This window comes from Siniperca chuatsi, linkage group LG10, assembly GCF_020085105.1.
Source record: "Siniperca chuatsi isolate FFG_IHB_CAS linkage group LG10, ASM2008510v1, whole genome shotgun sequence".
NCBI lineage: Eukaryota > Metazoa > Chordata > Actinopteri > Centrarchiformes > Sinipercidae > Siniperca > Siniperca chuatsi.
This window is the reverse complement of record NC_058051.1, coordinates 11,311,455-11,423,665: the sequence shown is the minus strand read 5'-3', so window position 1 is coordinate 11,423,665 and position 112,211 is coordinate 11,311,455. Positions and strand designations below refer to the sequence as shown.

At 38.9% G+C, this 112,211-nt stretch overlaps 1 protein-coding gene across 2 annotated transcripts; it reads left to right on the top strand.

Annotated features, from left to right (window-relative positions):
• The first annotated feature begins 22,399 nt into the window (after window positions 1-22,399).
• Window positions 22,400-93,599, top strand: sema3bl (sema domain, immunoglobulin domain (Ig), short basic domain, secreted, (semaphorin) 3bl). 2 transcript variants are annotated; one of them, XM_044211270.1, is made up of 16 exons: window positions 22,400-22,772; window positions 43,918-44,078; window positions 55,733-55,795; window positions 64,489-64,608; window positions 72,659-72,749; window positions 74,294-74,410; window positions 75,012-75,154; window positions 76,825-76,939; window positions 77,142-77,211; window positions 77,992-78,136; window positions 83,703-83,934; window positions 84,179-84,270; window positions 84,384-84,425; window positions 84,529-84,754; window positions 87,849-87,976; window positions 89,333-93,599. In XM_044211270.1, the coding sequence occupies exons 1-16, from the start codon at window positions 22,667-22,669 to the stop codon at window positions 89,843-89,845; spliced, it is 2,364 nt and encodes a 787-aa protein (XP_044067205.1). In that variant the 5' UTR covers window positions 22,400-22,666; the 3' UTR covers window positions 89,846-93,599. The 2 variants fall into 2 exon arrangements, with proteins under 2 accessions (XP_044067205.1, XP_044067203.1); XM_044211268.1 differs by having other exon boundaries at window positions 87,846-87,976.
• Window positions 93,600-112,211: the final 18,612 nt, after the last annotated feature.

Here is a 112,211-nt window from a genome sequence, read left to right as displayed (position 1 = left end):
CAGTGTTTTGCTCTTTGATGTTTTGGACCGAATCAAATCCATTCGAATCGGTTTCATAAATGGTGGATTTTTTTTGTTGAATGTGCAGAGTGGGCGATGTCACACTGAGGAGCTGCTCACCCTTCTGCTGCTAAAAGCATCTAATTTCTGTGGAGACAGAGTTAAAAGGGAACAAAGGGGAAAATGCCAGAGTTAACCTTTCAATTAAGCACTCTGTGGATTGTATCTTCTTTACCCATGGATTTTTGTTAATGATGTGAATGATTCATTGTTCAGTCATGGTGGCTATTGCTGCTTATGCTACCACTTCTTGTGATATTAAAAAGTGCTGTTGCTGCTGGAAATGAAACATGTATTACTTTCATCAGAGGATTGTCAGAATAGACCAAATACCAGACTCTGCATAAATTATTTGTGCGCACATAACTTATTTTCAAATAGAACTTGGTATTGATAAAACAAACCAAAATAAAAGCACTTGCCTTTTTACATGGGTGTCTAGCTGCAGATGTTTTGTTAATGTCCTTATTTATAGACAGGATTGTTCATGGGTAAATAGGTTTAAAAACTGCATTAGAATCCATAATATTTAATATGCTCACAGATCTTTAATTTGGCTTCCTTGTGCCACATATCAAAATATTTATGGTGCACACTGGCTGCTTTGGCACTCTAATAGATCGTTGCCAGTGCAAGACCATGGACAGACTGAGTCTGGTTTATATTTATAAGATAGTTGTGAGCTGGGCATCAGACATGTGTGCACAATTCATGATGACTGAGATGTCGTGTCTGGAATTATTCATGTGCAGGGGTTTATAAATCTGATGCAAATATTATGTATGTATATCTCTGTTTTTGTACATACCCATCTTTATCCTCTGAATCCACATGTACTTTATGTGTCTCAGGTGTTTGGTACAGCAACTGTAAAGCTTCACAAACTAAGTCAACTAATGGTTGAGATAAAACTAATGGTTGAATTACTGTTGTGTGATATCACTGTGCAATAAAAAAAACAGCCTTATGAAAATGTTGTGGATTCTTATTTTCTTATGATATGGTGTCTTCAAAATGATATAAAGAATAACTTAAAAGTAAGTGATCATTAATCAATAACTTTCAAAGCAAAGTCCATTATAATATGTACCTACAATGACCTCAACACAACCCACTCTGCGAGCAGAGGTTGAACAGGCCTTCAGGGCTTACTCAGGGCTACTGGTGGGAAGGCTGCAGTCTTTGAGTGTGTATGGTTTAGCTTCGGGTGTCATTTCAGCAGAGTAAAACCAAGGATTAGGACAAAGCGTCGCATGGAAATAGGAAATTAGCCTGAGGGCTGAAGAGGGGTGTGGGTGTGTGTGTGTATGTATGAGTGCGCATTCATAGAAACTGATGTGTGGGCTGAAATGTGTGTGTGTGTGAGTGCATGTGTGTGAACAGAAGCCAAAATGTTTCCTCTTAAAAAACAAACAAATGTGTTCTTGCCATTTCTCTACTGCACTTGAAGATAGTGTATGTAAATCTCCTCACGAAGGTTTTATTGATGGGCTCCAGACCTCTGACACTGCTGATATTTGTTAAGTGTCCAGGGTTCGATCTGCATCAGAAACAGACCTGGAGCCAGTTTTATAGCTGTAGTGTTCTGCATCTAATTTATATTAAGTGACCCTGCTGCTTGCTCTTTCTTAAAAGTGAATTAGCATGTTTTCAGCTGACTGCCATTATAATGTGGAGGTCCTACTCCACAGACATTATCTAATCATTCAGTACATTAATAGTGGTTCCAGAGTTGTGATTAAGAATTAAAAGAATAAGATGCACAAGGATGCTGAGCTGTGGAAGCCTCTTATGCCTAGATAAAGAGAAGTGCAGTTATTTCGCATTATCAACATACATAAAAACCGCTGGGATTAAATGTTTTCTTCAGCCATAGAATATGGCATGATCACCTCCCCACATCTGACTTTTTCATGGTAAAATATGAATTTTAATTTTTTTTTATCAGTATTGCAGTTACAGGATGTAACAAAGCATCTAGCTAAACTTAAAGAGGCTATAACCTATATTTCTATAATAACAAAGTATTAAATGAAAGGGGTCACTTGTACTGATGAACCTACAGAGATGTATCACCTGAATCTGCAGCTCTCCTCTGCTTTACAGAGCTTCAGCTTATTGTTTAGATGTCCAGTCCACAACTTTACTGTTTTGGTTCATTCTCACTGCTCTCATATTGTTGTATTCGGCTGCAGTAGGCATCTGTTTTTAGCGAAAAAACTCTAAAAACCCACTGTGCACTACCTGCTCAGCACCAAACGGCAGGCAGACACAGTTAATGACTAGCTGGTGAACACAATGGAGCATTTAGCTGCTGCAGATATTTCCCTCAAAAGTTGGTAGAGACCAAAAACAGAGCTAAAAGAGAGTGAAATACTGGACTTAGATTCATCAGGTGGCTAGAAACATGACTCCAAATGAATGATTATCTTGCTCTGTAACTGCTGGATGTGTAAATATGAACCTGTTTGCTAATAGTTCGTCATATCAACCTAAAAGGTGATGAGCTAACAATTCTGCAAATCGTGCAGATATCTGCATTACTATGTACATACATGATTTGAAATTTAAGGGCTAAAACCTACAAACACACGGGTAGGTTCAGTATAAAATGGGACATTAATCGTTTATGTGGCCAACTCTTACATGTTCATCCACCACCTCTTTTCACTGCTCCATATGAATATCACACCACTTCTAACCTAAATTACTAATGCAAATGTCACGGGTCCTGCTTGTGGTCCCTGGTGAACAGAATATGCTGGAAAACAGCTGGAAAAGTTGTAAACAGTAGTTATTACACGGCTTTGTTGAATACTCGATTCTGATGGGTCAATTACAGCATTCTACGGCCTGTTATTTCTGAAGAGCAGACCACTGACCAATTTATTAGCAATGAGTACTTTAAGTAAATTTTGCTAGAATACAAACTTTTACCGTAGTAAGGTCAAGAATGCAGAACTTGTAGTGGAGTATTTTCAAAGTAGTGTAAGCACACCCACATCCTAACGGCACTTAGGATGTGGGTGTGCACTGTTACCGGCATGGTTACCGGCCAAGCTTTCTCCTTTAAGGAAGGTGGCCTTATGGTAACCTGTGTGTGTGACGGAGTCCAGCAGAATTGTTGTGAAAAAAAGTGTGTAGATAAGCTCAGGTTGCAGTGAAGTTATAATGGTTACTGAAAGGCTGTGTGTTGTGTTTGCTGCCACAGAAAATAAATAAAGTCCCCATTCATGTAATCTTACTATGGCCTCTTCTTGTACTCTTCACAGCAGAGTTGGTCCAGACTGTGAACAGTTAGCTAGTTAGCAGCTACGAGTCAGGATAAAGTCAATTAAAATAATCTAAAACCGGAGGTCTCCCAATTACGTTTCAGAGCTGCGGAGCTGGAAGCCGCGGCTAGAGTAATCAGAGTGATCAGATGATTGATCGCTTTTTCTCTTGTGAATGACTGTTAGTTGCTAACTAGCTAGCTTTTCACAGTGTGGACCAACTCTGCTGTGAAGAGTAGAAGACACCGTAGGAACGTTACATAAACAGGGACATTTTATTTATTTTCTGTGATAGCAAACCCAACACACAGCCTTTCAGTAAGTATTGTACTGCAACCTGAGCTTATCTACGGACTTTATGGCTGACAAAAGTAACATAACTGCCCCTCAGCAGCGACCAGCTGAAACACTGAAAACTGGAATATGACGATATGGTCATCTGCTGTATCGCACATTAATTGTACATTAATGTTCGATATATCGCCCAGCCCTAGACAGCACTTTAGGGTACATCAAACAGGCAATTTGCTTTATGAGTTGTAATGGCAACATCACACAATCTCTCTGGGTGGAGTCTGCATGTCCTCCCCGTGTTACCGTGGGTTCTCTCCGGGTTCTCCGGCTTCCTCCCACCGTCCAAAGACATGCATGTGTAGGTTAATTGATAACTCTAAATTGCCCGTATTGAATGAATGTGTGAGTGAATGGTTGTCTGTCCTTGTCTGTGTCTGTGTTCGCCCTGCGACGAGTTGGCCACTGTCCAGGGTGTGCCCTGCCTAAGGCCCGAAGTCACTGGGATAGGCTCCAGTCACCCGCGACCCCCTAACGGGGACCAAGCGGTAGAAAATGGATGGATGGAGTTGTAATGGCACCCATACCATCAAACTCAGGTCCCCAGAGGAATCACGGCTAAATAATATCACATATTGACATAAAAGAGCATAAAAGGACATAGAATGGACAACCTGAACAATACTACTGTGGTGGTTGCAAATTTGTTTTTGTTTTCTTTTTAAGGCAAACAGAAAAGGACTTATATGTATATGAATTGTTTGCTCACAGATCTTATGTGAATATTAATTTCATAATTCTTGAAATCCCTTTTCACACAAAATAGCTGCATACAAACAGAATTTGTAGCCGGCAGCATTGGCTGTGGGGTGTTTTTGTTGTGCATATGGAGAGTGGTTTGGGTCTGTATGTATGTTGCGTGTATTTGTGTAAATGCATGCAGACATAAACTTAGCCAGTCAACTTCAGATACAACATTCACTTCACATCATGTGAGCTTCTAACAGGGATTAAATGGGCTTCATTCAGAGGAAGAAAATGTTAAACGTCCAGGTTGTGAGTTATGTTTGCCATACTATAAAAGCCAGACTTAAAGATTAGGTGGGGGGTTTGTGAGGGATTAAAGGGGTGGTCTGTGCTTCATCAGGAGTGGCAGGATCAGAAGAAGTGTCAGAACCGCAGAAAAAACAACAGTTAATATCTGCCATTAAAAACACATTTATGTTTATGTGGGCAACGCTGCTCATTAAATCACACATTGTTTGGATGTTTAAATGGGTAAAACCATCACCACATTAAATATGACAGTGAATCTTATTTTGTTAAAAAACAGCCATTAAAACACATTAATGTGTGTTTATGGGGGTTTAAAACCACCAATTACGGTTTAAAAGCCACTCTGTATCAGAACCTGCCATCAAAAGGATGAGTACTCCAAATTTTTGTCCTAGTTGGTTTTTATTTCAGGTTTTTGTTCACATATTTTAAGATTTCATTTTATCATCGATCCATCTGGAAATAAAAGTGAAAGTGAATGATTACAAAACCAGGATTGTCTCATCAGGTACAGTAGATGTATCCCCTTTACTTTGATTTCATTTTGTAAAAGAGGTGCACCAAAATTTTTAACAAAAAGTGTTCAAAGGTTTTTTTAAGGTTGGATAAGTAAAATTAATTTGGAAATAATTATTGACCAATATATTTGTTTTTTGATTAAGAAACCCAGATCTGCTACTCTCCATCACTTAAGAAGAATGAACAAGCAAAAATATTAATGAAATAGCAGAATATTTGGTGTAATTCAGCTTTGCTTAATTTATGTATATTAATATTTATTTATGAAATTAAGCAATAATTAGGTACACTTTGTTACTGTCAAACTTTGGCAGCAGGAATCCTCAGGGATACAGTTTAAAACGGAAAACTCTAAAGCATCTGGAGAAAGGTGTAGGTGGGGAAATGCCATCTCTCGACAACCAACTTTTGCAGTGCCCCTGAGCAAGGCACTTGACTCCTGAAATCTGAAATGTGGGAGTCTTAAGTTACTGGAAGAACGAGCATGAAAAGATGATTGATAATAAACCTCACAGGATAATAGTCAGAATTCTTTCAATCTTTTTTTGTATTCAGCTTGCTGTGATATCACTTCTGCACAGAAACAGAAGCATTCTGCTCAATGGTTATTGAAAAATGTCAAGCTGAAAGTTACCTCAAGTTACATTCAACCAAATGTAGAGTCATTAAAAGTGTCTGACACTTGTTGTGTCTGACACACTTTTCTCAGTTTCACGTTCTCAGTTATTATTTCCTGTTATATTTTGGTATACTCACCTCTGTCTCTCGTTTCAGATGCTTCCTGCCCTTGTGTGTCTCCCACCTGTGTGATTGCCCTGATTGGCTTCACCTGCGCCTCATTACCCTTCCTCCCTTGTGTATTTAGTCCATGTGCTCCCATTGTCTGTTGCCATTTCATCTTTACTTTTCTTAGTGAGTGTTCCAGCATTATTTCTATAATTGTTCCTAGTGAGTTTTTGACCCTTTCTTCTGTGTATCTTGACTTTGCCTCAGCCTAGCATATTTGGATAACCTCTACCTTATTGGACTGCCTTCTTGCATACCAAACCCTTCTTAAGTTAAAGACGTTTTGAGTCTATTGTCTGGTTGCCTCAGCGTAATACAGCGTTGCCATTGACAGAATTTCCAACCTAGATTCACGGTAGTTTGTGAAATAGTCACAGAATGTAATCTATAGGATTCATGTATATGGACACCAACTTTTTTTTTGTGACACTTTCAAACTAATAAGGAAGAACCTAATATAAAGAATGACAAAGTCCACATAATTCGACATAGGGTTCAGGTGTATAGATGGGTCAAACACAAGACTTTCACACAGGAGACCGGGGTGTGATTCTTGTATGAAACCAGTAGTCAATGTTGATTGTTTTAAGGAAGTAGTCTATTTATTCTAACCCAAACCAAGTAGTTTTTGTGCCTAAACCTAACCGAACTGTGACAATCACCTGAAATGTTTCTCTTCAAGCTTTATTTTGAAAGTCCAACCGACAATTGCATATTTATTATTGCTAACTTGACCGGGGGGGGGGAAACGTGGTGCAGGCACGAATGATACTTCCAGTTGAAATACATTAACTTGAAAGTCATGCCGAGTGTAATGAAAAAAAATGGAAAAGTCGTGTCCACACAAAACCTATAGTTTGAATTACGTGACTATTTCACAAACTGCCATGAGACTGTGTTGGTATTTCTGTGTCTTGGAAATCAGAATTAAAATCAGGCTTCATGCTGCTGGTTATAAACATCCCACCTTCATCCCTTGTATTGTTATCCTTTACCTTCATCTCTTTTTCAACATTTCCTCCTTCAACATTTTCCCTCATTTCATGCAGTTCCTTACATCACTTGTCTTTCCATTTTCACGCCTCCTCTCTGGCTCCATGTCTCTATTGCACGATCTATCCTTTTCTGTCTGCTCTTTCAATTCTCAGTTCACTTTTTACCTCCAATCACCTATTTTTTCTGTTCCTCTGCTCTGCCATTCCTTTCACCGTCTTCTTTACCTCAAGCCATAAACCTTGTGCCCTGGGTCTCTCAGGTGTAGTTAGAAGTGCAGTAAAGTTTGAAGTGTGTGTGTGTGTGTGTGTGTGTGTGTGTGTGTGTGAGAGAGAGAGAGAGAGAGAGAAGTGAGGCTATGGAAAAGGTAATTGGACTGGACACCTATTGTAAATCACTGAGGGTTTAGGTTCTCATAATGGGAGTATATTTCTTTTTTACCATCTCTCTTTCTGTCTCTTTTGAGTCTGTATGTGTGAAAGAACACACCCACACAGTGGTGTAATGTATCAGAATGTTTAAATGGATTGGTACTATGTTCAGGTGGTCAGGAGAGACAGTGGGACACAGACAGAAAGATCAGAGATAAAGAAAAGAAAAACTAGATCTGACAAAGATGTCAACAGAAAAGCCAGGCAGCAGAGCTGGTGGATGTTAGACTGGGAAGAGGAATACATTGAGACAGACTAATAAGAAAAAAAGGAAAGTACCGAGATAAAAGAACTATGGGAGGAAAAAGGGGACAGAGGAAGGAAGGAAATACTGAAGACATCAGTGAGAGAGAGCTATGTAGCTTGTGATGAAAGGAAAGAGGGAACTGAGAGATGAATGGGGTCATAGAGGCTGGTGGTGACAAAGAGAGAAAGAAAGATTGCTTTAGAAAATTGAAAGGAGACAGCAGAAGATAAAGAAGATAAACTTTGGGTCCCAAAAAGAACAAATTACAGAAAGACTGACATAAAAAGTGGAGAGAGTAAGCCAAATGAGTGGAAAAACAACGGAACAGAGCTAAAAGTGCAACATGCAACATTTGTAAAAGCCAACATGTAAGCCAACATTTTTTCAGAAAGTTTAACCAAAGTTGACAATGTGCTGAACCTGACAAGGTGAGTCTGAGTTGTTCTACATTTATCACTGTACAGAGGAAGAGAATGCACAGTTAAACAGAATTTATGGTACACTGAATATATTTAATATATCAACAATGTACAGTTAATTATGTTTAATATCCAAAGATAATCCTGCACCTTACTGTACAGCTTTTAGCTTGGGACATTTACAAGTCAGATGAGGAAGCTGCCAACTGTGGTAGTAGCAGACATACAAGCTTCTCAATAAGAAGCAGACAGAGTTATACTAAAACTGGTATAAACCAAAAGTAGTTATGTTCACTTTGGCATATGGTGAACTTGGCCACTCCTATACATTACTATTAAATAAGTGCATGAATACACAACTGTGAGTAAAACTAAATGCGGTGTTTCTTTGGGTCAGAAATCTTTCAAATTCAGTTTTCTTTGGAGAATAGTGCCAGCCTTGGGTAAATGTCACACCAGATGTCCCTACTGTTCTGCCACAACTTTTTCCCTGATATATGAGATATTTTTTGGTATCAAGAAAAATTTTGTTGTCAGAGAAAACAAAAACACGTCACACTTTGAGCATTTACACATTATTAACATAAACATGTCTTTGATCGGGGTGCTGTGACTGTTGATTGCAGGATGTTGGCAACAGAGGAGCTGATTTGAAATAAAATGCAGAAAAAAGTGCTAAGTACATTTTGGCAGGAAACATAGAGATGACAACTGAGCTGAGCTGAGCTACAATGAGCTAGGCTTTAGAAACTGTTCTCATTTTAACGTTTCAGTGAAGCTGTGATCTGCCAGGCAGAAACCATTGGGGGCTGTAATCGGGCTCTACTGGGCACGCTCTGTAGCACCCACTGGCTCTGTCTGTCGACAGGGAAAGCCGTGTAGGCTTTTAAGAGGATAGGAAAGGAGGGGGTGCTCGACTGAGTATCAGCGAAGCATAGAGACTTTTATTTAAGTGCTTAGAACTGAGAAAAAAGGCGAGACAGAGGAGGGTGGGAAAGTGAAACATGTAGAGATGGAATTATATTTCTTCATTAGATCACCATCAGTTACCGCTATCCTTCAGGGGTCCAAAAACAAAGTATCCAAGCCACTGGAAGAGCATGTCTTTCAAATTGTGCCAACCACTGAACAAACATCCTGCACATCAGATGAAGAAATGAAAAGTAAAGATGGAGATGATTTAGAGGGAGTAAGATAGTTATAATGTCTATAAAACAATGGTTTGATAAATTGTATATGCTCTGGAATAGCAAATACAGCATTTGTTTTAATCTAGAGATGCTCTCACCCAAATTTGTCTTTGTTTTGAATGTTTCTACTTTTTGCATCTCCCTTTTCATCTGCTGTAAAACACATTGGTCCTGCAAGAACCGCTCTTACGAACAAATTCGTTCAAGTGGAACATACAAGTGATTTAACAGAATTTGTGGCATTCACCAATTTTCTTGAATTTGGAATTTACTTTGGCATGAACAAAATTCACGAGCAGTCCAGACCTGTCAAGTCATGCAGAGATAGTCTGCTTGACCGCCACCCATCTAAGTCATCGACCGCTTTGCTTTAGCGATATGTGTTTTAGCATCTAACTTATGTCAAACCATACCAACCACACATAAAAAAAGTATAATTTATTCCTTCCCAAACTGAAAGAAAGACGGAGGGTGACACATACATATGTAAACTCACACACATGCTCACACACACATACCTCTTCCTCACGCCTCAGCTGAAACACTAGTTAAGTTGTTTTACAGGCTTGTTGATTATTTTGATAAGCCTTAATGATGATGGATTGACTGAGATTTAATGGAAATAACTTCAATGTCTCATAAATTTTAAGGTGGCACCTTGTTTTTCCTTGTTTCAGAGGTTTGAAAATCATTATGCGGCAAGGGTTACGGGACATTAAACAGCCCACTTTTAAAGTCTGGAGTGGGACTGCGGCAGGAGCAGGGTTGGTGTTTACCATCTCCAGGCAAAATAATATATTTGAAAAGAAATGTTAGAAATTTGGCTCCCGATTTTCATTTAATCGAAAGTGAAAAGTTTGTTCTAAATTGAATGTTTTCATTTGTCAATACACTCAGTGAGTTTGATTTAGTTGGCCAGCAACCTCTGGCAATGTGGTGCGTCTGGAGTGAGTGTTCACCGTTTTGAAAAGTGTGATATACAACCCATAAAAATATTATTTTAGTCAATCCACTTTAGTTGTTAGTTTTGGATATGTGACTTCCAGACACGCCGGAAATACACTAATAGGCTAGCAGGTGACATCACTACTCATTAACAACTGGGCCAGTGTTGGTAACAGACTGTTTAACAAATCACATGAAAACACAAGTATTTAAAATACCAAAATGAAATGTCATTTTAATAACAGAGAAATTCTTATTAAAGGACAAATACCCTGAAATTAACATTGTTAAAACAACTGTTTTGTACTTTTTAATTATTTCTGTTGGATGATTGGAAAACTTATTGACATATTGATGGCATGTGGAGATATTTCCAACACAGCCACAAAAGAGTTCTAAAGCACCTTTGCTGATTCTTGTTTGGTAAAATAAATTGGTCTGGAAAAAGGTTTGTTTTGAAAGATTTTCACTAGACCGTATTTAACCACAGAGGGATTTATGGAAATAAATATTCTGCTTTGAAATAACAATGCAATATTTTTCACATTTTGTATTGTTTAAATTTTTGTTATTATTGAGTTTGAGATTGTAATACTGGGGAGTCACATGACCAATTAACCAATTGTATATGAAACCAGAACCAACCAATGCATCATATACTCAAACATTTGGGTAGTTTAGACTTGATTGTCATGTGTTTCAGTGGTCTCCTGTTTGCCTGGGTAAAGATCTTTGAATCCGCCTGCTCCACCGATTCTGGTCTGGCATCAAGACACAAAACAGCGGATTCTCAGCTGAAAAAGCCAGTGATCCAATGAGCACCGCAGGGGGACTAATAATTAGCCAATCAGTGCAATGGGCAGGACTAACGCTGTTGTCAAGCTGTGTGTCGGAACCAAGGAGGAGTAATAATAACAATGGCGACAGTAACAGACAACATAGACGCTGCAATCGAGGCTGTTCTAAATCGATTAAAAGTAAGTAGTTTGTTTTTACTTCACTCCACTCCACTCTTAAAACCCCGGCAAAACCAGTATGTTGGCATGGCTACACATCAGTGTCAACTTAAGATGACGTTGGATTCCAATGGATATGTTGGTCTCTAGTGATTGGTTAGGGAAAATTTTATCCCCCTCCCCCACGGAAATTGGTTAGATCGGAGGCAATGTCAGACTGAAGATGAGCTGAATAAGTTGACAATTCTGCCTGATATCAGGCAAGACTTGTGTTAGTTATGCCTAAACTGTTCTGAATCTGAATTTGTGGGTCTTTGACCTATAAATGAAGTATCAGGTTCAGAATCAAAGCCGAATACCTCTTTCAGGACTTTTGCACTGATCATGTTAAATCATACAGGCAGAAAGCTACAGTTTAAAAATGGATGTATAAAGAGAACCAGATACAGTGTTGGAGGCTGGGCCCCGTTCATTCCTACGAAAGCTGCTCAGTGGCGCATGAAGCCACAAAGTTTGACTTCCCGGTCAAAATTACCCAGGACTTCTGCTTATGCTTCCGCATTGTGGGGCCTATAGAGCAAGCGCACTAGAGACTTCCTGCCCTCTGCTAACTTGCATGGGGATAAAATGATTTAATCATGCAGCTCTTCTAGACTTTCCAAATGTTATTGGACCGAATGGATCAAATTCTGATAATGAAATGTATCATTTTGCAGGGATTGTGGCGCTCAAATAAATTTATCCACCGTTTTACAGCCACTTCTTTCACAATGTAAGTCTATTTAAAAAAGTCTTTGGGCCCGTGTGCACCAAGTGACAGACTCGGGAAGTACCTAACTACACCGTTGTGACTAACACCATTTGGCTGCTTTGCCAAATTGGCTTCAAAGCCCCGGCGCACTTCCTGGGGGCTTGAGTTTAAACCATCAGCTGAATGCTGAGGGTTGTTGAAAGTAATTTTGGGAAATGTAGGAAATAACTGATTGAAGTCGATGAGACTAACTGATGAAATATACTGTAGCTACAGTAGCAGCAGACACACATATGTAATTGCAATTACAAAATGCAAAAAAGTACAACACAAAAGTACATAACAAGAGTGGTGGAAAGGGCTGTTTTCTTTAAACATGACATAAAAACACATGACATAGTGTTTCTTTTTATTTTTTATTTGTCTGGCATGTTTCAGTTTTTCAGTATTTTTCATTCATCTTCAGGGAGTGTTAAAATTTTGTGAGGAGTGTGTGTTTAGTCTTTTGGGAGTGCGTAGACTGTGTGTATGTTGTCTGCAGGGGAGTAGTAAAGGTGACAGTGCTACATATTTGTAACCTATCTATCTTACATACATATATAAAAACCTTAATTGACATAATGCATTCTCTAAACCCTAATCTTAACCATCACATTTACATGCCTAACCTCAACCCTTACCCAAACCTTAACCGATTAACAATTTAAAAACTTTCATCCAGAATCTTAACCCTATAACAGTCCCGACTTCCCAGAAATATCCTCAATCTAAAGTCTAAAACTTTAATTAGTCAAGTACAAGAGCACATGCTCACACGACCACCCATGTCATCTCTTAAATTTTATTAGAGCTAAATATTGACACACAGCATATCACTCACTCCCCATAATGCTACAGTCACACTCACACACACAGACTCACACGCTCCTCCTCCACTCTGACAGTGATGATGGATGTCTTTAAGGGTGGAGGGAATCAACAAATAAACATCTGGCACTGTGATCTATGGGTCAAGAGGTTATAGACCATGGCCAATGTCTATGTGTGTATGAGTCTGTGTGTGTGTGTGTGTGCATGAGTGTAAGCATTAATGACGGCATCATACTGATCAACCACATTAAGGGGCCGTAACCTTTAATGCAGGGCCATGACCTCGGCGTGCTATAGGAACCACAGAACAGTCATCACTTTGTCCTCACAGAGTGGATACACACGACCAGGCTGTTTGTTTTAATTTGATGATTATTGTTTAAGTTTTTTCTGCTTTAGTAGATGGTAAACAGTGATGAGTGACAGGAAAGACCACTCAAAGGAGAGCGTAAGGCGATTGTATAGAGTAAAAAAAAAAAATATGGCAAGCAATGTATTTTATGCAACAGCTGTAGTCTGAATTTAAAATATGAATAACTAGTTAGCATGAGCAGTAAACCAATGCAGTCGTAAGAAATCCCCTGCAGCCCAAAAAGCTTTTTCTCCATTATAAAAGAGACATATGTAAAACTGTTGATAGACACTTCAAACCGCAAACAAGATCAATTCTCATTCTCTGTTTTATGAATTTTAAACTGTGAAGATCTCATATTTCCTAGAGCCTACAAAAGCGTGTGTATGTGTGTGACTTTATCTGTGTGCTAAGTCTATGGGACAAGCAGGCAGGGGAAAAGGACACTAATGCACATATGCACTAAAGTGTTACATGCGCTGGTTGAGTAACTTTGATTGGAATGAATGGGCAGCCAACTGCCAATTACAGACACTCAAACTTAAAAATATAATCAACACAACCAGTAGTTAAATTTCTCAAAAGATTTTTATCTGCTGTTTTTGTTCATTGTCTTGCTGGATGCTAGGATGACACTGAGGGTAAAACAGCAACTGTACTTCTAAATAAGAAAAATAACAGTCATGCAGATAATCTGTTGTAGTCAGTGGTGGAAGAAGTACTATACCACAGTGTAAAAATACTGTTACAAGTAAAAGTCCTGCAAATTTTTACTTAAGTATAACTACAGATATATTAGCATCAAAATATACTTAAAGTACTGAATGGAAAAGTACTCATCATGCAGACTGGCCTATTTCAGAATAATATAAATTATACTAATTGCTTATAATTATTGATGCATTGATGTGTAAGCATAATTTTAATGTTGCCATACTGCCTACCTGTTCTTGCGGTCCTTGCTTTTAATTTCAGTGCACCCAGGCTCTCGCCTATTTTTTCTGCGACATGTGCGCAGTTCTCAGCAAAAATAGACAAACATAGTCATATCGACATCATACCAGCAAAACATACACCTTTCACTACACTTTCAATGTCTGTATTTGTAGAGTATGTCACAGACATGAAGAAAAAATAAGCATTTAGTTTTTATTTCAACACCTCCAGCATTCGTGTCACATTAAAAGCCCTCTAGTGTTTCTGTGGACACAATCCCTGCATTTGTTAACAAGGCTTTTATTGTATTGTATTTATTAAAGGCAAACTCAGTGTAGAAAGATAAGGCTGGCAGCAGCAGCGCTTCTGTGTGGACACCACATGTATGCAAGCTGCAGCAATTCAGCGAAGTTGCTGCCATGCACAGGTAGAGGTAGGCAGTGTGGCCCAGGCATAATTCTAACTACTTTATATACTGCTGGGTAGCTTAATTTTGGAAAATACATTATAATACAATTTTTTAATTATATTTAGTATTTATACTCTGAATCTGCAAACTAACTAGCAACTAAAGCTTTGAAATAAATGTACTGAAGTAAAAAGTACAATATTTCCCTCTGAAATGTAGTAGAAGTATAAAATAGCATAAAATGGAATTACTCAAGTAAAGTTCCTCAAAATTAGACTTAAGTACAGCACTTGAGGAATTGAACTTTGTTACTTCCCACCACTGCTTGTTGTACACATGTAACATATGGCTCAATTCCTGCAGTCACCGGTACGTTCCACACTGCAAGAGTTCTAATTCAAGAATTCAAGCCAAAGTTAGACCTTAGATAATACCATACCACTTGTTTTTTTCCTTAATAGAGGACTTTGTTATGAAATACTGTTTGGCTAATTATTACCACACAATATTTAATAAGGGACTACATTAATCACTTTCCTGCGAGTAATCAATTACTGTCTTGCATAATACATACTCGCTACAGTAAGGAATGCCAGGTACAGGAAAACTTATCCCAACAAGCTATTCAGACAATTTATGTTGGCATTTCTGTTGATAATGAAGTCACTGGTAGTTTTTCTCCTCACAGGCTGTTTCATACATTCGACAGGAAACCAACTGAGTACTCACTGGGGGGGGGGGGAGGAGAGGAGAGAGGGGTGGATGATTTAGATGAGGGAGAGGAGGGTGAAGACAGGAGAGGCTGCTCAATTGGGATTTAACCCAGAATAAAGCTATCTCTGTGTGTGTGTGTGTGTGTGCATCTGTTCTTAGATTTGTATCCTTATGAGAAGTTTCCTCACAGAGACGTGGATTTTAAGTGAGAACATTTTTGTTGGTTCTCACTTTAAGGGGCTATATAAAGGTGAGACTCAGCATGAGGATTAAATAAATTAGGTACATGTTAGGGGCAAGACACAACATTTTTGTGTGTTTCTCTTCTTTTTTGTGTGTGTAGGTGTTTGGCAGCAGAATAAAGATGTTGTTCGTCTTTCTTGACCTGACTTTGTTCCGCCCATCACAGGACACAACCCAGTTGGTTCCTGGGAAAAGCTGGAGTAAATTCTAAATTAAATAGAGATAATTATCTCTGAGTTTCTTTCTGCGAGTTCCATTAATAGGGCAATAAGCAGGCATTAAAGAGCAGAGAATAAAGATATAATAATCAATTTATATTCATTTTTTAATATTTTTACAACACTGTTGTAAAACAATGTTGCATGACATCTTACATTTTAAATTGACTTTGAAGTAGTGTCTTCTAAGTTGAAATGACCATACGCTGGCTTTTCCAGAAAAAATACACAGTGGAAGTGTTTTATATTTTTTTATGATTTGTATTTTATTTACTTTTTTAATAGATTTAGATCTAACAGAAACACAGAGACACAGAAAGAGCAAAAAACACATTAAAGATGGTAAAGTAAGGATAAAATCAACAAAGTACATATTAATGATTAGAAATTCAAATTCAAATTAAACTATGTTGTAACAAACAAGCGTTCTGAAGATGAAACTACTGATGACAGTCATGACAGTATTTCAGAGCACATTTAATTTTATGCCAGCAAACATTTCGTAGGAGTATAAAAGGTCCAAATGTCATTATAGAAGGGAACTTTTGAATCCTCCCTGCTGTAGTGAACTAAATTATGTCCAGTTTGGCCAGACCAAGTAGCTTTAAATGACTTCCTCATGCAGTTCCACAGTTTAGGTTTTTTCTTTTTTTCTGTATAATGGAAGTCCCCATGTGGTCTCGCCAGTATGTCAGCTGTGCTTTATCCTGGTCTGGGAGTGTTTAGTGTCCAGTGGTCAGTGGCAGGGTCACAGCTTAATCAGGACAGGCAGGAGTCCTGTGTGTGTGTGTGTGTCTGTGAGTTCACTGCTAAGGTCAGGCTCTAATCAGTCTAAATTGAGACTTGGGGCACATAAAGGTCCTAAAAGGGGCTTGAAACCAAATTAAAAGGTCCCCCCTGTTACTGCACAGCCCACATGTGTTAAAGACCAAATGTCTGTGTGTCTGTGTGTGTGTGTGTGTGTGTGTGTGTGTGTCTGTCCAGTATATGTACCTGTATTCATTCTCCCCCTCACACACCATCTCCTTTTTTCCTTTGTCATTCTCTCCTTGTGGTTTCCCTCCCTTCTTATCTTTCCTCTCCTACTTTACTATCTTCTCTTATTCCCTCCTGTCTCATCATTTGTCCTTTTTCTGTCTTGCCTGCCTTCCTATCTACTCCCTCTCCACTTTTCTCTCTTTTCCTCCTTTTCTCACCCTGTATTCCTTATTCTTTGTTGTTCCTTTCTTCTGTTTCATTTCCTTTTCTTTATTTCTGTCTTCTCTTTTCCTCCGCATCCCACAGACTCACTGAAAAATGTCTTCTCTGGGAAAAGTTACCAGACATCTCCTCTCTCTTCTTTTCTTCTCATTTACTTCCACTTATCATCTGTATATTTCAGTTAATCATGTATGGCTACTTTAGTCACACATCTATCTCTTTATTATGGGTGAGCAGCATCTGGGGTTTTTCAATTATGGATTTTATCCATGTTTCTCTGAAATATAATGTTTTTTAGGATATTGTGAAAATGCAACTCTTTCATTACATCATGCTTTTATTATTGTAGATATCAAATTCCAGCTCTGATATTCCCATTGAAGACAGAAATAAATGAGGCAGTTCATTTTCATTTCATCTTGTTAGCCCCCCCCAAAAAGTTTGGAAAGCGCTATTATGCTGTTTACCATTAATATATTACTTTAGTGTGTTGGCATGCTAACATTTGCTAGTTTGCAGTAAACAGAAAGCACAGCTGGGGATGGGATGTCATTACAGATGGGAATGTCCCATGTTCAATGTCCATGGCAATCCAATCAATATTTGTGGAGATATTTCACTCTAGACCACAATGGTGGATGAACCAACTGACCAACTGACATTACCATCATGGAGCACTTAGACAGTTCCCAGTTCTTCTTGGAATAAAGTTTTGACCTCTTGTTCAATTTCCTCAACTTGGAAGATGGAGGACAGAATTATTACAGCTGTGTTTGTGGTGGGATTTCTTAAATTTTATGATGCATCCCTAACAGCATATAAAGTTTTTGAAAAGCCAAATAATCCATGGAGGAAAGTAATGGAGCTTGTTGGTCCTTTTGGTGTATAATTTACTTACACATATGTGCACTGGTAACTATGTAACAAATATATAAAAAAAGATTCAGTGTTGGCTTGTTAGCATCTCTATTCCATCACATCCAAATAGTCCACTCAGCTGGCTCCCTTAAGGAAAGCATAATTTCAGGATTCCTATGATTTGGGCCAAATTTAAGGAAAATAATAAAGCAGAACACAAGCGAATGATGTTCAAAATCATCATTATCATCACAGATGCTTGGCCCAAGACATCCAGTGTAATGCTGCGAGCAATGTTGTTCTCTGTATGCATTTGGTTTTAGAGGCGAAATAATATCACTAACAAAAAAAAAAAAAAAAAAAAAAAAAAAAAACACTTAACAGCTAAACAACTTAAAACAAATCACAAACAAAAAACCATAAATATAACAACACACAGTCTAAGATAGATTGCTGTGTCTCTAAGTATGTGGCCAAACATGTAAGACTGTGTGGAAACTGGGCTAGTACATTCCCCTGCTGACAGAGGCAGCAGCTGTTGCAAAAATATTTTTCTCAGTTTATTTCTTTTTTTCAACTGATGGAAAGCGCTCCGTGAAAGTGCCCCTTATACAAAGCTTGCATGCAACTTGTTCCAAGTCAGCTGCTTTTTTGAAAAACATTTGACTGGAACCTGAAAAAATAATGTGCAGCTGTTCTGTTTGTGACAGAAAACATGAGTGCATAAATCTAAAGCCTCCATCCCTATTTAACTAAGAAATTATACATTCTTTGTTATACTAATGATAACCTTCTGTTTTAAATAATACAATACACTTGTGCTCAATCGTAGAAAACGTTTCAGTCGTAGTCATCTGGACACTGTTTTCAGAATCAAGACGTTTCGGCTCCCATCCGGAAGTCATTCTCAATTGTGAAAAAATTGAAAACAGTGTCCAGATGACTACGACTGAAACCTTTTCTACGATAGAACACTCCTGGACGAATGAGGGACTACACCGTCTTACTTGTGCTCAATGCGATAACGTTTTCCGCCACACTTTTACTTGGTCTAGTGTGAAAGTTGTCAAATCTTAGCTAGTGCTTGCTAACGTTAGTCTTACGCTAGTCTCTCCTCACTACTCCTCTTGCCCTACTGTTTTGCTACATTTTAGCGATTATACTGCACATGTAAAACAAGAACTAAACACACTGTACCCCACTAGAAAACAGATTGTTGATTGTTGTTTCCTGTGTTGGGTCCCATTTCACACACTCTTAGTCAGCTCATCTCATTATGATGTAATAGGCCTTTTCCTCTGAAGACATTTTTTGATATGTCACAGGTGTAAATTATAAAATGAATGATACTTACTTACCTACTTTGAAGAGTCAAAATGTCTGCTGTGAAAAAGGCCTATTAAACATCTAGCTCGAGAGAATCTTGGGAAATGTAGGGAAATTCAAAGTGACAATTTCTCATAATTACCACTTTTAGCCACAGTGGCTGCTGTTGCAGTAAAAGTTATGTAGGCTTGCTTTAAATTCTGGTTTGGGAGTTTTGCAAGGTAACAAACCACCCAAGCAGAGTGGACGACGACTTGTGTCTTGCCCTGCTTATGGCTTCTGAAAATTACCAAGCTAACATGTATCGTTGATTGCAAATGTAGAAATGCAACCTTTATTGTGCCACACTCTCATTATATGATTTTTTGTAAGAAAGTGTAGCTTATCATACACACTCAGGTGTGTGTTGACACACTATATTACATTCCTTTCTTGCTCTCTCTGCTCTCATTCTGACTTCCCTTATTTACTTTGTCTTTTACTTTGTATCTACTCTGCTCCATTATCTGGGTTTCTACTCTTATTGCCAAGAAAGATGAAACATTTATGAACCCTCGGGCACGTACACAAACACACCAGCTGTCTCCTTGCCTTGTGCCGCAAAATAGTTCTCCATCCGCTATTTCTGCCCTACCTCCCACATTGTGAATTCATGAACTTCTGCTCTGCCATTCCCGATCACCACTCAAGGAGCACCAGTCTGATTTTGTCAAAGTGACGCAATATCAAGATGCTGGTAAGTGGTCTTACATTTCATCTCCACTTACAGCTTAAAGAGCATATTTCAACCCCAGGAGAAATTTGTGAGGCGCAAAGAAGGTCCTTCACTCAGACAGTACAATTCAGTCAGACAAGTGACTGCAATTCCGAAAAAGAGGGAATTCTGAGAAGTATAGCGTTCCTTTTAGAGTGAATTACATTGTTCAAGAGTGTGGATGGCGAGACTGAGACACAAAAAGATCTTTCGTGGGATTTTTAAGAGCAAGCACCATGTTTGAAATCCATATAAGAGTTGTCTGTGATTGGTAATGACATTGAGGAATTTAGTTAGAAAAAGGATGAGTAAAACAGAGCGAAGGAAATTCATTTTGTTTAATCAGCCCAGCTCCTCATGTTCCTCTTACAATCATGTGGTTAAAGAGACATTTTTTCTCTCAGGTCATTTCCATTTACCAGTACAATAGAGGGAACACTCATTCACAGGGATGGTAAGATGGCTGGTGTTTTTACAAATTAATTAATTCAGCTCTTAAACGCTCACGCTGCCCATGGCCTCTTCTGCTGCTTTCCCACGTCTGTTTGTCCTTCAAAAAGAGTCTGTATTTGGAGCAAGTGTTGAGCTGAGAGCATTTCACTCCAACAAAAACACCGATCAGAACAACTTCAATCACAGCTGGTCACTAATTTGTGAAACCATTTGGTGTGTTTACTTTTAATAAAAATCATACATTTTCTTTGTCTTGGGAATTTATTAGAATAACCAATGTCGTTATTTGTATAAATTGTAATTGCCCACTTAAGTTGCAGTGCATTCTTTTCGTTGCAAACAACATGCATGTGCAAAGTTTTTGGAAATGATCCCATGGTTAAATTCCTTAGAAAAAAATAGCCAGTTATAAATGTACTGTTACAACATACTTTTGATTCATGCTTTTTATAACAGAGAGCCAGCAAAAAGCCACATTTGGTTTAGTTTATGCATGTATAATCAACATGTAAACAGAATAAATGCAACACAGATAACATTTGTTATGCAATATCATGGATTTAAACTTCAAGGCTGCAGTGATAAGTTCTTTGGTTTGAAATGAATAAACTCCATGTTCAAGCATTATAACAATTATCCAAAGCAATCTGGATTCATAAACATCCCCATTATCTTTTAATAATTTAAACACTGTGTGTAGCATTAAAAACTGCAGTGCAGTGACAAACTGCAAGAAAAACCACAAACAATCACAACACCATCACTAGCTGCCTCTACTGGCCTCCACACAACATTATTTACATTATATACCACTGAATCTGATTTTGTAAGAACTATGCTATAGTGCTTTATGGCACAAAAGAAGAGCAAACACTGATCATATTTCAGAGTTTCTGGCAATGGCACATAATGAAACCAGCGAATGGCAGATGGAAAAAAAATCCTTTCAAACATGTTTGTCCTCTAAAAGATACAAAAAAATAATGTGCCTGAAGACAAGGACAAGTAGCAACATCTTTGTTTCATCAGTAAGCATCAGTGTTTACTCGAAGCATGATCCTAATTTCAAGAAGCACAATACCACTGGAATGAGATGGAGGCTATCCGTTGTCAGCACTGTGGTCTTATTTATCTTCAGTAATCGTACAAACATTATTTTCACAGTTGTATATTAATGATGCATTTTGAAGGCACCTATCAATATTTTTTTCTTTACATTTTTACTATATAGTGGAGGCTGATAAGACAATTGGGAGAGACCACTGTACAAAAACATTTCAGTCATGGTATGATTAGATATCTCAGTTATTCTCGAGAGAAAACATGCATTTCCAATCGCATATTTGAGGTTTTGTTGGAATATGCCTTATCTAAAATATAGCCAAAATATGGCAATCACCCAGCATTCCTCCTAACACTTTAACACTCCTCTATTTCCCCACTTTCTACGCTCAGTATATATGAAACATATATGGAAGCCTCTTTCATGGTACAAACAAGTGTTCCCAAAGGACCTGGTGTTGCAGTGACACTGACACCTTGAATGGCTCTCCCTCGCCCTGCCATGACCCCTATGTTCATATGTAGTCTTGCTTGTGAATAGATGCACACGGGAGGGGGTGTTGAGAATGTACCCCACAACTTAATTAAACTACTGAACAAGTCCCATTGGCGCTGAGGGGGTTAAGAAAAGCCAATTATGCACAGAGAGAAATGTAGAGATGGGGGTGCATGTATCTTTTTGTTTATAGCCCATAAATAATAGAACTTCTTGATATCTTCATCATCTTGAAAGAGTCAGCTGGTGGCAAGTCAGGGCTCTTCTAGGTCAACAGCTACAACTTGCTTAAAGGACAAGTTCACCCAAAGTACAAAAACAAATGTTTTTTGTAAATTAGTTGGACTGAGCATTTAGCCACATTTAGAAATATGAAACAGTATTTCTTTTTGAGCAAGGGATTTTCTACAATTTTGAGTTGAGCCTTACCTTGAGAGTCTGTTGTGCTTAAAGGATGGGCAGTTCACTTTGAGTGCTAAAGCGCTCTCTCTGCTGTAAAGGCGTGGTGTCTCTCTCTCTCTCTCTCTCTCTCTTTCTCTCTGTGGCTGAAACAGACTTCTGTTGGGCAGCTGTTGGAAGCGAACTGAAGGAGCTACAGCCTTTAGAGCGGAGTCAGTGAATCACCTCATCAGCCAGGGCAGAGCGGCATTCACTCTGCGGAGAGGACACCCAGCTGCTCGGTCAGAGACCTTTTTACGCACTGGGGGAGCTACCTGAAAACGCATATGTTGGCATCGTGAGAAGAGGGATCCAGCAGTTATTTTTTCTCTAAATTCTCCTGGAATATTCTGTTTGATTGTTGGCAACTAATTTCCATCAGTTACGAGCTGGAAGATACGGAAGATATCTCCTCAGCAGAATGAAGGGATTTACACCTTTCTTCAAAATTATTCTTGTTGCACTACTTGCCGCCAACGTCTCAGCGACCAAGTTAAATGTACCGCGGCTGAGACTGTCATACAAAGGTAATTAAGTGACAATCAACTATCTATCTATCTATCTATCTATCTATCTATCTATCTATCTATCTATCTATCTATCTATCTATCTATCTATCTTCACACAAATGCTCTCTAGCACCTTGTTCTGTGCGCGCGTGCCCTGCAGGTGACATTAATTGGTGATCGTGACCATCTCGTATTTGGAGTATTCTCTCTTCTTCTCTTTACAACATATATCTGTTTTTTTCTGGGAATATTTTAAATGAACACCCCAAGCTAAAAGGATTTTTAAAATTTTATTTGTGCATTTATCTCAAACCGCGTATTCTCTTCGCGGTGGTCCGAGCTGGAAGCGTTAAATCCGGGTCGATGCTACTGTTTGGGGGTTTATATGTTTTAGGAGGCACGCACATGTTCATTTGTTGGTTTCCAGGTTAAAACCGCTCTGCAGCGCAGGCGGGGTGTCCAGCCAGAGGAGATTTTGGCTGAGGTTCATCGTTTTGCGGTGGGATACACCAGGGTGCGATCGGCTCATTATAAAAGTTTATTAAGTACGGCAACCGCAATGAAATACCTAAGAAGGATGTTACATAATTATCGTTTATACTGTGGTATGGTTAATAGCATTGTATCATTAGGTCTATAAGACTGAAAAACAGCACAGGTATTTATAAAGTACCACAAATGTCATATACAGTATATTGCATTGCTTGTATTAAAAGGGCAGTTCACCCCCTTACCTGTAGTGCCACTTGTTGTTGTGAGACCTTGTTGGACCTTGTTGTGAGCAGTTTCATGTAGAAACTATTTTCTTTCTACCGATAGCTCCTACATGAAATTGCTCACAATAAGGTCTCTGGATTATCTTGAGTAACTGGGTCATGATTTCTGGGAAGTGACATTGCTGTTGAGTTTTTCAAATGTATTTTTAGGCGCTTTGAGCACCACAAGGCGAGTACCATATAGTCCCATTATATTAAAAAAATCCAGACATCTCTACGGCCAAAATCTCTAAAACTCAAAATGGATAAATAGCACTACAGGTGAGAGGAAAAATATGTATTTTTGATTTTGGTGTGAACTGTCTCTTTAACTGTCCAACAGAGGTGTGTTTAGTCTGTTACACAAGGTTCAGACTGTCCAAACCTTGATAATGACCTTTCACCTTTTAAACACTCAAAAAGTAGTTTCTGCTACTCTGAATGGAAGTATGATTAAACAGATTTTATTGGTTACAGGCTTGATTATAAGCTTTGTGCTGCTCACATGCTGAATGTTAAAATAGTTTAATGTCTTACCAAAATTGAAACATTGCCATATACAGTATCTTTTTGGCCAGTTAACCATGCCCTCTCTTCTCCTCTCTAATCTAAGCCCTGTTGGCTATGACTCACTAATGATAATAAGGCAGCAAAGGACCCAGTGTGTGTGTGTGTGTGTTTAAGTGCTGTTGACTTTGTTGTTGCCAAACCGTGCTCATTGTTTCGTTTCACTCAGGCCGGAGTGGGTCTGCAATCACCATCAGCGATAGATATCACACAGGATTTCCTCCCGTTCAACTCCATGTTTTCACCATCTGAGTTTGGTCTTCCTGGTAAGGGGGCAGAGACTGATAAAGAAATGAGAGAGAACTGCAAAGGGTTTTTAAATACATATTGAGGCAATAGAGACTAGACTACTGCTTTATACTTTCTTAATATTTGTTTTTGCCCTGTTAGCAGCAGGGTCTTAGGATGGAAATGTTCATGGGTTATTAGATCTGTTGGTCTGTCTACAACATATCTTAAAAATTACTAGTCATATTCATGGTCATGCAGATGAAAAACCCTAATGCTGTAGATGACCCCTGACCTCTCCTCTAGTGACACCACCAGGGCAAAATTTCCACTTGTGCACATCAAATATCAAAATCTAATGGACACTTCACCATGACATTTTATGAGCACATTCATGCTCCCCAGAGAATGAACCGTTTCCTTTTTCAACAGTCTACAGTATGAGCTTTCCTCTTGTGCCACCCCCTTTAGGTGATAATACAAACTTTGCATAAAAGATATCTCATAATGAGTAGATTGCCACGAAATATGAGCATATTTATGCTGCTGCAGAATTGTTAGTATGTTGTTTTTAACGTTTACTGTAACACTTTTGTGTTGTGGGATGTAATGAACATTGCGCCCTGTAGCGAGGTGCCATATTACAGGTACATTATTGCATGTCCTACATGTGAGAAACCTTTGTCCTGTGCATCCAAATTTGATGTTATAGTTTTGTCACTGTATAATTTGTATAATTGTTCCACTTTATTCCAGGAAATTCAGTGGATTTTGACAGGTTTGAATAATTTTGCAGGGAAATGATTTTAGATGTAGGAACCTTGGCATACCATTGAGTTTACAGAATTATATTTTTGGTCTTTGGGAAATCCTGCAACACAATTGAGGACTGGATGCAGAGCGGAGGGAGCACCTTTTACATAGATCCATTTTCACTTTGGTCTAGCAATAAATAGCACCATATAAAACCAGTTTAACTTCATTACTTGCCATTGAAAAACACTTAACTCTCATTTTGCGAGCATTATAAGGAGTCTGGGAAGAAACTCTGCCTACAAGATTCTCATTAGTGACCAACCAGTTTCTCGCTTCCTGTCTAGATGACCTCACGTTTGACCCTATAGTTTGCCCTGCTTTACATATTTCCCCCTTGACTCACGTCTCTCTTTTCCTTGTTTGACTTTCAACAGTAAATCATTACATACGTCTCCATGTGTCTCATCTTCTCACTCTTTTGTTTAATTTCTCACTCCTCTGTCTCACCTCAGTGTTCTTTCTTTCCCTTCTGTTTGTGTGTCTCTTCCTCTATCACCCCCTCTCTCATTATAACCCAGAGAAGCCCAGAGGGTGTTTGTATTCCCAGGAGGATGAAGAGGTAATTTAGCTACAGGAAAAGCTGTCATTATCTCATTTCAATCAATTAGTGGGTAGAAGTTCAAACAGGAAGAAGGACATTTTTACCTCCAAACTATTAACGTATTTGTACTCCTCTCCTCTCTTTGTTTAATTCAGACATCCCAGTCAGCCCTGATTTAGGGTTTTAAATACGTCTAGGGTAAAAATGGGATAAAGAGTGAATCATTTTTAGACATCTATTTTACATATACCCATCCTTTCAAGAGCATTTAAATTACTTTCGATGTGAAGTAGATCCTAAATACATGTTGGAATACACTCATTCAAATGCTGTTGAATCTAGATGTGTAAAAAACTAACTTTTCCACCAAATGTAGCTCCGTTTTAAAGGTGAGGTATTCGATTCTGGAGAAATCCAATACCATGACAAATACCATGATATAAAGCAAACAACAACACAGCAAGTAATGTAACTAACGTTAGCTAGGTTGTGGGTTAACAAACTGTCCCTACATTTTTTGCTGCAAAGCTAACAGGCAGAGGACGGGATGGTTTCCCAGAGCCAGCACACCAGCTCCAGACAGCGATACTCACAACTCTCCTGCTACTATAGCTAACATCACAACAGCATATCTTGGCAAACTAGAAAGCAAGCTGAATGGCTGTGCATGGGCAAGTAATTTAACATTACCTGACACACAAATCATGGCTGGAATAGTGTTGTGTGGCTCGGTCCAAGCCACTTTGTTTATTTCCCATTTACAGAGCCAGGACTGTGTACAAACACAGGATTATTTTTCAGTGCACACACTGAACAGACAGTTAGTGGACTGTGAGGAGATATTCGCTGAATTTGACAAAAAGACGTGTTTTGGATTAGAATCCCATACCCCACCTTTAACTTACACGGCTAGACTGCTTTTGACCTGCAAACCAGTCAGTCCTTTCTGGGAGGTTCTTCCTAATAATTTTCACCGCCATAGAACACTGTATTTATCTAACATTAATATGTTTAGAGAAAATCCTAGTTCATAATTTTTTGAAAACCTAATTTGCAATTCAAACACTCGACAACAAAAGTGAGAATGTATGTGTCTTATGAGGTGACATTGAGGCGTCGAGGTATGTGATGTGTGTGTGGTTGGCTGGTCTCCCAGACCTCTGCCCAGCATGTATACCAACATCCCATCATGCATCTCTCTCTGCCATTCTCTTTCTGTCTTTCATTTGTCTTTTTCTCCCTTTAATCTGCCTGCTTCTTTTCTTCATTTGAATTTCCTGTGTCTATTTGTGTGCAGCACACACTGACTTTAGACACACACACTCTGTCTAATACAATACTCACTTTGTCTCGCCAAAGGCAGGGGGGCACTTGAAAACACCAATGCACACATGAGTGTCCTATTATGATCAGATTGCATTAGTTCTCAGAGTGAAGGGTTGTGTTTATTTTCACTTACAGCCTGTGAATTAATTAGTTTATTTTTTCAGTCTGCATTGCCCAGATGCATACATACAGACGGGTGTTAATTGTTCTTAGGCGGAGCGGGATAATCTGTCACCGGGAATCTGTTGGAGACTCTGGAGCTGCTGGAATGTATAGGGCATCTCCCATCCTTTCATCTTTTAGCTTTTTTCCTTTCTTTCTCCATTCTTTTTCATCTTTCTTTCCATTTTGCATCCATCATTCCCTCACGGCTCAATGTAATAGCTCGTTCATTGCACTCTTCCTCTCCCCTGCTTTTCCAGAGTTCAGTTTAAGTGCTCCCAGGCCTCTGGACCGATCTAAAACCCAGCAAAGGAGAGAAAACGAGGAAACAAAAGAGAGAAACATGAATGTTTAGTAACCAGGCCAACTGGCTTGTCAGACACATGTTTTTTTTTACTAGCATGTATATAAGCTCTAAAAAATATTGGAAAGAAGAGAGGGTTTTGGATGTTTTATTGTTTTAGTAATGGTTGACATATGTTTAAATTTCAAATGTTTGTGTAAGTTCTTAACATATAGTCAAAGGGGTCTTTAGCCAGAAGGCTCAGTAGCTAATATTTTAAGTTTATGGTACATGAACAGTAGTACAAATAGTTTAATAAAAGAAAGAAAAAATAGTAATGGTAAGAAACAGTCTCACAATAAAGTCCTGGTCCAGGAGAAAGTTGTAATCCTTTATTACAAAAACACAACTGTTGAGAACAAACAACAAATGAGACAAGAATGAGACAAGGTTTGAAAAACGCCGGAGTGGAGTGTTTCTGGGGGCCGAGCCTCACTTATTACTGTACAAAAACACTTCCTTATAACTTTATTAACTGATTTTGATTAAACTAAATGATGACGATGATGATGATGATGATTCACACTAATTAATTTTTTGTGTGTCTTACAAATAATCACATAGATTCTTGTTGGCAAATTATGTTAATACTGGTGATTTTTACAACAAAACACGTATTATCATATATATATGTAGTGCTTTTTAAAATTTAAATTGTCACCTGGACAAAGAGACACTGAAGCATCGCGTTATGACAAACACATTAATATTACCTTTTAATATACACTCAGTAACTGCGCCCTACTAAACTTCAAGCCTCCATCAAGCTATGCCATTCAAGCATCATGTAATTGTTTTGTGATGGCCAGACATCAACAAAACTAAAGGGCTATCTGTCAAGGGGATGGTCCAAAGAAATTATTAATAAGGCTCGTGAGGGCATTCAGCCTCCCCACCCCAACAATTTCGTATTGTCCCTTATATATAATGAATTAAGTTACCACTGCTGTGCTGTGAGAGAACGGATTAGTTTTCTTTTTTTCTCCATGACACCTACTGGGCTCTGTAATGTCCAGAGATTAACAAGATATTTAGGGCTGATGAGCAGTAATGTTAACTGTGATTAACAGCATGGCTAAGGCTATGTACTGGCACTCCCCCAAACACACACTGGTGGAACTGCTAGCCCAGCTACAACACAGGCAACCGCACAGTAACTCTCTCAAAGGGCCATAAATGTGCTTCTAGTGTCTGTCAAAGCTCCACTAGACTACCTGTCTTTCCAGCGGAGACTGGCAGTAGCCTCTCATGGCTGGTTAGCTCTGACTACCAGCTCTACTTCACTGTCCATGCTACACTGAGCGGTGATCAGCCAGTGTCCCCGGTGTTCCCTGACCCTCCGCGTCACATACTACATGGCCACGAGGCCACGCCTCCTATAGTCGTTGCTCCCTTTTAGGGTGTAGTTACCCTTTAAACATCTTCAAATATAGTTCCTGGCAGTGTTGTGCAAGTTCACACTTCACAAGAGCAAGCTCAAAGTTCAGTTTACACAGATTAAAATGAACTTCACGTTCATGGCTCACAATTTTGAACTTTGAATTAAGTTCACAGTACCAAAAAATAAAGTAGTTCACATTCATTTCTTCAGTTTTTTTCCTTTACAAAATGCTGTGAGTTTGACTTGGGTGGATGAATTTTGCAGCTGTTGGCTCTTGGTCTTACCCTTTAATGATTTCTTGTGATCATCATTAACTTGCACATATTTCCCAAGACTGCTTCAGCTCGCTGTGTCATTTAAAAAATCTGTGACCCATCAGATTCTGTGACCCAAAACACCAGCATGCCGGGTGCCGTAAAACACAGCACGTGAGCGTCGTTCACTCATGTTCACGTTCATTAGTTGCAAACGGATATGTTCAGTTCACCAAAAACATGAACGTGTTCATGCACAACACTGGTTCCTGGGCCTTAGATTTCCTGCCACATGCATTGCTAGCCAACTCCTAGCTAAACAGGAAGGAGTTCTCAAGGCTGGGATCAAACCTCTTTAGCTCCTTACCTACAGTTTAATACTGGTGCTTAAATTAAGAACTGCAAACATACACCTGCATCATAGGTGTACAGCTTTACAGCTCTGAGGTAACATCCTCACACATCACCTACATTAGGACAGTAGGTCCTCTCTTTTTCTTGTTAAAGTAGTAAAGTTTATTTCAAGATTGAGAAATATTTAATCTAATCTAATTAAATCTAGAAACACAAGTTTCTAAGGCATATAGCGACATAACATTATAAAACAATATTTGTATTTTGATTGCTGAGGATTGTATAAGAGGGACAACCAACTCTCCCATGCGGTTATTATTAGTTTGTTTACTTATATCAGTGACTGGGAGATGATTTTTTTCTTACAAATTACATTTTTGGATATAGATATCTGTGTGTGCTGAGGTGTTAGGCTAAGCGTTTTTCATTTGTAAAGCATTTATGTGTGTGTCTGTGTAGGTGTTGCTGTGTAGGTGCGTATGAAGTGATTGTATGTCTGTGACAAAGCGAGAAAGCAATTGCATCTGATGTAGACATCCGTGTGTCTCCAGATGTCTCTAGTGCATCTCTCATGTGGTGTTTTAATGGTGGCCTGGCTAGATCACAGACAACACACAGATGGAGGAATTAGAGACTGGGAGTGAGAGATAATTGACAATGTGTGAGAAATGGGGAGCTGGAAAAAGGATTGAGATGAACACAGGGCCAGATCAGAGACCACAGATGGAGAGGAAGCTGGGGTGAGTAGAGAAAAGGTGCCTGGGATGTTTGAGGGAAAAGAAAAAGGACAGAGTGAGTGAAAGAAAAAAAGAAACAAATTAAGAAAAAATAAAGGAATAAAGAGACACAAAAGAGAGAATTCACACATCAGAAAGCCACAAGGTGGTCCAAGATAAGAAAAACTTTGCGTACGAAATCCTTTATAAATACTGTGGATGAAAATATGTGTCCGTGATTGTTTCTGTTGGCTGGGATTGAACGACAACTTGTCATGCCCAAAAAGAATAACCCCACTGCTGACTATTCCTATTGTTGCTCCTGCTTATGAAGGAAATTGCATGATAGGTGAGGTTGAGGCTCATTTCTTGGCAGAGCAGATTTGAAATGAACCTGGAACAGGATGGCTGTTCAAGTGTTTTTATCTCCATCAACAAAAAGTAGAAGCAGGTTTTTTTGAGGCCAGTAAACACAGTTTTAATATTATTACACCCACCTATTATTTGATAAATGAAAAAATATAAATTATAGGTGTCTCTGGATGGAGCTAGCACCTAATAAAAGTTGTTTAGTTTTACATAGTCCTAGTACAGCTTTAAGATATAGCTAAACTCTAAAAAAATCAATTGTATAAAGTATAAATTGTATGGCTGGACTGCCTCTGGATAAACACCTACTAGCTACCACTGAGAGATAAATCTAACACCCCTGCTGGTTTCAAAAGGCTTAGCTTTGCTGCAAAACATGTCAAGATAAACACTGCATTGATACCCCTTAAAGGTCAATACCTACAGGCCTCTACAAGGCTCAGTTGCCTGCACTGTGAATTAAAACATGTGCCCCTAATGCTGGCATGAGTCAACGGGCTAAAAGATGAATGGAAAAGGGGAATGTCCATGAAAGAGAGGAAACATCAATGAATTTCAAAGAACAGAGTGAGAAGAGGACAGAGGGTAAAGAGAGGGAAGTAATGAATGAAAGATCTGTGAATGTGGAGAGAAAACAAATAATGGTTCCATGAAAGAGTGAATGTAAAAGACAGAGAGGAAGAGAGTGAATGAGGAGAGGGAAAGGCGAGCATTAGATGGAGATGGAAATTCCAGAGTAGGGCAGATAAAAAGAGGTCATAGAACCGTGGTGGAGAGAGATAAATGGATGAAAAAAAAGACAGAGAGGGGCTAAGAAAAAGGACAAAGAAAAGAAAAGATAGGAGGTTGAGAAAAAGATGAGGGAGATAGAAGAATGACAGATAGATAGATAAAAGAGAGAAGCTAACCTGAAGGCTGAAAGACACTGGTCCCTTTGAGAAGCAATGGTTGAGGGTTCAAGTCCCAACAATGTGGCTTTGACCATCTGTCATGTAGATTACTAAGTACTCCACTTACACACAGGAGTTTTGGGAGATGTGTGTGTGTTTCTTGTGCACATAGTGGGAGTATCCTGTATCTCTTTATGTCTATTCACTCTAGTTCGACTAGCATGTCCAAGTTAAAGAATAGAATAGTGTGTGTGTGTGTGTGTGTGTGCATGTCTGCATATGTGGTAAGAGGCCAGCCAAAACCAACCCCAGTGTCCACAGCGATGGCCGTTGTTTTAACATGAGCATTACAAATCACAGCAGTTGAAGTTCACCAAGGGGGGTTCAGGTCCTGAAAAACTATTTATCCAAACTTTCTAAACTCTGCCACACCCTGAAGGCTGAACAGCAGCTCCCCTCCCTGCTGTCCTCGAGAGGTCTGACCCACCCTCTGCTCTGGTACCGATCTGATCTATTGTTATCTACTCTGTTCTTTTCTGGCCTGTTCTCTACTGGTCTTTTCTCTTCTGTTCCTGTTGTTTCCATTGTGTTTCAGCTCTAAATACTATCTAAATGCCCCTATGTGTATGATTTTGATTTGATTACAGCATCTTTGAAATTATGCTGAAGGCATATTTTTGTTTGTAGAAAAATTAGATAGTCCCGGTGAAAATGGATGCATGAAATGTTCAAACCCTATGTGCCTGCTCTAAGAGCTGCAGTCATAAAGTAGCAGCTTTATCTCCTACAAATTACATTTTTATGCAACCTTTTCGTGTAAACAATTGGGTTTTAGAGAAAGTTATGCCATCTACATCATGATATAGAAGCTAAGGTGTTCAACTGTTTTCCTACAGCATCCCCACATGGATATTAATATATGAGTTATATACGTTACAGTTGGTTGTTTAAGGTTAACCAACTAAAACCACTTGTTGTGGTGTCCTGGTGTGCCTGTCTACAACACATGTACCTGTGGCATCACCGGTTCAATTCCAAATCTTTTATCGTCTGTTTCCCCTAACATGCTCACAATGACAATGCTAACATTCCGTTGTTTAGCAGGTATAATGTTTACCATGTTCTCCATCTAATTGTAGCGTGTTAGCATGCTAACATTTGCTAATAAGTGTCAGTAGTTTGCAAGTATTTGGTCAGAAACCAAAGTATTTGACAAATTAAACTTTAAACCTGATGATGGCGCTAGGTGAAAAGTGAAGGAATCCCCAAAGTCATTACAATTCATCTTAAGGGGGACATGAATGTCTGTTCCAAATTTCATGAGAGTCAATCCAACAGTTGTCGCGACATTTCACTAAAAAACACAAATGTCAACCTCATGATGCCGCTAGAGGAAATGTTAGGTTGTCATTGTGATCATTAGGATTCTTCTGGACGAAAAATGTATGTTCAAAATGACATGGAAATCCATCCTATAGCTGGCAAGATATTTCAGTCTGGACAAATGTGGTGAACCGACCGACAGATTGACAGACTGACATTGCCACAGTTAGAGCCAGGCCGCTAGCATGGCTAAAAAAATCTCCACTACATACTAGTGAGAGCTGTGATGCAAATTGCGTCGCAAATGTTGAATAGCAAAAGCCTATGCAACATACAATACGCCCATCCACTACATACTTTGTTGCTCCACATGAACATAACACTAGCCTACTTATTATGCTGGCACTGAACACTGACATTGAACACTGTTTAGCTAATATGTTTAGTATAAATCTTTCAGGTTGGCAGGTTGCCATTGCAAATCCCCCACAAAGGAATCCCAAAGCCAAAATAATGAGAGGCTGGGGTCCTTTTCATCCAATTTTGCATCATGCAAGCTGCAATTTGCAACATTAGATCATTCTCTTGTTCATTTTGATACGCTTCACTCATCAAAACAAACAATATACTTGTGACACATCATGAGTGTGCAAGGAAAACTGCTTTTGTGAAACAAGCCCCTGGTTTGAAAAATTGTTGTCTGTGTTTGCTTGAGTGTCTCTAACTTGCCAACAAACATTTGGATGATATGACAGCCCCAATATTGAAAATATGTGCAAATGTAGTATTAAAGTGAAAGTTGATATAGCTTACATGGCTGTCTGCTGTACATGTCCACCCAAAGCTATTAATGCCTTCAACAAATTACAGTCTCATAATAACACCTTGTGAAAACTTTGTGCTCACTTGGACTAATGTTGATTCTTGAATCTTGGCCTCCTTCTCCTGTATGTCACTGTCAGCCAAGTGCATGCTGGGGCTTGGTGTTGAAATGACAGATGCCTTGCCAGTGTTTTATAGTCTTATTGCTCCAACTCGAGAAACATCCGTCCACCACCCTCTCTCTATGACATAAATAAACATCCACAGCTCTGCTCATGTATTTTTTTCACTGGAGACATTAAAGGATTACTAGGCATTACATATAGTACAGCTGGATCTTTCTGCAGAGAACAGCAAGCACACAAAGGTAGCAAAACAGAAAGAAAAAAGCTGCACAAACTCACAAAGAGGGTTCTTCTTGTCTTCTCATGTCAATTCAGTTTAATACCATTTGGCTCAGAACCAATGCAAAGTGGTAGAGAAACAGGCCAGAGGTGATGGGAAACCTCCTTCATGTAGGATGGGAGAAATTACATGTCACACACACCGAGGTGCTGCGCCCCCTGTCACCAAAACAAACTCCCCCATTCTTGCAGCAATCAATTAGTTCCACTGGAGCTGCTGACAAGAAGAGCCGAGTACAAGGGACTCTTCTGTGGACTGATGTATCTACTAGACAGCAGCTGACAAACACAAACACACACAAACATCACAGTTAACTGATACCATAGGAAAAGCTCTGTTCAGTGTGTTCATGTGTGCATTCTTGGGTGCATCTGAGTGTTTGTATGTTAACTGACAAAGAGTGCTGCCTAATGTGTATCACAACCAGTTGTCTTACTGACCTCCCATATATTCACTCAATTTGCTGCAGAACATAGCATCAGCTTAATATATTACCGTTTCATTTAATCTATAATTGAATCTTGAAGTCTTCATTTTCTTAAAACAAGTAAGAAAAATCTTAGTAGTAAGATCATTTCAGTCTGTTTCAATACAAATTGCCTTTTTTATTTTGGTGAAGTGTCTTGTTCTAAGATGCAGACGCTCGTTTCTAGAATATTCTTGAAACAAGTTTGTAATGGAAACCAGTAGAAAAAAATCATTAAAAAAACTATATTGGCCTTTTTTTCTCCTCTTTTCTCAATGACATACAAAAATTAGAAGATTTTTTTTGGCACTGCATTTGTTTATGTTAATGTAACTATTTATCCTCATCTCTCTGATACAGAATCTTCATTATTGTTAGTTGATTTAAAACATTTGTTTAACATTTAATTGTTTCACAAAATAACCACGCCGACAATTGATTTTCCCCCTGAAATCGATAGACATGTGATTTTATATTACATCGTTTTTTATAGTTTTGACTAACCTCAAAAAAAGAAGAATTGAAATATACTCTACAGAATTACATGTGTGCCTGCACTTTGCTGCATTCAATTAACAAATTGTGTGTGAGGCCAACAGAGAGTTGGCGGAAGTGTTTGTGCTGAAACACATGACAGCCAAAAGAGAATTTTATAGAGTTGGAAAAATAATAAAAGACTGACGTTTAAGGAGAGAATGAGGGAGAGAAATAACATTGGTCTTTCTTCAGAGAGAAATATACTGTAGGACTGATGAAGTGAAACAGAGTACGGATGAGGAAGAAGTGAGGAGAAAGGATGACAGATTTCTGAGGCAAAGGGAGGAAGGGGTGAGAAGGGGTAAGATTAAGAATGTAAAGAAGCAGCGATGAGGAAAAGGACGAAGGAAAGCTTGGGTTAAGAGAAGTGGGGTTTGTCATGGATCATTATGGATGGGAGAGATAAAATGAGAGAGAGGTGTGTGGTATGGGTGAATAATGGAGTAAGACCAGATTAAAAATGGGAGGAAAAAAGATGAAAGTGGACGAAAGAGAAAGATGTATAGAAAGAAAGCAACTGGCAGTCAGGGAGGGAGGAAGATAAGACGAGAAAGAGGGGAGGGAGAGATGATGATGAAATGAGGGAGAAAGGGGAGGCAGAGGAGGGTGAGGGTTGATGAGAATCGAGGGTGATGAGGTAACACCCTGCTCTGTGTTTTGATTGGCCCAGCAGGGAAGATCGGGTAACAGGAACTCTGATAGGCATCCTGAGACGGCCGAGAGAGAAGAAGCCTTGAATATGTCAATGTGTGTATGTGTGTCTTTTGTCTGTGTGTGTGTGTGTGTGTGTGTGTGTGAGTGAGAGAGTGAGAGAGAGAGAGAGAGAGAGAGAGAGAGAGAGAGAGAGAGAGAGAGAGAGAGAGAGAGAGAGAGAGAGCGAGAGTAGGAAAGAAGAAAGGAAAGAAAGAAGGAAAGAACTTGAAATCTGACTGTGCTCCCTCTTTGGCACTCATCTCACTTCTCATGGTTTTATCACATGATCAAGTGTGTTAAAAATGTGAGCTGTGCTGGTAAAATGAGATCTCCAGTGAGGAGCAGTAACAGGTTGGCAGGAAATCCCAGGATTTACTCTGTCATGAGTTATCTGGCCTGTGGTATCTTTGCCAGGATAAATCCCTGTGAGTTTAAATGAAAACACAGATATCTGGAGGTCTTATAGCTGTGAATTGATACTTTCGAAATAACTGAGGTAAACAAACAAATGTGAAAAAGATCATGTGAGTGGCAGAAAAATTGTGCTCTAAATAAAAACTTTAAATACAAACTTTGCTACTCTATAATAACGACAACAGTAGTATGTGCAACTACATGAACATTCAAAACATGACTAATAATATCAACACTGTTCTCTGATCTTGTTTCAAAACATTTTTGAAAATATAAACCTGAATACAGAAACATGATAAGAAAAACCACAAAATGCACTTGCAACATATTTGTAATGTACATGACATTAGCAAGAAACACCAAATTATCAGTGTAGAAAAAACAACAATCATCAGTTCATATAAAAATGTGTGTGAGAGTCTGAACTTTGCCATTCTGTCACCGTTACTCTGAGCTCTGAGAGGCTGCAGCTGTGCCTTCCTTCATCTGCCGCTGTTTTGTCTTTTATACCAGAGAGAGAGAAAAGGAAGGCTTTCATTTACATTTCATTTAGTTTGTAGTCCTGATATATTCAGTCCTGCCCTGGTGACATATTTCGCATTGGCCACTTTAAGAGGTTATAAAATGAAAGATTGACTTCAATATCATTTAGATGTGACATGGATTTTAACACTAAGTGAAGGAAAACGAGATTCTACAGCCATGCTAGCAGCTCTGCGAGGCTGTACTCAGTGGTGCCTTGAGCTAAATGCGAACAGCTAATCAGCATTCTAATATCTGTCCATGGTGTGGCAGGCAAATTTACATGTCTCGCCATGAAACAGGAAGTTGACTGTGTTGTTTGTAAAATGTGTGTCAAGATGGATGCCTTGTCTGCAAACCAAATCTACTTACGTGTACAAATAAAGTGACCTGACCTGACCTGACCTGTTGTTGAGATATTTCAATCTGGACCAAAGTGGTGGTGCGACTGAAAGACTGACAAACCGACATTGCAGCGCTGCTGGCATGGGTAAAAACACACCCTGAAGTTGTGAAATTGTAGGCTACAGAAAGAAATTATAGAATGTGGTGTTAATACCACAATTGTGTTTACTATTTTGCACTTTCTGCACTTATCAACATACTCACTACTCTGATTTGAGTGATATGACCTAAATTCTACATAAGAATAAATTGTCACATTGACCTTGATAACAATAAATGCAACAATACAGTAAAAATAACTTTTTTGTATGATTTTGTCTTTGCATTCTCTTCTTTTTCTTTACATACAGTATATACAGTGTGTATGAAAAATTCAAAAACAAGTCCATTTAGGTCAGAAAGAGATCCATAATGTAGGTCATTTGTCCAGCCCTAATCTATATCTCACAAAGAACGGATGAGAGGGAATATGAGACCTGGGAGAGGAGGATAAGGAGGAGGTGGTATTGGAGTGGTGAGAGGAGAAGAAGTACTCTGAGATGACTTTTTGTGCATGTGGCAAATTCCAGAAATATTTGGCACACTGCAACAATATACAGCCGAGATCTAATGATACTCTGGGAACTCTGTCACTGGTGTAAGGGGTCTTTATTTGTACGTGAGTGTATGTGTTTGTGTGTCAGAGCTCATAAAAAAAAAAAATGTCAAAGAGCAATATTTAGAGAGAGAGACTGACAGTGAGTTTTGTCAGCTGAGATGGGAATAGGTATGACTGAACCAGGACTTATTCATGATGGTTTGTGTGTGTGTGTGTGTGTGTGTGTGTCTGGCATGCATTTTGTAGCACAGGGGGTCTAATAGGCTTCACATATGCCCCACCAGCAGTAACACTGATGCTATTGTGTGTGTATGTGCCTCCATACATGCATGTGCGTATGTGTGTGTGTTTGCAGCTTACACTCTGCCTGTGCCCAATTTGTACATGAGAGAGATGTCAGTATGAGATTTGGAAGTGATTTTTTTTCATTCTCTGCCTTATTCTTTGGAAATGCTTTTCTTCTGTTTCTCCTCTTGAACCCACTTTCACTCTTGTTTCCAAACCTGTCAGTGTGAATCTTACTTATAACCACTTTGTTGTACATTTGCCCTTTATCGCCAAATGCAAAAATGCATTCATGCAGTTATGCTGCCCTTCGTTTCATCACATTAGATCTTTTCTTTTTATCTTTAATCAGAAGTTTGATTACATTTCATTGGTCCTAGTGGGTGATGAAAGGAGCATGTAAGCCCCCAGATCAAACAAAAATATGCAAATAAGCAAATGGTCTTTCAACAGCAGCAGTGATTTAGATTGCACAGTCCACATGTCTGACTCAGATTTGACTGACACCAGGACATGCTTCAGCCTGGCTAAGAAGAACACTGACAATGTCAACAAATCTCAGAATAGATTACTGCATACATACCTTCGGAGTGGCTGAGACTGCATGATGCGATAGCTGAGGTTTGACACGTACAGTGAAACCAGATGCTCTTTCGCGTGGCGCTTTGGTTTGGCACGTCTGCTGTTTGTCAATGCAGCGTCGGCTGGCTGCCCTTAGGGAAACAAGACACATTGGAGACAGATGTAGAAGTTTCCCTATGGATGCTGTGAGGAATTTTGTGGATGTATAGGGTCTTAAGACACAAGATGGATTAAAAGAGAGACAAGAGAGAAACATCTAGCAGCAAAGGAGAGAGAGACAGGAAGACAAATGGACAAACATGAGAGATGAAACTGAAGACATATTTAGAAGTGACTTCAAGAGAGGAAAAATAACACCAGAGAGGAAGTTAAAGATGGATAGACAGACGAGACAGAGCATGATGGAGAGTGGAGAGGGGTTAAACGGATAGATGGAAGAGATGTGAAGATGGATAGACATCAGGAGAGAGAGAGGTTGGTGAGAGGTGAGACAGTGGTGTGGTTTCCACAGTGAGGCGATGAGCTGCTGGAGTGATAACAAGCTACAGATGGAAGCTGTTAGCTCACCTTTCTCCTCTGTGTGTGTGTGTGTGTGTGTGTTATTTGAGGGAGATTTGTTTACACTTCTGAGTGATTAACAAGATACAAAGGCAGAAAGAAAGAAGAGAAAAAGACATCAAACAGGAATCTGCTTCCAGGCCTAAGTGTGTTTATGAGTATGTGTATACAGCATGACGGAGGAGCTAAATGAAACAATGTACACTGTGCAAAAAATCTTGAGCTTGACAAAGAGAATCAGATAATTACATCATTTAAGGATGAAAACAAATACTGAAAGAGTTGTTATTATGTTATTATGCGTGTTAAGCAGCCAATCATTGTTCAGAGACACAGAACTTCATCTTAATTAGTCATGCTAGTGGGATAGCCATGTCTGTCTATCGGTTGGTCGATCCACCTCTCGTACAAAATGTCATAGCAAACCATCAAATAGTTGTTGAGATATTTCAGTCTTTGACTTTCACGGTCCCGAGAGGATGAATCCCACTGACTTAGGTGATCCTCTTTTCTCTAGCGCCACCATGTGGTTGACATTTCTGGTTTCGAGTGAAATGTCTCAACAATTCTTGGATGCATTATCATAAAAAAAGGTACAGACATTCATGTCCCCACAGGATGATGAATTGTAATAACCTCTTACTTCGTCTAGCGCCATCATCAGGTCACATTTAATTTTGTCCAATACTTTTGTTTATGACTAAATACCTGCACAACTGAAGACATTCCAATCAGCCTCAGCTGTACTTTATGTTTATTGTTAATTAGCACACTATGGTTCATGTTGTCATGCTGACATTAACACTTAGCTCAAAACACCACTGTGCCTAAGTTCAACCTCCCAGAGCTGCTAGCATTGCTGTAGACTCTCAGTCTTGTGTTATAAGCTACTGCATGCATGATGTTGCTTTTAAGACCTATTGGAATAAGCATTATATTTGTGTCATTAATGTGAGTCTCTCATACAGTGTGGAAAAAATACTTATTCTAACTTTAAAGCTCACTAAAAAGAAACATCAAGAACACTGAGCCAGGTTAATATACTACATTTTGCCTTTTTTTTTTCTTTCTTTTGCTCATCCTTCATTGTAACTCTGAAAATAATTTTGATAAATATATCAAATCCGCTGAACCTCGGTAGTGAGGGTCAGATAGTCTTAGTGCACTCTTCCTATTTGATTTATATTTAAATACACATGGCTTACAAAAAACTTGATAACTATGCCCGAGGAACCTGATAGTATCCATCTTCTGCAATCTTTCCTGTCAAAACAAAGAGGTGTGCCGTGACCATAGATCTCCACCTAATACATACACTATCTGTTAAAGGTCTCAGCACACACCACAAACATACACACTCATGCATACATACAAAACCACATGTTCTTCCCATCACACATACACAAACCCACACACAGTATCTTGTCATTCTTCATCACTCACTCTCTAGCCAAAGGTCATCTCAGGGCTCAGAGCTATGTGGAAAAAGTTGAACTTGTGGAGACAGCGTCATCAATGGGCAATGTGTAGGGTTGCCTGCATGTTCTGCTGATAAACTGTCATACGTCTACTGGTATCAGTGCACGAGTGCTAATGTTTAATCTGTGCTAGGTGGTGTACTTATGGTTTGTATGTAATATTGTAACTTGATCTGCTTATCATCAAACAAATGGAAAAACATTGAGCAAAGCATTCATTTTCAAAAGTCACAATAATGAATACATTCAGATTACATGGAGAAAATAAAGCATTTGGATTGAAAATGCAAATCATGCGATGGCACAGATCTCCAGTATCTAATGTAAAACAGTTTTTTAAAACAGCTTATCTTCTTCTCTGTCTCCTCATCATATTTTTTCTGCTTACCTTATCAGGTCAAATAAATCCATCATACATCACTACACTCTCTGTCTTTCTCTGCCTGTCTCTTTTCCTACTCATTATTTTCTGACTTTTACTAGCTGCTATAAGCCACAGTATCCCCCTCCCTACAGTATATCCCTGATGTCTTCCTGCTTGTGTGTCTCCTTGTTATTCTCTTGCCAGCAGCTTTAAAGTTTTATATCCAGTCTTTCTTATAAAACTATTCTCCCCATCACTATCTTCAGAGGATTTTTGTAACAACATTTAACAGGCTTCAGTTTTGGTTGGCCTCAGCGGAGGAGTGTTTCAGCAGACTTGCTGGTTGATCCTGGTTTTGATTTGGCAGCTGTAAAGACCCTATTAGGAAGTGTATATATACAGAGAAAACACGATAAGGTGTTAAACTGTTAAAAGTCTTCTCCCCTTTCTGTAAAAGTTTCTTCTGCACTGGTAATGAGGGTAATCTAGGGTGCGGCGGTTAGAATGTGTGTGTCTGTACAGTGTCTGTGTGCCTGAAGGCAAAGAAAGACTGAAAAAAGAGTAAACTGGCTGAGGCATCTATTCGTGTGTGTGTATGTCTAGAGTAATGCTGAAATGATGAGTCAATTTAACAGAAAATGTTGTCAGTTGACAGACAATTAATTATTGATTAATCATTGAAATCATTTAATAAGTGAAAATGCCAGACATTCTCTGGTTTCAGCTTTTCAAATATGCTTTTCTCTGTTTTACATCATAGTAAATTGGATCTCTCTGGGTTTTGGTTTAATTGATAAAGAAAATACTTCTTACATGCAGCCCCACTGTAGAGTATGCAGGTGTGTATGTGTCTGTGGAAGGTTATGAGTTTGAGAAATGGAGATTTCTAATAAAAACAGATCATCTGTGTGTGTGTGTGTATGCGAGGCTCCAGTGATGGACAAGGTGTCACTGGTACACCGGGCCCCTGTGCTTCACTCACTCAATACCCTTGCTGAGTGATGAGTGACTGAGCCTACTTTCTCACCGTGCGTGTGTGTGCAGGTTAGTGTGTGTGTTGGACTGAGTGAAAAAGAGAGACAGGAATGACGAGCGTGGCAGACGAGTGATGAGAGGTAGATGGAAAGCCAATTGAGCCGAAAGACCTCTCCACCAAGAGTTTGGCATACCAAAGACGAGAGAGAGAGAGAGAGAGAGAGGTAATACAGAAGAAGTGTCAGGACAAAAAAGGAAATGTAGGAGAGGCAGATATAAGATGTGTAAGAAAGTGGTAGATTTTGAAACTGTGGGAGGCTGGGAGGCTGGTATGTGTATATTATATATATATATATACATATATATATGTTTGTGTGTGTGTGTGTGTGTGTGTGTGTGTGTTTGTGTTTGTGTGTGTGAGACACCCCACATCTAGCTGAACTTGAATTCAACCCGGTCTCTACCACTCCTGCGGAGTCCTTGCATCAACCTTTTGACTTTGATGCTGCTGCCAGATCAGAGAGGAGAGCCAGGTGCAGGCTGGTGTGTACAGAAGGACTCCTGCTCTCCCACTGATACATATTTACCTATGTGTGTGTGTGCTCTCATGAAGTCATGCACTTCAGAAACTTAACAGTAGTGGTTTGAACTTGCTTAGCATCACTGGATTCAAATACAGTTACCATGATCAGACGTATTGACTTTGAGTAGTATGAATTATTGTCTGTACATTTTATCACTGGTTAAAAAACTGTACCCAGATAATGTTTTACATTTCCTGTTCTGGTTTGTACTGTAGGTCTTTTTTGAGAACATCCTTTTATGTGCAGGAATGATGTGTTGACAGCAGCAACAAGAGAGGGTTTGGAGACAAATATAGTGGAACAAAAGGTGATTTTGCATCTGGATTTCCACAGGAGACACAGGATTTTTGCTGTATTGAAAAGAACACTCAACATTAAGAACACAAGAAGAAATTTAAAAACTCCAATCATAAGTATAATGATCATAAAGGAATTTAGTGAAGATGAATTAATCCCAATCCCATTAGTCCCAATTTAGCATCCTGTCATTCACTGTTTGTGCAATGTCTGATATTATAAAACAGGCAGCAGAATTCGATATCAAAAAACATCGATTAAGCTGATGTGAAAATGTATCTGTAATTTCACTGTTAGAAGCGGAGGCAGGCGTCCCTCACGCTCACGACAGTCATTAAGGCTTCAACACGAAAATCCATAAGTGATGCAGCCTGTGAGCGAACAGAAAACACTCTTCTTCCTCGCTATCATAACTTCCAAATATTGGAGGAGGAGCCAAATATCAAGCATGCAGGTCACTCTGCAAATGTTCCTGTCATGTCTGAATGAAGCCGTAAGGAACATGAAAGTAAAAGTAAAAGTAAAAGTCACCTATGTCTGAATGACGAAATGCCATCACTTTAACAGAGAGATTTAGCCAGCAATGTTACATATTCCATATCTGAAAAGGTCTTACATTTCACCCAGCCAATTCTAATCTGAAAACAGCATTAGGTGTGTGTGTGGAGAGGGGACAACAAGCAGGTGCAGCTGCTACAAGCAAGGCTGATTAGCTCTCTGCTCTTGGTAGGAGATGCAGAAATGTTCTCACAAAACACTCTTCTAAGAAACTGTAAACTGCTGAATACTTTCATCATAAGCCCACATACCCAGCAAATCAGGGTAACTCCATAATGATATGACTTTTATTGATATTTGTTGTTTTGTCCCTTTCCTCTGTTTTCTTTTTCTTCTTTTTTGCTATGTGCAGTTTAGTTTTACTTGTTATTTAATCTCTATGTTTAATCTATCTTGTCTTTTTGATTTGTATGTTCTCCTGCTTGGACTGGAAAACTCAGTTTCATTCGCTTTCATTCCTCTCTGCATCATTATCTCCCTTACTTTCCTCTCCATTTCATCCTGCTTTCCTATTCTATCACATTTTCTTCCTCCATCTCTCCTGTGTGTTTCTTTTTAATGCAAATGCTCATCCTTTTCTCTTCTCTCTTTGCAGACCTGCTTTCCACCAACAGGTCGTCTATCTTCAGCGGTCATCATGGCCAGCTCTCTCTTACCGCTGTCTTCCTGGATGAGTACCGTGACCGCCTCTTCCTGGGAGGGAAAGATGTCCTGTACTCTCTCCTGCTGGGACCTGCCAGCAGCGAATCCAAAGAGGTGAGGTTTTTGGAGACAGTAAATAATATCAGTTAAAGTTGAGTTATTTAAGTATTTTAATGTATTCTGCTCTGCTCCTATGATGGATGTTTTGTAAAAGGTTAGTTACTGCACAGTCTACATTAATCATTCCATTTTGATTTAAGCTGCAGTGACAGCAAAGGGTTTCAATCTGTAGAAGATAATATATGACTTGAAGAGATAGGCGTAGGATTTTGTGTTTTTCCAGAATTCCCCCTTTGCAGAACATCTGTTAAAGTAGTTTCTGTCATAAATCAACCATAAAAGTGGTGACTCAAACCTGAACAGCCATTTCATTTTATATTACTACTACTGCACCATCACTGAAATGGTAACAGAAAACAGTGATGAAAATATTAAATAAAGCTAAAAATTACTGTATGTAGTTTTTGACATGTATTGCTGAGTTTGGCTTAGAAATGGAGTCCGTTAGCAAACGTCCGCCACCCACAGAAACACAAAGTCCAAAGTCAAAGCTAACATTACTGCAAAGCATGTGAAATATATTGTGATATTGTGGTTATAGCTGGCTAACATTAGCTTGCTTGCTAAACCAGACGATTTGCTAGCTAGCTAGCGTAGCAAAATACTGTCTTGGGTATTGGCATCCAGACTCCAGGGTCTGGTCTGGCTGGTAAATCCGTTGGCTTGCCGTTTGCAGGTTTCTTTGTTGGCTGCCGTTGCAGGGTGACCGGATACATGCAGCATGGCTCGGTTGTAGCTGGCTGGCTTATGTTAGCTTGCTTGCTCGCTAACATTATTGCTATCAAAATACTATCTGAGTGGATATGTTATTTGGCTAGCTTGCCAAATTACTTCGCCAGCTAACGTGATCCATGATACTAACTTGTGTATTAAGACAAACTGTTGATTTTAGCCAACAATAAATTATGTAACATACAAAGCAAAGATGTAAAATGATTGCTTTCTACTAGCCGAGAGCAATGCAAGGCAGGGGCGGCCAACTAGCTAACTGTAACCTAAACTAAGCTGGGACTGACCGGCTGGATGTGGCTTGGCTGTGCAGTGTGGGTCTGCCGACGGTTGCTTCGTGATGTGGGCTGATGGGGTGATTTGCAAATGGCAAGCTAGTTAGTATCATGGAGCCAATTGCCCAAATAAAACATAGGAACATTATAGATAGTAATGTTATTCTAAATATCATTGTAATTTATTTTCAAGCATTCAGTGTTCATTTTAGCATTCAGTCTCGTGTATGTCACTTTTGGCCTATGCCTAGGATAATGCTCGCCTGCATCCATGGAGTGCGATCATGAGCAACAGGATGCTGACTGCAGTTCACTTAACGGCCAAAGCTTGTTGTTAACGAGGGTTTTCTGAAAGTTACATTAAAGAAAGCTCGGTTTTCAGAAAAAAAAAGAAAAATTATGGATCACACACCTGTTTTCTGGCTTAAATTTGGGATTTCTGACTAATCAATTCTGGACTACATACATATACAGACTATGAATATGCACTGTATAGAGTACATTGTGTATGTATGAAATTTCTGGATAAATGCATTTATTGCAGTAAGATGTACAATTTTGGGTTTGTTTGCACCTCTTGCTCTTGTTCTATAAACAGGTTTGTTCTAACCTAAACAATTACATTTTATGGCTTGCTTGCTTCCTATGCCAAAACATTTCTACAGTCTCATTCCCTTTGCAGTGCAGGAACACCTGTAAAAGTGCAGCTTGTCATAAATCAAATCTTTACGTCACCCTTTTATCTGTACATTAATTTGTCATTACGGCTTGTCAAACACAGTGGTTAAGCTGTGGGAGCTACAATTTCTGAGAGATGAATTATGATCCAGAAGTCAGATCTGTTGATCTGTGCAGATTTCCACTGTCATCAAACACTGTCTGACTAACAGAGAAAGAGAAGGAGCACAAAGAATGCTATGCTATTATCATCATTTCAGATTTAAAGCTTTTATCTACAAATATTAGATATTTAATTTTGAAACTTAACTGTTTAAATAAAGTTAATAAAGTTTATTCATTTTGGGAAGAATCACAAAGTTTATGTAACTGTGATGTAGTGCTTAGGTATCTTCTTAAAAGAGTAACTAAACCCCCAAACCAATTTTTTCATCTGAAAAGCTAAGTATATGAGTATTTAGTAATGTTGTTGATGGATTCAGGACCAAATCTTGACATTTTAGTGCAAAGTGTTTGAATTGTGTTGTGTTATAAATATGCATAGTGACTGCCCTCTACAGGTTGAAACCTAACTATTGCAATTGAATTTTGCTATTGGCTGATCTGGAGGCAGGTGACGTATAGAGAGGCAAGTCTCTCCCCTTCTGGTGGACCACCATGGGACCTTATTTCGGAGAAAATATGTACGGCAGTCAATGGTGACAGACAAATAAATATTTGATCCAGTTTGAATTGTGCCATGAATTACACATATGATGTTTGTCAATTTAAAAGATAATTTTGCATTTCATGAAAGTTGCAGTTTGTCATAAAACTGTTGAAGTATACGACTGTCAAAATACGTAATTAGAAAGACTAACGTTACACACCCGAAAATCGCGAAAGTCGGCATGAATTTCTCTCTCCACAAGCTTCCCAGAGCTGCTGAAACTACAATGCCTGTGTTGTTTTGCACATGGATGTATAAAGTACCGGATTTAGTCACACAAGCAATAGGTCTAATGGGTGTAATTCCTGGCACAATTCAAACAGGATAAATTGACATTGACTACATATTCTTTCCGCAATAAGGTCCCATGGGGGACACCGGAAGGGGAGGGACTTCACCTCTCTATATGGTGGCAGCTTTCGTCACCAACCAACCCTCCCATTCCCGTTCCCTCCTATTCGAAAAGTCACATGTCACACGTTTCGCTGCTCTGACTGGTTGTGGGTCTGGGCCTACATCCAGTCTGCAGGTCCGTCCAGCGTAACGCACCTGGCTCACAAAACTCAGATCAAACTGTCAATCTAGGCAGTGCCCCCCTCCCAGCGCTGCCTAGCTTTTTTTTTAATTTCCACCGTAGAGGCACTTCAGCCAAAACTGTGGGTCAAGAAGACCAGATACAGTATGTTAACAATTATGGAAAAATGTGTATCTCTTATTAGAATGGAATTCATATTTAATGTAATATATTCAGTGCAACAGTAGACATAGATGTAAGTTTTGCTGTGATTTGTGGAGTTAGGGAGTTATACCTTTGAGCTATAGCTCATGAGTTTTCAGAGAGAATAGCTCTGGGAAATTTTGCAGCATATATTTAATCATATTTTCCTTTTCAGTAGGGTGCCCAGTATAATCTGTGTTCCATTAAACTGGTTTCAACTAAGCACAGAACAAAAATAACTCTCTAAAACAGAAAACCCTGGTGTGCCTCAGCACTTTAGCAGCAGCAGTGTGTGTGTGTGTGTGTGTGTGTGTGTGTGTGTGTGTGTGCATGAGAATGTGTGTGTACTCATACATACGTCAAAGAGACTGTGATGAAGCAAAGTGAATGGGTGAACAGGGAATTTATGTACATAGAGATCCAGATGTCGCCCACCTTATCCACCTTTTAATTCCTCTTCATCCCTCTCTCAGCTTGTTCTTACTGCTCTCTGTCTTGGCTGACGATCACACATGAAGCTTTCTGGTACTCTAGTTTGCTGCAAGCCGTTTGAGGCTTAATGCCCGTGCTTCTATCAGAGCCAGCCGTTGTGAAATCTATCAGTGATGCCAGTTCAATGAAACAAAGGTTTACAAGATGACACACATAAACCAGCACTGAAAGGAGAAAAGAAAAGAAAAGAAAAGAAAAACAAAATTGGAATGAATTCATACAGTGTTTGCCTTCTCAAAAGAAATGATCACTCCAAGAAAATATGTTGATGTTAAATCAATGTTGCTATGACAACCAGCGTCGATGATGAAAACTTGGGGCCCAACAGCTGATACCCTCATCATTTTGTAAAATCAGAGCCTCAGGATCTTTCTGATCCTGAGGCTCCCTTTAAAGGCTTTAAAGTGGTCATATATGCTTTTTGCCTTTTCCCCTTTCCTTCATTGGGTTATATATCTTTTTTGTGCATGTAATAGGTTTGCAAAGGGAAAAAGGCCAAAGTCCACCCCAAAGGGATTTACCCTCTCCCACAGAAAACACTGCTCCTGAACTGCCTGAAAACATCTCGCTTGTAGTCCAACCTTTACTTCCTTAACGTATCTATGTCACTATGTAACACGCGTCATAATGCATGAATTGACCAGTTTCCACAAGAACACCTAAATATGATATTAAAATAATGTTAAATACTCTCCAGTCAATGGACATAAAGTTGTTGTGATGTAAAGAGCACAGTTAAAATGTTACGTGTGAAAGATAGATTAGTTACAAATTAATAACTTACCACTCTGAAATGTCTTGCTCTAGTCTAGGTTGTGATGCTGGTTTGGGTTGTTGGAACATGTATGGCTGAACCATTACAGCTGAACCAAAGCCATAGTTACTGGCTGAAGCGGCTTTGTTTTGGATCACACTACCCTGCTCGTCAGGCCCCGCCCTACTCTGCTTCTGAGTGGCTAGTAGTCCTTACCTAGGTACTGCCATGTCCCCAAGAAAGATCAAATAAAAGTGAGATGCCTCACTCGGTAGCTAAAATAGAGCGTTCAAGAAACTGCAGCAATGCTGCAGCAATGTGCAGTGTGTGCAAAAATGTGGTGTTTTTTGAAAATTACACCATGTCAACCTATTCTGGTACAACTCCAAAATAAAATTATGCAAATTAGCATAATATGACCACTTTAAAGGAATATTTCAACATTTTGGGAAATACGCTCATTCACTTTCTTTCCAAGTGTGAGGTTAGAAGACCAACACCGATCTCATGTCTGTTGGGAACTCGGGCCAGAAGTCGATGAGCCTAGCTTAGCTTAATGACTGGACAGTGGGAAACAGCTAGCCTGTGTCCCTCCTAAGTTAAAAAATATGCCTACCAACACCACAAAACTCCCTGTACAAACCACAAATTGTCCTTGCTTATTTCGCCATTTGTCAAATGTCACACTCACCTAATCATCCTAAAATGAAAAATATGAAAGATTTTTGAAAAATAATAAATAGGAGTTAAGTCTGACTAATAATGTTATGTGATTTGTTTTTCTTCACTCAGAGATAAGAAAATAAATATTTGCCAACAAAACAGCAGTTTTTTCATCCATTACACTTCTCTGGCTTATCAGCTTACTGGTATTTCGACTTCTTATAAATAAAAATATATACACTTTGTGAAAAACATTTGAAGTTTTCATAACCAGAATGACCATGTGAAAAAGATCACACTAGCTTGTAGTTTTAACTCTGCCCACCAGCAGTGTTGCCTATTCTTGCGAGACAAATAAGCAACTGCAGCTTCAAAAACAAGCTCAATATTAATATAGCCTGTTACAACTTCAATGTAAACAGGCTCAATAAATGAGCCTACAACATATTAAAATGAAACTACTTTTTTGCTTTAAAAGCAAAAACATATTTTATTTATATTAGCTTTGGTGGTTACTCTTGTATGTCAGGTTGATGCTGATAACTTGGAAAACATTATCCAGTAATGATTACATTTTACAGAATATGTGATTGTTGGATTACTCACAAAGTGTGATGTAATCTGATTACATCTCGTCTGTATAGCCAGAAAATAAAAAGCCTGTAACAATGCTGATTTAAATTTAAAAAGGAAAACTAAGAAGAATTGTGTGCTCCATTGACTTCTTTTAACATCTATAAAAAAAAATAAATAAATCAGAGTAATCAGTATTATTTGGTACAAATTAAATGTAAAAATCCCCACCGATAATGGCTAGGATAATGCCTTCATTCTAAAATGAAAGGTGTGTTAAAATTTCATTAGAAACAACTGACCCAAAACTACTGTTTTAACATATTGTTTAATTACAAAGGGTAGCCTACATATTTCTGAGAGCAATGTCAAAATTCATAAGAATGGTACACTAAAAATATAAACCTATGAAATCTGACTATACAGTCTATGAATCTGACTCTTAACTAGGCAGTAACCGCAACAAAACCAGATCGGTTAGGCTACAATATGATTGACATGACACTGATTTTTCTCTAATGAGAGGGAGGAGGGGGTGGGATAGGTCCATGTGGGGATTTGTAGGAAGGTGAATTACACTACAGCACTGATATTATTAGTGAGTGTCCAGATATTAGTGAGCACCCAGAAATGTAAAAAAAAATTTTCCTGACAAGCAACACTATTTTTTAAAACCACAACCAGCGATTTTTTCAAACGACTTAAAAAAAGAAGAAGCCCAAGTGGACTTGGCAACTCTGCCTACCAGAGCTGACAATATCTCTTTGGCATAAAGGTCTAGTTTGCCACCCTTTCCACTGTAACTCTGACCAACAGTGTAGTAAGATCGGAAATGGGAGTAAGTTGTAATTCTAAACACAAGGCTTTTGTTGAAGACAAGTCAGATGGCATTGAATCAGTGCACGCAATGTGTTTCCAAATTGTATCCAGTTCCTACTGAATCAAATCTAGGAAGTGGAACAATTTGCTTAATAATAATTACCCAGGAAAAAACTAAAACAAATGCTGATTTAGTTTGTGTAAATGTTTCATATGCTGGAGTAAATATTCCACTTTCTCCTTGCTAAAACATAAACATGTATGATTGGTATTTGATATACCATCTTTGATTATTGTATATAAAATGTGGTTGGCACCTGTCAAAGACTTTTTTATATGTTTAGTTATGTACGATAGGCTATATCTTGTGTTGCTGTGCTTCCTTGGTGATTTTGGAGATGGCTTCTGGCCCAGCGAAATCCCTTTGGCCTCAAAAGAATACAATGTAAAAAGTGATGTGTTGATAAAAGCAGCGGTTGTGTTGAAATTTAAACCTTCTCCCCAGGGACTACTTTTTAAAGTTAGTTTTAGGATTTAAGAGTTCAAAGGTTCTTACAATGTTTCAGTCCAATATTTAAATCAGGCAATTCTAGCCTTGTTGCATCCTGATTCAGTCAAAAATAAACTCATCACATCCCATGATTCCATCTTTCTGCTCCTGCGAAATTTTGCTTTGGCTCAGCAACACTGAGCTGACAAAAAGACTGATGGTTTTGTGCATAAATTCCAACTGAGTTGACCAGAATGGAAAAGCATCTGCTTACATCAACATGATGTTGCTACATATGTTAGCTTGTGTCAGCTATTTTACTGGTTTTAAGTAACAGAGTTACAAGTTGAGTGCACAAACAATATACACAAAAACATAAAGTTGACAGGGGATTGTATTTTTATTGTGAAATTCATATAAAAAATACGATAAATGTAATTTTATATGTTGGTTATATGTTATGTGTCTACATTGTAAAAAACAAGTTGAGTTGATCAAATTTCTGACAGTTGTTTAGTCTCTTTCCTCACTTTGTATAATCTGAACTAAAAAGTGTAAAGTATACTGGAGGAGTTTGATCTATTGCAGGTTGTTTAGCAACTGGCACATGAACGCAGACGTCATCTGATGATTTCTATCTTTCCATGATTTGACTGACTTCTAAAGCATTGTGTCTGGAGCTGCTGATGTTTTTGAAGGTCCTGTTTAGTCACAGGTGCGGTTAAAAGTTATGACCAAATTCACCTTGAAATTTGAAGCCTGAGCTGCTGATCATCCTGCTTGGCTCGCTTGTTCCCAGCTCTGGATAGATTTTTTTTGCAGTCAAAATAAACACTGTTCCAAGTTCAAAGATCTAAAACATAACACATGTGAATTATGTCTGAGGTTGGATTAAAAATTAAAGAGCACTTTGAAGAGGCAATGTCAAATTGATGAAGTGTTAAGAAACAGTTTAACAGAGGAAGGAACAGAGATGCCTGGTGGAGGTCAGCCATAGTTGCTGAAGCGTGCAGAGCGGGACTCTTGGACAATGGGTGGAATATTGCAGCACACTGACTCAGACCATTGCCAGCCAGGTTTTAGGCAGGGCCTGATTTCACAGTCCATCAGTATCAGTCAGGCATGTTATCAGGCTGCTTTAGGTCAGACTGTGTGTCTGAGCCAGGCCTTTCGACAGGCACGCATTTATATCAGTCCAGCATCATGCCAAAAAAACTGGTCCAGATATCTAGACCATTTCAAGCCAAGTTTTAGACTGGTCCTAATTTATTTATTCATTTCAGTCAGGCATGACACAAATGATTGTTTCTTATGGATTCCCACAATTGCAAGCCAGCTTTTATACAAAAGCAGGCTGGGTGTCAGACAGACCCTCTAATCAGAGGCTGTGAAAGTGGAGCTGTCTATCAAATATGCAATAGTGTCCATTTTATGCTGAGATTTTTCACTAATAAAATACTTATAAATTGAAACCTGGTTCAATTTTACAAGATATAGATACAAGATATTTTTAGTCTTCTATGATATGCAAATCTGCAAGAGCAACCACTAATATGCGGTCGTGGGGTTTGGGCTCCTCTCCCAGGAAAATTTGATGTTATTTGACTAAAAACTATGCATTTTCACATAATTTTAGACAATTATCATTACAATATTTATAAAAAATACCACACAGGTTGTGGTTTTTCACATTACACTCAGACATTAGCAAGAAAAAAAGTTAAACAAATATGCTCACTGATAAAGTAGGCCTAAGCGTGATGTCGTGAAGTAAAAAAATCACAAAATAATTGTATAGTTGTATAATAGTGATTCTACAAGCGGTAGAGAGGAAGGGCTGCCATCTCAGCTAGTAGCTAAGTTTACAAGAATTTGCCACTACTACTAAAAATCTACTTTTTACTTGAGTTGTCATCAACTAGAGGAAAACGTTACCACTTCACCTGGCTCACTGTCTCCACCGCAGCCTCTCTGCTCTGCTGTCCACTGTGTGTGTGTGAGTGTGTGTGTATGTGTGGATGTGTAGGAGTTGAGAACCAGGAGAGGACAGAGAGGCTAAATATTTTTTTTGCTATGGATCTGCTCCAAAATTTTAATGGATTTTTTGTTGGCCCATGCTACACCCTTCCACCAAGTTTCATGAAAATCGTGCCAGTAGTTTTGCCGTAATCCTGCTGACAGACAAACAAACTGCACCGAAAACCTCCTATTATTCTGTCTGAAACAATATAGTATAAGTAAGAAAATATATAGAAAACTGAGATTAACAAATTGAATGAAAACCTCAAAATATATTTAAATCTCTCAGAAAGTTCTACGAAAATGTTCTTTAGATGCAACTGGGCACATAATTGTAACAGAGTGTAGGTTTGATCCTACATAACAAGACCGTAAGTATATAAACTACACATATTTGTACTTAATATGAAAAACCTCCTTTGAGCCAATAGGCAGTTTGCATTACCATGAAGATATATTCAATATTCTCTCAATTTATTTCCTATCTGATATTTTATCTTTTGCAATGAATTTCTATTGAAACAATTTGCATTTTTGTGCTCTTACACGCGATCATATTATAGCATATTAGAGTGGTTAAAGTATTTCCAGGCTCTCCAATGTCACATCCTTTATCCCTACAGGACTTGTCAGAGAATTTCGATCTTTGTAAGCCAGGTTTTAGTCATCCTGATTTACAGTGAGTCCACTGTGCTGGCTTTGATGACTTGGGATTTATGACAGAAGAGATAAAATACATCTCAAACTTTTACTGCTGATATGAAATTCAGGGTGTGATTAGCAAAAGAACAGAAGTTTTGAGCCAGAAACATTCACTCATCTTTTCAACTCTATTAACTCTACTCTACTTTATTTCTGTTTCTATCACTTTATCATTTACCATTCATACACACTCTTAAAAACCCTATAGCTACCACAGGGGTCATTTGACACACACACACACATACACATACTCTCCAAACACACTGCACATAATCAGTAATGCAAGTCAGGACCATTTGTTTTCCTCTCTGGTTTCTATTCTCCCTGTTAGCCAAAACAAGGCCAATTTCCTACTAGACCAGACAAAGACTTATTGTCTCAGAGAAACCCTCTGGTAGTCTACATGAAACTACAGTATTACACACGTTTTGCCTCAGTACTGAGACACACTTTTCCTCTTCAGTAGCAATTTGATTTCATTTTTCATTTGCTGCAAGCAGTGTGAAAACTAGTCCCATTGTGTCAGGTCCAAATTTTATTTCATACTTATCTGAGATTCACCTCTTCTCCTTATTGAATTTGCAGAATGAGAGAAAGACTGTGGGACTTCCCTAATCAGGCAATCTTGGATCTATACTGTGAGAACTTGAACTGAAAATTGAAGAGATGTTTATTTATTTTATCTTCTTGTTTTTAAGCTCCAGATGGTCTTGTTGGGATACTATGAATGTTTGGCTCTTAACAGCTTTCCTGGTGTTATAGCCAAAGGTCTAATTTATTTCTAGGCAGCAAACAGAAGATTGACGCGAAACAAATCTCTGGTGTCAACAGTTCTACATTTACATCTATAGCCAGTGTAAAGTCTTAATAGCATCACAAAGATTCCCTGTGTTTCTGTTTTCTATGTTATTGTAGCCAAGTACATATTGTCCATAGTAAGTAGAGTGTTGCCCAAAGAATATTTCAAATGAAAAATACTTCTACATCAGTTATTCTGGGAGCATATGGTTAATCAAATTTGTGAATTTTTTATTTTTTTATTTGGACAAATCAATATTAATTACATGGTGATCTAATTAAGATTGTCCCTTACTTCCATAACACTTAACAATCACACATCTCTGTAGTAAAATCCTGCAGCCTGTTCTTCTGGCCTTAAGGGCTGTGTTCGGTGTACCAAAAAACATTATTTATTTTAAATATTTAAAGTTGGTTTTAGCTGTCAATCCCTTGATAAAGGTTAAGTTCACCCAAGTAAAACAAAAATATTTTATCATTTACTTATAGTGGTATCTAACCATGCAGATAGTTTTGGTTTAATTTGCCAAGGTTTTGAGATGTGTCCTACTTTTCTGGAAAATCCACAGAATATATTTCATAGGGACTATTTATTAAGCAGAAAGTAGTTCCAATGAAAATTGGTCACTGTGGAGTCAATAGGTTATCCAGAGTAACCAGGACATTGTTTCTGAAAAGACACACTGCTGTTTATTTTTTTTAAATGTATTTTTTCAAGGCTGTGAGCAGCACAAAAGAAATTCCTTTCACCTCCGCTGAATTGGAGTGGAGTGAGAAATCTCAAAGACAGATTATCTCAAAAAGTTTGAAAATGTGTTTTTTTTTTTTTTTGTAATTTGGGTGAACCGAACTTTATATAACTGGAGTAACTGGAATGATAAATGTGTCTGTCATGTCTCAATCAAGGTTTCAGCTTTACAAGCCAAAAGTTAACTCCCAAAGTCATTCCAAAGCCTTTGTTTCATCATAGGTAGAGGATCTGCTCTGCTCAATTTGGCCCTAATTGATATAAATAAAATTTCCAGGGAAAATAATTAAAATTTAATGACATAGGGGCTGATGATTATGTTTTGATTGCATTAACAGAGTCACATAAAGCATTTGTGGGTTCAACAAAGAAATTACATTTTGCTCAACAAGGTGGTTGTTGACATTATAAGTCAATAATCATCACACTCTTTTTTTCTTCTTTCTGTGTTCCATCTTTCTCTTTTTCTCTTCCTTCGTAGATCTATTGGCCCCCGTTACCTGGCAACAGAGAGAACTGCATTCAAACGGGGAAGGAACCACAGGTAAGCGACAGACAGTTAACTCCTGCTTGTTTTAACACATTTCCATTCAAATATGTGTCTTTGGTAGTTGGGGGTAATTTGATGGAACACACATGAAATTGAGCAAATTGAACAACAGCAACTCTCACAGACCCGTCCTAGCCTCCATTTGTGCTACCTAGATCAACTCTCTTCGTGTCCACTTCTTCCCATTGACTTTGTTTGCACTCTTACTGCTTGTAAAATTTGCTTCACATCCAGTTTGAATACGCTCATAGACTCTTTTTCTCTTCCCACTCCCAGTGTGTTCTGGAAGCTTCTATACCCTGTCCTGCTTCACCTGCCCTCTAGCTGTCCTCAAGTTTCCATTCTCCAGAGATCACGTGACCCAGACACCAGCCTAAATAGCATACAGTAGAGGCCAGTTTTTTTCAACCTTTGCAAGATTGTGTATGTTGCTTTGCTGCTGTAGCCTTCAAGATCTGTTTCCTGAATACCTGTTTCCTGACTGGACTTTGTAACCAGCTCTCTTGCCAATGTCCTGTCTGTTTGCTGATTTTTGAATTTGTTTGCCTGGGCTGACTGCCTTTTATTCTGCCAGCAGAGCCTTGGTGTCTGCATTTGGATACTCATTCCTATTTTCAGTAACTTGAACTCTGACAGTACAATGTGGTTCAAAATGAACCCAACAGAACCTCCTTTTGCTCATAAATGAGGTGACTACGTTGACTTATGCTGCTGAGCAGCTCTATACTCTCCAAAATGCCTCCAGTGAAGAGCAGAGAAGCAGCTTTCAGCCTGGCACTGTCCTCCAAACCCTTGTCAAGTTGTGTATTGGCTTTCAGAGATTTTGGCTGCTCAGTAGTTGAATCCTGTAACCATGTCAGTCTCTACTCTGCTCTGCTCTCATAGGTTCTCCTGTATCTTCCAGTTCCTACTTGAATTTTTCCAGTTCTAATTCATAGAAAGACATTTTAATGGGTTTGAGACCCAGGATTCAACATATTTATGCACTTGTGGCACTACAAGGCCCTTTTTTAACAGCAGTCCCCAAATGGCAAATGACTCTAGCAGTATAACAAACTAAGTATACAGTAAATGGCAGACTGCACTTTAGTGCCCGGTTGTATTGTGCTGATACTTCAGTTTTCTACAGTGCAGCAACTGGTACTCTAGTCTCTGCTCCCCCACATCCCCGGAAATGTACAGTAAACTATAGACTATAAGGAAGTCTACAACCACACTTTCAAGATAGTTTAATAATCATGATGAACTTGAAAGTTGCCATGAATACTCTTTCTTATTGAAGAGAAAGAACAAGCACAGAGAGGTGCAGGGAAAGAGAAAGCTTTCAGAAGAGCATTGTAGTTGTAAATGAAGACTTTTATTGGTTCTGTGAAGGAGGAAAGGGAGGCAGAACTGTATCTCTTAATGAGCCCTCAAAATACAGAGGGGGAAAGGAGGAGATGGAATTAAGGAAAATAGAAGGAGAGGAAAGTGTAAAGTATTATGTACAGGAGGAGAGGGTAATGTGAGAGAAACAAAAAACATGAAGGGAGGGCAGTGTTCATCTAATTATGGTCATGTTTACAACAAGAGAAAAGAGAAGAGCTAGATTATGAAGCAACCACCTCAAATAATGTCAAGAAACAAACCCTTTCAGTTTCAACTTTTAAAAAACGCGTACTGTAATGAATGGAACCAGTGCCCATGTGTTGTTTACATCCTCACAAGCTGACTCAGCTTTCTGTTTGTTAGCCTGGAGGAGGTTAAAGAAGCAGCAGATGAAAGAGAATGGAGTGGATGGAAAGAGAAGGGGAAGAGTGAAGAACAAAATGATAATGATGGTTATAAGACCATCATAAACCAGAAGGAAAGAACCGATCTCCTAAATTTTCCTCCAGTGCCACCATGAGGTTGACATTTGTGATTTTGAGTGAAATGTCAACAACGGATGGATGGATTGTCAGGAAATTTGACATTCATGTTCCCCTCAAGATTGCAATAATTTCGGGGATCCCTGAACTTTTCATCTAGCACCATCATCAGGTCAAAATTTTAATTTGTCCAATACTTTGGTTCATAACAAAATACCTGCAAAACTAATTACATTCCCATCAGCCTCAGCTGTACTTTTACTGGCATGCTAACATGCTACAGCAACATTGAGCGGTAAATATTATCATTGTCATGTGAGCATGTTAGCATGCTGATGTTTTAGCTCAAGGTATCACTGTGTCTAAGTACAGCCTTACAGAGCCACTAGCATGTAGACTCTTAGTGTTGTTTAGATGACAACATAAACAAAGAAAGCAGAATCAGAATCAGGTTTATTGCCAAGTAGGTATTCACATACAAGGAAGCTGCCTTGGCTTACTGGTGCATATAAATAAATACAGGAAGTAAAAAATATAAATAAAGATGAAAGCAAGTACTGCATGTCAAGAAGCATAAAAATAAAACATAAAATTGGCAATAAAATATGAAAATATATTACTGAATTTACAAACAAAACAAGACAAAATGTGCACCAACACACAAAGAAAGCAAGAAAGAATAAAGAATGTACAGAAAGTAGAAAATAGGAAAAGAGAGAAGAAATCATGGGAAAAAAGGAGGAAAGTGTTAAAGAAAAGAAGGAATTAATGAAGGAGGAAAGGAAGAGATTTTGTAATGAAGTCCCTTTTCTTTGATGTACTGAGACACTGTTAAATTTGGTCCCAGTTGGAGAAGAAACTCTCAGTGGCTTTAGTGGTGCTCAGAATATATAAAATGGCACACACTACTTGTTTACACACATACATCACACACACACACACACACACACACACACACACACACACACACACACACACAATTAAGTCACTGTTGTAAATGTGCTGTGAATTTTGTGCCTTCTTGTGCTCATGGCAAGAAGTCTGACAGCCACCTCCATGTGGAACAGTTTAGAAGGTGTTTGTGTGTGTGTGTGTGTGTGTCTATAGGTATATGTTCTCTGTGTTTTAAGTGGCAGGTGTGTCTTGGATATCTTATATCCATTTTATTAGGTTTTTCCTCTGTGCGTTGCCCACATGGCTCACACGAAGCTAGGTGTGTATGTGTGTGTGCGTGCGTGTGTCTTTGTGTGCATGCTACTGTACTGCCCATAGTGGAGAGGAGGAGTCAAAATGCATTATAGGACAGGTCTTAAAACAGGATGTGTGTAACTCTACCTTTCTTGTGCTAAAGAGTCATAAAGAGCATGTATAAAATTGTGTCAGTAACAGATAGAGATGTTTGTCTGCTTATGTTAAACACAGACATTTTTCTGCATTCCTTCACGTCTCTCTATGTTTCAGTTTTCGTGTCAAATTAGATGGATTACTGCTGTATCCCATGGCATCTACAAATCAACAGACACACACACACAAGTTCCATCTCATATGTTTCCTCTCTGCTTCTGTTAAACACAACTGTGTTTGACAAAAAGTGGTAGAGGTTGAAAGGTGAAAGGTCTTCACATTATTTTTTGGACTTTTGTGTGTGTGTGTGTGTGTGTGTGTGTGTGTATGGTGATAGAGAGAAAGACATACATATGAGACAGAAACAGAGAGACAAAGAAGGAGAGAGTTCTGGGCAATCAATCCAGGTTTAATCATTCTACTGAGGCAAAACAAAGAAAATGTACAGTTCCTCTATATACTGTAGCTGCATGACAGTCCTCAATATGTACATACCTTGACATATAATGTGTGTGAAAAATAAATGAAGCAGTGGGATGTCCTTTTCATCTCTTTATTGAAAGCCTGTCTCCACAGCGTTCTACTGACAAGTGTCTACCACCTTAAACATGTTTTTACTGATAGCGTTTCCTCCCCAGAGTCACAACCTCATGACCTTCACCATCATTAATTACAGCTCAGACAAATAAATAACAGGCTGAGGGGAGGCACTCAGTGGCTTCAGCCAAGCATGCAGTGGCTTGCTCTGGCTGTTAACACATTTTTCTGCTTCATCTATCTGCATCAGTTGGATTGATTATGTAATCAGCTAGTTACTTCCCCATCTCTAATGGGCTAAAATGGTGACACATTATAATGCTGTGCATGCTGAGCACAAACAAAACTTTCTGAGTGCAGAGCAGAGAACACAGATAGCAAGTTATGCATTTTGAGTGTGCGTAATTCAGCTTTGAGAAAATGGGTGAGACGTGTATGCAAGTCAGAATTCTGTACATTTAAAATAAAGTGATCTAGCTGTGATTTTAAGCCTATGGATGAGAGGGCAGGAGTGAAATCATAATGTTGCCATATTGTCTATAGATCACACATCTAGAAGTCTGATCAATACATCTCTCCAACATCAGTAAACAACACAGTGCCACCACAATTTGAAAAGTTCTAACAGTTAAACACTGTTTACACTGTGGTATAATACAGGACTAAACAGTAATATATATGGGCTCCAGATTTGTGACAATACAGAAGATCCTTGTTATGGCTCTTTAATGTTTTTTGTTTAATATTAATGAGAAAAAGATGCTGCAAAGGCCAGAGACACAGAGACAAAGTGTAGTCTGTCTCCGGATCTTTTTGTTGCCAAAATGTTGGTACTGTAAATGTTGGTTGTAGCTTGCCAGGAAGCCAAGTAGGTGACTGTGGTTTTCTATCCTAAAAAGAATATTTGATTGGTTACATAGTAGGAGTAGTTGGTAGATATTTTGGAAAAATCATCTCACTCACTTTGGCGAGAGTTTCTTGCCATGACTGAATGTTTTCAGTGCTGTCTGGAAGAGTACTAAGAAAACTGGTTTCTTTGAGGATCAAACAGCTGCTGAGACCAAAGACTTGGAGAGGCCAGTTCATCCAGATGTCCGGCTTTGAACTGCTTTTATGATGTTTGTGTGTGTCTGTGATTGTGTTTGTGTATGAGGTCCTGTTCGCTGTAGTCTTGTACATGCGCATATGTGTGTGTCTATATGAATGTGTTGGTCCTCATGTCCTGTTAGTATTACAGAATCTGACTTCTATCCACTGAACATTGGCTGTTTATACTGGAAACTGCTCTCCATATCCAAACTTGCCTCTCCCTGCCCGGGTCAGTCATCATAGAACATGTTTGGCTGCTGGGGCTCTCTTTGCTGTCAGCTCCATGTTAGCTCTACCACTGTGCTCCATGGACGTTGCTTGTAAATTTCTATCAAATAAAATTCTCCAAGCAGCAGCTCACTGCTGGCCCAAACCTCCTCCGTTCCTCTTTAGTGTTTGAAAAATGCTGTGTTCTTCCAAAACACAGCTTTACTGAGCATAAAGCTAATGCTAATGCTAATTCTGGGCATGCAGAGCAGAATTAGTCATTCAGAATTAAAACTAAAAATCCATTGGCATTTAGCAAAATGTAAGAGGAGTATTTAATACTTTGATGGTTACTTAGTTACTTGTTTCTGACATGGCACATCAATAATAATGCAATCTTGTCCTTTGAGTCCCTTTTGGCTATCAGTGCACTATTTTGAAGAACCCCTTCAATTTCCCTAAAATATTAGCAACGTGCATTCGACAATGTGCCAAAGAGCTTGAAAGTCCCGATCTCTCAGCATGCCCAGGACAAATTTGGAGAAGAAATAGCATGAGAAACATTTTCCTGGTCCTTGAGCTAATTTTTTGAATTCATCTACGTGTAGCATATTTAAACATTAACATATCATTGCCAAATTGTGATGCTGTGTTATACTTACCATAAACAAATCAAACCATGATTAAAATGATTTGTAGCTTGTGGTTCTTTTACTGCTCATATTTCTCAAAAAAAGACCACATTTTGCCATAAACATAATAAAGTTTCTTGCTGTCATGACAGACATGAGACATTTGTCTCCACTCTCGCTCTCTGGAGTCACCTTCTGTACTTTTTCAGCCCAAGTTTTCACTTGACTGAAAAACATATGTAGAGTCTGTAGATTTGTCATCCAAGTAGTCATTAGTCAAATAAACATTTAATTAATCCACTTGACTGGATATGGTTCCTCATATCCAGTAATACAGTTGTTTGACCGCTGATGGACATGTGGGGAGTAATTTTGCTGTTGTTGTTTCACACCTTCATCTGCTATTGAACTTTGAAATCTTTGTTTGGAAGCACAGTGCCCTGCTGTTGTATGCTCCAAAATCACCATACTCCATGGGAAATCAGTCTCAGTATTGCAAATTATAAAGGCCAGGAGAGGCTGTCAGAGCTCTTGGCAATGTTCTTGTTTGTTTATGTTAATGATACATATGGCTCATAGAAAATTTAGTAATACTATGATGTTTGAAATGCTATACATACCTTTTAACCCAAAACACAAAACTGTGGTTTCTGTGGGCAGTTTCAAAATTTGAGCTGTGTGAATGGTCATCTTGGTATTGCTGGGAAAGAGTATCTGTGGTCAGTCATCCTCCCTTGAAAATCAAAGGTTAATAAATGAACATTGAGACCTTTTGTTTCCACCAAATAGCCCTGACGCTGGCTATTTATGCAGTGATTAAATCCCCCCATTTTCAATTCTGGCAAGATGTTAAGACTACTCCCTGAAGTGAGAGGCACCCGATTTCGTAATCAAACCACTTCATTTTCTGTTTAACACCACTCCCTTTATTGCCACTTAATCTCAGTAAGACCACACATACAGTATATGTAAAACCCCAAATCCCAGGGTGGGAGAAAAGAGACATATTTCCTCTTTTCAACAATTCATTCCACTCTTTGCTCTCCTTGGCCACATAGATCTCTAAGGCAACTCCCTGAGTAGTAGAACGGAAACATAGGAGAGACAGATTTCTATTCATTCTCAGTCCACTTGGTAGGCTCTCCGAGACCTTGTATATCTTCTTTAATGAATAGAGACATAATGTAAAGTCTAGCCTTTAATTTTTCCCTCCAGCAGATGATTCCAGCAGGCTGGAGATAAATTTTACATTGGTTTGTCATGAGTAAAGCTATTCAATACTAATGTGCGATAAATAATTAGAGGGAAACAACATGTCAAATTTGCTTTATGGTGTCCCCTCTTCCTCAACAGAAATATATGTGAAACACAGAGTTTTGTATTTTTGCAGCAGCACATGTAGATTTATTGAAAACATTCTTAATACAAATGTGTTTGTTTAGTTTACTACTGGTCTGGTTTTGTTTGGGTAGAGACGTGAGCCAGCGGGGAAGGGCAATATAATGATGTAAACAATTTCTCATACTGCAGTGACATGGTTTACATCAGCTCTGTAGCACCGCAAAGCACTTGAGGAAATGATCAACAATGTTTCAGTGTCTGACTGCGTCTTTGAGAGGGATGCAGGCCACACACAAATGCAAAATGACAGATTTACTTCACACATAACACATGCACTTGTAAAAACACAAAAAGACTACCACACATGCACACGTTCATGTGTCGAAATCCGGAAAAGACATTCACACACACACACAACACACAATTCTTAAAATGTAAAGAACATGCACCAATACACTTGGATCAATTCAACTCTCATTCGATATTTGGACATGAATACACACTATCCATGCATACATTTTGAACAGAGACACACTAGACAATCATTGTGCAGACATGAGTTTGACCTTGTTAACTTGAGAGAATGACAGCTGGCTGATCCCTTCCTTCTCAGCTGACATCCGTTATATCAGCTGTTGTTACAGACAGGAAGGAGGAAGTATTTGTGCCCTCTGCTTCCTCTGGACCTCTGTGTAGAACAAAAACGTCTTGATGCTTGTTTCCTCAGTCACCACTTCTTTTGTCCTCACTCTGATGTGTGTTTGAGTGTCTGTGTCTGGCCTTTTAACACTGTCTACTTCTGTCTCCGTCTTCTGTCTCCAGTTTTCGCTCCACATACACAGCAGTGGAGTGTGTTACAGAGTTTATCGAACGCCTGATGACGTAGTAATAGTTTATTTCTGTCTTTCTTTCTTTTTAAAAGCTCAAAGTTAAATTCAGAATTACTGTTGGTGTCTTCATATCCTTTATGACTTAAACTCACATGTCACAAATATCATCCTCACATTTTCATTTTGGCACTGAGGCATTTCTGATGTTTTACAAATCTTGACAAAGTTCCATTGACCCGAACATGATGAAACTTGTTCCACAACATCAACATGTCACTTTGGCTGAAATCCAAAAATCAGAGATACAAGTCCTATGCGGGACACCGAGGCTATCCCATTTCATCTAATAAAGCTCTTTTCTTGGCCCTCATTTCAAACATGTGGGATCAATAAGCCTTGTTAAGAAATTATTTTGGCTGAAAATCAACTTATCTGCATTTGGATGACAGTTACTCTTGCACTGTGTGATTTGATTTATTTAAGGGCCCTTCCCATGTGTGTGTACAGTACAGTATGTGTGTGTAACCTGTGTGTAAGAGTGAATGTTCACATCCAGTGCCGGGACATCCTGCTATACCATGAAAATATATCAAAGAGAACTTTGGTTATTTTGTTAAAGGTAAAGTTATACATGGTTCTTTATCTGTAGGGTCAGTACCCAAATTGAGAACTTAAAGAATTTTTTTCACAAAATAGTGCTGGGACACCATAAGGTCACCCTGGCAGACTCTGAGTGAACTTTGTATTCAAATGGACATTGCAAAACATTTGATACAACATACATTATACTATACCTTTTCACATATTTCTTAGAGATATAAGGTTTTGATCTGTGTGTATGTATCTGTGTTTTGCAGACGGAGTGTGCCAACTTTGTTCGCCTCCTGCAGCCATACAACCGCACCCACCTCCTGGCCTGTGGCACCGGTGCCTTCCAGCCCATGTGTGCATTCATCAATGTGGGACACAGAGGAGAGGTAAGCTGGGGGGGGGGCTGCTACCACAAAGTATCTTGGGAGGGGGAATGTCTCAGCACATCAGTCATACAGTCACTCAAAAACACACACATACACAGACAGATAAATATACATATACACCCACAAAGATACAAAAACCACATACCTCCTTTGTGTTGGCAACTACATGCAAAAAATAACAATTAGTTGGTTTTTGAGGAAAACTTTGTGATATGCAGCTGCCACTGTTGTGTAAGACCCATATTTTACTGTATGCATGCTGAACTACAGCTGCACTCAGTCTCTGTTTCCTAAAAGAAATGTTTGGAAACTGTGAATTCTATTCACTTGTATGCACTGTGTAGCCATTAGAAATACTATTCAATTTGGACTGTGCAGTTTACTTCAATATCAGTTGACTATAAGTTCTCCTATTGAGGCACTCCTTAGCGTGGAGTTTTCCAATGTTATTACTCTATATCATCAGTCACGAACTGCCTTTGGAACCTATAAATATAAATCTCAACTGACAGTGTGATAAGAAGAACTTGAGAAGTAACACTGGACAATTTGTGAACAAATACAAGTTGATACAGACATTGATTTATTCATAAAACATTAGTGACTGTTAATGTTAAAGTTACATGAAGCAATTTCTGGAAGAATGACTCAGAAAGAAACTCACAGAAATACAGTACTGAGATACTGAAAGCTAAGAGACAGAGCAACATTACTATTCATTTGAAGTCATGTTTCCGTCCACCTGATCAAAGTCCAATATTCTCAATTTGGCTCTGGTTTGGCCTCCACCAGCTCCTGAGAAAAAAATATTTGGCTCTTTAGCTGCTAAATGCTCCACTATGTTCACCAGCTAGTTGCTAACTTTGTCTTTCTGCCTTTTCATGTTGGGTAAGTAAAGTGTAAATGGCTGCCTACATGGATGTATGGTGTATTGGTAAAAGCTGGAAGACTGGACTACACAGCAAATGTGCAGAACAGAAGACCAAAACAATGGGCTAAAAGAGTCTTAAAACTAAGTTTGGTGATCATTTTCTGTGGGTTCAGCATAACAAGAAATTATTTTACATTACACAGAGACATTAAGTTTTATGTGAAAAAGAGAAAAAAGCTTTGTGCATGGCATGTACGTCAGTGCTGGACTGCCACCACAAAATTTGTGGTTAGGTTTTTCTGATTACATTTTGTTTTATGTTTGATTCAAATACATTGCTCAAGGACTTTTAAAGTGTTATTGTAACACCAGACAAGTTGATACTAAGTAAATTAATACTATCTTTAAACTCACCTGATGATGAGTTAATACAAAATTGATGAAAGTCTATATAAAGTTATGAGGAATAGTCGTCTAACTAGTTTACAGTATTAACAAGCCATAAAGAAATGTCTGCATTATTAGTGCAGTACAGAGACAGGATGCCACTGTATCATATACATATGAAGTACTGTACATATGAGATGATACAGAATCAATGGGTGGCCTTTAAGCAGTCCTATGAAAGAAACCATGGCTAATGGAACATATATGGTTGCTGCCAAGATATTTTTTTAGAAAAACACAGCTCAGACTGGCCCTGCTCTGTGCTCCGATCCCCGGGGTTCAACGTTAAGCCTCAGCAGGCAGCTCTGCTAAGACTCTTTCTTTAAAGTTACCCAGTGGCAGTGTTGGGCCCTCCAGAGTCTTGCATTTTGGAGCCATTTGGAAGACAAGAATCAATGAATGGAACTATTAAGATAAACTTGTAGCCTGCTGTTTTACGGCAGTCCTCCAGATGCCCAGTGTGCCACCCTGCTTGGCCTAGCAGGAGGGAGTCAAACTGGGCATGAGGAGAGAGGAAAGCTGGATGTTGGCAAAGAGCTAAGGAAGGGAAATGAGACAGTGGGATGGGAGAGTGCCAACCTTTTAGTGGGACGAGTGTGTGGGTGGTGGATTGTATGGCTTGTGGGTGCATAAAAAGTACAGAAGGTGCATTGCAGCATTTTTCTTTTTTTTTTCTTTCTTTCTCTTTAGGTGCTCGTCACAGTGTGTGTGTTCTCGATGTCATTTTCTGTCTCCCTGTCAATCTGTCAGTGTGGTTTTTTGGACTCCGGGTTTTATGGCACATCATGGAAAACAGCGCACATCTTCCACTGCTCATGCTGAAAACCTTTGAGCCCAGTAACAACATACAGTGGTCTGCATGGTTGAGAACAAGAAAAACAAAAACTGGAGATACAAAAATAAGTCATCGAAATCCCTGAAGGGTGGTACTGGGCTATAAAGGACAGAGCAGTTATGTTTTTAAAAGTAGGACACCTGTTTGAATCTGTTGCAATGATTCAGCTAGCCAAGCACAAAACAAGAATTTTAAAATTCAAGTGTAATGTAGTGATGGTTCAATGCTTTAACTTGAGGTTTGTGTATATGAAATGACTCCTATGTTGTGTCATTTGTATGTGTTAAAACTCAGACCACCTCAGCTGACCGATATTAAGATACCAGTTGTCCTCCTGCCTGTCTGTGTGTGTACCGCGTCCTTTCAGCTAGTCAGAGTGTCTGTCTGAATGGACGACACCACAGGGAGCCTGTCCATTTATTTACCAATCGTTAACTGGTGGAGAACACACACCCATCTGTTTGTCTGACCTCTCGAGGGAACTGAGGCCACCAGACCTCAGACTGGACTCTGGGTGGGATGACCTTTGACCTTCTAGGTGTTTCATCTCAGTTAGGGGCATACATACATGTACTCTTTGTCTTTCTCATGCCACCTTTCTCTCTATCTGTCTCAGTCTTGTGTTGCTGTCTGTCAGACAAATTTTATGCAGAACTTCTGAATGTAGCAAGAAATAAAACGTGAATTAGCCTCATCTTACAGCAGCTGTGTTGAAGTAAAAAAAAGGCTCTGTTACTGTCCAACAGTGTTTTTAAAAAATTAATTTTGCATTGGACAAGCTGTTATTGTTCTTTAGTGTCAGCAAATCTTAATTACATTATATTTCGTGCTTTCATCCAAAGATGAAAACAAACAAATGCATTCAGCAATATTCTAGTACACCGACCAATTGACGTACAATCATGATGGAATTTCAGAACCACCAAAACTATTTTGAAATTGTTGTGCAATAAGATTTAATTTCATCTAGGTTACAGTATGTCATAGTTTGTTGAAAAGATGTGTTGCCATTTCATTATTGTCAAAATTGTTTTGTTTGAGTATGAAAACATTTCTTCAACACATGGTGTTCATCTTCAATTTATTTATTTATATAGCGGCAATTCATAACAGAAGTTATCTCTATCTTGCACTTTTCCTATAGAGCAGGTCTAGACCGTACTCTTTATAATATTATTTACAGAGACACAATAAATCCCACCATGAGCAAGCATTTGGCGACAGTGGCAAGAAAAAACTTCCTTCTAACAGGCAGAAACCTTGGACAAAACCAGACTCAATGGTGGACGGCCATCCGCCACTGCTGTGTTAGTTGATTCTTAAAACATACGAGCCTATTATCTGTCTTGAGTCTATGTGTTTCTGCCTCACTCGTTCTTTCTCACCCTTTCTCATAAACTGCAGTCCCCATGGTGAGTGATACAGCTGCCTGAGCAATGTCATAGATGAAAAAATAAACCACCATATAACAGTGACGACATACAGAGGACCCGACCACACACACACAAACAGTCAAATAAAATAAATGACACAAATTTGAACACATAAATATATAGAAATACAGACAGAAACACACACAAACATGATGAAAGACATGCACATTCAAACAAAAATATAAATATATAGAAATATATGTGTAGAAAGACACACAGATTGACATACACAGGCACACACACAGGGAAGCAGACATTTATATGCATCCAACAACACACAAATAACCAACTGGTCTCCTCAGCAGAGCCATATTGTAGACTGATGCAGTTCACATGCTCCATTTTTCAGTAAAAGCCCACTTTTAATTCACAGCTTTGCTTTTTGGCACTTAGAAAGTAATTTGCTGAGAACTCACTTCCTCTCACCATGATGGCAGACTTCCATGACAACCATTTTAAGTGCTGCACATGGGATACTTTTTAAGTCCAGTGGGAAAAAAGCAAAGTACAGCATTAATGTGGATTAAAAAGTGAACAAAAAAGATTGAAAGCATAATAAAACATGTTGTGCTTATAAATCACCCTTTTATTTTTCCCATGTGTGTTGCCTTTTGGTTCAAAGCCCTATTCACTGGAGATGAATAAAGCCTCTTATTTTATTGCTTCTGCATTATCTGTAATATTTGCTCCATTTCTAGTCTTTTTACCTGACAATTTATATCATTTATATCATTTTCTGTAATTATTACCATAACTCTTAATCAGCCCTCTCTCTCTCTTGTTCTCTACTTTATATCTGTCTTTTCTTTTCTGTCTTTCACTCTATTCTGTCTTTCATTGTCTTTCAATGGAGGAGAACGAAAAGCAAATAACGCTGAAATGAGAGAGCCTGCTTCCCATGCTTTCACTAGAGTGAGAGTTGAGTGGTGAGAGAGGGAGCCCGGCCATTATTTGACTGGACAGTGAGGAAAAGGCCAAGTACAACAGCATTTCAAATGAGGTCTGTTGGTTGGCCAAGTTGCCTTTAAGATGCTTGAAGTGAGTCCAAACTGTAGACTTTTAGACATTAACATTTTGTAAAAACAGACTACTAGACTAAATGTATAGCTAACCTTGAGATGTTGGCTGTGGCTCAGGTGGTAGAGTTGGTCATCTAGTAATCGGAGGGTCTCTGACTCCCCCAGTCCAGTCGAAGGACTAGGAAGATTCTGAACCCCAAATTTTTCCCGATGGCTGTGCTGTGTGTATATGGTTGAGCTTGGTATCATCGTGAGTCCTTTGGATAGGAAGCTCTGTATCACTCCTCTTTATCAAAGATAAAACCTTAAAACCTAACGTTTGCTAACCGTAGCTAAATAACATTATCCACCATAAGCTAGTGGTCATACCACACCAAGTAAGGCTGTAGCAGGAAAACTCTAGAGTGTATTAAATTGAGCAAGGGTGGGTTTTTATTGCTAATAATTCCAACTTTTCACTTGTAAGAAGAAACGTGTGCTATTTCGTCTTTTAAAATTTACAGTCTCACTTTAAGACTCCCTTTAAAACAGCTGATTTAGGGTCAAGATTGTAGTCAGTGTTAAGTTTTGATTTTGGAAAAGGGTATGGTTATATAACTGATAATGTAGAGGTTAATGAAAGAAAAAAGGTAAATTATGTTTCTCACAAGTTAAATGATACAAATGTGCAAGTAAGTGTGTCAGTAGTCACTTGTCTTAATTGTTTTGTAGTGAGGGTCCTGATGAATTTTGCTTGGCACAGCTGAGTACAAAATCTCTCTCTCTCTCTCTCTCTCTCTCTCTCTCTCTCTCTCTCTCTCTCTCTCTCTCTCTCTCTCTCTCTCTCTCTCTCTCTCTCTCTCTCTCTCTCGCTTTCTCTCCCTCTCTATTGCAGCACTTGTGTGTATTTGTCTTGGCAAAGTTTGGCCAAAGTGACTCTGACAGTCTAATGCTGCACCATTCCTCTGGATCATAATGAGATAACACAGACACAAACATGCACACACACAAACAACCCCAAAACTGCACATATAAGATGCACAAGTGTGCAGTGAAAAATTGGGCACAGAAGAGTACAAACACATACTAACACTCACAGTGTGTCAATCCACCCAAATCACATCCACACACACAATACACTCACACACACTTAGACGGGGAATACAGAGATGCAGTGACATTCAGTAACAAGAGAGCAAAGAGGTGCTGAAAGAATAAGGATGACTAACGAGTGAGCTAAAAGTGCTTGGCAGAGAAAGAGATGGAGAGCAGAAAACAGATGGAAATAAGAGAAGAAATTCAAGATAGAGAGAGTGAAAGCAATGAGATAGATGGAAGGAAGGAGGGAAAAGGTTCACTAGGCGACAAAATTAACAAATACATTTACAAAATGATGTATATCAATACTAACAAAGACATTTTTATTGTTCAGTATCTATGATATAAAGATGCCGGATTTCCAGTTTTGAAACAAAAAAAGCACAAGTGGTACATCTTTAAAAGGAATGAATAAAGAAATAATCATACCATGCATAGACTCACATAGTAAAAATGACAAAAGAAATCCTCATAAATCACATTGATGTACAGGACTGGACAAGATTCCGAGTGCTTTTTAAATATCCCTCATCATCTCAAATTTAATTAAGTGTGAGTGTGTGTATAAGCATTGTGTGTGCTGCTAGGCTGTACACGTTCACTGTGACACCTGTAAAACTCATTGAAACCTCTCTATGAACATACAAAAAGCGACATATGGATCACATAAGAAATTAACTGTCTCTCCTTATTTCCTGAGACCTGTTGGATATGCCAGTGTATCTACAATCATTTGGTGTGTTTCTGACAGTAGTAATTTGCTGTGTCTATGTTACTCAGCACGTATTATTGCAGGAGTGAGTATGTGATGGTGCACGTACAAAACTTCATGTGCGTGGGTGTGCGTATTGTCCACTGTGTTTGGTACGGTATTTTTATCCCACTGACTTCATTGTCATCATCTCCCCTGTGATCTCTGATCAGTCGAAGACTCACCCTCCCAGTAACAATACTCCATTGTCTATTAGAGGAACAGAGACTCATGCACAGAGAGTTCATTGTAAGGACACATAAATCAGTAATATGGAATCAAACAGGAGGTCTTACTGTAGGTCCTGTCCCCTTGCATTCCATTTTTATCCTGGAAAGTTGAGTTTGGTCTCACATTGATCACACCCAGGCTGCTCTGGCAGAGACAGTCTGGTACCCTGATGTCGTTGAAGTGGGAGTAGAAAGGCTAAAAAACAAAAGGCCTTTTGTCTAGAGTGACCCTGTTTTGACCTGACAAATCACACAATCCAAGGATATGGCCAGTGTTTGTCAGCTGAACTTGACTAACTGTTGAATGTCGAAGAAAGAACCATTTTGTGGTTTTAATTGCTTCCTTGCTTCTTCACTGCTGGCCATCAGAAAAAAGAATTTAATGCAGTTTGATGTAAAATGGCGATCCATAGAATCCACTTTTTCCTTTTAATTTTGGAGGAATTTTCACTGCTAAAAGTAATTTTATTTTTCTTTTCTTTTTTTGACTTTCCCTCTGGCACTCAGTTCTTCTATTTTTCCAAACAGTCTATTGTTGCTTCTCACAGCAAATGAAAAAGGTTTAATGAATAAGGTATTGATTCTGTCAACCTCATCAGTTGGCAAGACAGAGTGGAAACATTTTCACATGTAGATGTCATGGATTATGACATTATATATTTGCTTGATCAGTATGTGTTGAGTGACTTTTATGGCCCTAAGGGTCATGGAACCTGTTCTCTTAAACTGTCAAAAATCTTTTTCTTTTGATAAAATGTTTATTGTAAGTGTAGTTTTTATATGATAGCAGTGTTATGTACTTTCTTTTCCTTTCCTCAATATACACTTCAGCTCTAAGGGTTGATCTGCACTGGGAACCGGGTGGGAAACTTGTCTGAACTCTGGCAACTACACTTATCCTGCATTTCCTTGTTTCTCAGACAGTGTCTTAGTTCTCAGACAGACGAGTTCAGTGGAAGGACATGTAAATCTGAAACATAGGCTGAAACTGAAAACAGCTCCTGTCCCACTTTGTGTGGACAACGGGACAGAAAAGCAGAAGAATGGTCTTTGAAAAGTGAAATTAACCCCTTATAAAATGTCTGGGTTGGTCCACTGTGTGGCCATATCCATTGAACTTAAAAGCGAGATAATTAATCTCAGGTGCTCCAGTGGGCTGACCCTGTTCCTAAAGTTGAAGGTGAAAAGATTTTCCACATGGAAAGATTGATGAAGAAAATATAATCCACTTATTAAGTTCAAGTCCATAGTCTGAAGCACACGAAGCAAGTTGATATTGCTGATGTTTCTGGAGAAAAAATAAACATAAACTTGATACATTCTGTCTTACAGACCACCTGCTCGAATGAATGACTTATAACCCTCCATGTGTCTTTTTCTTCCCCAGCATGTGTTTACAATGGACCCTACGAATGTGGAGAATGGACGAGGGAAAGTTCCACATGACCCCAGCCTCCCCTTCGCTAGCACCTTCAGTGGTATGTCCCATGTTGTTTTACCTATATTTCTAAACAATTTCTCAAGTGGTTTATGGAGCTAATATGGCTAACCACTGGTAACCAGTTTCACCAAGCAATTTGGCTTATATCTATAATGTTTATTGAAAAACTTAAAACACAGAGCGTTAGTTGGTAGCCGAATGGTCACAGTGCATGCCACATGGTTACAGTTACAGTGCATGCCCACTGTTCATTTCTTGCTGGTGACCTTTGTTGCATATAATACCCCTCTCCCTCCTTGTTTCATCTCTGCCTCTTCACTGTCAAAACAAAGGCAAAAAACCCCACTGCGGATATAAGATCCAAAGAGGTGGGATTTCTATCTTTATCCCTTTGCACAAAGTCTTTAATAACAGAATATCCATTTCACAAGATGACCTGCTTTGACAAAGCTGTCAAATTAACATTGACCTTTTGGTAGCTTGGTATTCATTAACTGCCGTATCTAAGTATTTAAAATGCCTAACTGTTTCTATACATTTCACCACTCTGCACAGATCTCTCTATATTTTGAAATGATAATAACCCCAAGGACAGCAACCAGGGAAACCTTCTTTGGCTCTGACACAGATGTACACACACTCTGAATGGTGCTGACTAGGTTAAATAGTTCTGGGTGTTTCTCTTTGAATGTCATTATGTATTTAGTTTGTGAAATGACACTGATTTATACCAGTGACAGACAATCCAGGGAGCCACTGAGGGTGGAGGTGAGTACGTGTCTGTGTGTATATGAATCCCTCTATCCCACCTTCCTCTGCAGCTGGATGCTTTCAGCATTAGAATTTATCCCACAATGCATTGTATTTGGCAGGAAAATGTTACATTAGAGCCAAACACTCCGTAGTTCAGACCTCAGCAGAGATATACAGTGTACACTGTAGATACAGAACAATACACATAAAACTGTTGAGGAATGCCATTAAGCCTGCAGAAGAGCACTGTAAAAAGACTGACAGATAAAAAGAGATTTTAAATTGAACATGTTGGGCATGTAATGACAGATAACCCTGACTGCCAAAGGTTTTTTCAAGGTTCATGTACTGGACGTGTCACAGGAAATATTTTCTTTCTATTTGCAGGAAAATAAATTTTTGGAGTTGTTGAAATTTAAAGTGAGTCCATGCCTATGGTCTCAGTCTCAGTGGAGGATGTACTGTACGAAGTGTGTTTGAGTTTGGGTTTAAGATTACACTCCCAGTGTGTTTTTTATTGGATTTGTTCAATTTCCTCTTTCCTTCCCTTCCTCTGCCTCATTTGCCTAAACCGCAAAATTTTTCTCTGTCACCCATGATTTCCTTATTGTTCTTCTGTACCAAACGTTTTCGTTTTCCCTAATCTCTTTTTCTTTATTGCTGCTGTTCCTTTACATTCTTACTGTATAACCTTTTTCTCCAGTCCCATCCACTTTTTTCATTCTTACCCTCCTCTCTGTCCACTCTCTTTCCTGTTTTTCCTCTCTTACCTCTTTCTTTAAAACTTATTCTCTCTCTCCTGCCACCTCTGCCCCTGCCTCTCTATAGGTGGGGAGTTATATACAGGACTGACAGCAGATTTCCTGGGTAGAGACTCTGTGATCTTCAGGAGTATGGGAGGTCGCTCCACCATGAGGACAGAGACTGACCAGAAGCTTCTCCACGGTAATGTTTCACTGTTTTATCAACCTGTTGCATTCAAAAGAGAAATAAGACAATGTAAAGTAAACAATATTATTTCCAAATTAGGACACCTTGGAGTGTATTATCATTTTTATAATATGCTGTCTTATCACAGGCAAAAAGAACAGCTGCGTTCAAACCGTCATAAATTTTTAAACTCAGGGTTTATTTTACAGGGAATCGTACTTATTTACAGCACAAAACAGAACAAAAAAAGTTGATGGTAAAAAGTGAAAGTAAAGATGATGATGGCAATAACTACATGTTTATCCTCATCAGTGCACATCAAGCAGTGCCATGTAAGGAAGTGAAGGGGACCATATTATTTTAGTCTCAGAAAGCAACAGGGTCTATCACACTATCAGTAAGAACGGCTCTGCTGCTATGAGAAAGACTATCAATCATTTTGATGGTATGTGTTGTTTTCTTTAAATTCTTTCATACTTACATCCAAATCCCTCCTTCCCTTTGGTTGCATTTTGTTTGCTGCGTGCTCTGCTGGGACAGCACACACTGTTGATGTACAGTGTTTCCCCCCGGGGACATTAAAGTCTAACTAACTAACTTACATCTTCCTCTGCAGACCCTAAGTTCATCGCTGCCCACCTCATTCCAGACAACGATGACAGAGACAACGATAAAGTCTATTTCTTCTTTACTGAGAAGGCCACAGAGGCAGGGGACAGGGAGGGGGCCATACACACACGTGTTGGACGAGTGTGTGCGGTAAGATACTTTATAAACTGTTTATTTGTATACATTTATTTTGTGATACAGTATATGATGATATTGCAATTAAGGCTGCATCAGGTAATTTATCAACCTTGCATAGCAGTGACTTAAGTATTTTTACTTTTTACGTTTTGAGATATCCATCACTGAGTCTTGTGCTGTCACTCCATTCCAATGGAGGTGAATTAGTGGATCTCAAAGCATTGAAAAATTACATATGAAAAAATCAACAGAAAGTTGTCTCTCCAGAAACAATATCCCACTTACTCAGGATAATCCACACAGAACATAAAGATTAAGAGATTATCTGTTGCCAGGTGGGGATTAGTGAAGCCAGATGGTCAGGTGAGGTACACAGTGCACTTCCTTATGGCCATACATACTGTGTATCCAGTCTCCATCTGCATGGGTGTTTCACTTGAGGAAGAGGTTGTGGAGTCTGAGAGTCCTTTTGGGCTTTCTTGTTTTCTGGAGGATCAGATATGGGTCTCAAATTTTTTAGTCTATGCCAGGCCTTTCAGTCTGATGTAGAGATTCACACTCCTACTGGAAAAAAGGTTATATGAGCACACATACAGAGAAAAAGTTTCCTTAGAGACTGTTCAACTGTGCCAGAAAAGTTTGTACAAACTTCTCAGACAAAATCCCACCTAAACCTTCAAATTATAACTTTCTTTGTCATCCTCATCTTCCTCTATCCTACTCCCCTTTCTCTCCATCTCTCTCTCTTTCTCTCCCATACACATATTTAGTAGTATAGTAGTATTTTCAGTGGAATATAGTATTTCCTCTTCAGCCCTCGCCTTTCTCCCTCAGGCGAATCTGAATAGTTCTCATCACTTCCCCTGTGGTGCTTCTTGCCAAGAAGCCAATTATCAGCGCTGATCCTCATCACACACACGCACACACACACACACACACACACACACACACACACGGAAATGTCCATGCATGCTGTCATGCATATATGCGCACACACTTACACACATAGAAGATGATTTCTTCAGTTTTGATGAAAAGGGGACAGTGAAGGACACACACATGCACACACTCCCTTGGTATCTATTGACTCCCAACAGATTTATTCTCTGTGTGTGTGTGTGTGTGTGTGTGTGTATGTAGTGTAATGTACAGCAGCAGTAGTTTAATGTGATGTAATGTAGTTTTTTGACTGTACCCCATCACATTGGATTTGAAATGAAACAGTGACCATGAGGTTCAAGTACTGACTTTCTACTTTAATTTGAAGGTATTTACTATCCACATCAAATAGACCGTGTAGGATTGTAGCCATTTTTATACACAGTCCCCCAAATTTAGGAGCCAGCTTCACTTCCTGCTTGTTTCAGGGGCTTTTTGCCTTCAGTCTGGTCTTCAACAGTGAAATACTGTACATGATCAGTTGGACTCCTTGATTGCCCCGTCAAGTTCATTATCCTGCGACACTGTCCTAAAATTGTGGGACAATGTACAAAAAGGGTCCAACACTGTTCTACCCTCTTTAAATACCCTTAAAGCTGCTTTAACCTCAGTGATTGTTTTAATCCAAATCCAGTGTCCTGGAGTACAGAGCGAAAACAATGAAAGTGTGTATTTGGAAATTAATATGCAGCTGTGAATGGATTTGTAGATTGCGTGTACTGTATTTCTGTATTTTCTGCCAGAATGATGTTGGAGGCCAGAGAGTGCTGGTGAACAAATGGAGTACCTTCATCAAAGCCAGACTCGTCTGCTCTGTACCAGGACCTCACGGCATCAACACACACTTCAACCAACTGGGTGAGATAAACACAAACCTTTTATTACGTTTTCTGCACACATGCAGTAGCAGTTCACGTACAGATGCACACACACTATCTACACACGATTGTCCTCTTTAACATACATTCTTCCACAGACAAAATGCATAGGAGCACAAATTCACAAGTTATACTGTATGTAACACACATACTAAATGGCTTTGTCTTTTTATATAAAACAGAGGATGTATTCCTGCTGAGGACCAAGGATGAGAGGAACCCAGATGTATATGGGATCTTCAGCACCATCAGGTGAATAACCATAAAGCTTCATGTGTTTACAGGTTATCTACACATTAACTACTCTACCTTACTCTACCTTAATATTATCTATCTTGCAGTTCCTCAGAGAAAATAATAATAATTGAATCGTTCAGTTCAAGGTTTTCTACCATCGGAAGGTTTAAATGTGCCATCCTGACTTATAGAGCTACTAAAGCCTAAGTAATTGAATATTTGTGATTTGGAAAGTTGTAGTGTTCCATGGTGGTCAAAATACTGCATTAGAGGCAACTTTCACATATTTAAAGAGCAACGTGATAGCAGCTGAAATTTGTGTGTTTGCTGACATCCAGTGGTTTAACTCCTCATCTTGCTGCAGTGATGTAGTTGTGTACTCCACGGTGTGTCAGTATACCGTGACATCACTATTGAGTGTGGCTACAGGTGCACCAGAGCACACCCATCAGTGGACAGAGGTACAGCAGATTTGAAACCAGTTAAACAATGCTTTTCAGCCTGGTATTAAGTTACTAAAGTGATGATAAAATTTTGTGACTTCACTTGACTTAATAGCGAAGTCACACAATTTGACCTAATAATATTGTTGTTTCTTTTAGACTTTAAAACCATCATGGATCCAAGTATTTAAAAAATAGAAACTGATGACGTTATTGTTGCCTATATTTTCAACCATTTCTTACAAGTTCATGTTTCTTGTAAATGTAACTGAATCTGTCCACATTTTTTGTCAAATATTTAGTAAGTAATTTGTGGACATGTTCAAATTTATCTCCCCTCTCTCCTCCACAGTAATGTGTTCCAGGGTTTTGCCGTGTGTGTTTACCGTATGGCTGACATCAGAGAAGCTTTCAATGGGCCGTTCGCTCATAAAGAGGGCCCCGACTACCAGTGGGGGGCCTACGAAGGCAGGGTCCCTTATCCAAGACCAGGCGTGGTGAGTGATTGTTCAAGTATATCACCTCTAACCCTAAATTCACTCAAATGTTTTAGTTGCCCAACCTTGACTGTACCTTTGCCGTGCCGTGGTTATCATGAGCACAATATTTGCCATAATACATGCTTCTACGTGGCAACATTTTAAGGAAAGAAAAGATGTCCTACCCTTCATATGCTGATGACACACAGTTTTACATTTCTCTATCCTCTGCTAATCTCAATCCTATAAACAAGCTGGTAAACTGTATCAGCAACACAAGACTTGTATTCCTTTTTTTCTTTTTTAATTGATTAAAGACAAGATATTTACGTCATAGATTAAAAAAAATAGAGACATGAAATATGTGTGTGTGTGTCTGTTTCCCCTCCTGTTAGACTAGGAAGAAGTCGATAAAGAGGATGGGAGAGAGGGAAAGGGAGGTGTCAAGCTAAGGAAGAGCACACGGGAACAAAAAGAAAAAACACAAAATCAAATAAATGTACGCTAATGCTAATACCAATACTACCTTCGCCACCCCCGATACCACTATTGATTTTATTACAACCACCCCCACCACTAATAATAATAATAATAATAATAATAATAATAATAATAATCAGGGAGGGTGCTAGCAGCACATCATAAGTCACTATTTCTGAAATACAGTAAGGAACCTCAGAGTTGTTTTGGAGGCTGACCTGAACTTTTAAAGGCACATCAGTAACATAACTAGAACAACTTTATCATTTTACTTTACTTTATTTATTCATTTATTTATCAGGGACAACACATAATAATTTACATCATGTAAATGTGTCAGATTTCTGTACTTAAAAAACAAATTTAGAGGATTTATACCTCAAACTGACTGAGAAACTGGTTAATACATTCATTTCAAACACTGCAATGCTATTTTTTGTTGAATTACCAATAGGAAAGCTCAAGCTCACGTTAAAACACAGCAGCAGCAGCACAAACTACAGCCTACAAAATGACCATACAGTTGAATTAACACCTCTCTAAAACATTATAACCTTCATTAAGGTGGGTTTTATTGCAGGGCTGTTGTATTAGAATGCATTAGTTTTAGCTAGGTGTACCTAATAAACTAAGCACTATCATTACAGTATTTAAATCACTTCAGAATCGATTTAAAATTATTCATTTAACAGTAGGTGGACCCTATTGGTGGTTGTGGTGACACCACTGAGAAAACTAGCTGTACTATTTCCCACAACAGTTAGAACTGAACTTCAGTCCAATGACTTGGATTAATTTCTCTACAGACATGGCACTGCATTTTTCCCAAAACTTATATAGCTTACTGTATGTGACACAGTTGTGTACAAATGTAATTCTTTGGGAGAAGAGGTTGCTCAGGCCTACTGTGTGTGCTACAATAGAGAGGGAACAGAAAGGTGGTAAAAACATTAAAAATGAGGCATAGAAAGTATCCATATCAGTAAAGTAAACTACTGTATGTGGTAGTGCAGCTGTGGTGACTGTATACAGTACAGAGCCTTCTCCTGGTTTACATCCTGACTCTCAGTGGAGCCCTGTCATGTTCTCTCAACCACATCACTGTAATTCAGACTTGTTATACACAAAAACACACACATGTAGGCAACACACATACACACAGTCATGTCACGCGTGTAATTCCACCTCATTACCAGAGTGAAGGAGAGCGTAAGGAGGCAGAAGGAAAATGAATAATGTGAGAACAGAGCAGACACCTCTGTGGTTTCACTCTGCTGACTCTCTGATTAACAGGAATGTTTTGGCCTGAAACTGAGTGTATAAGAGAGAGAGGGAAGGAGAAAATGGAGGAAGAGGGGAAACAGGGAAAAAGGTGATGACTCATGGTAGACTGATGAAGAGGCAATGATGGGAAGAAGAGAAGGGGAGGGGAAGGAGATAGGAGTGAGAAGATAGAAGGGGGTCAGTTGATTTTTGCTTATATGTCCTTGAAATATTAATTAATATATTCATATTCATCAAAACTCATTTGATGAAGAACAGCTTGCTATCCTACCTGGATGTTTAGCTGGAGATAAAGTATGTAGCCTGTTCTCTTGTTAAACAGTTTAAAATCAATGATAATGGCCTAGATTTTTTGGTAATACTTTATTTGAAGGTGGCTTCTTAAGACTGACATGATACCGTCATAACCATGACATGACACCTGTCATGAACATGAAGGAGTCTTTATGAAGGTTTATGACTGTTGTCAAGTGTCATTCGGTCAATTATTAAGGCAAAGTTGACATTGTTTGAGATGTCTTTGTTATGACAACTTCACATTAACCAAGACAAAAATGTCTTTGTCATGACAACTTGACATTAACCAAGAAAACATAACACATCATAGTCATGGCATGTCATGTCTCATGACAGAAAATAAAAGTTCAGTTTCACCTTCTAAAAGACTTAATTTGAGAGAGATTTGGTAGATTTATCCTCCCTAGATATTTATCTTGGATTGAAATATTACTGGCCATTGTTTAAATTTGTGTCAGGCCTCATTCTATAATAGAGGAAATAATGGGATAGTCTTGTTATTGCAGATTTACCAAAGCGTTAGTGGTAATCCTACCTGGACCTTGGCATTAAAGGAGCAATGTGTAGGATTTAGTGGCATCTAGTGGTGAAATTTCAGTTTGCAACCATTTGAAAACCGCTCGCCTCACCCTCCCCTTTCAAGCGTGTAGGAGAAACTATGGTAGCCACGAAACTCGCGAAAAACGCAAAAGGCCCTATTTAGAGCCAGTGTTTGTTTTGTCTGTTCTGGGCTACTGTAGAAACATGGCGAGCCAACATGGCGGCCTCTGCGGAAGGGGACCTGTTCCCTCTGTAGATAAAAATGGCTTATTCTAAGGTAACAAAAACAAACGATTTAGTTCAGGTGATTATACACTAATGAAAACATACTTATAAATATTATATTCCATTTCTGCCAAGAGATCCTTCTAAATGTTACACACTGGACTTTTAAATTTCATTCTGAACTGTGTGATGTATTTGTCTGTCTGCCTGTCCGTCTGTCACACACAGCTTTTGGGTTGCTACCACAGGTATTTTATCCTTGATGATCTAAACAGCTTTTAATTTACCTGTGTGTTTCTCTTGGATTAATTTCTGACATTAAAATCACTTGGTCTGTTTTGAATCAATCATACTATAGTATGCTGTCACCTTGAAAATCATAGTATTACCATATTGTCATATTATTTTGCCTCCTGCCTGTACTCACAGTTTAGATTGGATTGAAGTGTCATACTTTCAAGTGCCAGTTTTTATAATAAAGGCTTTAGATGTTGAACTTAAATATCCTTTAGCTGTTCTTTTATTCACCCGACTGAATTCCAGACCTATCTGTTTCGGGCTTGTCAACCGCTTACTTTGGTTTGAGATAGGACATTACAGGATATAATTTGTGTTTTTAATTCAAACTGAGGCTTGTGCTAACTTATTTATATGTCAGATTGCCTTGTTGGTTGTTACATCTGTGTAACAGAGCTCAAAAATAGATTCAGGTAAGATTGTAGACTTTTTGTCATCATAAAAGTTTTTAGGATTGATAGTTTGACATCATCAGCAAAATGTGTCAGATCTTCTCCTCCCAGACTTGATGTCTGATCTGTTTTAATAAGTTTGATGAGTTTTTGTGAATACTTGACTTGGAGCTTTATGTTAATTTAGGTATTGTTTTAGGTATGATTTATATTCTCACCGATAGGGACATGTCTGTATCTTTTCAGCAACGGCAAAAACAATTACAAATTATTTAAGTTTTATTGTCATTCAGAAGGTTGTTACATTGATATTGCAATACATTTACACCACAGTGTACTTTAAATGTTCAATCAAATAGCAGCTCAAGTGCTATTTTATACTGCCTTAAACTGGCTTCACCCCAAAGGGTCAAACATTCACCTTAAAAGAAGGGCCTGACAAAAGGAAAGGAAAGATTATGTTGTTTTGTTTCTGTGTGTAAAAATAACAATTACGCTGACTTTAGCATACAGCTTACCTACAGATTGGGAAGAATTGCTGGAAAGGCATGTGTGGACCCCATTTTGAATTATACACAAACATCAAAATTTGTTGTAAATAATCATACTTTTAACAAATTAAAAAAAATTAGGAAGCATTTGAAGTTAGCAGAAGAGAATTGAACTTGGATTTGCTTACACACTCCACCCCTTCTGCAGTAATACATAATTATGCATCAATAGTTTGTGCATTTTGAGTCTAACGTCCCTGCACAGTTCAGATCCCCCCTCTGAAATTGAATCCAGACCATTACAGGGCTATTGTGTGAATCAGTTACTGTTGTGATAAGCAGGAGTAACAATATTTCTACCATATGGCTTTGACATATGCTTTCATTTTAGTCAGTCGCTGCTGTAGTGTTACTTTTCTTTACTGATTGAGCTTCATTCATCCAAATCTCTCAGCCATCCCAACCTCCCCCTTCATGCAATGATCAGTTTGTCTTCTTCTTAGGCTCTCAGGTTATTTCAAAGTAATATGTTTTCTCTATCCTCTCCTTACTTGTGTTTTGTATGCTTGAGTGAAATCATCATTCACCACAGAGTAGCTAATCTGATCTTGCAACTGCTCCGGTATATTTCCAAGTGAAGTCAACCCTAACACATACACATTTTTTATTGTTCTTTTTTGTGTTCTTTAGCCAAACTCTGTAAAGATCTCTCTCCATTGCTGCAGTCATTGATCTTAATTGGACAAAACTTCAGGTTAAATCATCCTTTAACTGTGACAGGAAGAGGATCCCAGAGTTTAAGAGAACCATGAATGAAGCGGCAATTTTCTGAAGATGGTAAATCTGCTTTCAATGGAGGAACAGACAAACAAGCTATCACTCATGATGGTTTTGGCCACCAGCTGAGACAACAGAGCCAATTACTTCAGAATAGAACAGTTGACATTTACTTACCTATAGTTGTGTTAAACATATGTAAAACAGTTGCAGTGAAGACTTACAAAAAAGTAGAAAAAAGACTTTGGCTTCTTTGAAAAGAACTGCTGATCTGAATCATGAGTGTAAATGCCTTTACTTGGACGGTGCTCAACCCTCTTAATTATTTGAGATATACAGTATCTCGGCCCAGTACCAGCACATCAATTTTCTCATTACTACAGTGACACAAATAGGAGGATTTTTAACCAACAACAAACTCTGCTTCTATACAGCTGTTTGCAAGCACATAACTTTACAACAGTGGTTGTGAACTTTCATCTAAAGTTTTTAGGCACAATAAAACTGCTAATGAAGGTTCTTTGAGAAGACTTTAAGACCCTAATTAGGCCACAGTTATTTTGAAAGCACACCTCCAGTGGAGGAAAATGGTGGGAATGTAGAGTTATGGTGGAAAATGGCCAGAATTTTGCTTTAAACTCTTCCTTCTGTCTTGCTTCAGTTTGTGTATCCCTTCCTCCATCCATTTTTTCTCTTCCAGTGTAGCATCTTGAGTTAGCCAGCCAAGATTTTTACCAAAATAGTTATTTTTAATAACCCATCTCCCTTTGCCTTTGTTTGTCCCTCACTCCATCTCTGCAGTGCCCAAGCAAAATCACCAACCAGCCAGGCAGAGAGTTTGGCAGCACAAAGGACTTCCCTGATTTGGTGCTGCAGTTTGCCCGCAACCACCCATTGATGTGGCGGCCGGTGCATCCTGCCCTGCGCCAACCTGTGCTTGTAAAGGCCAACATTCCTTACAAGCTGAAACAAATTGTGGTGGACCGGGTCGAGGCAGAGGACGGGCAGTATGATGTCATGTTCATCGGCACAGGTAAGTGTGTGTGATTCCATGCCTTTCCAAATTCAGAGACTTGTATTGCCTACATTTTCAAATAGGATTTTTAATCCATAAACCTGGTTTTGTCTAGCTGAAGGTGAAAAAGTAATTATGTTTGTGGTCTTAAGGATGAAACTTAAGAAACTGGACTATAGGGGAAGTATTTGGGATAAGATGTAGACTGTTCTGTTCTTGTTCTGTAACCTTGTCACTTATAGAATGTTTGCTTGTCTTTCAGACATTGGTACAGTACTGAAGGTCATTGCCCTGCACAGTGGAAACAGCCTGGAGACAGAGGTCATCACACTAGAGGAGCTACAAGTCTTTAAAGTAAGTTTACTCTTCTTGAATTTCCTCTCTATCACATTTACTTTGGCTTTTCGTATTGTAAGCCATTTCACACATTGTGAAATACCTGAGGTTAATTATTTTCATTATTGCAGGTGCCAACTCCAGTTACTTCAATGGACATATCTGTGAAAAGGGTAAGTTGATATGACTGTAATTACTAACTTTATATTAACTTAAACCAACTATTATCTTCATCATGCCTTGCTTCCTTTTTTCTCCTCTCGTCACTTCCAACAGCAAGCCCTATATGTGGGCTCTCCAGCAGGTGTGGCGCAGATGAAGCTGCATCGCTGTGAGACTTATGGGAAAGCCTGTGCTGAGTGCTGCCTGGCCAGAGACCCTTACTGCGCCTGGGATGGATCATTGTGCGCACGATACGTGCCCAACAGCAAACGCCGCTACCGCAGACAGGACATCAGGCATGGAAACCCGGTACTGCAGTGTGTGGATCAGAATCTGAGTGGTAAGTGGTACCTACTTAAACCCTTTTGTGCCTTCCTTGATCATTATGTAGGACCATTTCTTGGCAGGGTGCAGTCTCTGCTGGTTGCCTGGAAACCTCACAGTGGCGACAAGACTCCAGGAAGTCACAGCGCCTGGCCAAGTAATAGTGTTTTTACACTTTGGTTTTTGTACGGATTAAACAAATGAGCTATAATGTTTTAATTAGAGAGCCGAGTGGTAACGATCTTCTCATCTAACTCCTGGCAAGAAAGTGAAAAAGCGTATTTCCCAAAATGTCGAACTATGCTTAGCGAGAAATTTAAAGATATAAGTGGTCAAACTGATGCCCCATCTGCTCCATCGTTTAGAAGTGGATAGGAAATTTGAGAAAGGAAAAGGAAAACTGAATTATGACCATGGGTAGGAGATTCAGGTCAATAAACAACAAACATTTGACTAAGTACTTCTAAATATACTATCACCTTGATGACTGATACTCTTCATAGAGAACTTTTTAATAATACCACAATTAATGCACATTTTTCACACTTTTTACTGCTCATTGAGTTGTCCTGGTCTTGTATCTGTTAGCAAAGTTTTTTCACATTCTTCCCAGGACAGTGTAGATAAGCTTATTACTTATTCTATGTTCTAGACAAGGGCGGTGCTCTCCTTGCACACTCTAAACTATTTAGCTGTGGATAGGAAGAAGACCAGTGAGACTCCACTCTTGTGTATACTGTACGTGAGTCTGTAAACACCTGAGTTCCAGGGGAAGATACTATTGGACATGTGCCAACCTGTGTTTGAATGAAGATTGTATGTATGTGTTTGTGTCTGTAAGAGCCAGTGCATGTCTTTGTGCCTCTTTTTCAGGATGGAAGTTTATGTGAGAAATCAGATGTGTACAAGTCTGTCAGTTTATCCAAGCTGTGTGAGACAAATGTTGTATATTAGACAGAAAATACATGTTAACTCCTCAGCAACACGTCTGTTTACACACTACACATTCAGTGCATGTAGAAAACAGCCTTGTACTTATTTCACACCAGAATTTACACCTTGATGTATTTTGAGAGACATTTGTGTTAATGGGAGAAGAGAAATGTACTCAGACATTTACATACTATAAATAGATCTCCATATTTTTGCCATAATTGATTCTTAACAACCTTGGTAAGAAGATAGAAAGACAGAATGAAAGATGATGGTATATGTGTGTGTTAGTGGAGAGAGAGAGAGAGAGAGAGAAGGAAGAGCTGAGAGATCAACCATCAGCAATCATATGAAAAGCAATAACAAACAAAAAGTTGAAAGACAAATGAGTGTGTGAAAATGGATAAAGGGAATGTGGAGGTGAGGGTAAGAAAAGACAGACAATAAGGAGAAAAACATGGCCATGGAGATGCATGGAAGAAAGGGTGTGTGCATGTGTTGGATGTGTGTTTGCTCACCTGAGTGTAGGTATGGTGCTGAGGTGTTGAAATATGCCTCCCTCATCCCTTTGGATGACCTCACATTTTACAAGGTTTCTTTGTGCCAAGGTGTCAAGTTGTTGTTAAAGTAAAATTCCCAGAGGCATGAGTTTTCTTTGCTAAGACTTAAATAACATCCTAACATTAGACATTCACAAGGTACAGGTACAGATACATACCATTATATCAGGCTGAAATCATCTGTATTTTCTGAGGCGGTGTAGTCCCTCATTCGTCCAGGAGTGTTCTATCGTAGAAAAGGTTTCAGTCGTAGTCATCTGGACACTGTTTTCAGAATCAAGGCGTTTCGGCTCCCATCCGGAAGTCATTCCCAATTGAGAATGACTTCCGGATGGGAGCCGAAACGTCTTGATTCTGAAAACAGTGTCCAGATGACTACGACTGAAACCTTTTCTACGTATTTTCTGAGGTTTGCAGTTCAGGTTGCAGTTGCAGTTCAGCTTTTCCTACTACAGTAGGTAGTATTAGGGATTGACGTCCCTAATGTTCAACATTTTGAGAACAATGCTTATTTGCTTTCTTGCCAAGAGTTAGATGAGAAGATCGATACCACTCTCAATATCTGTGGGATAAATATGAAGGTAAGCCAGCAGCCGGTTAGCTAAGTTTGTGTGTGTAAAAATGACTTTTTCTGATTTCTTCTGATTTCTTGGCCGGGAGCAGTGACTTACTGGTAAGTGTATTTTGTTCAGACAGCTGCTTCCCCTCTTTCTTTATGGTAAGCTAAGCTAACCTCCTGCTGGATGCAGCTTCAAATTGAACGTGCACTGAACAGAGAGTGATATTGAAACTTTTATCTAACTCTTTACAAGAAAGCGAATATGCGTATTTCCAATAAATGTCAAGCTAAGCTAAGCTAACCTCCTGCTGGATCCAGCTTCATATTGAACATGCACTGAACTGAGAGTGATATTGAAACTTTTATCTAACTCTTGGCAAGAAAGCGAATATGTGTATTTCCAATAAATGTCAAACTATTCATTTAAATTCTTATGTCAGATATTTGACTTGACTGGCTATTATCTTTTTAAGTTGACTTACACATCTACTTGATTCCGTTGGGGATGTGTGGAACTCAGGATATGTAGACCTTAACTTATAATATATATGTATGTCATGTATTTACTGTTTTGAATGGGTATATTTGTGGAACCAGAGACTCTGTTGTACACCCATGTTGAGAAATTATTGTATGTCTAATGTTTAATGGCTTTATATATAATGAGTTTATATATTTATATATAAGTTGATAAAATCAAATACAACAAAACAAAAGCACATGAAGGAAAAGTGCATTCTCCAGAGCAGGCATAATACTAACTGAAAAGATTAAAATGTAAAATGCTATACTCAAAAGAAAAGGAAAATAGACAAATTAGTGTTGTATTTACAGTAACTTTACTTTATATGATTCACTGTTTACAGATTGACAGACATATTGTGTGTTGCTCAAGAGGACTTTAGGCTTACTTGGTGAATGCTTACATACATTTTACGCATATAATAGGTGTTCTTAAAGAGTATCTAACCCATAACAGGAGTTATGTCCTTTACTTTTGCAGTGCTCTACAGAGCCTTTATTTTTCATTCTTTCACAATCTTTCTTTCAACCAGAAGACCTTGATGTGACAGAGGACAGGGTGGTGTATGGGACAGAGAACAACAGCACCTTCCTGGAATGTGTTCCTCGCTCTCCACAAGCTACTGTTAGCTGGCTCGTCCAACGTGACGACCACAAGGAAGAGGTAAGATGATAAGTAAATAGCCATCAGATCAAAATCAAGATAATAAAATGCCACTCTATCCTAATATATCTATGATGGGAGGAAGGTGGGGAAGCTTTGGGAGACAGATGAGGGGAGGAATGAAGCTTCTGGCCAACGGTGGCCTGAGTAACTGCCTTTAAAAGTGAGATTTGCGTGTGAATTTGGCATGTGGTTGACACATTTGACAATAATTTGACATATGGTTGAAATTAAGCAGTTATATTTCAAAGAAAAATGCACAACTGCTCATTCTCTTGGATAAACAGTGAATTCTTTGCAAAGATTGACCACGAACCACTGAAAGCTTAAGTGTCACTCAATGTCTACTGGTTTCTGTGACTCAAACACTGTGTTGCAAAGTCCTTTTAAAGCGCTACTTAGAAAATTATGTTGCTGTGTTTGCCGACACCCACAGTAATCATTCATTTGTTTGAGGGTATGTTTCTCCAAGCTTAACTGAGTGCCTCAGTAAGCCATGCAAGTATTAAAGCATTACCACCCCTCTCCATTTCCTTGCAAATAAACATTTGGCTGCCACTCCAGCTGACAAGGCTGCCATGTTTGTGTTGGCACAGTAGGCAAATTAGACAAACAGAGCGGTGGAATCTGAAGAGGGGGGAGGTACAGGAGGTAGATTGAGAAAAGAAAGGTATAAATGAATACAGGAGAGATGTGGGGTGGAGGTATGTAAGGAAAGAAAGAGAGAATGACAGGGAAAAAAAGGCAGAGAGAGTAAAAACTAACAGTGACTGGATTTCATGGTACATTCTTACTGTTGCAATTCAAGCTGAGAAAACAGTATAAAGAGCCCAGTTCTCCCTCTTTTATTTCTCATGCTATGAAGTGGATTCGTATTATGTGATAAACAATATAGCTTTTTGAATCTTGAGTCTTGGATTACATGCTCTTTGCTGTAATCTCACAAAAATTCTATGTATATTGGCTTTAAAATTCTTTCTTGTTTATCCACTTAACCACTTAAAACCTTTACATAGTCAAAAGGCATTCAAACTTTTATATACTAGAAAAGCACATTTCTTAAATGAATATGCAACCATTTGTGACATTCACAAAGTGTAAGTAAAAGTATCAACTTTCAATTAATTTTGTTTGAATTTTAAAAATAACACTTGGCTCGCAACTTTGCATGCAAAGTTTAACCGATTTGCTGTTTGAAGGTGTAAAATATAACTGTGTCCCACTTGTTTCTTTTGTATTGCAGATTCTGTCCCAAATTTTTGTGTTCTGCATCACGTCATAAAATCTTAACAATATGTTGTTCGATTATATATAAAAGTTAAGAATAGACACATATTCTCCCTCTGCCTCACTCAGGTGAAGCTAGATGATCGTGTGATGTCTACGGAGCAGGGCCTCCTGTTTCGTCGTCTCTTCCGCCAGGACGAAGGCATGTACATCTGCCGCTCCCGAGAGCATGGCTTCACACAGACCCTGGCCCGCCTAACCCTCGAAGTCCTCCAGGGGGAGACTGTGGACGAGCTCATGGCACGTGACAATGCTGGCCTCTCTGACTCATTCAAAGATCGGTCTACAGGAAGCTACAGGACCTGGATGCCTTGTAGTGCATACAGCAGGGGTGGCTCATCAAGCCAAATGGGCCAATCACGAACATGGTTCAAGGATATCATGCAGCTGATTGGGACATCGAACCTGCCGCACGTGGAGGAGTACTGCGAGAGGATGTGGTGCAACGACAAGCTGAGGAGGAAACACAAGAGCATGCTGGAGAAATACCGCCAGGCGCAGGATGGCGCCAGAAAGGCTCGTAGCAAGAGCTCCGGGGAACGTAACCGGACGCCAAGGGATCTCAGAGCATGGGAGGAGTAACGGAGAGAAAGCGAGCAGGGAAAAAAGAAGGAATAAATGAAAGAAGAAAAAAGGACAAAGATTACAGTACAGGACAAGATTAATTGGGCAGTAAAAAGGGTCAAGACCAGCATCAACTCCTAATAGTTGAAACTTTGGCACTTGGATTTGTAAGAATGAGGTAGATCAGAACAGTGTGTCTGCTTTGGCCACTGAACCTAACAGAATGAATTTTATGAAATCAGTGTATGTGTAGGTGAGATGCTAGGGGTTGGTTCTGAATATGGCCCAAAAACGACAGAAGTGTTTGGTTGTCTGGAAAGACAGCACAAAAAGAGACTGCTACTGAACTGAACAGATTGTTGCTGATGTAATGATGTTGATAAAGAGGAGATGAGAAACAGTCTTTCAAATACACTCTGAGGATGCTTTTGAAAAATCTTGATTACCAAGGATTCCTCCCCCTCTCACACTTTAGCCCTTGTATATTTTTATTGTTATTGAAATGACAGACACTGCTTTCATCAAATCATATAAAACCTTCAAAACTTCACAAACCTCAGATGTATAAAACGCATGCATGCCTGTGGACGACAGCCTCGTGGATTCTTTGATGAACAGTTTGCCTTGGCTTTTGGCAAATTGGGGCTTCAAAAGAGAGGAACATCTATTTACATACTTTGCATCTTTGGATAACAAAATAGCAAGTTTGCAAAGTGCAGCTCTGACACCCATGGACACATACACTTACTTTGCATTTGTTTTTCTCACTACCAGGTTGGACACATTTCACACAATTCACTGGATTCATCTCCTTCTCACTTGGTATTTAATGGTCCATGTTTCTTGACTAGCTCTGCACTTGGCTTTTTTATGAAATATTCATGTGTGACAGTTCATCTGACTTTGTTTGCAGTTTAATTATAAGGGACATTTGCAGCTAATGCACACAGGCTTAGACACTTACTGTATCTGATCTCGCCAGTACACACACACACACACACACACACACACACACACACACACACACACACACACACACACACACACACACACACACACACACACACACACACACACACACACACACACACACACACACACACACACACACACACACACACACACACACACACACACACGGCTTAGAGGTAGAGCGGGTCACCCACTAATCGGAAGATTGGCTGTTCGATCCTTGGCCTTTCCACAGCCCTGCGCATAAGCTCAACTAGCTCAAGCTATCGTGGAAGCTAATATGAGACGACTGTTGATGGTTCAACAGATTAAATGCACATTGCTTTATGCACCGACCCTTAAAGGGATATTTCACAGAGGCTTATTTTCATGATTTGGGGTACATACTGTAACACCTCATGGAATGTACCTAATGACCACAATCAACCTCCAATATTTAAGTCCATGGGGATCCTTATGCAACTCACTGAAAACTATGTCAGTGACATTAACACCAATCCAGCAAGTAGGCGTGCAAATAATGATTATTTATCAAATAATTTGTTCGTAATTCTTATTATTTGAGTAATTGTTTAGTCTAAAACTGTGAAACTTGTCCATCACAATTTACCATAGCCCAAGGTGACATCTTCAAAGTGCTTTTTTCTTTCCGACCAACAGTCAAAAACAAGCCATTAAAGGAGAAATTACATAATCTGACCTCTCTTTAAACATCCACTAAAGTCATTTCCCCACAATTCCTGTGTGTGCTGTAGCTCTCCAGTGATAATAGAGGAAACAATAGAAGGGGTCAGCTGTAATTGCGGACTCTTCTTGTGCTTTCTGTTTTGTAAACACTGGTTTTAAGACAGTTCAGGGTTTAAACACATGATAATCAACATTGTTATATTCTTCAGTTTTGTTGTTAAAATATAACTTTTACTGTTAATGAAACCAAAAAAGGTTTTCCTTCCACAGGTGACAGGTGGAAGGTTGAATTCATTAATTGATTGAGACAAAACAAAACAGATAAAGAAACAGGGCACAAGAAAATACTGGCCTTTAATGGGGTGAGATTTGATTAATTTTAACCTAAAGTCAAATTTGGCTTCAGTTTCAGTGATGGCTTTGAGGATGGGAGTGAGATCTTTTAGAGCTTCAGTAATATAATAAAAAAGGAGTGAAGATGGGGAGAAGAAAGGAGAGGGAGATTTTTAAAATAAAGGTACTATAAGCATCTTGTGAAAGCTGCATTTGCAATTTAATAAATCCCTATTAAAACCCATTTTCCCACATTTCATCAGTATGAAGTGAGTATTTCAAAAGGTGACAAACTTTTTCCCCAGTTTGTACAGCACACTTAAGCACAGATTTTACTCTAGCAAAGTTTATTTTCTTAGTTTTAGGATTGTGAGACTGACTATTATACTCCATTTATGGTGTTTTCTCTAAAAATATTGCTTCTGATGCGTATCTAAACTGAAAGAAAATAATCGAATGACAGGAGGATGGTATGCATGAAACAAAGAGACAGACAGTTGGCAGGGTAAAATAGAGTTAAAAACTTGATTTATCTTCAATTCTCAAAAGTTTGTTTTCTCTGTAACTATTTTATATTTTAGTCTTGTCATATGTTCATGGAAACAGCTGCACAAGTACTTGGTCTGGTCTGCTCTGATCTATGAAGATGATAAAAATAAATGTTTTTGTTGTGGTATAATTTGTTTGTTTGAGCTTCTGCTTCTCTAAGGCCACATCATGATACTGAATTACTGTGTTTAAGGTATAATTTTTGTGATTGATTGTAAACTTACAGTGTGTAAAATTGTCTAAAAATACAAGTTTCCATTTTACAGCAACTGTCATAACATGGAACTGCCAAAATAAATGCTGATACTTTTTTTCTGTATAGTGTTTTGAAACTTAAAATGACACAAAAGTCATCAGGATAATATTTATGCATTTTGCAAATATGGAATTCTTAGTTGCTAAAAACATGTGCATCATTGATTAAATGTTAGTTATTTGTGCATGTTCAAACCATATTATAAAGCCTTCAAATGCATTTCAGTTGTTGCACAGTTGTACAAAGTGTGTTGTGGTGTTGCAGCTTACATTTATATTTTTTTAACTTACTCTTAAGCTGTTCACTCTCTATAGCTAGTTTAGTGCAGTTTGTCAATATTTTTTTAACTTTTATCTAAAACACATTGAATTTCACACTCATCAATGTTGTCAATGTATTGTGATAGCTTTTGTAAAAGTGGTGCAGGGTTTCTCTCAGCCAAACTACACCAGGTGATTTCACTGATTAGTTACTCCTCCTGATTGGAGGTGCACTAATTAATAAATACCTGCACATGCTCTGGTTACTACAGCGACGCTACATTAAGCAGACCAGAGGTTCAGTCAGTAACACACTGTGAACGAAGAAACTGCAGTAAATACGTTCAGGCATTTTTTATTTTTTTTAATGGCATCCATGAAGTTGGAAAGTCAGCGACAAGCACACCATTGCCATTTTGAACTTTAAAGGTTCAACAAGCATGCTTTCCCTACATAAAACAGTTCTTACTGAACATACAAGCAACACTCTCAATGTAGATTTTAGGCTGAAAAGTGTAAGGATCCTTGGATTAAAAATTAACATTCAATTGGTGAACTGTGCTTTTATTGTACTGTAAAACTATGCTGGTTGTGGGGCCTCTGACAGAGCCTGATTTAAATGCATATTTATGTTTTATTTAAGTGTCTTTCTACCGTGCATGCTTTGTATTTGTATGCTATTTAACAGCATTAAAAGTTGACTTTCTAACATAAAGGAGGTGATCCCTGACTGGGTATTTTATAATTTTTTACATAAAGTTTAGGGGCAAAGGGAAGTCTATTTAGAGTTTTGGCAGGACAAGACTAATGGCACCAGTGACATAAACAGAGACAAACAGCAGTACCCTGAAATCGAGCCACTTTTGTAAACAATGGCTTTTACTGCACTGTAACCAAGACATGCTCTATTTAATACTGAATCAACAACATGCAGACTGCACACCTGCAACAAGGCTGTTTGGCATTTAATGTCAGGGTGAAATAGACTAGCTCTACTTCCCATGTCTGCTTTCATTTACTATTTTTCTTTGTGTGTGTGCATGTGCGTTTTCTGTCTCTTTCTAAACATGTGAGGGCCAAAATGTTCGTGGCTAACAGAAAATGAAGACATTTTACCTTCCTTGGCTTTTAAGTGCTATTTTAATCTTAAGACTTAGGTTAGGATTGCCGTTAGGGTAACCCTAAAGGTTAGGTTTACGTTAACCTAACCTTGAGGTTAATAATAGGCCCCCATACTGTATGTATAGTAACAAACATGTATCAGTGCAAAAGTTTTGGTATTTATACTTTCTCTGTGTGTACACTCTCAAGTGTTCATATTAGCAGGAGGACATGCGCATGCTTGCGTGCGTGCATGCGTGTGTGACTGCAGATTTACCCAGTGTTGGCCCATTACATTACCCAGTTAGTGGGTTTGGCCATACATGTGACTGTAACATGTGGAAATGTGCAGTAACAATGGCTGCTTGTCACTTCAGCAAAACAGACCATCTCATAAAAACCAAACCTGCAACCAAACCCACTAAACGACTTCACACCCTGAAAATTATTGCAAACACACTAAAAGCACACAAATATGGGATGAATGTACGCACGTGCTTTGCACACACAGATGTGAAGATGTGCATGCATAAAGACCCACAAACACACACATGTTCACATACACTGCCCTGTATAAATCAGAATGCCAATTCTGATGTAATTCTCCACTGCACAAAAGGAATAAAAGTGATTACTCATTAATATGGGTAAAGTCTCATGAAACTAATTTTAACATTTTTAACATTGACTGCCCAAGAATACAAATTAGCCATGTATACGAGGGGAAAACACACACACACACACACACACACACACACACACACACACATATATATATATATATATATTCATAAACACAAATTTATGGATCAAAGTATACTTTTCCCACTGCATCTTCACTGCATTTCAAACTGTTGAAGCAAGTTGAGTTACATTGGAAATGATGAATGAAATTATCTAACACTGTGGAAAAGGGCCTTTGTTTTTAAATAATGAGGATTTATTGATGCTGCTGATACACAGATATTAACAAAAGCACAAAGTAAAACACAGACAAATCAATGAGAGGTGAAGTGTGCTGAGTTCTCCATGAGGTCCATTGCTGTGTTTTCCCAAATTGAAACATTATGGAAACATTTATTTATTTTTTTAATCTTTATTTTATGTGTTTATTTAACAGGGACAATGGACAGTCATTGACTGAGTTAGCTAAATAGCTAAATTTCATCAGCAGCTAGTGGACTAGAAACCCCCCAGACATGACTTTCCAAGCCCTATAAAGTGAAGTGAACTGGACTAAAAAAAGTAGCCACCTGGTTCAGACATCTGCATCTGTTCATTTATCTCAGCCACCTCAGTGAACGGTGCTAATGCAGAACAACCTGTGGCTTTAATTCTAATAATTGGTGTGTGTGTGTGTGTGTGTGTGTGTTAGTCCCACTTCATTAGGTAGCAGCAGGCCTCAGTTTTAACAGGTGTCTGGAGGCATGCTGCTCATTTTTTTTCTTTCTGTCTAAAAAGAATATTTTATGACAAATTTTCATACATTCACCGTTTTTGGAAAAACATTTTCTTAAATATGGCAATGTTGGTCCAATAATTCATCCAGCAGGATGAGTCAGAGCAAGATATCTATACTGGCAAAACTCTTGTGAAATTTGGTATGGATATCCATGATTTTGGTGATCCTCCACCCTGTGTGTAGTGCCCACATTACATAAAGTATCTCATAGTAATTTACAACAGTGCTTATTCCATCTTGTGAAGGGCTCATTGCATGGGTGGAATGTGGTCTCAATCAAAAAGACGGTGTAGTCCCTCATTCGTCCAGGAGTGTTCTATCGTAGAAAAGGTTTCAGTCGTAGTCATCTGGACACTGGACACATCTGGACGGCTCCCATCCAGAAGTCATTCTCAATTGTGTGTCTCACAATTGAGAATGACTTCTGGATGGGAGCCGAAACGTCTTGATTCTGAAAACAGTGTCCAGATGACTACGACTGAAACCTTTTCTACGATCTCAATCAAAAATGTAAAATGCAAGTTTCCTTGAAAAACGATCCAAGGCACCTTGTAGGGTTTGTGCAAAATGAATGTCTTTATTTTCCATGGTAATATGTATTTAAAATAACCAATGCATTGCGACCGACATAGGTCTTCATCAGAGTCATTGTCAGCAGTAGCTTACACACCTATATTGTGTTACATTAATGAGTTGAGTGGGAGGATGGTTCTCTATCAATGTGCAAGCCTATTGGCCAAAAACGAGGAAGAGATACATCATCAATAGAAGGGAGAAGAAAGGAAGAGGGAAGAGAAAGAGAGAGAGAGGAGATGAGCAAAGGGGTGAACCTAAATGTTATCATATAGTATCTTAAATGATGGTTTCCATTATACGGTATTTTCTGTACATATCTATGGTTTCCACAGGATGAATCCTCATATTGTTGGTGACCACTTAACTTACAGTAAAAAAAATAAGCATTTTTTTCCCCCTTAAAGATACTTACCAATATTTAAGTGCAGGGCGCCTGCACCTCATCAGAATATAAACATACTGTGTTCAGACTCTTCAGTTCAGACAGATTCTTTTCATCAATATAGAAAAACATCCCATGCATTAGCAACAACTGTATAGACACATATCTTCAGTGTTTATAACGAATGAAATACACCTTAACAACCACAGCTAACAGTCACTAGCTGGCAGGCACAAAATACAGAGCTATTCCAAAATCATCAAAATTGTAAAATGTTTAATATTCAAACACAAATGCATTTGTACAACCACAGACATATTAAAAAACCCCATGTGACCACAATTACTTCTAACCAAGTTACACACTAACCGAGACAAACACATCCTAGAGTTAAGTTGCTTTTGATTATGGTTATTTTCTCTTGCAGTATGTGCACTCAGTACAAATTTTACTTTCAACTAAACTTTAGAATCTGGATGTGGATGATAAAACACTGATTCATAAAGCCCAGGACCACAGGGCAGTCTAAATGCATTGAAGGTGATTTGCATTCAATAATGTAAACCACCTGCTGCTGCTAAGACAGTTTGTCACTGAAGTTTAAATCTGTCACTTTGGGGCAGACTTCAAATTTCAATTATAATTTTTTTATTTAAGCATTAAAGCCAATCTACATTATATGTATGAGATAATAAACATCTTTTGAAAGTTTTAAAAGTGACAAAACATGCAATTCCAAATGTTGCATGTATATATTAAGTCAGCAGTGGTTCACCCTTGTTGTTTTCGCCTCCACTGTTTCCTTTGCTGAGACCAAAAATATGTTGTGTTCCTGTCTCTGGTACATTCCCCAGACACAAGGTCACAATCCTGTGTCCCAGTGTCAGTTTGAATGTATTCAAATCCGTTTTACATTCAATGTTGTGGGACAAAGCAGCTTTATAACCTCTGATTTAAGTTTATTACAGCACCTCACAGCAGTGTTATTGCCTCAGTGGCAGTTTTACCAGTCTGCCTATTGGTCTCCTTTATTTCTGGTTGACTACAAACAAGTTTCCTCTTGTTAAGCTTTTTTTGTTTGTCTCTTTAATTTCTGGTTGACTACAAACAAGTTTCCTCTTGTTAAGCTTTTTTGTTTTTTATTCTGGTTTGATCCTGATTGGAGGCATAAGGTTTTCTTTTTATGCCTGTGTGCTGGAAAGAATCACTCTCACACTGACTGCTGGCCCTGCCCTATAGTGTTATAATTTCCACTATTCAATTAATATTTATATAGTGCCAATTCATAACAGAAGTTATCTCATTGCACTTTTCCTATAGAGCAGGTCTAGACCATATTCTTTATAATATTACTACATGTGTTTAATTATTTCACTTGGACTCTATTTAAACTCAGTTTTGGCTTGTGAGACGGCAGTTGTTAGTTTTGTTTCACCTAGTTTTCTATCTAAATCTGGCAATCTACACACGTTTTGATACTTTTTTAAAGTTCATTTTTGAGAAAGATTGGGAAACAAAATGGCTACTAAAACACAGGATTCAATTCAAAACGCTTTTTTCTTTCTTGTGATGTGCAACATTTCCATATTACGTAAAATATTGCTGCTCTTACTGCAGTAATTGATAAAAGTGATTGAAGTAGCTGCTAAAAGAAATCTTTAACATTTGCTGTTTAAAACATCCTGGCATGTAGAGCCATCTTCACACTAATGCAGGTAAATCTCAAAATGCAGTTTAAGTCTTCATCCGTATTTTCTAAAACTTCCCCATCCACAATGATGCAAATTATTTAACTAATCCTTTCATCCTTTGCTTAGTTGTGGATTGCCACTTTCTCAAACTATCAATAAAAACATTTTGAATTGATCTAAAAGAGAGTTCAAGAGTTCTACGTTTCAGCATGAAGCGTTTTTAACACCAAACACTTATCATAACAATGTATCTTAAAAGTCTCAAGTCTGAAAACCACATGTATTTGTAGGAAAAGGCTTTCATTCTATCTTTATTCTGAATCATATTTTGCGTATGAGTGCCTTTGCACTTATTGAGAATTGGGGGGTAAAATTTCTTTTTTGATAAGGACAGCCAATTTCCAAGGCATATGTCAATGTGAAGTGATGTCTCAGAAGCTTTCTGTAAAGCTGAAGTCAAATTGCTCTGGCAAAATAATCACTTCAGGAATTATATATTTGATGCTGGCTGACCTTCTTCAGTTAGAAGAATGAGAGTCTTAATTGTTCATTCAATCTTTTTTTCCCTCCATTTTGATAAAACCCTATTTAGACTCATGAAAAAGGCTGTTAGTTTTTCATGATTCAACTTGAAGTAAAGTACTGTAATACTAGCAGGCTGAATTAAAGGTTCTTAAAGTTGGAGAGGTTGTCCAAACAGACTTCCACATAGAACAAATCAGACTTTTGTTTCTCTATCTAGACAAAAGCATGGTGACACGGTATGCAAACTAAATGACATATGGGCTGCACTGTCTGCTAATGTTACTTTTACAGGAGTGAAACTAATTTTGTCACTTTACATAGAGATAAAGGTAGAGAAGAATAAAGGTGCAGCATATAGGATTTCATCACTAAAAATTACTTTTTAATGTAAATGATAACAAAGAACATTTGTAGCACATCAGCTTCTAAACTTAAAATCTGCACAATTTTTACAGCACAAACAAAACTATCAGAGTTTAATAGTGGAAATGAAAGGAGTGAATGACAGATGGAAAAAGTACCACAAAGTTGTTTACCATCAGAATTATACCAAAGCAAAAACTTTCGACTAGACTTGCAAAAATCATTTTCATAAGTGTTTGTAGGAAATGTGGTCCAAATCTTCTAAACACTAGTACTAAAAATACCACATGAGAGTACAATATTTAAGATGACTAATAGCATGTGTTTCTGGTAATTATACCAAGGTATTATGATTAATTCCAGGAACTTGAAAATTGAGGAAACTTGAAATTAAGGACTGACTGGAGATATAGGGAAACCTCATGAAAGGAGGAGAGTTTGGTCATAAATCTCTTATGTTCAGTCCCACTCATCCTCTGGGAGACAGAACAATTTCTTGGTGTGCCACAACCTGTTAGGAGTCTGAGCTGGGGCTCTTAAGACATGTATTACAGTATCAATAATACAACTCATTATTCATTAGATAGTGTCATTACACCACAATCTCACAGGACAGGCAGTCCATGCACAAGCTCAAACATTATATGACCCACTTTCAGCAGGACTGTATATTATTTATCTTTCAGTATTCATATCAGCATAATTTATCACTCGCTGACCCCTTGATGTTCCTCACAACCACACAAACCTCACTCTCCTTCATGTTGAAAGTCTGAATGTTTTTTTCTTTTCTTACACAAAACCACAGAATAATTCCCAATTGCAGCTTGAAACAAGGCTTAATTAAAATGGTGTGGAAATTTTAAATCCACCATGAAGACTTGCCTTTTTTGAAACAGAACAGCATCTGAAAGGGATTTATCTGAATTTACTGATGTATATTCATACCCGTGAGAGGAGACAAATTAACTGTTTTATTTACAAGTGTGTCCCATAAAAATAAAACCTTACAAGATTTTCTTATAGCTCCACATTTCATAACAGATAAAGGGTTTAGCTTTGTTCCAGGGTCACTAAAACATTTCCTATATGTTGGACAAAATGTTGACATTATAACACCAAGGTAGAAAGAAACACTTGGTTCATGAAGAATACACTGTTGAATGATTTTCTACATGATTAATGTACTTCAGTCAAATTGTTAACTGAATCCCAAGTGACAATAGTGCAGAAAATGGGAAACCATACTTATCTTTTGCCATGAAAAAACAATATATTGATATCAACAGTTGTTCCCAAATGTTATACTTCCATTTTAGATAATGAATAACAAGTATTTATTGGATCTAAATCTATCTTCACAGCAAAATAACTTCCATCATATGCTGACCTTCAATACAAGGTTATCCACTAATGGAAATAGACCAAATACTGTAACCTTTGCCATGAAAATCACATCATATGTAAAGCGTGAAGGTTAGGGTTTTGACGCTGTTTCTTTGTTTAGGCTTTTATTTCTACATGTAGGCCTCTTTGTTCCCATGTGGTGAGGTCCTAACAACAGTTGGTGATAATTCTCTGTGGATTCGTCACCACAACCACTTATTTTGCATAACACATGATGATTTGTGTGATGCACACAAAATGTGCAGTCACATTTTTATGTTATTTTATAACTGGACAATGTCTCTTTACACTTATAAGTAGTACTTTACTGATAAAATGCACTAAATCCTCATTGAATCGATATATTAATATGCTTTTGTTTAATCGTGAGGTAGTCTTGCGTTCTTGGGGTGCGCCACAAGGGGGCAGTGTAGTGAGCAAGTGGCGGGCCTCCCAGCCAGGCCCTTCTTGATACGGATTGTGCCGCTCTCTTTCAAACAATGAAGCGAGGCTGCACAGAACCGAAGCTCACTGCCTGTTGTCTCTTATTTTCCTGTATATTCAGGTAATATAATGTAAAACACACATAAACATGTATACAAGAGAACGGTATACTATTTTGGTTGTTTATAGCCAACGTAAGAGTGGGTTTGTAAAGGTAGACCACAGAAAAGTTTTGTTTTAAGCTAATCACTGTCAGGCGAACACGAGGTTTTGTAATGGCGGCACCCCTCGGCAACTTGAACTCCCATGCGAAATGAGCATGTAGTATCCCGGACATGGTTGCAGTATTTAGATATCACTTCGTGAGTAAACTGTTGTAATGTTAAGAAACTAATGTTCAAGAATTGTAAAAACTACATTTATTGGAATAATATGTTGGTGTGTAAAATGTGTCAATGTGCAGACCAAGTAATTAGAATTTTATTTCTAGTATAAATAGTAACAAGTTAGCTTGTGTATATGCATAAAAACACAGGGATGCATATTAATTCTAAAATGAATACACATTCTGGTAGGAACTGTTTGTGTGAAAGACCAGATGTTTTTTTTTTGTTAGAGTGGCAGATTCTGACAACATATTGAAAAATGCTTTTTGAATATTTTGTGATTAAATATACAATGAAGCGAGGCTGCACAGAACCGAAGCTCACTGCCTGTTGTCTCTTATTTTCCTGTATATTCAGATATACAGGGTTTTCTTCTGTGCGGGTCTGCCCCCTAGACCGGACCCGTAACATTTGCTTCATTGTTAGTTAGGTTTAATTTATTCAGGAAAACTCATTGAGATCAAGATGTCTTTTGCAAGAGAGACCTGAGAACAAATTACATATACACAAGATCACAACAGCAAAATTAATTCACTCAAAACAACAATCACACACACATGGCCACACTAATTAAAACAATCACAAATATTATTAGAAATATAAGCTAGTAAAGCTTTAAAGTGTCATAGGAATGAATGTCTCTAACTTCAAACTGTGTTGCAGTTCATAGTACCGTAGACTGGTCTTCCCCAGAGTTGGTATGAGGAACTTTAAAAGCCAACCTATCCTGTGATCTGCTGCCATAGTTATTAGCTCTGAACTCAACTTACTATGTAATGAATTACATAGCACTGTGATACAATGTCCAGCGGTTTAAGGGTAGTGACAGCAGCATGAACATATGGGATATCTCCACAATCCATAGTAGACAGAATGGTGGACTATATAATGTTTTTTTTCTGTTTTTCAGGAGAAACAAGCTCTGTTTCAGTAAACAAATCCAATTTTAATTTTTAACTTTTGAGCAAGATGTTCAACATGAGTTTTGTACAACAATCTGCTGTCTAACCAAATTCCTAAGCACTTATAATGCTGTACTGTATTAATTAGAATTCCATTTAGAGCAGTTATGGGATTGGGGAAAATCAGACTGTAATCTGGGGAAGACCTGGTTTGCGGAGGGGCCAATGGCATACAAGTTGGTATGATCAGTGTTGCAGTGCTGTGTTGAAAAATAAATATTATTTGTGTTCAGAGTAAATAGCAGTGGGCCTAATATTAATCATTGAAGGACACCTTTATTGACCATTTGGGGACTTGATTTGAAATCATCTGCAACAACAGTTTGAACTCTACCAGAGAGATATGATTGGAACCAGCAGAGTCATCAAAACCCACAGCAAGCAGTTTATGTAACAAAAAGTTGTGGTCAACAGTATCAAAAACCTTGGATAAATCGCCAAAGAGTGCAGCACAGTGTTGCTTTTTATCAATTGAGTTAACAAGGTGCAGCAGTTATTGTACTATTGCCAGGTCCAAAGCCTGACTGCTGTGGCTGAAGGACATCATTATCCTCCAAGTACATATAATGTTATAATGGAGAACATAAGAAAACAAACTAAGGGTTTTGTGGTCATTCCAATTGATTAATAGATTTTTGTACATTGAGGTTGAAATTTATGAAGTTTCAAATTGTTACCAACTATTAACTTTATTAACTTTCACTCTAGTTGTTTTTTCTTGTAAAGTCACAGACAGTTGAGGACATACTGAGGTTTGGAGATTGATACTTTAAAGCAATACAGATTATTGTTGTCCAGGACCCAAACTCAGGGAATTTACCCTCCCCGTGTGCCAGATCCTGACCATCATTTATACAGTGATGATTCACCAATGGCGTCAGCTAATTTGCACTTGCGTCTACCATGCAGACGATCCACTTGCTGTTGCTTTGTCGTCATCATATACAGGACGCAGCCTTTCATCAGGAACCGCAGCTGATGATGTTTGGGCCTGTAATTTCCTGGCATTAGCGAGATCCTTTTCAACAAATACAAGAACATTATCTGAACCTTAAGCAGATGTTTGTTGCAACGCAGAGGAGAACATGTGTTTTCATGTGGTGTTGCTGAAAGAGTCATTATGAACTGATGGAGAGAGAGACAAAGAGGTGCTGTTTTTAAACTAGAGCGGAATAAACAACTGAGAGGAGGACGAACACCTGGTTATTTAAAGTTGGAAGTAAACCATACACCAACACTTTACAATTACATGCCAAATCTTAACTGAATGTTGCTGGGAAATCGGGTCAATAACTCACATACCACTGATTGTTTACCGTCACACACACTTATGAGTCACTTCCTGTTCTTTTCCTGTTTAGGAACAGTGCTAGAGCTGGATTTGGTCCTTTATCAGATTGCTTTGATTATGCCAGAGGTAAATGACCTGCCTAAGAGTATGTGTGTGTGTGTGTGTGTGTGTGTGTGTGTGTGTGCACGCGCGTGTGTGTGTGTGTGATTGCTGCAACAGCTGTACTGGGTAACAGAGCAGGCACCTCTGGAACTGCCCACGTAAAAACAAACCTTTTCATCCACACTTACTATAGCTTATGTTGTAAAAATGTCGACTTAACTCTCCCGCTCTCTCATCTAACTATAAAGCAAGGAATCTCTGTCTGTATGTCTGTCCATCGCATATCTCGAGAATCATTTGTCTGATCGACTTCAAACTCGGCGGTGGTGTATTGCTAAGGACCCGAGGGAGTGCAGTGTCGAATGCTCTTGAGATCTATGGGACATATTTATTTGTAATATTTATTAGTACACATTATGTACCGTAATAAGAGGAGGCCCCTATTAACTGTTACACTGCGGAACAGCATGTTGGGTACAGCTCACTCAGCTCACCGTTGCCTATTTATTTCACATTTTATGGCTACAGCTCAGTCTGTCAAAATAGTGTGACATTGGTAAATGAACTGTATTTGTATAGTGCTTATCTAGTCTTCCAACCACTGAAAGCACTTCACACTACATATCACATACTGAATTCAGGTACAAACTGCTCATCAGTCCAAAGAAACTAATCATTCTCACACACACAATTTGGAGTTCAGTATCTTGCCCAAGGACAATTCGACATGCGGGCTGGGGGAAGCCGGGATCAAACCACTGACCTTCCGGTTAGTGGACGAACCACTCTACCACTAAGCCACAGCCGCCCCATTTTGATTTATGTTCGATGCAAGTATTAAAGAGGTGACTAAATGAAGTGTGATTCGGGGAAACAGCAGTGTTCTCACTTACACTGCTTACACAGATAATTAAATAACCTGATTTTGCTCAAGGGATATTTCACTTTGGCAGAACATGTACATTATTAGACCATATACCTTTTTAAACAGAGCTCAGTAACAGTCTGATATTCAAGTAAAGTCAGTCAAGTTGGTTTATCTATATAGCCCAATATCACAAATCACAGATTTGCCTCAAGGGGCTTTACAAACTGTACAGCATACGACACCTTTGATTCGGATAAAGAAAAACTCCCCCCAAAAAACTTTTAACGGAGGAGGGACCCCTCTCCCTGGACAGACAGATGTCCAATAGATGTTGTGTACAGAATAGACCAACATCTGGCTGGATCTCCTGGAGGACAATTTACAATTACAATTTTGTAAGTCATCAGAAGCACTTTAAAGTCTGATCTGACATGGATAGGGAACCATTGAAGGGAAGCTAAAATTGGTGTGATTTGATCAAATGTTCTAGTTTTAGTTAGGATTCTAGGTGCAGCATTTTTAGTAGTTTAGTAGCACATGGCAGGCCTAACAACAAAATGTTAAAATAATCAAGTCTGATTGAAACAAAGGCATGAATTAGGATCTGTTCATCAGCCAGGGACAAAAAATACCTAATGTTAGCTATGTTGCGTAGGTGAAAAAAGGCCATCTTGGTGATTTCTTTAAGGTGATTATCAAAAGAGAGAGTAGGATCAAACGTAAGACAAAGATTCTTCAAACTTGGAGAAGTCACACAGTTGTCAAGACTTACTGTTATTTGGTCAAACTGGTGTCTATGTTGAGTTGGGCCAATGATCAGCATCTCAGTTTTATCAGAGTTTAGGAGCAAGAAATTATGTGACATCCAGTTTTTTACAGCATACAAGACGGCCTCTAATTTAATAATTTGGGAACAATCATTTGCCTTTACGGGCACATACAGCTGAGTATCATCAGCATAGCAGTGCACAGATTGAAATCTGTGCAGCGGCGGCATCTGCAAATGTTGAGCAGATGTGACTGCGTAGGGAGGGTTGAGCGAGCGCTTGTCACAGTCCCGTGCTCGCGGGACTGCATTTGCGCAGGTGGAGCAGAAATGCTCCCTTGCAAGGATGGTTTTCTGCTCGCGGATCCTGTTCTGTGCGCTTGAAGAGCAGAAATGCTCCTTTGTGAGGACAGTTTTACGCTTGCAGATACTGTTCTGTGCGCTTGTATCACGTGCATGTGTCTGGTTTTTATGTGCGCAGGTTTTGAGACTAATTAAACACCATACTTTTTTCCTGCTAAATGTGTGTGAAGGGTTGCCAACTGCCAATGAAAAACAGAACGACCGCAGATGGATAGGGGTGGGGTTGTTTTGTTAACTCGTGTTTGATTGTGTGAGGGACAGATTAAACCTGACTAATATTCACTGGTGCTTACCAGTGTCTCCGGATTGTCTGCAGCAACCAACATCTCTGAAACTGCTCATTCTGCTGAAATCAAGTTTAAAAAGCAATAAAATCACTTTCACCACATTTTCAAATTGAAGAGCAGAGAAAAGGACTTTTGCTGTTTAATCAGCATTACTGGATAAACACTGGATATCTTGGATCATTGGCAACACTAAATGTGTGAATTCACAAGTATACACTAACACAATTAGTACATATTGTCTTTATATGTCTACCTAGGAGCCAATTTGAACCCATAAAGAAAACTTGCATTCACATAATTACTGATCACTTTGAATCTTAAAAGTCGTGTATGTAACATTTAGGAGGAGCTATTGGCAGAATTGGAATATAATATTCATAAGTGTATAATCACCTTAAAATAAGAATTGTTGTGTTTTCATTACCTTAGAATGAGCTGTTTTTATCTACAGAGGGAGAGGGTCCCCTTCCACGGAGGTCGCCATGTTGCACAGCCATGTTTATACAGTAGCCCAGAATGGACAAACCAAACACTGGCTCTAGATAGGGCCTTTTGCGTTTTTCGCGGCCACCGTAGTTTCTCCTACATGCTTGGAACTGGAGGGTGGGTCGAGCAGTATTCAAATGGGTGCAAACTGGAATTTCACCACTAGATGCCACTAAATCCTACATATTGGACCTATAATTCAGAAATCTGTTGGGAAACATTGAGGGGCATACAGGAGTTTGAAACTGTATTTTGTAATTGTGTATATATACACAGTGTATTATGGCTGTCACATTTAAGGCATTAGAGATCATTAATTTAAAAAAACTAATTAATTATAATAATTTAATTATCTGTTATGGCCACATTTTAGGCTAAGTGGTGGCCTTATGTTCAATGAAAAAATAAGAGATATGAAGATTTGGAAATAAAACAATGTATTGATTTCTAATGCCACCTTCAGATATTTCTATTCAATTATTTACTCGTGCCACAATAATGTAATTTGAAGTCTTCTTTTCCTTTCGGCTGTTCCCTTTCAGGGGTCGCCACAGCAAATCATGTGCCTCCATCTAACCCTGTCCTCTGCATCCTCTTCACTCACACCAATTAACTTCATGTCCTCTCTCACTACATCCATAAATCTCCTCTTTGGTCTTCCTCTAGACCTCCTGCCTGGCAGCTCCAACCTCAGCATCCTTCTACCAATGTATTCACAGTCTCTCCTCTGAACATGTCTAAACCACCTCAATCTGGCCTCTCTGACTTTATCTCATCTAACATGAGCTGTCCCTCTGATGTACTCATTCCTGATCCTGTCCATCCCCGTCACTCCCAAAGAGAACCTCAACATCTTAAGCTCTGCTACCTCCAGCTCTGCCTCTTGTCTTTTCTTCAGTGCCACTGCCTCTAAGCTGTACAACATCGCTGGTCTCACCTCCGTCTCGAACACCTTTCCTTTCATTCTTGCTGATACTCTTTTATCACACAACACACCTGACACTTTTCTCCGCCCGTTCCAACCTGCTTGCTCTTCATGTCTTTTCCACAGTCTCCATTGCTCTGCACCTTCTTCACCTCTGCTCCCTGTAACTTCACCGTTCCACCTGGGTCCCTCTCATTGACACACATGTATTCTGTCTTACTGCGGCTAAGCTTCATTCCTCTGTTTTCCAGAGCAGACCTCCATCTCTCTAGATTTCCCTCCACCTGCTCCCTGCTCTCACTACAAATCACAATGTCATCCGCAAACATCATAGTCCATGGAGATTCCTGTCTAACCTCATCTGTCAGCCTGTCCATCACCAGAGCAAACAAGAAGGGGCGCAGAGCCAATCCTTGATGCAAACCCACCTCCACCTTGAACTCCCCTGTCACACCTACAGCACACCTCACCACGGTCTTACAGCTCTCATACATGTCCTGCACCACTCTAACATACTTCTCTGCCACTCCAGACTTCCTCATACAATACCACAGCTCCTCTCTCGGCACCCTGTCATACGCTTTCTCTAAATCTACGAAGACACAATGCAACTCCCTATGACCTTCTCTGTACTTCTCCATCAGCATCCTCAAAGCAAATACTGCATCTGTTGTACTCTTTCTATGCATGAAACCATATTGCTGCTCACAAATGCTCACCTCTGCCCTTAGCCTAGCTTCCACTACTCTTTCCCACAACTTCATTGTATGGCTCATCAGCTTTATTCCTCTGTAGTTGCCACAGCTCTGCACATCTCCCTTGTTCTTAAAAATTGGCACCAGTACACTTCTCCATTCCTCGGGCATCCTCTCACTCTCCAAGATCTTGTTAAACAAACTAGTCAGAAACTCTACTGCCACCTCTCCTAGACACTTCCATACCTCCACAGGTATGTCATCAGGACCAACTGCCTTTCCACTCTTCATCCTCTTCAACGTCCTCCTCACTTCACTCTTGCTAATCTTTGCTACTTCCTGCTCCACACCAGTCACTTCTTCTACTCATTCATCAACTCTTCAAAGTACTCCTTCCATCATCCCATCACACTCCTGGCACCTGTCAATACATTTCCATCCTTATCTTTAATCACCCTAACCTGCTGCACATCCTTCCCATCTCTATCTCTTTGTCTGGCCAACCTGTACAAATCCACCTCTCCCTCTTTAGTGTCCAACCTAGCATACAAGTCCTCATATGCTCTTTGTTTGGCCTTTGCCACCTCTACCTTCACCTTACGCTGCATCTCCCTGTACTCCTGTCTACTCTCTTCAGTCCTCTTAGTGTCCCACTTCTTCTTAGCTAACCTCTTTCTCTGTATACACTCCTGCACTTCCTCGTTCCACCACCAAGTCTCCTTGTCCGCTTTCCTCTTTCCAGATGACACACCGAGTACCCTCCTACCTGTCTCCCTGATCACATTAGCTGTAGTGGTCCAGTCATCTGGGAGCACTTCCTGACCACCCAGAGTCTGTCTCAGCTCCTCCCTGAAAACTACACGACATTCTTCCTTTTTCAACTTCCACCACTTCGTCCTCTGCTCTGCCTTTGTCCTCTTCATCTTCCTCACCACCAGAGTCATTTTACACACTACCATCCTGTGTTGTCTGGCTACACTCCCCTACCACTACTTTACAGTCACTGGTTTCTTTCAGATTACAACGTCTACACAAGATGTAGTCCACTACAGTACTCCACTAGAGTGCTTCTACCTCCGCTCTTATATGTCACCCTATGTTCGTGCCTCCTCTGGAAGAAAGTGTTCACTACAGCCATTTCCATCCTTTTTTTAAAGTCTACCACCATATGTCCTTCTGCGTTCCTGTCCGGAAGACCAAACCTGCCCATCACATTCTCATCACCTCTGTTCCCTTCACCTACATGCCCAGTGAAATCTGCACCAATCATCACTCTCTCACCTCTGGGGATGCTCTGCATCACTTCATCTAACTCACTCCAGAATATCTCCTTCGCCTCTAACTCACATCCTACCTGTGGGGCATAACCACTCCCAACATTGAACATCACCCCTTCAATTTCCAGCTTCAGACTCATCAACCTGTCTGATACTTTTTTCACCTCTAGAACATTCCTCACAAACTCCTCTTTCAGGATAACTCCTACTCCGTTTCTCTTCCTATCTGACCCATGGTAGAACAACTTGAACCCTGCTCCTAAGCTTCTAGCCTTGCTACCTTTCCACCTGGTCTCCTGGACACACAGTATGTCCACCTTCCTTCTCTGCATCATGTCAATCAACTCTCTAGCCTTCCCTGTCATAGTACCAACATTCAAAGTCCCTACTGTCAGTCCTACATTCTTAGCTTTCCTCTTCTCTCGCTGCCTACAAACACACCTTCCTCCTCTCCTTCTTCGTCTTTGACCAACAGAAGTCCAATTTCCACCGGTACCCTGTAGGTCAACAGCACCAGTGGCGGTCGTTGTTAACCCGGGCCACAACCGATCTGGTATGGAAGTCATTTTCACGATTCGCATTTTTATTTTGGCATGTGTTTTACGTCGGATGCCCTTCCTGACACAACCCTCTGCATTTATCCAGACTTGGGACTGGCACAAGAACACACTGGCTTGTGCCCCCTTGCGGTTGCAATGTAATGTTTTTGAAGTACAATCTTCATTTGGGCGCTTTTCCAAGCAATTTGATGAATGTGATTGTTTGCAATTAAAGCAGCATATATATATTTCTGTCACCTCGTAAAGTCTAGCTCTGTCCCTGTCTTGATGCCTTTTATGTTTTATGTAAAGCTCTTTGAATGGCATTGTTGTTGAAATGTGCTGTACAAATAAACTTGCCTTGCCTGAACCACGCGAGAGCCAAGCCAGAGACGCCGTCAGTCTAGGAGTATACAATGATCTATGGTATCAAAAACCGAGATCCAGTAATAGAAGCACTGAGGTGGAATCCGAATCCATAGTAAGCAGAAGATCATTTACCACTTTAGTAAGTGTGACAGGCCCTGAAAGCAGATTGAAAAGGTTCAAAAAGATTATTGTTAAATATGTGGGCCGAAAGTTGCTGAGACACAACTCTTTCTAGCACTTTTGAAATGAATGTAAGGTTAGAGATTGGTTGATAACTATTTAGAGATCATGGATCAAGGTGTGGTTTCTTAATGTTTAACCACGAAGGTCTTAAAGCTAATGGTGACAGTGCCAGTCGTAAGTGACAAATTAACAATTGGGATTTTACAGAAGTAGCTGGAGACGAGGAACTAATTTGGTATCTAATGTAATCTATTTTTCTGCAGAAAAAATATTAGTCCAGGAGTGTTCTATCGTAGAAAAGGTTTCAATCGTAGTCATCTGGACACTGTTTTCAGAATCAAGACACTTCGGCTCCCATCCGGAAGTCATTCTCAATTGTGAAAAAATGGACCGGGAACTGGTAAGTTTGAGTAACTGAGTAAGTTTGTTTATTGTTCTTGATTAAAAATAGGCTGCATTGGCAGCAGACAGAGCACGGTTATTATTTAATACAGTACCACAAGGTTGAATGATCTGAGTTCCTGGACAAAGCAATCCATGGTTGATAAATGTAATACAAGAGCCCCAAATTAGTTTAATTAAATATCAAGATTGGAGATTAAATTGAAAATGGACAAGGTGGGAGGGTACGCTGGAGAGGAAGATGTCTTGGGCTGGCAGGCAGAACCCCAGTGGATCAAGTTCATGGTCCAAGCTGTGTATGATGTCCTACCTAGCTCAGTAAATCTCCACATCTGGGGAAAGTGTGATTCTCCAGCTTGTCCTCTGTGCCCCAGGACAGGCTCACTCAAACACATCCTTAGTAGCTGTCCTACAGCCCTGGGGGAGGGCCGCTACTAGGGCGACACAAGCAGGTACTGAAGACAGTTGCAGAGGCTATCTCTAGAGCCGTGGCCAACAACAAGCATGTCCACAGCCAGAGGAACATCGCCTTTGTCAGGGCTGGTGAGCAGCCTCAGTCACAGCCCAGATCAGCAGGTCTGCTCACCTCTGTGTTGGACTGGGAGCTGCTAGTCCACTTGATGAGGCAGCTCAAGTACCTGGACTACCTTATGACAACTTCGTTGAGGCCAGACATGGTGCTATCATCAGCTCCATGTTCTTTATAGAGCTGACAGTTCCCTGGGAGGACTGTATAAGTGCCAGAGTAGAGGCTTTGGTGGCTGCACACTGCGCGAGGTGTTCACTCTACTTAGCATCACTGGGGCTACAAAAAGGAAAGCCATCAAGTACATAATGGAGGCTGCAGAGAGGGCCTCCAGATGGTTTTGGATCAGAAGGAGGGATCCGTGGGCCAATGCTGCTGGGACATAAGCTAGGATCTGATCAGCCCTGGCTGGGTCGCCTGAGCGAGGGTGTATGATGTTAAAAGACCCGAAAGACCCCATGACTTCAGGAAACATCACTAATGAATGTATCCCAGCGCAACCTAGGATGTATCTTCGAATCAAGTAAAAGTAAAATTACCGATTTTTAAAAATAAAAGGGTTTTACCACCCATTGTTCTGCTTGAGATGCTGGAACTTCGTGGACTGCTTGTATGAAAAGAAACATGAATATCATCATATGTGTAGATTAGACTGTTTTGGGGCATTGGTAATTTTCAAAAGGTTTAGTGTAGAGATATAACAATTTATACCTTCATAGTTGACATGATGACCAAGCTATATTCAAGTTTTCAGAGGGCTTGCGTAAACTGTGTCGGTGCTTTCCAAAAATTATTTTCCAAAAATGGGAGAGCAGAAAAAAAAAAAAAAAACTTCTGTGTTTTAGATTATGTGTTACCCCAGCTGTATCATACTACATCTAGAAAAGTTTCAAAAGGTGTCATTTCTAAAAACTATACCACAGCCATGAATGTCTCCCTCACAGGTTCTGAGTTATAAATTGGCCACTCT

What these genes read in the sequence shown, in the direction of transcription:
- sema3bl (XM_044211268.1), top strand. Translation starts at nt 22,667, where the DNA reads ATGAAGGGATTTACACCTTTCTTCAAAATTATTCTTGTTGCACTACTT. An exon ending in ATGTGGGACACAGAGGAGAG is followed by an intron (nt 64,609 to 72,658) that starts GTAAGCTGGGGG and finishes TTTCTTCCCCAG; the next exon opens with CATGTGTTTACAATGGACCC. An exon ending in CTTCGCTAGCACCTTCAGTG is followed by an intron (nt 72,750 to 74,293) that starts GTATGTCCCATG and finishes GCCTCTCTATAG; the next exon opens with GTGGGGAGTTATATACAGGA.